Source organism: Ursus americanus, chromosome 3 (assembly GCF_024610735.1).
Source record: "Ursus americanus isolate L20-20 chromosome 3, mUrsAme1.1.p, whole genome shotgun sequence".
Lineage (NCBI taxonomy): Eukaryota > Metazoa > Chordata > Mammalia > Carnivora > Ursidae > Ursus > Ursus americanus.
Window position 1 is genome coordinate 41,351,410 of NC_142129.1, and position 121,896 is coordinate 41,473,305.

General features: G+C 40.0%; 1 protein-coding gene across 4 annotated transcripts; it reads left to right on the forward strand.

Moving 5' to 3' along the window:
* The first annotated feature begins 18,617 nt into the window (after nt 1-18,617).
* On the forward strand, nt 18,618-107,893 carry DPY19L1 (dpy-19 like C-mannosyltransferase 1). Of its 4 annotated transcripts, none has more exons than XM_045792877.2 (23): nt 18,618-19,055; nt 36,884-36,908; nt 37,546-37,633; nt 41,151-41,288; nt 43,204-43,324; nt 44,028-44,121; nt 57,646-57,703; nt 65,216-65,307; nt 68,118-68,217; nt 70,392-70,469; nt 77,450-77,536; nt 79,665-79,724; nt 80,273-80,353; nt 85,896-85,997; nt 90,378-90,449; nt 92,568-92,617; nt 94,994-95,018; nt 96,245-96,364; nt 97,766-97,940; nt 98,673-98,772; nt 99,944-100,069; nt 105,109-105,290; nt 106,648-107,892. In XM_045792877.2, exons 1-22 carry the CDS (start codon nt 18,758-18,760, stop codon nt 105,263-105,265), a joined length of 2,247 nt encoding a protein of 748 aa, XP_045648833.1. In that variant the 5' UTR covers nt 18,618-18,757; the 3' UTR covers nt 105,266-105,290; nt 106,648-107,892. The 4 variants fall into 4 exon arrangements, with proteins under 4 accessions (XP_045648833.1, XP_045648834.1, XP_087717036.1 ...); XM_045792878.2 differs by having other exon boundaries at nt 105,109-105,282; XM_087860910.1 differs by having other exon boundaries at nt 18,619-19,055; nt 105,109-107,893.
* The last annotated feature ends 14,003 nt before the right edge of the window (nt 107,894-121,896 follow it).

The following is a 121,896-nucleotide window of genomic DNA, read 5'->3' on the forward strand; positions in this document are numbered from 1 at the left end:
GATAAATGGCTAATGAGCAGGGAGCTACAGAGACATTCCTGGAGTCCCACAGCTCACTGCCCGGCCCTGGGCTCGCCAGCAAAGGACAGGATCCTGCTTCCTGTCAAGAGAGCTCAGGTTTCTGCTCTCCAGTCGGCGGAGATTGCCTGCTACCTCTGCTCCGCCGCAGCCTTGCATGAAGCCCGAGTCTGTGGCACAGGCCTTGAAGCGTTTTCTGTTTACTGGCACCCATTTGCTGGAATTTAAAATTCTCTGGAGGAAATCAAATTCCCATCTGAAGCGATTTTGTGACAGTGTGAGGTGTGTGTGTGATTCAGTGCAGTTCCTGAGGGTGCGGAGCTGTTCCGGGAGATGTGATAAATGTAGCCTTCAGCCAGACAGGGCAGGTGCTCAATTTAGAACATGCAGGTGAATGGCTGATGTGACATCTTGCTGATACCTCTCGGATGCAGAGTTCCCCGCCTATGGAAAAGCCTTGGAAAAGAACACAAAATTGTCCTGCCTGCACTCACACACCAGTAGAATGTAAATGCCTTTTTTTTTTTTAACTAAAAAAACATCTTTAAGCCTTTTGTTCCCCCATAGAATGGAAAGGCTCCAACAGCGCAAGACACAGTGATGTCAGGGAAGCATGGCGCACTATGCGTTTGGTTATCAATGCAGGCAGAGACACAGAGAAAGGCAGAAAATGTATTCTTAAATGACGTCTTCATGCAAAAGTAAAAATGAGTGACTTGTAAAGGTCTATTGAGCTGTCTGCTATGCAGCTGAGGGAAATTGAAATCAGAACTGCCATGATGAGTCTGGGTTGACTCAGATTCTCCATTTCAATTTCTTCATGGTGATTAATAATTGTAGGTTGAAGGGAAAGACATCTGACTTCCTGGGGCTTTCGTTTACCTGTCTCTGAAGTAGAGAAGATTCGGTGGGACCTCTCCCGCTAGCTCCAGGACGCTCATGTTGGTCAAGTGTTGACCCTTTCAGGGATGAGTCACTGTCATGACAAGCTCGTTCTCAGAGATGGGTGGTATATTGTTGTTAGCAGACATGTTTAAGAAAACCAGAAAAATACCACTCATTGGCATCACTCATGATGCCAAGAATCTGGAAGTCAATTTTAAGGCAAAGTCAGACAATTAAAAATATTTTTGAAATCACATTCCTGCTATGTACCAGAGACTGGAAGGAGCTCAGAAGGCTGATATAAATTCTCTGCCTTCAAGGAACCTCAAGGAGGAAATAGACATACAGACCAACAATGACACTAAGTATTACAGGTAATGTTTGTTGTAGCCATAGGGTGTGTTTCCAGAATGGGAACATAAGACTGGGACACTGGATCACTATGATTCCTGAAAGGTTGAAACCTACCAATATGAAATGGGTCACATGAGGACTACCAGACAAAGCGAATCAGATTCCCTCAAAATCTCTAAAATTCCCACATAACTAGCATTCCTAAAAGCCTTCCCAAAGAGGGAAGGACAGGGAGAGGCAAGTTCTATATAGAATTCACTAATTGTTGGGTATCAAATATTACTGAGACTGGCATCACTGGGCAAGATGAAGTGAGCCTTCAGCCTATCCCTCTCACAAATTGTAGCTAAAAACCAATTCAAAATACCCCAACTCTTTAAGGAATCTGAGAAGTCAGCAGTGGAAGGTAGGTTGGAGAGGAAAGACAAAAATGTAAGAAAAACCAGTATTGGGATATTTGGGGTTATTTTTCCTTTTTCTTCTCACTGCTCTGATCTGATAGTGGCCCTGGTTATGGAATGGTGCACAGGCATGGACATCAGAATTCTGAGAGAAAACTTCTTTCTTGACCAGAGCAGGAAAGGAGGCTCCGTGAGCTGAAAAGTGTGCCACACATCAACTTTTTTCCTTTTTTTCCCCCTCCTATCTCTCACACAAGGGCGACCCCAGTCTGGAACTTCACCACAGTGCCTGTGGGCCTGAGACCTAACACATGGAGGAAAGACTAGTCTCTCTTGTCAGAGGAATCTGGCAGAAGGGTTCCCAGTGGTCCAAAGAGTATGGAAGAAGTCCCCATTATTGTTTTCACTCCTCTTTTCCTCACCATTTTGCCCAGAATGCAACACCAGTCATAAGGAATTGGATAACAGAGTGATCCAAATAAACTTCTCAGAGGAACTCATCTTTCCGGCCATAAAAACCAGCTTCAAGTGTTCCTGGGCACCTGAGAGTGTGAGGGAAATCTGGGAGAAGTCAGAACTGGAGAGGGGCAAGCCTAGTTCTGTGTACAAACCAACACAACGTCGGGCTAGTGACAAAGCTGCCTATGCATGAAAACAGACCCAGAACAGCATGGCCACCACTTTGAGATCTGACTCGGAGTGAAGCCGCGGTCCCACAGAACTGGCCATCTGTATCTAACTAGGCTCATTGGCTGCAAACAAAACCAACATTCTCTAGATTTCTCTCTGGAGGAAAAAAAAATCCAACAATCTCCAAAGGATTTTAACAGGATTCAGATTCTCACAACGTCGTATCAAATTGTTTAGAATACAATCTAGAGTTAGTTAGCAAAGAACGAGGGAAATGTGGCCAGTTCTCAAGGGAAAATCTATCAACAGATGGCAATCCGCTCCAAAACAGCAAAACGCACATTCTTTTAAAGTGCCGAGATAGGTCATGTTCTGAGACATTAAATAAGCCTTGGAATTTTCTTAAATATTTGAAAGCATACCAAGTATGTTGACAATAATATGTATGACCATAACAGAATTAGAGAAAAAAGAAATAAAAACAGAAAGATATCTAGGACATACCCAAATATTTGGAAATTAAACAAGTCAATTCTAAATACTCCACTGGTTATTCAGTGAAAAGACGTCTCAAGGTAAATAAAGTATTTTTAAATGAATAACAATGAAAATACAGCTTATGACAGTTGTAGGAAGTGCTTAGAGAAAAAAATATAGCACGAAATGCTCATATTAAAAAGGAAGTCTTAAATCAATCATCTAAGCTTCCGCAGTAAGAGACTAGAAAAGAATCAACTAAACCCAAAATAAGTAGAAGGAAGGAAATAATAAAGATAAGAGCAAAAATCAATGAAAGAGAAACCAGAAAAGAGAGAGAGAGAGAAATGGAGGGAGCGTGTGTATGTGATCAGCAGCTAGCAGTATCAGGGATGAAAGAGTGATATACCACTAGAAGGAGAAGCACCAGGAGACACTTGTCCTCGGGGAACCTGGGCCCCTTGGAGAAACTGGAGGTTCGCTGGAGGAGATTATCAGGACTTTGGACCTCAGGACGAGGAGACACATTCAAGGAGGGGCTGTGGGTAGTTGATTGCAGACTCAGAATGTTTCCAGAGTGACAAATGGGTAGAGCCAGCATCTGGGGCCAGTTTAAAGGCCATGTAGGAGGAACAAACATGGTGGCCAGAACTGTGTTGTACTGAGTCATGTTCAGCCTATCTCTTGAAGGAGTTGCTATCTCTCATGACACCATGAGGCATGACTGTTTATAAGCAAAGATTCCCTCAGGGAACGTAGAGACAGAGAGTCTGTGAGAAGCATGACCTTCTGATTTGGCCAGAGTTCGTTGGAGGCCAGGACCAAGTCAGCTCCTGTCACCCCTTCCTCTCAAAGGGGAATCCTAGTACAGTTAGGAGAGAAGGTGGCTACCATAATGGCTGACATTTAGAAGGTGCTCACGACACACTGGTTTCTTCCCACTCCCCTCAGTGGCCAAGCTACCTAAGGCCATGTGTTGGAATTGTCACTTCCTGGCAGAAAGAACCAAGTCCCAGCAGGAGCCCACAGAACCTGTGGCCACCACGGTGGCGTCTCTTGAGGAGAATGAGATCTAGGAGAGGTGATCCGTAGAGCAGCCTCGAAGTGGGGGGCCCTAAGCCTAAGAGACTAGTGGATTGGCAGGTGGCCCTGCAGTAGCCTGTTTGCGCATGTGGAAGAGCTTCCTGGAGGAGGACGCAGGCTGGGCCCACTATGGGGCTGACTCTCTGTAGAGAGCTGCAAAGACCCCCAGGGGAGAAGACCTCTCCGGAGAAGGGGTGTGGGGGCAACGAGCTGGGCCTGGTAACAAAGCCTTAACCGCCGAAGAAAGTGGGGATTCCGAGTTCAGTGTCGGGGCGGTTACACACTCCTGGCCCACCCCGGCCCCGGGATGCAGGTGCTCGTCTGTTTCCTAGGAAGAGGAAAGACACTGTATGTTTTTTTAAATAGTAGCTTTGTCTGTAAATTCTAACTCAGGGGGGTCACAGGCCATCCTGTTTGGCATTCCTCCAACAGCCACTAACACAGAGCTGGTCCTTCTCTCCCCACACCTGAGTGTCACAGGCCACAGCATAGCTTTGTTCTCCAGACATCCGCAGGTGGGAACAGCCCTGAAGACAGGGCGTTCTGGTGACGGGCAGGGCACATGCAGGCCTGCAGGCCGCAGGCAGCAGCCTGGTTCATGCACACCTGTGACACACCTTCTGGAGAGTCCCAGAAATACCGGGCTGGAACCCACAGGTGGAGGCGGTGTGAAGGTCCTGCAAGATGGTGACCAAGCAACCAGTCAGTGAAATTTCAATTGTCCTGCTAGTTTGACCTCATTTTTATCTGCCTGGTGGAGAAAACTTGGAAAGATAAGGCAAGAGCAGCAATGATCAGTAGTTATCATTCATCGAGCCACTGTCTTGGGCCAGAACTATGCTTAATGTTCTAACCATGTTATTTACTCCTTATCACAACCCTGAAACTCTGCCTCCACCTTCCCTCCTCCTCCTCCTTCTTCCTTACTATACAGAAATGCCTTGATTAAGGGAAACCTGGAAAGCAGAAATACAAATTTGGCAATGAATCTTTTAATCGGACTTTGATATTACAACAGGCAAAAATAAGCTGGTTCTCATTATTTTAAAAATACCTTTTTATTAAAGTCAATACTTGGTAAATATTTGTCGATTCAATTCACGAAACATATAGATGTCAAATGAAAATGCATATGCCCCAGAAATGAAAAAGATGACTTATTTTTGCCTGGCACGCCATACCACAGCACGGCTGTAACCCAGGCGGTGCCATTCCCAAGTTTTTTTTTCAATGTCAGTGGCGCCCCCTGCAGGATAGACCCGGGACACTACCGGAGTGCAGGCCACCCAGCCGCCCTGAGTTCATTACAAGCGAACATGATTTTTATATATTTTATGCCTTTTTACCAATCTCTTTGGAAGAAGCAGATGAACATTTACAATTTTAACAGAGAATGTTTATTTTAGAACCGAGAAGCTAGATTGAAAGATCAGCTGGGGCCCACAACACGCATATTTTTCCTGTAGATCCAGCCAAATGTGAGAGCAGGGACTGGGCCTCATTCATCAGAGCCAAGCAACACTCTGCAGGCAGGTTGTACGGCCCCACCTACCTTTGCAACTCCGCCTGTCTTCAAATGCAAACACAGCCAGCCAACTCGCTGGAGAAGGACGGGAGGGAAAGCCAAGGCTGGCAGCAGGCTTGGCACCTCTAAGTGCCAGAAGCCACCTGCACACAGCATGGTGCAGAGGAATGGCCGTCCTGCCCTGGAGCCATTTCCTTCTAGAAGCCAGTCGTGGTGGGGCTCACCTCCAGCAGGGAAGAGCTGCTGTGGGGGTGAGATGGAAGGAGGAGGCCCAGAGTGTGGAGGGCTGGGGCGGTACCTTAGTCTTCTCTGGTCCACAGGGCCCGCAGCTGTTTGGTTACCACCACATTGGACGGAATGCACTCATTCTAGCCCCAGCTCCACTGGGAGGTTCCTGAGTGATCTGGGAAAGTGACTTCGCATAGGACCTGCTGCCAACAAACCACTCCAAACTCAGTGCATAAGATGAAAATAAGCTTGCATTATCCTTCACCATTTGGGTGTTGACAGGCCCCGCTAGGCAGGTTTGGGTCCTTCTGCAATTATCATTACACGTGGCTGGGCTACAGTTCTCGAGAAAACCTTTCCATTCGCATGTCCGCTGTCTGGCCTGGGGAGTCCTAAAGAGCCGGAGCCGGAACATCTCAGGCTTGTCAGACACCTGTCCCTACACAGTGTGGTCCCTCCCTGTGGCCTCTCCAGCATGGTGGCTTCGGGCAGCTGCGCTTCCTCCACAGGGGTGCTTGTCCCGGGAGAGAGGCAAGTGGAAGGCGGCTGACTTCTATAACCCAGTCTCACAGGCCACACTGTGCCCTGTTCGCCACATGGTTTTCCTGGAGGCCTTGGAAACTCCTGCTCACGTTCCAGGGGAGGGGATGTAGATCCCTCTTCTGGATGGGAAGAATGTCAAAGAATTTACAGAGATGCTTTGAAAGCTCCACAGAGCCTCAGTTTCTCCATATGTTAAACAGGATACTAATATTTCCTGGAATAGATCTTCTGGAGGGGATGGGAGGCTAAAGGGGGCTAATGCAGGTGAACTCCTGTGGCAAAAGTTAAGGCACCGTCCAAACACAGAAGATGAAAATTCGAAAAAGCTCTCTGGTGTTACTAATTTTCAAATTGGACCATATTATAATATTTCGAAGGCTGAAAAGCAAATATAGTTTTCTCATTGGCATTCTTCTCTTCAATAAACAGATCACCTAAGCCGAAAGAATATAATTTCTCCCATAGGATCAACAACAAAGCCATTTTGAATGAAAGAGAAATACAGCCTGCAAGCATTTGTGCTTTTTCCTGAATTTGCCCTTGATCAGAATAAGGTTGCCCAACACAGCTATGCGTCTTGTTCACCCCATTGTCAAGCTCGATGTCTTGCAATGTTGCTGCTGAGTATGAATGTTTATAAAGGAAAGAATTTAAAAACAAAAATGAACTGTCATTGGCCTATTTATCATGAAATATGATTGTTATTTTTATTCTACATGTAGCAGTAAGACAAATAAAAAGTTTTCCTTTGATGCAGGCAAGCTGAGTCCGAGGACCTAGGGGGTGTCCCTCAGGACCAGCCAAAAGGGTTCTTGGCTTCGCGCAGGATAGAAATCAAATGCAAGCTGGAGAAAGTGAAAGCAGGGTTTATTGAATAGCATGAGTGACAGACTGAATAGCGGACAGAGTGTCTGGGAGACTCAGAAAGAAAAGGAGAATGAGTCTCACTCTTGCTTGGGCTGAGGGATTTATATTGGAAAGGGGTCTAGGGTACCAGTTCCTCCAGGAATCCAGGGTAGGGTCCTATCAAAGGCAAATGTCAGGTGAAAAATAGGTGTTATTCCACAAGTTACTGAAGGTAGGAGTGTTGATGCTAGTGTCAGCTGAGGTTTGTTTGAAGCGAATGTCCTGGATCATGTTTGAGATCCAGCTCTTTTTCGAAGTTATCAGGTGTCTGGGGCCTAGGACAAAAGTTAGAGAATGATTCACTTTCTTGCTTTCCCCTAAAGTGGGAACATAGCTTCTTTGGCTTATTCAGAGGCAAAATATAGAACATGAGTAAACGGGGCCTGGCAGAAAAACAGCAGAAACAGAGCCATTCTAAAATGGAGTCTGTTCCGCTTTCCTACCTCACCTTCGTCCATTTCAGTTGTCACATTAATAACAATTCACTCATTTGTGAGTTAGAACGCTTGGTTGTAAGCATTTTTTTTTTTTAAATGTGAGCAGGCTTAACAGAAAAGAGAACTGCAGGGCGCCTCAGGCCCCGGAGTGTTGGAACATGGCCGGACCTCAGGCAGGGTCAGCGAGCGGCCGCTGGCAGGTAGCATGATGCTTCCGGGTTCATTCGCTCGTCCATTCTCCCTCTCTCTCCCTCTCTCCCTCTCTCCCACCCCTGTTCCCATGCTGTCACATTCCACTCTTCCTGCAGATTGATTTTTTTCTACTTCTCAGCTGACATGACAAGCAGAAGGTGGCTGTGACGTCATTTTCTATTTTGAGTTCTTCATTCAGCAGGCTTGTCCAAACTAAATTAGACGGAATTCTTGGGAGAGATGCTATGCTGGGCCCTGTGTGGGTCAACGTCCATTCACCTGGGGCGAAGGGTCAAGTCACATAGTACAGCTGCAAGTTCCCGAGTGTAGGTGGGGAAGTGGGGGTGCAAGGCCAGGGGGGCTGGTACACAGGGAGAGACACTCCAGGGCGTAGCTACAACTAATTTACTCACACATTGTCCTGCTTTACTAGACGTAAGGGCAGGACTATGTTTTATTTATTTGTTCCGTCCGTATCAAGCACACTGCCCAACCCACAGTAAGTACTTGGCGTGTGCTGGATGTATGAGGAAAACTGTTACCATCACATTTAGTAAATAACAAAACCACCTAGAGCTCGGGTCATGGGTACAACCTTCGAGAACCTTGTGATGATTAGCATATGAAATGGGACTGTCTCTTTTATGTCCAAATGGATCATTTGAAATGTAACAGAAAGGTACGTGCTAGTGTGTGAAAACAGACTTCTCCCGTATAGCTTCTTCTCTTTAATTAAATGTCACAAAATGCATTTAGGTGGGATTCTTTCTGTTTGTAATTAATGGCGTAAAGAAAAAGTGCATAGTAATCAAGGGAAGTCTGAGGATGTAGCATTTGGATATATAGATAGTTTTTAGGCTTATCATCTGAATAATGCTGATACGGATAGAATACAAGCCATGCATGCTTTAGAGTCTCTGGGTCAGAGACACACTAGGGCTTTACAAAATCTATTCATTGGCAATGAAAAAGAACATGATAAGGAGGTGGATTACGGGGAGAAGACTGAAGGCGGGAGGAAAACGCCATGAAAATGCAGCGTCCAAGCCAGCCCTCCTCAAGGGGATTGTGCACCAGTCTCGCTTCAATCAAAGCAGCACAGGGTTTTGAGCAAGAAGGGACTTAAGGGAAGTATGTACTTTACCCTTTCATCGTAATATTAAGTGACTTGACCAAAGTCACCTCGCTGACCTGAAGCGTCGAGGGACCCAGATCTCCGCGCATGCGATATCCCGGGAGAAGTAGCTCATTCTTCCGCTAGCGTCTGCCTTTGCCGTTTCAAAGGGCAAAACTCTCAGCCAGCAGCGATTTAATCTTATGCAATAAGTGCTGTGGCTGCTGGGACTTCTGTCCTGTAGTCTTGGCAGGCAGCAGGATGCCCCGAAGCTTATCTCTGCAGCTCGACTGCAACACCGTGATGTTTGCTCTTCTGCCAGCTACTTTCCTTGCCCATTTTTCCAGAAAGGCACGAAGATGGGAGGTCTGACACACACTGCTGATGTCTAGTTTTACGCATCTTCAGCTACCTTTTCCAACTCGATCACATAAATATCTTTCCATTTAGGTCTATTCGCCAGCCTGGTACTTCCCAAACTGGTGGTGTTGCAATCCCGCCGGGGGCTTGTAGTGCGCTGGCAGCAATAGGGCAAGTCGTGTCTTACTAAAAATAGAGTCCCAAAGTCTGCAAACAACTTAGTTTTCAATACATAAATTAAAGAGAACTCAAGTTGATCCCTGTGGTGTGTCACACTCAGTCGCCCTGAACATACTCTCTTGTGAAAGCCCATAATTGTTGGAGGGGCGTGAATAGCCTTTATTTTCAAGGAAGCAGTTTTTAGCTCTTAAAGGAAACCACAACTCATGGTGCCTGTCTTTCCTGAATGTTCCTCCTCATAAGAGAGTACAGAGTTCAGGATTGGGCGGAGTGGCCTCATCTGGGTTCATACCCCAGTTCCACCCCTAACTAGCTGTTTCACCTCAGGCAAGTTAGTCAGCCTCTCTCTGTTTCCCCCCTAGTAAGTTGGAGAGAATAAAAGTGTGCGCCTTATAAGCTGTTGTGAGGATTAAATAATGTGTATGAATGACCCAGAACAGTGCTCAGGACCCGGTAAAGGCGAGTTTTAGAGTAGCTGTTGCTATTTATTATTGGGAGGCTTTTACTTCTCTGAGGATTTTCCTTGATGTTTTACCAGTAGTTTGGTCTCTGGGCATAAAGAACAAATACACCATTACTGCATGGAGTGATGCCCCCACGTAACTGCATAGGGTGCCTCCATCCGGATTTCGTTTGTTTTCAAGATACTTCAAATCCCACGGGCCTCTTCCTCGGCTAACTCCAGAAATATGTCTTGGGCTTGGGTAGCTCCAGGAAAACCGAGATCTGGCACAAGGAGCCGTTCTCCAAAATATTTCGTGACTCTCTTCACTGGCTTCTCACATTCACACCTTGACTCCTTTCCCCTTCCCTACATCCATCACTTGCCAGCTCTTTCTGTTTCTGGCTGGTCCAGGGAGTGGGGGAGAGAGAGGAGATTCCTGCTGCTGTTTTTTAAGCTGTAGCAAAGCTGGGTCCGGGCCAGGGGGAGGAACAGAGTCTAGAAGGCGAATCCCTGGCATTCCAGGTCGATGTTCCAAACTGTGTTCTAACCAGAGCTGTGTCCTACTGTGCGCCGTGGGTTAAGCTGACGTCTGTGACCCGGCCTAAGTGTTGGAGAGGCTACAGAAGAGAGACTCAAACAGAGACAGTGTCCTGGACGAAAGTCTGCCTCTGACGTGTGACAGCCACTCTTGGCTTTGAAAGGAATGACATCCTGTATTTCTTGCTACCTCATTGTTCTTTCCTTTTACGACACAGACCCCACAGAAAATAAATCCATGTATGTTAAAAGTCTAGCACGTAACCGAGGAATACAAATACAGATAATTTCTCTCTTCCTGAAGGTTGTGGGGTCTCAGCCTCACCATTTGGCAGAGTCACCTGGGAAGTTTCTCAGAGGTTCAGATGCCTCCCTTTCTTATTTCATTAGTTTGGGTGAGGTCTGGGCACTGGCATTGCTTAAAGGCTCCCGGGTGGTGTTAATGTTGCCAGAGGGATGAGAGCTGGCCGAGCTGTGGTAGTCACTGAGCAGCTGTGGCTATCCCCCCGCACCTACGTCCCTCCACTTCAGGCTCCAAGAAAAAGGTCAGGTGACACCATAGACACCTCCCACAGAACTCAAAATCATACATCTGTGTAACCTTTTAACAAAGTTTTATAAATAGTATGTGGTCTATTGTTATCTACCTCTTTTTTTTTTTTTGGCAGTGTTTTCAAGAACTGTTTCCAAGATCCATCTTAAATTACTAAAGAAGAATTATTAGGGACATTCAAGAGCTATTTCTCCAAAATATGACTCCAAAAAAAAAAAAAGAAAGAAAGAAAGAAAGAAAGAAAGGTAAACTTCGTGAAAATGTCTATCGTTTTTTCCATTTTTTTTTCCTACGAGCAAAATCTGTATGTTTCTCCTGAATGTCTTCTTTCACAAATGTACAGGTTATTAAATAATAGGAAGAATTTGAGGAAAATGTTTGTTTGTCTTCAAAAATGGAAGCAAAAGCTAGAATAGGTGCCTGTGGTGCGTCAGGCCCTGAGACACCCTTCGGTGTGGACGTGGGTGCTGTGGTGTGCCACCCAGAGCCTCCCTCCTGGTCTGCAGGGGAGGGGGGCTGGGGTGTAGGCTGCTGAGGGCTTACTGCTGAGCCCCTCCTCAGAACTGGGAAATTGCTCTTGGGTGTGCACACTCCGTGGAGTTGCCTTGCTCAGCTTTCCCCATTCCCTACCTCCACCCCCCGCAAGCAGCCAGCATCAAGGTTGATGTGCTGTCAAACGCTTGTGTGCCCCGTGCCGCAAGCTGGGATGATCTGGAAGGGCCATCCCAGCTCCAGAGCTCCCTGATGGGCTGGCTGAGGCCTCCGCTGCAACTGTGCTACAGCTCGGTTCCTCTTCTGCCCAATTGCACTTCCCTCGCTCCCTTACAGGTTCTATTCTTGAGAGCGCCCCCCAACAAACCACCCACATGTGCCTTTTCACCTCAGAGTCTGCTTCCTGGGCAAAGCAATCTACTACAGAGCGTTCCTTCAAGAAACGTACAGTCTAACAGAGGAGTTGGACCAATAAATAGGCAAAGAGACTGTGTGGTAAGTAATATGACAGAAGAGAGTTTAAGTTACTGGATGTATAGCCCAGGGGGTAGGGAGAGGTGGGGAAGGAAAGTTCCTGTAGGAACTCATTTCTAAGGGAGGGGTGAAGGATGAGTCAGTTGTTCTGGACAACTGCTAGGGGCTGGGTAGGCAGGAGTGGCACAGTTCAAGAGAAGAGCGCATGTGCAGGTCCAGGGGATGGAGGGCACAGACGACTGGGACAAGGCAGGGATGAGACTGGAGAAGAAACAGCAGCGGGAGAGCACAGTATGGCACAGATCACGATGGCCTAGTCCGTCATGTTGAGGAATTTGGGAGGGCTGAATGATTTTTTTTTAAAGGAGAAACATTATCAAATTGCATCTTGCATTCTCTGGAAGACTGATGGGCAGCAAAAGAAGATGCAAAATGACCAGTTAGGAAGTGGTGCTGAAGGCCATGGGGAAAATAATGGTGGATCATTGCCATAAAAGTGGAAAGAAAGGAATTTATTTGGGAGATATTCATGAGACAAATCAGTAGGATTCTGTGACTGATGGGATGATGGAAGTGAGAGAGAAGAAATAAGAATGACTCCCTGGATAGAGGGATAGAGGGAATTGTGGTGCCAGTTACCAAGATTAGGACACTAGAAAAGAAGCAGGCTTGGATTTGGGGGTTTAAGGTGCCAAAAAGATATGCGAGAGTGATATCGAATTGCAGTTGTGGATATGGGCCTGAGATGCTGGAAGAGGATCTGGGCTGGAGACAGAAATATTCATCAAAAAGAGTAGTGAGAACGCTCGGAATGTATGTAGAGTAAAAAAGGGGGAGAAGCTCGTTTTTGAACCCTGGAGGAGATCAACATTTAGTGAACAAGAGGGGACTTTAAGGAGTTGGAAAAGAACAGCTAAAGAGACACAAAAACCAAGTGTGTGGGTCAGAGAAACCAAAGGAAGGGTGTGGTCAGATGACAAGATGGAGACTGGCTGGCCTATAAACAACAGTTTATTTCTCCCAGTTTGGAAGCTGGGAAGTCCAAGATCAAGGCACTGACAGATTCGGTGTCTGGTGAGAGTCTCTTTCCTGGTTCATAGACACCCTTCTTTCTGCTGTGTCCTTACATGGAGGAAGAGGGTGGAGGAGCTTGCTAAGTCTCTTTAGTAAGGGCACTAATCCCATCCCCGAGGGCTCCGCCCTCATGACCTAATCACCTCCTGAAGATCCCACCTCCAAACACCACCACCTTAGGGACTAGGTTCCAACACGCGAATTCTGTAGGGACACTCCATAGCACTAGAGAACATGTGCTGCACCTGCTCTGAGAGTGGGACCAGGGGAATAGGGAAGGATTTCTGGCAGCACTTACGGTCCAGCTACAGATGGAAACTAAGAGTTCCTGGGGATTACTGCCTTCCATGTTGTGGGATTTCTCCAGTGTTCCTCAGCAGCACTGGGTGCAGGTCTGAAGTCGGACAGTAACATTTTGCCAGGTTGGTGAGAGAGGAGGACCATGCAGTGGGGGAGGTGGAGATCTTGGCAAAGGTTTGCAGGTTCTTCCCTTGATATGAGCTACTGCAGGCTGCAGTGAAAGGCCTTGGCACTCGAAATGGAATAATCAAGAACTTAGAGGCATTGGAGGTTGGGTTGTTTGAATTATAAAATGTAGAGGCAAAGCCAGTTGGGGTGATGACAAGGATCAGGATGAGCCCGTAAGAGTGGGTGACGACACGGAGTAGGAGTGCAGGTCACCAGAGAGGGGGACGTGGGGGAGCTGAGAGGCTGGGTGTTAGGTGTGGAAGTCCCTCAGAGCATTGGAAGGAACTGAGAAGATGGGGGCCAGGGCTAGAGTAAGTGCCCATGGAGGACAGCAATGATGAAGGGTAGAGATGCCTTGGAGTTCAGAGGTGCTCCCCAGGAGGCAGAAAGGAGCTCCGGGGAGAGAAGGAGTGGCCTCGTCAGGGAATGGACCTGTCGCAGGAGAAGGGGCCTATGGAAAGAGCCGAGAGGTGGAGACTACCGAGAAGAACAGAGTGTATCAGGGACTGGTGGCCTCAGGGAATACAGGGTAAGGTTTGTAGAGGCAACAGTTTAGGAGTGAGCGGCAAAATTGTGCGATCATCCGGGTGCTTCCCGGAGCATGGAGACAGGAGACCATACAATGTCTAGGTCAGTCAGTCCCCCACCTGATCTGTGGCTGGGGGCAGGGGGAGAGGCTCAGTCTTCTGGCCAGGAGTCAGCAGAAGCCTGCCAGACGCAAGCAAGTCCTGGCCCAGATCAAAGCCTGGGGGGATACTCATTGGCTCTCAGTATTTCTAAGGCCCCCTGGGTGTGAGGGTCGCTCAGCATCCTTCTGGGAGGAGTCTGCTCAGGTCTAGATAGATCTGTGGGACTTTGAGAGCCAGGAGCCATGTTGGGGCGCTCTGGGCATGTCATGCTCCAATCATGACTTCATTTATTCACTCTTTGATCTGTTTATTTATTCCTGAAACTTGCATTGCGGTTTCTTCCCTTCCTCATTGTGAAAAGGATTTAAGATGTTCCTATTAGCACCTACTCTATAGCAGACCAGTCACACAGGGTTTTAGAACTGTGCTATTCCCCGTCTGTAATGCCTTCTCCATGTTTCCTTCTGTTCAAACAAAACCTAGTGCTCCAACAAGGCCTAGCCCCAGTTTCACCTCCTCCCTGCAAACGCCTCAGTCACGCCAGCCATGGTCTCTTCTCTTTGGAGCTCTTTCAGTACTTACACTCTGGATCGTGTGTTTTCCTACACGAGATTTCGTTCTAGCTTACCCTGCCTCTCTGACTAAACCGTAAGCCCTTTGGGGTTGGAGACTTAGTGTATGAATTTTTAATGTCTCTAATGTCTACTAAGGCACTGAGGACATAGCAAGCCCTCAGTAACAGGAACTACAGTTTCGAGAAACATGCACCTCTACACTGGAGTGGTTCTGGAGGATGCACTGTAACTAGGACTAATAATGCTCTCCCTGAGTTTCTCAGGAACACTCCATTTGAGCATGAACGGTTTAAATTACAAGGTCAGCTACCCGAAAGAGGGAAGATAAAATTTGAAAAGCAATAAAGTAGCAATTTACATTTGTTCTCCCCAGAGACTAAAGGAATACATTATAACACAGTGACAAGTTAATGCTGGAGCTTTGCTGAAAGTTGAATGTTACACAGATAGACTTTGTTGCACCCACCCATTTTAGGCTTCTGGGAAGTGTGCTGGGATTTTGCAGGTTCTTCCCTTGATATGGGCTACTGCAGAGAAATCTAGAACTTGCCCCAAGTCACTTCTCAAATCAAGTGACCTAGTCCAAGGAAATGAAAATAGAGGCCACAGTCAAGATTCTCCTTTGGCTTCACTCTGTGAGCGGGAGAGCGAGTGGGAGGAAATGGGGGAAACCTGAAAGTTTTAAAGGGCCTTTAAAATGCCAATGTAGAGAAATAAGGACACTGGTGCCCAGCACAGTCTTCCCTTGACCAAATTCTGCTTTTCGTTGCTCATTTAACAACGTTTCCCTGGTTGCTTACTTTAATATCGTTAAGCTTTATTTTGGAGCATTTACTTGTCTTCCTCTATTTTATGCTCTCCCTCTTTATTTTATGCTCATTTCCCCTTTTTAATTCCCCCTTTCCCCATCCCCAAAGTCTTTATAGATTATTTTTTATGTAAAAGTTTTTATTTCAAATGCCCAAAGTGTAGCTTTTAGTGAGAAAATGGTTGGGTTTCCATCCTGGGGACCAGACCAGGGATTCTTCCTGCGTGGCTGCTCTGTTGGGTTTCTATGTTTGCAATCTGTCAGCCTTGGCTCCGTATTTCTATAATGTCACATAAGGAAGTACCTTCCTGCTGCATCTGTAACTCTTAAAAAGAAAAGCACATTAAAGGTGGCCACTAACTATATTGCTTAATCCATATTCATTATAATCTTGAATTGATTCATAGGATCATCTGTGCACAACATAGTTTTTAAAATGCAACTTTCAGTTTGTCTTTTTTTTTTTTTTAAGCATCCACCACTATGTGGCAGGCACTGGCCTAAGGATACAGATATGAATACATTGCATTCCTGGCTCTTGCGGATCCCACAGTGATAAATGCAAAATGAAATCTGGCGTGTAACCTTCCATGACTGTTCTAGTTTCTGCTCTACCACCCACCCTGTGTGAAATATACTTTTTTTGGGGGGGAGGATGGAGGGAAGAGGGGCAAGAGCAGAGATGCCTACTGTTTTATCCGGGTTTAATTACCCAGCAACAGGGATCATTTGTACAGCATGTGTGGGAAGCAGGAACTTCAGGGGAGGTCAACTGCTCAGATAGCTAATAAGCTTGAATTACACCCAGTGTAGGACTGGTCCAAAGAGCACACAGCTGTCCTTGCTTTTCTGTGCTCTACTCCCCTGCATCCTCATACCCATCGGAGACTGTCAGCCTCTGCCTCTGGGAGGACAGAGGACTTACCATCTCCCTTACCTACCATCCATTGCTTTGAACATTAATTGAGCAATTATTCTGTTGGAAGTAATTGTTAGATACTTTACAGATATTGTCTAATTTAATTTTTACAAACCTGTAGGATAGATGTTTTTATTACCCCCATTTTAGGGATGAGGAAATTGGCCAAGGTCACAGGGTTCGCACATGTCAGAGCGAAGGCTGGAACTTCGGCCTAAAATCACCATGTCTTTTGATCAATATCCCACACTGCCCCTCTCTGGGATTCTCTATTTGGTCTCCAAGCAAAGAAGAGGTCTCATCAGCAGTGGTGGAGTTGATCAAAACCCACTGGGTGTGTCTTAAATATAAGTGTCCCTCTTTCAATTCAATTCCACAAACTTCCAAAGCCAGGCTCTGGTTTAGGTTCTGCAGGACAATATGAAATTGAATAGAAAAGACTGTCCTCTAGAAATTTGAGACTGTAAGAAGAGAGCTAGAACAAGTGACTTTCAAGTGCACTACAGAACACAGGGCTTTGAATCATCACTTGATTATGTCATTTCCTGCATTCATTTATTCATTCATTCAACACGTATTTTCTCTGGCGAAAGGGTACCGGTTGAAAGGAGGCGGTTCCTGAATCCAGCCCACCACGTACAGGAGACAGACAAGCAATCCAGTAGTTCAAATACTGAACTTCTTCTTCAGGTGTTTTTCCAATCATTAAAAAAGTCAGTCAAGAATTATTTGTATTACCTTTAACAGACACTGAATTATTTTCTTTTAATCTAATCGATAATAAATTCAAAATTAACCAAAGAGGGCAACACTGGATCCACCTGACACATTGTTTCAGAATTCATGCATTCCCTGATATCACTTGCAATCATTTTTTGAAAAATAGTATCTAAAAATAGTTGTTCCCTCTTCCAATAAAAACAACAGCTGAAAATCCTAATTCACAAAATATAGAGTATGAGGGATTACCAATTAGCCTGGCAACGGTTTTTTTTTTCCTTTACAAAATAATTCTCCGTCTCTTAAAAAGGCGTAACAGTGAATGAATGTCGGTATTAACTTCTCTAATAAAGACTTCGCTCAGTGGACAAACTTAAGGGTGAGGATCCATAGCCACGTGAAGCCTTTGGAATTACAATGGAAATAATCAAACGATGGGACTTGATTTACAAAATTGGGACTTAAGGACAACTTTCTGGAACAAGCCCAGTGGACATCGCAAGGTAGGGAACCTTTCAGTTAACCATGAACCTGCAGGGCTTTGTGCAAAGAATTCGGGAGTGCGGTGTAATGGAGGGAGGAGGGATAACTGGGCTTTGCCTGGTTTTCTTGATTTTGCTGGGCTTCCTTTACTCAAGCATTCCGTGCTATGTGACAGAAAATACGTTCTCAACTTAAGTTTTGTATTTTATCAGCAAATAAAGTTTCTCTGCTTTAAGTCACGAGAGTAAGCACGCGAAACTTACAGAACATACTTGTTGATAATCTTTCCTTCTCGGGCCGTTCAATGTGGCCACCTTCAACCTCGGCTCCCACCCTGGTTTTCACTTTACGATTGTAACGTCAGGCACACACTTACTTGTGCCTCGACGCTTATCACTCTCCCTGAGATACTTTGCTGCCATTTTAAATCGGGCTGCACCGTCGGTCGCATCAGTGGAGGGAGCTGCACTGGGCAGCGTTCCCAGTTTCAAGGCCACACACTGTGGAGTCAGTGAGACCGCCGCTTGACTTTTATCCGCTCGTCTTCCAGCGGCGGGGCCACGGCGGCTGTAGAGCGCGCGCACAGCGCCCCCCGCGGTCGTTCCCGAGCGCCTCCTCCCCGGCCCAGCCCACCCCCGCGACGAGCCGCCTGGGCCACGCGCGCTTCGCGGGGCTCCACGCGCACCCTGAATCGGGTCCGAAACTTCGCCGAAGGCCCCCGGCCCGAAAGGGCCCTTCCTTCTTCCCAACCACTCCCAGAGGGAGGGGCGGCCGCTCCCGGAAGGTGGTCTGCACCCAAGCCCCGGCAGAGCCCCACAAGGGCCCCGAGCAGGGCGGGGGTCGCGGGGCCGCCGCCAGGTCTTCCCCCTCCCGCGCCGGAAGTCCGCGCGTGCGCGCTGGCCGGCCGGGAGCGCGCGTCCGGCGCTGAGGGGCGGCGGGGGCGGGGCCGCGGCCGCTCACGGGGTGTCCCCGCCCCCGCCCCCCAGCGTTCCGCGGTCGCCGTGACAACCGGAGCGGCGGCAACGGCGGCGGGCGCGCCAGTCCGGCGCCGCCTCCCGGCCGTACCGCCAAAGCAAGCAGCCGCCGCCCGGCCTTGCTGCTCTCCCCGCCTCCCGGCCCGCGGGGAGGGAACAGCCCGCCCTCCGCCCGCCCGCCGGAGAGTGAGCGGCGCCCGGGCCGCCCCGCCAGCCCGCCGTTCCCCGGCCGCCGTCCGGGCGCGCGCAGCGAGCGGGCGCGACTATGCCAAGATGGTCCTGCAGGCGCGGAACAAGCACCGGGAGGCGGCCCCCAAGCCGCCCCAGCCGCCCCGCGCCTCTCAGTCGCCGCTGAGGGGGGCGCCGGACGCCGGCGCCGGGGAGCCCGGGCCCGAGCGCGCGCCCCGGTCCCCCGGGCGCAAGGGCGCCGCGGGCAGGAAGGGGCCCCGCGCCGAGCCCGCCGCGCCGTCCGCCGGGGGCGGGCTCGGGGGGCGCCTGGTGGCCGGGCTGCGCGGGGCGCTGGGCCTGCGGCGCGCGGGGCGCGGCCGGACCTGGACCACGCTCCTGCTAGGTGAGCAGCCCCAGAGCGCGGGCGCCGCCGGGACGCGGAACTTTGAGGCGCGGGCCCCTCTCCCCCTCCCCTATGCTCCCCTCCCACTTCCCGCGCCGCCGAGCCCCGCCGCCCGGTCCCCGCCAGTTTGCAGCCCTCTCCGACTTTTCCTGGGACGTCCTCACCTCCTCCTCCCCTCCCCCTCCGCCCTGCTCAGTCTTCCTCGCTCCCTTCCCGTCCGCTCTCTGTCTCTGTTTAAAAAAAAAAAAAAAAAAAAAAAAAATGGCCCCGAGATCAACAGCTGCCCGGCCTGGCGGCGAACTGACAGGTCTGCGCTAACGAGACTTGGGCGCTGCTGATTGGCGCGGACCGGCCGCCTTCCCGTTATCTTGGCCCCTGCCCGGAGGATGGTTTGCTTTGGGTTGGAAGCGATTCCGTGGAGCTCAAAGCAGAAGCACGTTCCCTATCCTAGAAAGTTGCTAAACTTATAATTAAATTTTAGCGTGCTTTTTTCTTCTTGGCCGCAAACACCGCCGGTGGCACTTTGTGATTCCTCTCGGCACGTCGCTTTCCAGGTTGTGTTATGTTTTGGTCACTGGAGCTCTAATCCTCTCTGTTGACCTGGGAACGTTTGGTGTGGAGGGTCCCCTCCTTTTCCGCTGCCATGCACCAAATGGATGATGTGCAGCGATGTGCTGAAAAAAATAAAGTTAAACAGTCACAGGTTGTGGACCGACTTCAGGTTTCCTTTGTTTCCTGATTGACATTCCGATAAGGCGAGTTATAGCAGTTTGGATAATGGGCCTAATTTTTCTAAGCCAGTAAAATACTGTAACACCGCCTTTCCTATATAATACCATTAATGGGCTTTGGCTACTGCATTATTTAGCTATTGGTGATTTATGCCTAATTATTCTTTCAAATTCCCTTAGTGACCCAAAAGAATTTGGATTCCAGTATAGGCGAAGGAATAGCACACAGCAGTTTAGCTTCCCCTGACATAACATCCACCACTAGAAGCCACTCAATCATAAAAAGCCAGAGTCATCTCCGTGTGTGTGTGTGTGTGTGTGTGTGTGTGTGTGTGTATGTGTGTTTTAACGGGGTCAGAAAGGTTGATATTGTTATTTGGGTACTTTTATGTATTGTAGATTCAAGGCAAGAAAAATTCAGTATTTTCAGTATATTCTTCTTCTTTTCAGTAGCGAGCTTGAAAAACCTTGCCAGTGTGCAGGTTAGATAAGTTCACCTTGGGGAGGCAGCATGGTACAATGGATGAGACAGGCTCCGAATTCTGTTCAGAGTGGTGGTTTGGTTTAAGTTTCAAATTATTTCCTCTGTGAGTCCGTCCTTCTCTATGACCTGAGATTATCGCCTCCTCTACTTGCCTCATGGGCATGTTCTGAGGAGTAGAACTAAAAGGCGTGGCTAATACATGGGAAGGCACTTTGTGTCTAAAGCCTTTAACAAGTTTTAGTTGCTATTATAAAAGCACGTGCATGATACTGATTTGCGATCTGGTGACGATGAAGTTGGCATTTTTGTTGAATGGCTAGTATAAATGTTAACCATGTCATAGTGAAATATGGAAGGGCACCACTTCTTTTTCAGGGAAGTTACAGTAACGCCCACAGGATAATCATCTTGCCATTTTCTTGTAATTGCATTTACTTTTCTTTTATTGGATGGCTAAGCTTTGGATTTGGTGAGCATTATATTTAATGCTTATACCTAAATACAGGTTTGTATTAATAGAACAGTGTGGCACTTTCCTTACCCCTCTGGACATTGGCAGGAGGTACAGTAAAGGGGCTGTCTCACATTTTTGGGTGTACTCTGGACACTGGTCATTGGATGGAGGTTGGATGATTTTCTATGAGAGGCCATCTACGGGATTCGGGAGAATGATCAGACATAGGATGTTTGGTTCTTCCTCTGGCTCTGTACCCTTGGGTCCTGCAAAAAGGAGCAGAGTTTAGACGTTTTTGAAAGCCTCCTCATTTCCTCTCTTCTTGTCCTTCGCAGAATGAGTGTGAGTTGAGCTGACACCGTGTAGGTCTTGGGTGTGGGATTTTGCTCTCACAAAAATGGCTTCATTCTGTTTGGAAAGAAATTTTACAACTTGAATCTCCCTGATGGAAGCACACATTGTTAAGAGTTAGAAACTGATTAGAGGTTCTCGGTTCTGTTTCTTTCATCTCCTCCATATGTGCTAAGCGCTGATGAACTCACTACCTACCACGGTGGCCCCTTCCGCTGCTGGACAGTGTTAAGCACTGTTTAAAAACATCTACTTAACAAACACACATGTTTACTTATTTTTGGACATTATTTGCTGCTTATTTAGTGGTAACAGTCATACAGTTTTTCAAATGTTTGTTTTTTGAAGTGTCAATCCAAGAGCGCCCTACGTCAGTCAGGGTGAGTAGCAGTATAGTAAAGAAAAACCATGATGTTGTTTTTCTCCAGCTTTATTGACCATAACTCACAGTAAGCAATACAATTGACATTAAACCTGCTCACACTTCTGAAAGTGTAACCCAGTACATTTATGCACGTGTCTGTTATTCCATTTAGGTATGTCAGTGTCCTGGCAGGAAACAGATTTAATAAATGGACTGTTTTCAGAAGTGAACAGTTTTAAGGAACCCATAAAAGACATTGAAACATCCGTGACTGTCAGCAGTCAGAAGGTGCTACCACCTCTGGGCCTTCAGGGGAAGGGGAACTTCATCAGGAGCTGAACCCAGGGAGAGCTGTGCTACGGGAGTAGGATCTCCCAGGAAGAGGGACCCCAGACACTCTCCTCCCACCCTCTGCTCTCCCGTCATGCCTCTCACTGGCTGACCAACTGGAACCCCTCTGGCAAGGGACCCAGCTGAATCATTCTGTAGGGCTGGGAATAGGCAGAGAAGGGAGGAGGAGAATGGATTTAGAGATGCAGTGGAGACCAGCAAATATGTGCATATACTTGAAACAAGTGTCATGTAACAATACTTAACTCCTGTAATGTACAGTATACTCTGATTTCCCATTCTGTCTTTTTAAAAATAAATGCCATTTATTGGGGCGCCTGGGTGGCTCAGCCATTAAGCGTCTGCCTTCAGCTCAGGTCAAGTTCCCAGGGCCCTATGATCGAGCCCCTCATCAGGCTCCCTGCTCAGCGCGAAGCCTGCTTCTCCCTCTCCCACTCCCCTTGCTTGTGTTCCCTCTCTCACTGTCTCTGTCTGTCAAATAAATAAAATCTTTAAATAAAATAAAATAAAAGCCGTTTATTAACTCTTGAGTTTTATGACCTAATATTATAACCTACAGTTTGAAAACACTGCCTTAGAAGAACTGTTTTCTGATTCTATACCTGTTTTAAACTAGTTGGGGGCCTGAACAAAAGCATTTAGCTTCTCTGAGCCTCAATTTGTGTATATGTAAAAATGGGAGGCCAGCATTAGACTTGTGGCTCTCAATCTTCGCAAAACTGGACTAGAGTCATCTGGAAGCTTTAAAAAATCCTGATAGGCCACACATCAGACCAATTAAATCAGAATCTGGGGTGGGGTGAGGTGGAGGGAAGCGTCAGTAATTTTAAAGTCCTATGTCCTGCCTCTACTTAGAAGCAGACTGTCTAATAACATCACGGAACTGACGTTCCTACATGGCAGCGACCCCCTAGTACTAAGTGCTTCTTGCCCCCCCTCTTTTTTTTAATTGATCTGTTTATTTATTTATTTTTAAAAGTTTTAAAAAGGATTTTATTTATTTGACAGAGAGAGCACAAGCAAGAGGAGCAGCAGGCAGGGGGAGAAGCAGGCTCCCTGCTGAACAAGGACCCCAGTGCAGGACTCGATCTCAAAACCCTGGGATCATGACCTGAGCCAAAGGCAGATGCTTAACTGACTGAGCCACCCAGGCGGCCCTCCCCTCTTTTAAGGCAGGGGTACAGACAGTCCAGTTTGCCCAAGGTTCTCCTAGTCTCTATTGTTTTCCCAAGACTGGGGCTGTGAGTTGCCATTCATCATCTGATATGGCTGTTATTTTAATGAGAGTTTCTTATACCCATGTCAGTTGTCAAAAGAAGGAAGTAAAAAGGGTAGCTGGAGAGGGCTCTGTGTTTAAGGAGAAATGGAAGGAGTCCTTTCCTTTGTGGAAGTGAAGAATATACGTGTTAAACATGCAAATAAAGCATGCCTGTGGTGAAAGACTGCAAGGTAAGACGTCATTTACAAAACGTAATAAAATTGTAACCTGAATATGGAAGAGAGAGATAATGAAAACTATTGTTTTTTTCCCTTGCATCTGTCCTACTTGACTTGTTTATGTTACGTGTCTGGTTGCTAAGGTCAATGGCAAATTCACCCTACTGTAAGCGGGTTCTTTATTGGCAAGGCTTCTCAAATGCAGCATGATGACATTTTGGGTTGAATGATTCTTTGGTGGGGGGGGGCTGTCCTGTGCATTATGAGATGGTTAGCGGTATCACTGACCTCTGCCTATTAGATGCCAGTAGCACCTCCCCAGTTGTGACAACCAAAGTGTCTCCATGTATTGGTAAATATCCTTTGGGAAGCAAAAATGCCACATTTAGGACCACTGCTTTTGTTAGCCACAACTTATGGGAGTGTGAAAGCCCATATAATGGGAAACATATATGACTTCTTAGGGGCAGAAGGGGTAGGAAAGTGGGTGGAGGCAGAGGGCTGAGGCTAGGTGTCGGCAATAGGGCTGGGGAGGAGGCAGTGTGGTGTGTTTGAAGCAGCACAGCCATCTCAGTACTGACCTGCATTTGAATCTTGTTTCTACACTCAAGAGCTATAGATCCCTTAATATTTCTGACTCTTGACTGCCTCATCTTTAAAATGGGGAGATAAATGCCCCACATGGTTATGGTAAAGAATAAGCAATGTATGTAACAGCAGCTTTATTCATGTTCACCAATTACTGAATGCCTACTATGCCTGATGCCAGTTTTGGGGGGTTAAGATGGAGGAAAAGACAGCTGGAGCCTCTGTGTCCATGGAACTCCATTCTAAAAGGGTCAGGGACAAATAAAAATAATAGTACATTACAGTAAGTCCGGTGGAGGAAACAAAAACATGGCCGAGATAGAAAAAACTGGAGATACCCGCTTTAGAACCGGAAAAGTCTTTGGGGAGGTAGCCTTAGAAGTGAGCCCTAAAGGCAGAGAAGGTGCACACTGTCCAGAGGAAGAGAAGGGGCGGTGTGGACATGGCACACAGCGGATGCTGACGTAGGCCATAGCTTAGTGCGTCCAGCATGACAGGGGCACAACCCAGATCTCCTTAAGGAGCTGGGGTTTATTCCTAGTACGATGGGAAGCCACTGAGGAGTGTTGAACAGGAGTGTAACGTGATTTAATTTTTATTTTGAGAAATCTACTCTTGGGAAAATGGGTTGTGGAGTACAAGGGCAGAGCAGAGAGAAACCAGGGAGGAGGCTCTGGCACGGATCTAGTAAGAGAGTCGTTGGCTGTGATGAGGGGGGTAGATTTGAGATCTGCTTTGGAGAGAGAAGTGGTAGGATTTGCTGGTGAATTGGACTTGTACTGAGGGAAAGGGAAGAGCTATGAATAATTTCTATGTTTTGGCTGCTGTAACTGGGAAAACAAGGTGGCATTCACTGAGATCGTGAAGACTAGAGGCATGGGTGAGGGCATAGGTTTGAGAGGAAAGATCGAGAATTGTATCCGGGCCATGGTACCTTTGAGACATTTGTGAGATGTCCAAGTGGAACTGTCAAGTGGGCTGTGAGACATAAGATAAGATGTCAGGATGGAAACAAAATAGGGCATCAACAGCAAATGGGTGGTATAAAACTAATGGGAATTGAGAATAGCATCTTTTACTGATACTGGATTTACTTTGTGCCAGGCGTAGTTCTAAGTGCTTTGGAGTTACTCATTTATCTTAAACTCATTTCACTGCTAACTCAGTCCTGACCATGACCTTGCAAGCGTCGTACCCGTTTTATCAGCTAGAGGATCTGAGGCACATTGATGTTAAATAACTTGCTCAAGGTCATCCCTAGAATGTGGAAGGCTCAGGATTTAAACCCAGGCAATGTGGCTTCAGAGTTCGTGCTCTTAACTGCTATGCTATATTTCATCTTCGCTAGGGTGAGTACTAGAAGAAATGAAGCCCCAGGACTCAGTTCAGAGAGACCGCCGACATTTAGTGCTCAATAAGTATTAGCTTTCTTGTTTCTTTCTTTAGGGGAAATGAAGAAAAGAAGGATCATGCATAGAGATATGGGAATAAGAAGTGGAAAGAGGGCATATTAGCGGTAGCATAAAGGACAAGAAAAGCTGAGGAACTGTGAAGGCACAGGGACCACTGGCTTAGTGGGATGGCTTTCAAACAAACTTAGATACAACTGACCATTAGCCCTGAGGGTGTATTACTATGCAGATGTTGGGCCAGCACAGGTCCCTGGAAAGCCAGTGAATGAAGTGGGAATTTGGGATTTAAAGAGTTTCTTCAATGTTCAAAACCATTTTTTTTTTCTTTCTAAAATAGACTTCTGGTTAACTCTAAAGGACATTTATAATCACTTAAACATTTTTAATTATTAAAATAAACAATTAGAAGGGTTCTGAATATGTTATATTCATGTGTGCTCAAATAACAAATGTGATGAGTTTAGATTGTGTAAATATAAAGATATATTACCAATTTGTGATTGACTTTTGACCTATAATATGGCATCAGTACTGAAAGCAGATGAAACTTTATTATACACAGGCATATTTGGATGTTGCTAAAATTTGAACTATAGCTATTTTTATAAGTTTTATACACTTAGCCTGTTAGGCTGTATTAATGTTTCTTAAAGTTTATGTTAATGAGATTTACATTATCACAGAGACTGTAAGTCTGTGCGCATGTTTCTAAGCGGGGTAGCTCTAGGCTTTATAATTTAAATCTTTAGTCCTAAATTCTTGCTTTGCTAGTTTATCTTTTGCCATCAGATTGTACTTTACCCAAACCTTTGGAACATCACTCTTCCAGGAAGAGTTTGCTAGTTTTCTTTAGTTACCATTCTAATGAGTATTAGTCATCAAAGTTGGTAAAAATTACATCTATTTCTAGGTCAAGACCTTTATGCTGCTGTTTAATTCCATAAAAAGCAGTCTCATTTCATAGGAAAGATCAGTTCTTCGTGGATGATCTTTCGTAATTCAAGAATCATTGAATAGGAATAAATTTAAAAGTGGAAGAATTGATTTTTAGAGTACATAAATCTACAGCTATTGTAACTTTTTTTTTCCTTCAATACTATTTATTTTCTCAGCATTGTTATTTCCCCCCCCCCCCGAATACATTTAAATGAACAGCTCACATATCTTCACATTTGTCTGGCTTATTCCTTTGTGTTTGACTTCCTTTCCAAAGTAACCAATTGTCAGCTGTGTTTTTCAGGTCTTGTCACTACACATGAACAGTGCTTGGGCAGCATTTTGTAATTTTAACTTCTAGCAGCAAATGTTAACATAATAACCTAGTCACCAGGATCACTCACAGAAGTTCTGTTGTGACTGATTGTACTGACCAAGGATGGGGTGAGTTTTTCTTCTAGTTTACAGTAGTACCCAACTGTATCTTAAACAGAGTTTATAAATTACTTGGCCAATTCCTCTTGAAAAATTGCCATCTTAACAAATTTTTAACTTGGGAAGATTGTTATATTGAGAAGAGTGAGGCTTTAGTCATATTTTTATAGACCTCAACTCAAATTTTCCGAAAGTGCTATTGCTCTGCACTGGATTTGTCTATTACTTCCTAACAATAATCACTGCTTTTTGTAATGCAGCTTTTCAGTGCTTCAATTGTCAAACTTCAGAATCTTTTCTCCACATTTTAATAATAATCATAAAGTACTTATGTAACTAGCACAGTGCCACTGTTTTCCACTACATTTAAAAGTTTTTTTTTTCTTAAATAAGACCTTATTTCTCATTCTTTTGTCATCTTTGATCTCCATGGAAATATTGTAAAAAATCTAGTGCTGAAAGGTTAGTTACTGGAATTTTACATGTGAAGAAAGTAAAGTAGGCCAGGTGAATGGCCTGACATCATTAGTTAGTTCACAGGGGGAAGTTTGAGATGGAAGTTAAGGTCTCTTGGCTTGTTATCTGTCAGATTGTAGGTTTCAGATCTCTAGTTTTAGGCAACTGTCAAAAAACCGTCAAAGATACATTAATGGGGGGCGCCCGGGGGGCACTGTTGGTTGGTTTTTCACTCCTGGTTTTAGCTGGAGAGCTCAGGGTCGTGAGGTGGAGCCCTGCCTCGGGCTCCATGCTCATCACCTTGTCTCCTTAGGACTTTCTCTGCCCAGGTGCTCCCAGCCCTCCCAGTTCTCTCAAATAAATAAATAAATAAATAAATAAATAAATAAATAAATCTTTTTTAAAAAAAGACACATTAATGGGAAAATGACCTCCTATATTCGAAGACCTGATAAATCTCTTGGCAAGAGCACTACTTTGCTGGCTTCTGATTAATTGGGGGACTCACTCTGTTACATCCTTAAGGTCCACCTGTCAGTCTCCATTTTGTTTTTCTTAAGTATTTCTTGAAAACAACTAGGTTCTGAATTATTTTTGATTGGTTGGTTGGTTGGTATTAGTATAAAAACAGAGTAAAATAGTAATAAGCAGTATCTTGGTTTTCTTAACCATTAAAGAGTAGGGCAAACTGTGACATCCAAGGGCAGTGTGCAATTTGTGGGGGAATCCATAACCGGAAAATTGGAATGGTTTATTGATTAATGAACTTGTTGAAATCTCTTGCCTGATAGCCTGGGTTTATATTGTATATGTGTGGATCTTTTTTTCCCCTCTAAAGAAGAGATGTAGCTTCTGTACTTTTTCCATTAGGTTTACTAAAGTTTTTCAGTTTTGCTATGATTGCTCAGAAGCATTTAATGGGCTAGCATATTCTTTTGGGCCTATATTTATCTAGCTACTTGTACTTAGAACACTGAAATGCCTTTTTTCAATAAGGAGAAAGTTACTTTATGAAAATTACTAATGTAGGTAACTGTTTGATTTAGAAATATTTGTGTTCACATTATGTGAGGATAAGATTTTAAAGGAAGTTATAATTTATTGCTTTAAAAATCCATCTGCTGGGTAATCGTTCCATTAAGTATTCCCTACTTTAATATTTATATATGCATAAATGGTTAAAAATGTGAAAATTTACTTTGTATATTTCTCTGTTTAGAAGCCTAATTATATTCTTTTTGAGGGTAGTGTTATATATTTTCTATGCTCTGTTTTCATATATTCATTTTAAAATAAGACCTTGCCCTTGATTTTTAAATTATTTCTAAAGAATTTCCTTCCATATGTGAATGCAGTCTTTCGGTTAAATGTGCTTATTAACATTTTCATGCCTGAGCTTCTAGTCCAAAGGACATCAGTGGCCAGAGTCACAGAATCCAGGCTTTCTTCCAGGTATTGGTGCGTCCCAATCATGTGACGTTATACCTTCTAGGAAAATAAGAGTCATATTTGACTCATAAGGACTCCTGGATCTTTTGCTTAATATGTGAAAGTGTTTTGTAAACTACAACTGATAAACAGATATTAGACATTGTCATTGTTATTGAGAGCTTCTTAATTTTTTCCTGTTATGAGGTATTATTTTGCTCAATGCCAAAAATATGGAGGAGATTCAAATGAACTAAAAGTCAGCCTTGCAGCTGTAATCACATAGATCCCTGAATTCTAGATCTTACTAGTAGTGTCTTCATACATGACTGAATTCTAAAGCAGTCGTGGTTCTTAGGACTCAATATTTCTAGTAATAAATTGAGTGCTTTTCTTTTTTTTCTCCCTATAAAAAAGAAAACAAAAGAACCAAACCTACAAAGACTTTTAGTTTGGGGAGCAGGAAGATCAAAATGGAAACAGAAAATAACCAGGCAGGCATGTTGGAGAGTGTGAAGTCCGAAGTATTAGTAGTAATTGTCGTGGCTGTACAAGGTCATTAATTGCAAGGAATAGAGAAAACCGAGTAAAAACTGCTTATTCACATTTGGTAGAAATAAGGCTCTGAGAGGCTAAATAACTTATAAGTCAAAAAATCCAGGGACTGTTTCTTTTTAAGAGTGACTTTCTTGCCAGGGGAAGTAAAAAAGGACTTGATTTTTATTTTTAATTTTTTCCCTTTCTTAATCATTGTTTTCTGCTGTCAGGATTTTGACAATTTCTCCTTCAGAGTATCTTTTGAACTAATATTTGCCTTTTCCTAATAAAAGTTGCTGTAAGTGTAGATTTCCAAGCCCCAGGTGAAAGAATCGGGGTCTTTGAGAGTGGGGGCCCACAAATGCAGTCTTAATATGCCTCTCCTAGATTAAGTAACCCTCGTGGAGAACATTAGAATCACCCCCGTGCCGGACCTAGCAAAGTTCAAAGCTCTGAGGTGATTCCACGGTGCTGTCGATGTTGACACATTGTCCTTAAAAGTGTTTATATATCATCTGAGGGCCCTTGTTAAGATGTATATTTGGAGTCAGGCTTCTGGGATGGGCCCCGAGAGTCTGCATTTCTAACAAGCTCTCGGGTGATGCAATCACTGCTGGAGGACACCTGGAACACGAAGAGCCAATCTCACATTCAATTTTGTGAACTACCACCTACATTTTGTTCGAGTCATTTTTGTACCAATGATAATTAACCTTGACTGTACATCAGAATCACTTGTGAATTAAAAAAAAATCCTGGGGCACCAGGGTGGCTCAGTCAGTTAATTGTGTGCCTTTTGCTCAGGTCATGATCCCCGGGTCTTGGGATCAGGCCCCCACATTGGGCTCCCTGCTCAGTGGTGAGTCTGTTTCTCCCTCTCCCTCTGCCCCTCCTCCTGCTTGTGCCCTCTCTCTCTCAGATAAGTAAATAAAGCCTTTAAAAAAAATCCCTGGAGTTTCTGATTTAGGGGCTCTGGATTAATACTCAAGTATCTCTAGTTTTCTTTAGTGCCACTGATGATTCGGATGCAACCCCAGGGTTTAGACCACTATGACTCTGTATTACTGCATTATGCTGTATTCTCTGAAACTTGCTTTGGTTCTTTTTTGAGTGGCTTAGTGCTTCCCCACTTTTTTCACAACATGGCACACATAGAAAATGAGAATATTTTCTATTCTGGCATGGAGTGGGTAAGTGGTGTCTTCAAAGCCTGGAGGTTACTGGCCCCCAGGGACTCTCGTGCTCTCATTCTTAGCATTCCAGGCCCCACTGGTTGAGAAGATTTGTTAAACTTGTTTCCTGGTGTTCAGGGAGTTCTGAGAGCCCGGCACACTGTATATATAATGAGTAGGCCCTCAATACATGTTGCCTTGTTATTGCCATTATTTATATTCTGTACTGTGTATTAATAATGGGAATTTTTTTTCATGTTGGAGCCCAGGCCACATACAGCTTTACTGTAGCTGTCTTTTCTGGCTACCCACCGTAAATGGTAATCATGTCTTGAGCCGTCCTCCCTCCCATCCCACTTTAATAGACCCTGCCTTGAGAAGGTCATTACTGATCTGCCTTTTCAAATTTTTTACAGTTCGTAGACTTTGTGCCCTTTGCTTGAGTGCCATTATTTTATGTATCTGAATCTTATCTCTCAAAGGTTTTACTTTTGATGTTGGTTAATATTTCTTTAATGTTGTTGGTTTCTAGGAAAATGTGTTATGCAGCTAGTAGGCATTTAGATACTTGTTGACTTTAGAACACTTACAAATCTAGGTGCTGGAAAGAAGACAGGAGCTGAGCTTGTGGTATACATGACTGTTTTCTCTTTCTTAACCTGGGTCCTACAGAATGTCTTTTCACTTTGTAACTTCACTACACAGAAACTGGCCTCTGTTTCATTCTAGGTACTATAGACTGAAAATATGATTTCTTCCAATATTAGTTTTATTGTAATATATATACCTTCATGTCACGGGAACCCTTTGAGCAGTTTGGAATGCTTCGATACTATCTTTAGGTATGAAGGTTTTTACTTAGTTGAGTACATTCTGTAGTTTCTCTTACATGGTGGTCATCATTTAACAGTTCAACCCAGTGAGGTGCCAGGCATAATGCTAAGAGGTGTAGATATTAAGATGAATTAAACACAAGCTCAGCCTCAAGGCCTTCGCATTCTAGCAGAGGAAGCCGTCATGTGCATGCCTAGCTCTTCAGGTGCTGTAATAAAGGTATTTTAGCAAGGGCGGCAGGATAAGCTTCACAAAGTGCCGAATTTGAATGCCTGTGACTTTGAAGGATGAAATAGGAGTTTACAGGCAGGCAGAAGCAAAGGCGTAGCATCGTAAAACACGTGGTATTTTAGGGGATTATTGTCCAGTGCAGCCAGCGGGAAGGATGTGTGGTGGGGATTAACTGGAAAAACAGACCAGTGTGGGCTCCATGGTTTGAGCCGTGGGAAGTCATGGAACTTTTCAAACAAGGGGATGAGACGCTTAAACCTGTACATTTAGAAACTGACTTCATTCTCCAGATTGGATTGTTGATGTGGAACAAGGAGACTATTTACTGGTGCCTTTTCCTTCTGGAAAGAAACTTTTAAACTCTGAATAGACCCTTGAGAACAATAAGAAATGATAGTAATGATTAGTAATATTAGGAAGGGGTTGAGTATAGAACTTGTCAGGGTTGACTGGGAAACCTTGTCCAATAGATTTATGGGGAGCATCCTTAACCTCTTTTTATGTCATTTGTCACTTGAGGGTTAGAAAGGCTAAAACTCTTTAGAATGCTTTAAGTATGGATTAACCTCAATTTAGGAATAAATTGTATTAAATTTTGCAAGTCATTTTGGACTTAGAATACAGTTTTCCATATAAATATTGTTGGAAGATGAGGTCATCAAATGCCAGCAAATGGGAGAGGAGGCAGTTCTGTCCCAGTGGAAAGAAATGGAATTTTTGAATTAGAACCACCTGGCTCCAGGTGGTTCTTGCCAATTATCAACTATGTGCCTTTGGGGGAATGACCTCTTGAAGGCCCAGTTTTTCATTTGTAAAATAGGAGTAAGTGCCCCCAAGGCTGTGTGAGAATCAAATGAGAGAGTTTGAAGGTGCTCTGAATTTCAAGTCAAATACTGGTTACGAAGTACCCATGTAAGGGAAAAATGAAGCACGGATGGGATGATGTGTTCCTGGTCCGGAATACGTGCTGCTGGCTGGCCTTACAGGAGAGCCTCCTGTGGCTTACCCCAGGGGGCCGGAGGGGGAGGCAGCCCACCTTGGCTTCGTAGTTTTTGCTCTCCTCCCTTGAGCAGGAGGAAGAATGAAAGGACAGTGGGTCTCCAGCACTAGAGTGCATGAAACTGAGCTGGGTATCTTAAAAATGCCAATCACTGGGCTCTCTACTTTCCAGCAGTCCCGATGGGGATGGGGGTGTGTCCACAAAGGGGCCCAAGACTTCAGAGTCATCTTCTCAGGAGGGGAAACTTGAGGGAAGGGAGGAAACTGGGAGAGGAGGTGAGTGCAGACAAGGTTTGGGTGCTGGGTGGAGAGGGAATAGGATTTAAGAGTCCCAGAGGATTGAGTGGAACCTGTGGAAAAACCCCCTCTCCCATTTCTTTTCTGTTCCTCCTGCCCTCCCCCCTGCTGCTGACCACTGTGGGCCAGGCACTGGGGTGGGGGCAGGGGGCATTCCCTTCTCACATTCCCAAGGCACTGGACTTGTCGGTGTGGGGCCATCCAGAGAAAAAGAACAAAGGCCAAGACTGGCCTTAGAAAGCTGCAGCTAGAAGGAGGGGTGTCAGAGGGAGCTGAGCTGGGGCGGATCTTGGGGATCTTACCTGGGGGCGTTGGTTCCACCCCACTGCCTGCTGCTGTGCTGGGGGCTGGAAATTTTAGCACCAGGCTGCTTGTAGATGGGGTGGGGATGGGGTGGGGGAGGTGTCTAATTTCCACCAAGTAAGTGGGGACTCGATTTTTGGAAAAAAAACCCCACAGACCTATTACATACATATCAGTGTGTATATGTGTATCCATCAATCAAAGCACATTCAACTTTATTATGGAGACATGATTTAGATTATTTCATTTTTCTCCTTAATTGTATCGGGTTGTACCCATTAATTCAGCAAACATTTGAATTGAGCTCTGTGCTCAATTGCGTGCTCAGCTTTGTGATAAATACTACAGTTTAAACTTCAGTAAAACACTGTTTCTGCCCTCAGGGAGTTACATTCTAGTTTGTTTAAACAAGATTCTAATAACAGGAGAAGCACAATTTTCAGTAAAGAGGCTGTTCATCCCATGAAACTGAAAATTGATATAATGTGACATATAATCTGGTACAAAATTTCTTTAATCAGGAAGTGGAAGGAGTGTCCAATTTAGTCTCAGAGTGTTGTAATTTAGGTGCTTCCAGCAAAACATAAAAGCCTTTCAGAATTCTCAGCCATAGGATTGCAATCTTTTGAATTAGATTACAGAGCAAACCTTCTTTCCTTGAACACTTTTTTCTTACAGAATAGGCTTGGATTTTTGAAAGTTTGGGTTTGTTTGTTTGTTTTTTCTTCTAATGTTCTGATTAAAAGGAAAAAAAACCCACTATATTTACCACAGTCCCTTAGAATGACAAAAAATAGCATATGTAGAAAAATGGAAAAAAAGGATTATCAATTTTGTGACACTCCCAAAAGACTGTAGACAGGGTTGATAATCACTGGACTAAATTTAGAGAAAATCGTTTATAATCTTTTCTGTAGGCAAGAAATCAAGAAAAGCTCTTTAGGGGTGCCTTTAGGGGTTTTTGTCATTTTCTGGCTATATACTTAAATCACAGGCAGTATCTGCTTTTCTGAGGCTTTCATTTTCAAATGACATATATAGATATACACACATGCACATGTATTTCAATTTTGAATAAATTAAAGCATAACTATATATTTTTTTCTTTTTTAGGGGGCTGGAGGAGGGGGCGAGAAGGGCAAAGGGAGAGGGAGAGAGAATCGTAAGCAGGCTCCACGCCCAGCACGGAGCCCCACACAGGGCTCCATCTCACCACTCTGAGATCATGACCTGAGTAGAAATGAAGAGTAGGATGCTTAACCTACTGAGCCACCCCGGCGCCCCATTAACCCTACATTTTTATGTAAAAATTAGTAGTTTCTATAAAATATACTGCTTATGTCAATAGATGAATTGCAACTTTTCCTCCCTTTTATCTTAAGAAAAAAAAAAAAAGGAGGGGAATAAGACACTTTAGGGTAAGGGAAAGCCTGGCTTTTGTCTTACCACCCCCTCCCCCCATCCTCTTCTAGAGGCCATGCAGTGTATGGCTTTCTTGGAAGAGTTCCTGTGCTCAGCTTCCCTTTCTCTGTCTACTCACTATGTTTCCTTGCGCAAGTTACTCAAGTTAGTTCTGGTAAAGCACTTAAAAAGTATCTGGCATATAATAAGAATGCAAATGTTAGCTGCTTCATTATTATTACTACTAAATTGAAATGAGCAAAGGAATTAAAAATACTGGGCAGATTATGATTTGACCCTGGAGGCTAAGAAAGAGCTCTGTTCAAATGCCCAGAACTCTAAGAATTGTTTAGTGCTTTAGCGATTGTATTAAAGAGACGCACCAAAGGCCACTTGGTACCTTTGTTCGTCTGAGGAATTGTGGTATTCTGAGGAAGTACAGAGGTGATGGCCTTGAAAAATCCTATTTATCACTCTAGAATTGTGAAGGTTAAAGGCTAATTTAAAGCATATGTGAAATGCATTGCCATTGAAGTCAGTAGAAGACTAGGTGCCCTCTTTTACAGGAATTACTTAGTATTATTCTAGAGGTTTATTTTTATTGTCAAATGAGAAGAAGAAACTAACAGCAAAATTATAAAATAGGAGCAAAATTATCATTTTTAAACAATATGCAAAATAGAGGATTGAAGATGATAAACCAAAAAACTATACGAGTTAATAATAGTTTAGTAAAGGAGTAAAAAATAAATACATTGCAAAATAAATACACTTCAAAAATAAATACATTAACAGTATCTAATAAAGTATAATAAAAGATTTCATGGATCTTAGTAGAAAAAATGTTAAGCTTACAAGAAAGACTTAAGAAATATGAATTAACTGTAATTATATTAATTCTACTGATAGGATTTTTGTTTCAAGGCAATTGAAAAAGAAGTTGAGTAATTGAAGGTATATACCATGTTTATGGGTATAAACGTATGGATTTATATCATTAACATGTGGATTCTTTCTAAATTAATTTATGATGAAATCCCAATTATAATCTCAAAGGGATTACCAAAGTATGTGTGTCAGGTGTTCTGTATGATAAAGATGGCATTTACAGTCTGTGAGAGAAGAATCATTTATTCAGAACAGGAAAGATTATTGAGAAAATAAAGCCCAAACTTCATTATTGCAGAGTGAAGTCTTTAACGGCAGAAACCAAAAAGGAAATGGATAGTAGATTTGTCAACAAGAAAAAATCAAAATTTTGAAAGGTCAAAGTACCACATAAAAGCAAATGTCAAATGACAAACCTAGTTAAATATTTGCAGTTGTAGTGATCTAGAAAGAGTGACTTTTGTCTTGTATAACCATTAATATCTCCTAGGTAAAAATTTTTTATTTTTTAAAAATATAAATACTTCTTTAAGAATAAGACAATAAGATCTAGATTGGTTTTCATTTCTAAGAGCATTTTCATAGTTCAGTTCCTTATTAGTTATTTAATCAGAAGCCTGCAATAAGATGAATCTTGTGGCTTAAGAAAATTGATATTTTCTGGATTCATCTTAATATATTCTTTGTACTTGGGCATAAAGCAACTATTGATTCTCCTATGAGACTGATTTTATTATTAGCTTGTTTTCTCTTCCTTACCTTTTCTTTCTTCCTTTTACCCTGACGAAAGAAAAAAACTCTAAAGGCCTGAGATATAAGGGAAGTCATTTTAGATTTCTTTCTAAGTCAGCATGACTGTACATAAACTTGGTTTAAACCAAAAGCCTGATTTATGGCCTGCCATGCATACATTATACACCTGCTTTGTAAATGAGTAGCCTAAAGGAAAACCATCTTGTCTTTAAGATATTGATCAATGCTTCTTCTCCCTGCATTCCTTGACATTAAAACCTGGGTTGCCTGCCTGTATGCTAATCTATAATCTTTTGAGCTTTTACAAGATGTAGAAAAGTATATAACCCTGTAAAAACTGTTTATTCTCCAAAGTACTTTCTTCCCTGTGAAGAGCATGTTTCCTGGGCAGCTGTCCTAACTTGGCCTCCAGTAAAACTCTTTCTTATTTTTAGAGATTCTAAAATGTTTGCTTGTTTTGCATCAACAAGCCCTCCACCTCTTCCTTCTGTCTTTACTTATTTCATTTTAAATTTGTTTTAAAAAATAGTAAAATTTATCATAAAAATGCAGATATTGCAACGATATTTAAGAAGCGGTGGACTCATTTCATTCATCCCCAGTCCTGCGCCATGAGGTCGCCATACTTCTTTATTCCAGAGTTACCTCTCACTGCTGGTTCTGTCCCTCTGGCAGTTCTGTTTGTGGAAGTTTCCCTCTGAGGGTTCCTTGTATAGCTTTTGGCAAATAATAGGCCCCCATTTTGTTGAATGAATGAATGAATGAAATTTGTAGAGATATGCCTAATTCTTTTATAATCCAGGCTGTTGGATTTTAAGCATAGCCCTGGGGTCTCTTTCAAAGAGTCACTCTTTTTTCCCCAATTGCCAAGAGTCCAACATTACACATCCCAAATGCTTATCTTTATAATGCTTTTCTATAAAGTGAAAACATTTCTTTACGCTAACATAGTAATTTAAGTTTCTTTCTTTCTTTTTTTTTTTCAGCTGCCTTTGCAGCAGTGTTGCACTGGTAAGATTGTTTTTTTCCTCTGGTATATTTTATGCAGATGTTTACAGCTCACCAAAGCTATTTCCTGTATATATAAAGAAATAATTTCAGTATGATAAGGATGAATGGATATTACTACATGCAACACAATAGTCTGAAAAAGTAGTTTAATTGATAAATCAAGGTCAGAATAATGTAATTTTTTAATGAAAAAAGAGATCCATTATTAAAGAGGTTATATTTGAGACTCTATTTCACTTAATGTTAATATAGTATTCACGTTGAGAGGAATATTAATTTTTTTAATCTTCTGGATAGCGTGAAATATGAATTTCATTAATCAGACATTTCTGAAATGGTAACCCAATGACATTTATAGTTCAATTTATAATTTTATTGTACTTCACTTAAAATATTGTTATTCTGGTTTGTTCTAATTTTAAAATCTAATTTGAATGTGTTTTCTATTAGAAATTTTAGTAGAAATGTTATGACATACGGAGTGGAAAAATAGATATAGATACCATTGTATTTGAATTTTATTACAAAATTATGTGCAAGTTGCTAGATACCTTTGTTTTTGCTTTTAGAGTTTCTTTTAAAAATAGTACTTAGTGTAAGCGTCAACACTTGGCTGGTTACCCTTTTGTTTTTGCAGGAGCCATATAACACATCTCTTTGAAAATGATCGTCACTTTTCTCACCTCTCAACATTGGAAAGGGAGATGGCTTTTCGCACTGAAATGGTTAGTTTTTATGTGATATTTTCGGGATCTAAAATCTTTAAGCTTTCTTTCATGGAAATTTTCAAAGATGTTCTGAAATAGAAAGAGTAGACACCTCTCCTTGCCCATCTCTCAGTTTCAACAACCGGTGACACGGCCATTTTTCCTTTGTATACACCTACACACATAGGAAAGCTCAGACATTATATCATTTCATCGGTAAAAACTTTTGTATGTACCTCAAAAGAAAGGAATTTTTTGTTACCCACAGTACTCTTGGCACACTTGAAAACAATGAACAGCGATCACTTAATATCAGTAAGTATCAATCAGTATTTAAATGACCAATTGGCTTTTTGTTTTCTTTTTATAGTTTGTGTGTTGGTAGGCTTGAATCCAGATTCAAAACATGTCTGTACATTGCATCTAGTTGATGTGTCTCTTAAGTCTTTTAATCTATAAATTCCACTTCCCATTTTTATTGTTTTGCTGTTTAGTTATTGAAGAATCCAGGTTATTTGTCTTATAGAAGTACCCCTGGTAAATTCATGTTATTGACTATATTCCCCTGTCCTGAAGTTTCCTGAAAATGGATAGATAAGAGACTCGATAGCTGAAGGCTTAATTTTTTTTTGGCAGGAATATTTCATAAGTGGTGTGCATTTATTGTACCGTACAAAGAGGCGCACCGTATCTGGTTGTCTCACTTTCTGCAGTGTCAAGATTGATCGGTAGCTTTAGGTATTGTCATGTTGGTCCTTCCATTATAGCCTAGCCATTAGCCTAGATCAGTTAGTTCATTAAGATTACCAAATGGTGATTTATCTATTGTATTATTTTTCCCCTGTGTTTGTTAACTGTAATTCTTCTATAAAGAAGAATTTTCCCATAATATTTATTTAGTTTCTATGATCTTCTTACACTTCATATAGGTAAGACAGGTGAATGCTTGATTTTTTTCTTTTTAATTACCACTTTCTAGAAAAATGAGTTGGTTTCCTAGCATTTTCTTTTGGTAACCAATGGAATTCCTTCTTTTGGAGTATATCATTATGATCTGATGGATTTTAGCATGTTTTGTGAACTTACCTGTCTTAGCTGGTGAGAGCCCTTACAGTTGACTCTGCTCCCCTCGGACACATTATTATTCATTAGTATTCACTAGTATTCTGTAGTTTTCTTACTCTCTGGTACCATTAAGACATTTCCTTTCCAGACCTGGAATCATCCAGGGAGCCCTAATTGCTTTCAGTGGCAAATGGTATTTAGAGACCACAGATTTGGTGCTAGAGATGTTTATTGCTACTACAGCTGGCCCTTAGAACAACAAGGGGTTACAGGTGCTGACCCCCGTGCAGTCCAAAATCCACATATAACTTTTCACTCCTCCCAGTTTTAACTATTAATAGCCTACTGTTGACCGAAAGCCTTACCAATACCATAAACAGTCGATTAACATGTATTTTGTATGTTACATGTATTATATACTGTATTCTTTCAACAAAGTAAGCCAGAGAAAAGAAAATGTTATTAAGAAAGTCATAAGGAAGAGAAAATAAATTTACAGTCCCATACTCTATTTATCGAAAAAGGTCAGTGTGTACGTGAAGCTGCATAGTTCAAACCTGTGTTGTTCTACAGTCAACTGTATTTGATACTAGATTGGCCATTGTGTCTAAGCCTTTTTAGTAAACAGAATTAAGAAACAATTTTTAAATTATTTATTTATATTCATATTTTAAAATTCAAATTTAGGATTAGATGGTTTTTCCTTACTTTGTTTTAAATTTGTATCTTTACCGTTAGCCCAAGAATCTTGGTTTCATATTCCTTATTTTTGTGGAATAAAAGTACCAAAGGTATTATTCAAAGTAAGATGATTGAAAACATTTTAAGACTTCCTTGTATTTCTTTTTGACTTTAGAATATATTCCATTGGGGATGTACAGTAGAATTACTATATCTTAAAGCCTTTTGAAATCTTCTTCCAGCTTGATAGTTAATTCCTTTATTTTTATTTTGATATTTAGGGATTTAAAATTTTTCATTTTATAATTAAATAAGATGTTTACACGATTCTAAGAAACCTACAAAACAAGATAGGTCGTGGTGGTTTTCTACAGCTGCCATAACAAAAGTATAATAAACTAGGTGGCTTAAAGGACAGAGATTTATTCTCTCAGGGTTCTGGAGGCTAGAAGTCTCAAATCAAAGTGTTGGCAGGGCCATGTTCTCACTGAAGGCTCTAGGGAGAATTCTTCCTTGCCTCTTCCTAGCTTCCTGTGGTTTCTGGCAATCCTTGGTATGCCTTGCTGGCATCGGAAACACCATCACTCCACTCTCTGCCTCTGTCTTCATGGGGCACTTTTCCCATTGTCTCTGTGTTTAAGTTTCCCTCTTATTGTAAGGGTACCATTTATATTAGATGACCTCATTTTAATTTGACTACATCTGCCAGGAACTAATTCCACATGGGTTCACATTTCTAGGTTCCAGTGGATATGAAATTCAGGTGGATATTATTCAACCTAGTACAGTAGGAAATATTTTTAAAAAATAGCGATAGGAAAGCTAAACACCATAATATCAAGAACCATTTTTTTCCTTTTCAATTAATATTGGGTATGCAAATCGCTTTCATATTTATGAGCCTTCAATCCGGTGTGGAGTTTGATAGCTCGTGGGTGCTGGCTACTAGAGCAGCTGTGGGCAAAATCGTATAGAAGGTGAAGTTTGTTTCCTGTGTTCATCTGTCGCAGCCAGTACTGCCACTTACACTGCCTCTCGAGGGGAGCAAGTACTGGTACTTGCTTATTTTTTGGTCCATGTATTATTCCAACCTCAATATCTGTCCTAATTCCCTCAAAATGAGAGTACCACTACTGTCCTTCCCTCCCCCCGCACCCCCAATCCACACAGCCCCCGTCCTCCAGGGTTCTTACCTTTTTCTGAGCTGGAAGGAAGGAAAATAGTCTGTAAAATTAGTTGTCATCTGAATGTAACTTATATGTAATATATCAACATGTAGCCTTCCTAATATATTTGCATTTTTACGTGTAAATCTGGAGGAAAGATGACTGATAGCACCATTTTGGGGATTCAAATAAGCAGTAAGGGGGAAACATTTTTGGCTAGGGGAGATTTCTTGGGTCACGGTAATTTAAATTCCATAGTTAACCACTCACTTGCCCTGTTCATAAGATAGCCTTTTCTAACACTTAAATTAGTATGGGATATGGAGTTTTCTTAAGTTACATATGTTGTCTGAGTTATGTATATTACTTTTTAAATGTTTTGAAACTATTTTTGAGATATTTTGTTCAATTATTTTAATTAAGACAAGATTATACTAAAATATGTAGTTCTTTTTTTATAACCTAAGATTGTATTAGTGATCAGAAACCATGAGAATAATTGTAGCTATTACTTGCTTGATTGCTTTGTTTTTCAAAAACAGTGTATTTAAGTTTTTTTAAGCTGGTAAGAGGCATAGGAATTATGCATTTTTTAATATAACTATAACATATGCTTGTTTCAGGGACTGTATTATTCTTACTTTAAGACTATTGTGGAAGCACCCTCATTTTTGAATGGAGTATGGATGATTATGAATGATAAACTGACTGAATACCCCCTTGTTATTAATACATTAAAAAGGTTCAATCTTTACCCTGAGGTAAGTTACTTTTTCAGTTGTGATTTTTTTGTTTTTTACTTTTTTAAAGTGTTATTTGCATTAAATGCTGATTCTAAATGTGAGGTGTAATTCCATATATTATATTTCATCTCATTTTTTAAAGAAGATGTGTATCTTTCCTTGGAAAGGAATATGGAAAAAAGATTGTTATTAATTTTGGTGGGCTTTAACTGATTTCATGGAAACTGTTATGATTGCATGGTCTAGAAAAATTGAAAACTATCTAGATTCGGTGTGTTTGTAGGGATTACAGCAAGGAAGCACCATTACATGTCATTTGCCAAATAATGTTTCTTCCCTCTCTGGGATTCTTCACTTAATCGAATGCTCTTTTTTTGGGTGGAGTAGGGGAGAGGTGTGTCCACACAGGAGGTGAGGGAGGAAGGCAGTGATATCAGTAACTTTTTTGGTCTCTCCTTTACCATCCCTGCCTTCATCTGACACATCCCTAAGCATTGTCCAGGGCCAAGTTGAGATGTAACTTCTGCAGCGAGATCCTCCTTGACTTGATAGGAGGGTCATCTGTTAACACACTGCCCGCGTGACTCCCCCTTCTTAGCTCGCTGATGTTGCTAGACAGCACGTGCTCGTGCCAGGGCCCTGGCTGCCTTGGACTCTGGGGATCTCAAGTCCAGGCTCAGTACCTGGACTTAGCGGGGCTCTCAGGCATTTCCCATTGAATGAGAGAAGTCCAGCTTCCACCCAGATTGGTGAAATAGCCGATTGATTAATGAGGAGATGGAGATAGAGACAACCACCAAGGTTCAGTGATGGTTTACTAATGTACTGTTTATTGAGTACGTTCTATGACCATGTGCACATTTACCTTTACAGAAACGGGATCACACAGCAAATATTTTTTTTAATAAGTGCTTTTTGTCTTTTAGAATATTTATAACAGTTTTCCTGTGTCATCTTTTCTTCCTCAGGATCAGTTTTAGTGGCTATATATATGTATATACAATTTCCCATTATTTATTTAGTCCATCTTTTGTGAAAATATTCATTGTTTTCAACTTTTAAAATAGTCTAAAGCTACCATAAGCATCCTTGAAGCTAAATCTCTGTACATATCCTTATATTTTTAAAACTATGAATTTGTTGATGTGGAACTGTTTAGTTCAACAGAGTATATACTTTAATGATTTTGGTATGTGTTGCCAAAATGCTTTCTCGATAGAGTATACTAATCAAAATTACCATTGGCAGTGTTTTTGAAAATGCTTGTTTGCCTGAATCCCTGCCAATTTGGTAGACAAAAAAATTAAAATCACATGATATATTTTGTTCATTGCTATATATGTGTGTATATATGTATTTCATTCCATGCTTACATTAAAAGTGTATTTTTAATTTTAAAAGTAATTGCTTATGCCTTTTGTCTATATTTCTGTTGAAATTCTATAAGAGCTCATTTATTACATGCTGGATATTAATACCATGCTATCTGGGTAAACATTTTCTCCCAGCCTTTTGTTTGCCTTTTAACTTTGTGTATGACCTGTATATATTTTTTCTGTATAGAAATACTCTTATCTATTCACATCTTGAGAAATTAGATCTACTCAAGAAAACAGAGTATCTATTTGTTCAAGTTTTCTTTTGTGTACCTTAGTAGAATATTATACCTTTTGAAAAATATAAATCTTGTGTTTCATGTTATATATTTTATTCTTACCCATGGGGGGAGAGTTGAAGACTGACCAATGAAGAATCTGTGTAGGGGATTGTAAGGCTTATTTTACTAGATTTAAAGGGAGCTAAGTAGATGGTAGAGGAAAGGAAAATTTGATAATTATCAAAATATCTCAAAAATATTCTAGTAATGAAACTGTTGATGATAATATCTTTTCTCTAAAAAATCTAAAAAAAGTCTCTATTTAAAAAAAAATAGGTAATCTTAGCCAGCTGGTACCGGATTTATACCAAAATAATGGACTTGATTGGTCTTCAAACCAAGATATGTTGGACGGTGACCAGAGGAGAAGGACTCAGTCCTATTGAAAGCTGTGAAGGCAAGTTTCTTTCCATGATATTGTCCAGTTATTTGTAGGAGCACATTAAACTTAGTGATATAAAGAACCATTTTATTATGCTTATGGATTCTGCAGGTGAGGAATTCGGGCAGGGGATAGTAGGGTTGGTTTGTTCCCATCATGTCGGAGGCTTCTGCTAGACTCAAGTGGCTTGGGAAGACTGAAATTGATTGGAGACTGCTTCACTTACATTCTAGCTCCTGGGCTGAGGTCCCTGCGAGGCTGGGCTCCGTTGGGACTGTCAATTGGGACACCTACATAATGCCCTTTCCATGCCCCCTGGGCTTTTGTATAGCATAGTACCTCCGGGTAGTCAGGCTTTTCATGGGCTCCAAGTTAGACACTGCTTGGCCTCTTTTAGCCTTAGAAGTCACATGGTAGGGTCCCTGCCATCATCTGTTGAGGCAGTCACAAGCCCAGCTGGGCTCAAAAGAGGAGCAGAGACCCCTGTATCTCTACAGGAGGCGTGTCCATGAATTGGCAGCCCTGTTTAAAAACCACCGCAGCTAGTGTCGTGTTCTCATCTTTGTTCGGCAGTAGTGTCACGTGTTCATATGGGAACCAAGGCAACCATTTAATATATCTGTGCCATTTTCAAAATAAGCACATTTTAATATAAATTGCCAGACACACAAAGTAATTTATAGTTAGAACATATGCTTTTTTTTTTTTATTTTTAAAGGATTGGGAGATCCTGCTTGCTTTTATGTTGCTGTAATTTTTATTTTAAATGGACTAATGATGGCATTATTCTTCATATATGGCACATATTTAAGGTAAGACCATTCATTGAGAATATATTGGTATGTGTTATAATACTATGTACTAAAATAATAAAAATAGTGAGGTAAAGATGAACTTGCAGCTCAGTTCTATAACAATGTTATTTCTAATACATCTGCTTATAGATACAAAATTCTTTCCCATTTGAATGATTTCACCATTGGCATAGTCAGCCAAACTTAAAATAATTTTAGATGCTTAAATAGAGAATGGTGGGGATATTGGATAAATTTTAAATATTCACAGGCTTTTGAGCATAAGCAGTATATTGTTTACATAAAATATAAGGAAAGGACCACTCATTATCAAATGGTGTTAATGACTCTATTTTGCTGACATTAAAATGGAAATATATTCTAAACAGATATTTAATATTTGACCTGATTAACTTCATAGTCCAGCAATATTCCTTAAACTAAAAGGATTGACAATTTTTTTTTTTTTTTAAGATTTTATTTATTTATTCAACAGAGATAGAGACAGCCAGCGGGAGAGGGAACACAAGCAGGGGGAGTGGGAGAGGAAGAAGCAGGCTCATAGCGGAGGAGCCTGATGTGGGGCTCGATCCCATAACGCCGGGATCACGCCCTGAGCCGAAGGCAGACGCTTTAACCGCTATGCCACCCAGGCGCCCCAGGATTGACAAATTTTTAAAGGGTTTTTATGTTTCTTTTTCTTTTTTTTTTTGACAGTTTGTTACATTGTATACTTGTTTGAACTATTTTACCTTGAGAGTATCTTTAGAATTTTCTTTTTTTATTGCTTACTGATTTCTTGTAGTACAGAAGTGTGAGCATAGGTATATTATTTTCCATTTGGGTTAATGAGTTTGAATCTGCTACTATCCCATATCTTTGCTTTGGAAGTATGGCATTTTCAGTTTAGTACCTCAGAGATCTGCTGCATTCCTAGCTCAGTGTTTGAGCAGATAACGGTTACTTGATAAATATTTGTAAAATGAAGAAGTTATTAGAAGATCAATTTAGAGTATATTTGCATATAGATTTAAGATACTTTGATGCTAATATTTCTGATTTAGCTATAGGAAAGTTCTTTTAATTATGTCACTGGGGGAGACTGAAATGAAAATGCATGATTAAAAGATGAGGTGGAAAATTTTGTTTTTGGAACAAGACACACAGATAACCAAAAGTATATGGTAATCAGAAGAGGAAGCTGACTTGAAAGAGAGCAAGGCCAGTGTGCCTTGTATCATGATGAGCCAAAGGTCTCTATCTTGGGGGGGAATTTATCATTCCGCTAAGTACTAGTGGATAGCTTTACTGCATTTGGGAGATTTGATTTTGAGTAAGAGAAGTTAAAATATGGAACATGGCAGTGTTGCGAAATTGCTGATCTATAGTTATGCTGCTTTTTTGAAAGAAGAATTGAAATTGAGAGAAGAATTTCTAAACATTTATTAAGTATTTAGTATCATTTTCTTTTCTTTTTTTTTTTTAAAGATTTTATTTATTTATTTGACAGAGATAGAGACAGCCAGCGAGAGAGGGAACACAAGCAGGGGGAGTGGGAGAGGAAGAAGCAGGCTCATAGCGGAGGAGCCTGATGTGGGGCTCGATCCCAGAACGCCAGGATCACGCCCTGAGCCGAAGGCAGATGCTTAACCGCTGTGCCACCCAGGCGCCCCATTTAGTATCATTTTCTTATCATGCTTGTTATAACCATCGTTTCAAAGGCCAAAGGTACAACATTTGCTGTGGAGAGTATGATGTTCTGGTTTTGACTGAGAGGTTCTGGGTGGTTTGGGCCCTGACCTGAGATTTCTTGGTCTTCAGCCCCAACAGTCCCCAGACAGCAGTTTTCTCCCTGCATAGGAGATACGTGTGCCATTTGTCCAAGCAACATAAAGTACAGACCAAGTGGCTTCTTTTGGAGATGGCATGCTTGGGTTTTGAAAGCTTGTGGTCGGGTGGAGTGGGAGTGGGAGATGGTGCTGGCTGTGTGTCAGTGGTAGACAGACAGCAAGGATAAAGTGCTTATAATGCTGGAGGCAGGAGATATTTGTTCTGTGTGGAGGGTTGCTTTAACTGTGTTTTAGAGGGTCAGAGCGTTTTGGGTATGTTGGGGAGAAAAGAATCCCAGGGAGAGGCAAAGGTGGACATCCTGGGATGTAGAAAGCGGATCAGCTTTGCTAGGATGCAGATTATTAAGGGCCGTTGTAGAAGATGAAGACTGAAGAAGTGGGTTGGGCTGGTTGATGAATGAGCTTGGCTGGTCTGAGACTATTCCAAAGCCAGTGAGGGAAATGAGAAGTTTAACCAATAGAGGGCCAGGATTCAAGCTGAACTATGATCTCATGAGACCCTTGACTTTTCCCGTCATCGAAGTTAGCTGGTGACTACTTCAGCATACTGTGTGTCAAACTGCAAGGTAATTTTAGAATCACTTTAGTGGGCTTGGCCTAGGATTGTTTTTTTACATGAAAAAGTAAAGATTATAAACATAAATAACAGAGTATACAGCACTTTGTAAGATAGGTGTTATTTAGAGAAATTTCTATTTGTTGATACGCGTCTACGCGTACATGTGCTGAGTTATAGTGTAAAGTCTCATTTTTTGTAGTTGGAGTGTCAAAAAAAATCTGTAGACCATTGTTTAGGGTAGCAGGAGGGAGTGACTTTGCCTTAAAAGCATTTGAGTCTTGGGGCGCCTGGGTGGCTCAGTCAGTTAAGCGTTCGACTCTTGATTTTGGTTCAGGTCATGATCTCATGGTTGTGAGATCAAACCCTGAGTCTGGCTTTGTGCTGGCTGGGTGTGGAGCCTGCTTACAATCCTCTCTCTCCCTCTCCCCTTCGTCCTTTCCTCCTGCTCCCTCTCACACTCTTTCTCTCTCTCAAAAAAAAAAAAAAAAAAAAAAAAAAAGGCATTTGAGCCTTTCCAGGTAGCTGTTTTTGGTTTCTCTTCCTAGCTCCAAGGGTTGCAGCCTGTTTCAACTTCACCCATTTGACTGCTCTGGACTCTAGTTGGCCCCTTTCTGTGTCCTTGACCCTTGGACCCCCCCCCCCCCCCCGGAGTGGTCTGCCTTATGTGGCTGTGTCTGGATGTAGCCACTGCATTGGTGGCACACGTTTTCATTTCTCTAGCTCTCCCTTTGCTTTGTTTGCGAGTGTTTTTTTTTTTTTTTTACCCTTGAATAATCACTTTAGCTCTATCCGGACACATCCTAAACTCGTTTCTTCCCAGCCCCGAATGAGCATCGAGTTCTCCTACATTATAGAGCTCCTTGTATTCAGGGAGCCTTGAGTACTGCACTGTGCCTTGAGGGCGGGTGTGTAAATTAGATTCCAGTGGAGATCCTGGTTTATATTGTGTTGAATAAAGTCTTCTGTCACTTCTTTTCTATCAGTCTTTTTCATCATATTTTAAAGAGTTCTTGACTTGAGTATTTTTAGAGGTCTCATATTGCTAGGTAGTTCTTATTGTTTTCTTCCTTGATAGTTTTGTCACCCTTCGAACTTTATAAAGTGGGATGAAGCTGCAGACTTCTTAACATGTGGGTTAAGAATAAAGAGGAGGATATCTATAATTGTGGTTAGACTCTTTTTATAAGTTGTATTATATAAATTTACAGGCAGATTGAGTATGACATTTTTACTCCAGAAGTATATTTCTTTTAAAATAGTAAGATATAAGTTTTCTGAAGTCAGATAAGCCAGTCCATTTCACAAAAAATGAAAGTGGAAGAGAAAATAGAAAACACAGCCAAATGGTGAAATGGGGCTGGGCTGCCAAGCTCTGACTTGAAGAGATGAAGTCAGATGTTTGTGCAAACACGGCCTATTCTTGTTGTACCTCTTCTTCTGGAATTCTCAGTATTTTGGTATTTTTAAAAATAAAACACACGTTGTTAATTGTTTTCTAAAAGCCGTGTTGTTAATGCATAATTACAGTTATTTATTTCATAAGATGCCTTGACATGTGTCAGCTACAAGCAGTTTCTGGAGGCCAGTTGCTTAAGACCTGGTGTGTGTAAGTCTCTCTTCTGCAGGGAGGAGGGCTCCCTGAGGGAGCCTTCAGGGACCTTTAGGAGCTCAGCCGAGCTAGGTAGGAGAGGGAGTTGAGCTGCCAGGTATTGGAGTAGTCATTTAAAACAGCAAGCCAAAAGCGAAAGAGTTTAGCCTTTTATTACTTACTGTGATGGTGTAATAAGATTCTAAAACTGGAGAAAACAGACTCCCCCTAGTCCATTTCCCCCCATGGAACAGTGCCTTGGTTGAGAATTGAGGAATCAGTGCAGACATGGAGGTCATCTCACTGTTGAGGAAGCCCTGAACAAAAGGCGCCAGCAGTTTTATGGACCCTGAAGTGGGAGGGGGGAAGGTGGGGGGGGGATGGCTAGAATGGAAAAGTACTGGATACTGAGTCAGACTGGGGAAAAATGTCTTCAGGGTTGCCCCCTCTTACCCTTCCGTAAGGGGACCTCCGCCCAAAGTCTCAGATAAAGAGACCTAGGAATAAAGGTGCTAGGGTTAGGAATGTAAAGATGTGAAGGGCATGACTGGCCAGGGCATCCTGAGTCCTCAGAGACTGCATTGTGCTGGCCATGAACCACGTCTGCGTGGGGAGGGTAGCTGTCTCAGTGAGGCCTGTCAGGTAAACCTTTGTAATTATCTGTGGTTGGGCCTCAGAAATCATAAATGGGTTTTTAATTAGGGGCCCAACTCCATAGGGCATTAGTAAGCAAGGTCATGAGCTAGTCTTAGGATAGATGTAGGACTCATTTGGCAGGGAGGTCTGGAAGAAATGTAGTGTGGTCCTGGTCCTGAATGTCCAGCAGAAATATTGTGAGGGGGAAGAGTTGTCCTCTGTTTCCAAATTCACCACTGTGTACCCTGGCTCTCAAGAGCATACCAAAGCAGAATAATTTCTGCAGGTGAAATGAGTGTCTTTAGCTGACGCCAACAGTAAGACATGTAGAAGCCAAGACAAAATATTGACAACAGTCTGGTCCAGGCTCACTGGGGCATTATTCTCAGGTTAAATAAAACATGAGGGTCTGGGCGTGAGTCAGTGCTTGGTTCTGGACTGACTGCTTTCTGTTGTTTGGTGTTTATCTGTCACATTGGCATTTTCCTTCACTATCCAGAGTTCTTTCATTGTTCTCTTATAATGGGATCTCTTATGCCATATTCTATGTATTCCTCTTTCTTGGTTTATTTTTTGCTCTGGTACATTGTCCATCTTCTAGAAGTTTTTGAGAATGAGTGGATGGGACGTAAATTTTTGAGACCTTGTATATTTGAAAATGTCTTTATTTTGTCTTCATGTTTGATTGATAGCTTTGCTGAGTATTGAACTCCAGATTGGAAATCATTTTCCTTCAGAATTTTGAAGGTGTCACACGATTGTTGCTTCACGTGGTGCTGTTCAGGCGTTCCTAAATTATTTGGATTCCTAAACTTTTGTGTGTGACCTTTTCTTCCCTTTTCTGAAAGATTGTAGAACCTTCTCTTTGTCTCCATGGTTCTGAAATTTCACAATATGTCTCACTGTAGATCTGTTCCCATTTTTTATCTTGGACGTGTGACACATTGCTTCAAAAGTCTTGCACTTTATGCCCTTAATTTCAGGGAAATTTTCTTGGATTATTTCTTCACTTCATTCCTTCTGTTTTTGCTTTCAGAACTTTTGTTATTTGGATATTGCATTTCCTGATCCTCTAATTTTCATATATTTTCCCATTTTTAATATCATTATTCCTCTACAATCTAGGAAATTTTGTTGATTTTATTTTGCCAACTCTTTTATTCAGTTTTTCATTTGTTATCTTCTAATTTTCAAGAATTTTCATTTGTTCTGTGAATGTTCCTTTTTAAAAAAATAGTATTTTTGTTTCATGGATTCAATATTTTTCTCTCTGAAGATACTAATGATTTTTTTCCTTCCCTAAGTAATTTGGTATCTTCTAGTTCACTTTTTTAAATCTTTCGGTCTTTACCTACCATGTTAGAAGTTTTCCTTAGCTGTCTGGCTATCCTAGGCTGTCATGATTGAGATTGGAGGACAAAAAAGCTGTATGGGAGCTCCAGATCGTGGGTGGAACCTGTTAACATTGAGTTTTTATATAATTTGAATAAATGATGTGGGAAGAACTTAGAGTGACTGCCAGTTCTTTGGTTTGCCTTTGGATGTAAAAGCAAATTTAATGTAACAAAGGTTTTTCGGGGTTGTAATAGCGAAGTAAAGTGTTTCATAAGTTAACTGGAATGCAAGATTATAGAATTTTTAAGAAGTGCCTGGGTAGAAGGGAGAACACCTAAATGACTTAGGAGGCATTGTCTTCTATGTGAGAATACAATAAAATAATTCTTGCAAGGCACCTAGAAGAATGCCTGCTTTCAGAAGATAGTTTTTAATTGAATGAAGCAAATAAATAAGTTATTGGGAAAAAACTTAGCTCTTGATTACTATTTACGAAAGGCACAAAAAATAATATAATATTATCTATCATGTAAAGCTTTTATTAACATTTTACCAATTTGGGAAATATTTTCTCAGTGGACTCATCTGAAGCTTTTCTTCTGCAGATTCCACTCTTTTTTTTTTTTTTCAAATTTTAGTCTTAAGATTATTTGTTTACTGAAGAAATATGTATCTAGCACCTTAAGAGGTAACTCTGAGGAAACAGAGTAACAGGAAAGTTATGCATCTCTCCTAGGGTCAGACTTGGGCAGCAAACAGTGTGGTTAAGTGTCATTTGCTGAGATAATGACCTAAAAAGGGACAGGTTTTAGAGAAAAGATGCCAGTATTTTCAACCAATAACTTTCATCAATTTATGCATACTGAAGAGAAATACTTATCTTTTAAATATTCATATACAACTGTTAGAGCAAGTGATTAAAGACGTGCTAAAAGGCCAAGTTAATAGAACATTCCAAAAGCAAAAAACAACAAAACAAACAACCCGCAGCAACAGCATGGAGCTGAGAACGTTTGAGCTGATGTCATTCATAGCTTATTTAAGACATATTTTTGGCCAAAAATCCAGGCTGCATAAACAATAATGCTTGATTTTCTAATGAAGCATGAACAACAGAAAAATCTCAAATAAAACAATGGAAGCAAAGCAAAATTGGCATAAAGAATAAGTTCAACTTTGCCTTAAAACAAGTACGGAAAGGGGAAGGTGTAGATTGATTGATATAAAGAATTGATATGAAAAGCTACTCTGTTCTGCCACAGAGTCTAAAAAGGACACTGAGTCACTTCATAGATAACTTGGGCTGGATCATGAGAAGAAAATAGAGAAACTGGTTATATTAACTATGACTATTCACTTTCACTATTGAGGACAGAAAGGGGGAATGTTAGTAAGCAAAATCAAAAGGAAGATTTGGCATACAGACTAATCTACCATGCCTTCAGGGCTTCTGGAACACATCTAGAAATAAAGTAGTTAAAAATTCTTTCTGGTGTCAAAGAAGCATGAACCTTCAATAACCAAAGAAAATAATAGAGTAGAGTAGAAAATCAGAGGAGGAATACATTATGCTCTGTGACTGGTTGGTTCGTCCTGTGGAAGAAAAGGCATTTTCTGGTGACTAGCTATGTCTACAAGAGAATGGACAGGCTTTTCTGACAAGAGCTGAGAAGCCATGGAGTGGCATGGCTTCTCAGTGTATCCAACAGAGTGGAGACAGAGAAAGGTAAATATTCCAGAGGAGGAAGACATCAGAGACAGATCAGAGTGACCACAGTGGTACAGAGCAGCAGACATTAAATCTAGAGAAGTTCATAAAATGGATCATTGAAAAGTTCTCAAAAAGCCACCTCAGTGTGATAGAGGGAATGGAAAAGAGAAACAGGGGACCCTGGACCCTGACTCTGTGAGTTAAGACTCTAGACGTGCTCTTGACGAAGGAGAACAGATGTGAATTATGAAGAATGAACTGGAGTATTGGGAGAGAACTTCTGTGAGGGGGCAAGTGGGAGAAGTGAGCTCAGAGGAGCAGGCTTTCATGAAAGATCCCAGATGGTGTCTGAAAGTAGCAATAGAGGAAGCTTCGGCCTCAGCCCTGGGCCTTAAGCCATACAGGAGCATGGTGCCATGAGGAGGGGAAACTTCTCCTCAGAGGAGGGTAAGGTTTCGAGGTTGGAGAGGGAAGCATCCGGGTGGAGGCTGAGGGTTCCTGGAAGGATTGTTCACCATGGAACAGAGGTTCTTGAGGGCACAGGAAAAGGTCTGGATGGGGAGTCAAGCAGTGTGGTGGATGGGTCACCGTAGAGGCTCCACTGGACACATGGCGCTGATGATGAGCAGGAGCCTGTGTCCAGGCCAGTGACCAAGGATAGCAGTGATGGAAAGTGTGGTGTGTGCGACTGAAAGTGCCCCTCTCCTCAAAAAGGAATGCCAGCCAACTTGTGATTGGATAGTTTTTATGTTCTCATTTACTCCTCAGGTACCTTTTGACTCTGTACCATAGACAAGGCTCAGACCCGGTATTAGGCACAGTGGGAGCTACCATGATGAACTGGGAAGTTCACAGTCTAGTAGAAATCTGTTTCTTGGCCCTGGCAGACAAAGAGTTAAATTAAAGGCATTGATTAGTTGACTGTCACAGACTGGAAGGACTAAGCTGAGACCTTTCCTAGCCTTCCTGATTGTCATTCTTGTTCCTCACCTTTACTTTCTGTGACTTTCTTTTATGCTCCAGAGAAGCCAGAGGATGTGTAAGTTTAGGGGAAGATGCTCAGCTCTCAGCAGGCCTGCTGGGCATTTCTTCATCTGGCTAGCAAGGTGCTTAGGCCTTTCATATCAAATTTGAGACTGGAATTCTCTTAATTCAGTTATTTCCACATTATTCTCTGATCTTCTCTTTCATAAGCATTCATACAGCAAAAGTTATATAACTCACTCCAAGAGTTATTTAATAACATTTTGAATTAACTATTACTTTTTCTCCTTGAATGTTGAACTTCATACGTTTTATCATTTTTTTGATAGAGGTACAAGGGTCGGTGATTAAGCCTACTGAAATACGATGATTGATTTGAATCCATGTTACTTAAAGATGTGAGAAAGAAGAGAATTGTAAATTATTAAATGTCAGAACTGAAAAGTATTTATAAGCTCTTTTACACGCTTACCCCTTCATTTTATACCTGAGGAAATCGAGGCTCAAAAGGTGAATGAGATGTATGAGTAAATGTGCAAACTTAGACTACTTTAAAATTTGCACAGTGGGAGCTTTCATATTTTCTGACAGTTGGTGGTAATATTGCAGAAGAAGCTTTTTTTTTTTTTTAATCACTAGGGAATGCTGAAATATCAACTGATCAACTGTAATGGGGGAAAAATCAGTCTTAAGTTTTCTGATTATTACATCTTTTCTGTTTAGCAAAATAGAATGACCTATGTGATAGTCTGTAAGGACTGGAGGGGAAGGGGGTAAATGCTGGGGACACTATTTTAGACTTACTGCAAGTCACACCATTTCAAAATGATTGTAAGTCAGATATTTCTTGTAGAGAAGCAAATTTTATTCTCCCCTTCTAGCTCTGCAGGGCATGAAAGTGTCCCAGAAAATCTGCCTGCCTCGTTAGTTAAGCAAAGCTATCTGTGTTTGTGGAAGATGCTGGGCCATAACCTGTCTTGTGGTTATTTGCTGAAAAGGGAGTGATGACACACTGATTATGCCTTTGGGAAAATGTCCAGTCTCAGAGCCCCACGGGTCGTATGGCACTTGAGGGAGGGTGGGAGACTTCTTGAGCAGACCCCATCACGAGATTTGGTCGGGAAGTTGGACTGGGGATTCTTCTGTCCTTGTCCTCTTTTTATCCCTGACCCTGTCTTTACTGTGCCATTAAAAAAAATTGAATTTAAAAAATTTCAGTTTTGACCCTTATTCTGTTCAGGGTATTTTTAAAAGGGAATTTTACATTAATTTCCTAAAGTGTCATTGTTGCTATTGTTTTTCAATCTCTCTTGTGTCGGTTGTTTTGGATTAAAATCAGAGGATGAGGTGTCTTTCCAGCCAGGTGCTCCAGGTGCTATGCAAATCATGTATGTTCTCTGTATAGTCAAAGTACTATATAGATCCATAAAATCGAGCTTATCGATTATCTTATTCAGATCCTTGGTATGTTTTCTTTAGCTTATACGACCTGCCAAAGTCTGAAAGTGTTAAAATACTGTACTATGATCAGATTTTATATCCCTCTATTTTTAGTAGTTTTAGCTCTACGATATCTGGTGGCTGTATTGCTTGTCCATAACATTTTTACTTAAAGAAATATAATTAGAATTGGGTAAATGGAGAGAGACATACTATCCAACTGAATGGGCAGACCTACTGTCATATAAATGACAATTCTTCCAGAATTGTATGTAAATTTAATGACATCTGATCAGAAATCCAACACATTGTTGTGTGTGGGAAGGGGCACTGGTTAGAATTACCTTAAAAATGTTAAAAGAGAACTTAGGGGTGGGGAACTTTCCTTATCATGTGTTAAAATTACCATAATGCTACAGTAATGAAAACACTGTGATATAAAAAATATAGAATTAAATCAATTGACTGGAATTAACAGATTCTAGTACTGTGAGAAATTAATGTATGGTAAAGGCTGAGTTTCATTACAACAGAAAAAGGAATGTTTATTTGATAAATGGTGTTAGCATAATTGGCTGTTTCAAAGAGAACAAGATTAGGGCTTTACACATACATTTCTGTGGGTGAAAGATTTAAATGTAAAATACAATGATACTAGAAGATAGTTTAGAACACTGTGTCATTTTGAGGTAGGAAAGATTTTCACAGACAAGACAGGGAATGCAGAAGAAATAAAGGAAAATATTGACATTTAACTATATCAAATTTAAAATTTCTTTTTGGCAGAATACACTATAATTTATATCAAAATACTTAATCACACATATAACAGTCAAAAAATTGATACCCTTAATCTGTGAATAGGGATACAGGTGATCCAATGGAAAAATGGACAAGAATGTAAACAGACAATTCACAGAAGAGAAAATGCACATTGTCCCAAAAACCCATTAAAATGATGCCCCAAACTAGTAGGCAAGAGGTACAAATCAAAATATCAGTGAGAAAAAAGTTTCCACCTACCCAATGGGCAAAATATAAAAGGGTCTGGACACATCAGATGCTGTGTTCTGGAGAAGCAGACACTTCACACACTGTGGTGGGGGGTGCTGTGGACTGGTATGGCATTTTCTGGTTCACATTCTTTGACTTGGTAGCTTCACAGTTAGGTCTGTCCTATAGAAATAAAAGCACTGGTATTTACGTATACAAGGATATTTATTTTAACATGTTTTTGTTATAGTAAGAAATTAAAAAATACCTATATGTTTGATGATAGGGAAAGAGCTGAACAAATCGTAGTACATTTGTACAATGCAATGTTTGACATCTATTAACAAGAACGCCTTGGGTTGGGGCGCCTGGATGGCTCAGTTGGTTGAGCGTTTACCTTCAGCTCGGGTCATGGTCCCAGGGTCCTGGGATCGAGCCCTGCATCGGGCTCTCTACTCCACGGGGAGTCTGCTTCTGCCTCTCCCCTCTGCCTCACCCTTCTGCTCATGCTCTCGCTTGCTCTCTCACTCTCTCAAATAAATGAATGAAATCTTAAAAAAAAAAAAAAGAAGAAGAATGCCTTGGATTATGTGTATTGATTAGGAATAATCTTTATAATAGATGAATTAGAAAAGGAACAAATTTCAGAGAGGTGTTAGTAGCATGATCACATTAAAGTATGGTATAGAGAAAGATTTGGGAGGATGGGCACACACACAAATGTTATTAGTATCTTAGGTGAATAAGATTGAGAGAAGGGTGGCAATGAGGAAACCCATTTTTAAAATATACAGACCTTTGTACCTTTCTATTTTGTTGGCATAAGTTCAAAACATTACTATTTATTTATTTAAACCCATAACTCACACTTAATTTAGCCTGTGTCTTAGAATTGCCATGAAGCCTGGCATTGGCCTGTTGGTTGATGTTTTTAAGAAGGTGTGCTGGGCCTCTGAGGGGAGAGCCCTGACTTCCGCTCCCTGGCCTTTCTGTCCCTCTTATTTCTGTGATTCATCACTTCAGCCATTTTCTGGCCGATATGCTGTTTCTTTGCCCCTTTATATTTCATTTGTGCTGGTCCAGGCTGATAAGCAGTAGAGAAAAATCACACAGTTATTCCATTAGTGTCCTGTAAATTTGTGGTCTTCCAACTTCCCATGATCCCTTTAGACGGCTCTGCAGCCCTTCTGTTTTCCCTCGTTACTCTGTCATTAAATCCAAGTGGTATTTCCGACAACCCCCTTTCCTCAAACTTCTAGCACTGCCATCTCTTCTCTCGAGCGGCAAGGGGCTCAAGACTCTGTAGGGAAGATGGCAACTCCATAAACTACTTGCCGCTGAACGTGCAGACTTAACCCTCGTCTTGTGCCAAGGCTGACTGGCCACCTGTGCTGGGGCTGCCAGCCCTTCCTGTCTCCTGGGAGGTTAGGAGGGGGTGCGGAGGGGGTGTGTGCTCGCTGCACGGATTAGCCCAGCAACCTCCTGTAGCTCCTCCATGTTTCCTCATTCCTGCATCCCCAGGAGTAAGTAGCATGGCCTAGAATACCTGTGTCTGAGTCCTTGTTACCCCTCTGGCTTGTCTATGTTCTGCACATGCTTATTGGGTAGAGAAAAAGAAGGAAGGGTATTTGGGTAAAATAATGAGAAAAAAGCATGAGCTAAAGAGAGTAGAAGACCTCAAGAGTAAAGATGAAAGAAATGATGGAACAGACCTAAAACAGCTTTTCTTTCCCCTATCCAGATGCTTCTGGCCAGGGTGGGAGGAGAGTGGGGGGCACGCATTACTCTTAGCTAAGCAAATGAAGGTTTAGTTGTTAGGACGGCCAAACTATGGTATTGTGATTTCTTAGCTACAGTTAGAAGCCTGGTGGTCATATTTTGCTATTTGTGTTCTTTTACAAGGTTTTAAAAACAGATGAAAGATAAAACTTTGTAAACTAGTGTTCTCCAAGCATGTTCTGTAGAAAAGTAGCTTGGGGTGGGCTTGGGAAATACTGCTGAATTAATTAAATCTTTAATGTGCTGGCTTGCTTTCTGAATTTCCAAGAGTAGGAGACATTGTGATGTTTTCTGCCTTTATGACCACAAAGGCTTTTTCTACACTTCTCACCTTTCTCCTGAATGTGTATCATTTGTCCCTAGAAAAATAGTTTGAGAACTGCTAGAGGACACAAATAAATATGTGGCACTAAAGATTAAAAAAAGAGAGAGAGAAAGAAAAAGATCACGTTGCATGATGTCTGGTAACATGACTAGTCACAATTTTTTATTCACTGTTTTGGTACATTTTGAAGACGGAAGATGACTTTTTAAAAATGAAACTTATTTTGACTAATGATACTATAAAGGAAATAAACTGAAGAATTTTATCATATTGTTTTATCCCAAGGTTTCATTAGGATTGACCTGGATTTTTGTTATTTATGTTTTTTATCTTCTTTTCCAGCGGCAGCCGATTAGGAGGCCTGGTTACAGTGCTGTGCTTCTTTTTCAATCATGGAGAGGTAGGTAGTCAACAGTATTTTCAAAATCTTTAGAGGATTGTATTTTTAGAAATACAAGTTTCTTCTTTAAGTAGTCAGTCAGATATTTTAAAAAAATTTTAGGAGATTTTACTTCCAGAACTATGGTTTCTTTAATTTCTTTAAGTTTAGCTTGTAGTAGCATTCTTTAAATATTTGGTCTTATTTTAATTCAAGTTTTTTTAACACTAGCATTTATTTTAAGTTAACTTTTCATGAACATTATATCTTTTATGTTATATATCTCTTAAGGATTTGAAGTAATAGTGGGTCTGTGTCAATTTTATTTATAATTTAAAAGTGAAAGTTCATGTTTAGCTATAATAGAAATAAGTCAACCATGGATAAAGTTAATTTCCTTGTGTGGTGATAACTTTTTGTTGTAGGAGCTATATCGTGTGTTTCTATTTTAATGCATATTATTAAACTTAGATGTATTTTTAAGTCTCCTTTGCAGAATATTATATTCTGTAAACTTGCACATATCCAAGGGCTTTCTAAAGAGAACACTATGGTAAAAAGTATTGACTCTGGATCCAAGCTACCTGTGTTCAAATCCTGGCTTTGCTGTTTTGCGACCCCTTGACCTGAGCAAATCATTAATCTCACCTGTCTTAGTTTCCTCTTTGTAAATGGGCTGTAATGATGGTACTTATCTCATGGGGTTATTGGTGAGTTTAAATGAATTTGCAAGTGTAAAGTGCCTGAAGCAATGTTTGGCACATAGTAACCCTTATATAACTGTTACTTTGTATTATTATTATTATTATTATTATTATTATTATTATTATTATTTAGTTTAAATTCTTTTTTTGTGTGTAAAGATTTTTATTTAGTTAGTTGACAGAGATAGAGACAGCCAGCGAGAGAGGGAACACAAGCAGGGGGAGTGGGAGAGGAAGAAGCAGCCTCCTAGCAGAGGAGCCTGATGTGGGGCTCGATCCCATAATGCCGGGATCGTGCCCTGAGCTGAAGGCAGATGCTTAACAACTGAGCCACCCAGGTGTCCCAACTTAGTTTAAATTCTAATAAAAATTCAGGATGCCAATGAAATCCTTCCACTAGATCAGTCGTAATTGTACATGAATTTTAAAGTTGTACATGAATATTAATATTTATTAATATATCTCTACCTGGTTTTCTTTCATAGTAAATCTTGTATGAGAGAAAGAGAAGAAAGCTCAGTTTGTTTTGTGTGAAGTAACTCAATCTTTTTAGGCATTTATAAACTCAGCGTGTATAATATTTGAATATGCACGTTACAAAGCCCTAAGAGTAATCATACTAAAACTTAACTATAGAGTCAAGGTTGAACTTTTTTTTATTGTTCAGTGGATTACTATTGGATATTGAACTAACACATGCTTAGTATTTAGAATCACAGAAATTTAAAGCTGGAGTGGCCTTATAGATTAGAGCATTTGAGACAAATCATTGCAAGATGGTTTGGTCTGACTTTGAGGAAAAAGCATTTTTTTTTTGCCTCTTCTTGACTGTGGGTGCTTCTCAATGTCATAGTGTGGACCACAGAACATGTGGAGGCATAGATCCTGTGCGAATGACCTAAGAAATCGGAAGTAACTACTTAACAATGAAGGAAAGGAGCACTGAGTGTTCACAATAAGGTGTTGGAGGAAAGAGATTATAGAAAAATTTGAAGTCAAGGTGCAGTTTTAAAGACAACTGTCTGTGAAGCAGAAAGGTCTGCTGTGTTACCCTCAGTCTAAATTAGAGGTTGTCAATTCCCGATCTTATGTTTTTCTTATAATTTTGATTGTAAGACTTACATTACAAAGTCTTTTCAGTTTATACCAATGAAATTTGGACTATTCAGTTCATTTTTCAGGTTGAAAGATGACTTCTTCCTCTTCTTCTTCTTCTTCTTTATTTTTGGGGGGGGGTGTTTTGTTTTTGTTACCTTTCAGCTACTTGGTGTGTTTAAACATACTTAGATATCTCTTTCTACTTAGGAAGGGGTAAACTAAATGTGATTAGAATTAGAATTAGTTTTACCGAAATGGTCAAGTAGATACTTGTACTTCATATCAGTAACTTAGCTTACGAGTAGAAAAGTGACCGGTTTGAGTGAGGGACTGGAGGGAAATTGAGGGAATAAACTGTAATTTTGGGTAAAATAAGGGTGAGAACTTAAGTAACAAAAACTGTTTTATTATAATTTGATATTTATTTTGATTTTCAGACTGTGAGATTGTCAGACCCCATTATTACCGGAATTTTAAAAATGTTGCCCAAAGTATGTAAGTTTTATATGAGGGGAGCAACGACTCTGGTAGTACCCGTTCACACCTGTGGTGAACTTGTTTAGGGTATCACAGTGTGTACTCGCTGAAATTGCTGGGGGCTTACTGATTGGTACTTGGAATCCCTCTTTCTTAGGAGAGTTATGTTAATCATGCCAGTGAGTGGTTTACGTACCAAAACATAGTTGTCCATTGTTACTTGCTTTTAAATTCTATTTCCTTTATTCAGTTTGCTCTCTAATATAGAATGTGGTGTACTTTTGAAAATATTCTTTCACTCAGATGGTTTTGCAAGGGAAAAATTTGGCCTCAACAAAAGAACTACAAGATGTGTAGAATAGAAGGATTAATCAGATGATTTAAAACAGAAGTTGAAAACCTTCAAATCTGGAACCTGTGAGGATACGATAAAGAACTCACTAATTGCTCATAGTAATGACCAATAATAATTGAGGTTATACATTTCATAATAAAAATTATGTCGCTGTTTTCACTTATTAAGCTTTTTTATTAAATATTGGCTCTGTCCCTATTGAGAATGATTGCTGAGAGGAAAGCTAACAGTTCTCTGCCTTTTAAATCATTCCTTATTGTAAGAGCAGATGTGGGCACCGTGGCTTGATGCCGCAGGAGTTTTAGCGTGCTGCCTGAAAGCATTTAGAGGAGTATGTGAAAAAAAAAGAAATACAATATTTTTCTCCAATTTTTGACTGTTAGAAATTCATTATATGTGAAGTAGGTTTAACTTTTTCATCTTGAGATTTTAAAAAAGTTATTACCCAGTATAATTGATGATGTTTTATATAAAACATGCTCACAGATGAAAAGATAGGCACATTTATGAGGAGAATAATCCCTTTTTTTTTTGAAACTAAAGTAAGTAAATCAAAATAGTATGTGAAAGGTTTGCTTTAGAGACATATCTAATTAACCTCTTCTTATTACCCATAACATATTTCTGACCCATATTAGTTTCTTAAAAATTTTTGAACCGAACTGAGATGACGTACATGTAAATGTACGTATTCCTAATTAGTTATTGACAAAGTTATTTATGCAAGCTTTGGAAAACAATTCTTAGAACACTTTGAAAACAGTCTCATTAATCCTTAGAATGTTCCTGTATGGTAGATAACTCGTACATAACAATATTCAGTTTGCGTAATAATCAGAAGCACTGCAGGTTAAGTTTGGCTCAAGGTTGGGAAGCAGGGATAAGTTTTCTGATTCACCAGTGATCTCTCCAAACTTCCCTCCACATAGATCACTCTTAGATAGGGGGGTAGGAGTTCAAAGATAATACCACAGTTTATCTTTTACAAGTAAAAAGTAGAGATCCTTCCTTGCTAATTTGTGAAACTTTTTCTCTTCCCTTTCTCTCTGTCTCTCTTCCTTTCTTCTTCTTCTTCCCTCCCTTCCTCCTTCCCTTTTTTCTTCCCTTTCTTGTGAGGGTCACATTTTGGCGAGGACATTTATTCTGGATCTTCTTTTTATTCAACTCCATTAAAACAATGTATACAGAGGGTTCACTGTATGCCAGGTACTTGTAGCTGCTGAGGATATGTTGATAACGTCAGTAAAACAAAGATCCCTGTCCTTGTGGATAATCACGTGAAGGTGGTCCACACACCTTCTACCTAAGGTGGGGGAATACTGGCTTGTTTGGGGAACAGCAAGGAGGCCCTTGAGACAGGAGAGAGAGTGGAAGGGATGAGGCCAGTTAATAATGGGAGGTGGGATGTGGAAGGAGCCCTTTCTGTAGTCCTTGTTGGTCATCGTAAGGTTCATTTGGAGAAGGTGGAAAGGCCATTGGAAGGTTACATGCAGAAGAGAGTAATGTGGCTTAAATTATTTTTTACATTAATCTGGAAATTAGGATGAGTGCAAGATGTATTATTTATTCAGGCTTTTGAGAGGTGTGCTTATGGATTTGTGAATTTACATTAAACTTGCATTAATTCCAAAAGTCCCCCCTCCCCCCCCAAAAAAGACGAGCGTGCTGATCTTAGATGGGAATGTATCTGTTGCTTAGATGAAAACTGCCTATAATGGGGTAGAACTGGCCTACAGCCCTCTTTATGACCTGGGCCCTGCCTGCTCTCACCACTCTCCAGGCTGTTTTCTTTGCTTCAGTCTCACCGTCCTTCCTTCTCTGGTGCCCGGAGAGGACTACTCCTTTTCCTTCCTCAGGGTTTTGGTAGATACTATTTCCTATGCCCTATTTCCCTTCCTACTTATCTCCTAGTCAGCCTTCACATCTGGATATTTGTGTTTGGGTTTCAGTGATATTTTTCATCCTACAGATCTGGGTTTCCATCTGGTATAATTTCTCTTCTGTCTTAAGAACTTTATTTAGCATTGTGGTGAAGATGTGCTGCCAACAAGGTCTCTTAGCGTTTGCCTGTCTAAAAATGTCTGTACTTTGCCTTCATTTTTTTGAAGTGTATTTTTGCTGGATAAGAATTCTAGGTTGGTAGCTTTACCTTTCAGCACTTTCAGTGTCATTCTGTTGTCTTCTGGTTTCCTTTGTTTAATGAGAAGTCCGTTCCCCATTCTTATTGTTACTCTGCACGTAGAGTGTCTCTTCTCTGGTGGTTTGAAGACTTTCTTTTTATATTTGGTTTTTATTGGTTTGATGGTAATAAACTTAGATGTGGTCTGCTTTTATGTGCCCTGTTGAAGGCTCCCTGAACATCTTTGTTCCATGGGTTGATTTTTTTTAATATATATATCGGTTTTGGAAAATTTTTAGCCAACATCTTCTCTTCAAATATTTTGTTTTTCCCATTTTCTCTCTTTTTTGAAGATTCTAATTCCATGTTGGCCATAAATCTTTTTTGAAAGCACTTGTAAGTGCAAGGTTTAACACAATATTATAGTTAACATTAAGCAATATAAAGCAGTATTATAACGAATAAGGCTATGTAGCATTCAGAAGTGGGGTGATTTGTTTTAAACCTAAACATTATACCAACAGCAATTTATGACTAATCCTACAAATAATCGGCTCTAGTCAAAACTCTTGGAACGAGCCTTAAGTATGATCTGTTCGCTACTAACTGTAATTTATAATTCAATAGTTGTACTCCTATTTAGTTTTGCATTATGAAGAGAAGTAGATTAGATTATGATAGATTTCTAATAGTATAGGTGAGCTATTTTGGAAGTAGAGCTTGACAAATGAAGCTGCCTATTACTAAAATCCTTGGTTTTTGATTCTTGAGTAAATGATTGAAAATTCAGGTTTTCCTAAGCAGACAGTAGGAGCTTGTTCTTGTCAATACCTAGGCAGTATTGTGCTGCAGCATTATCCAGTGCTTTGCAATGTGTGCTAAAAATTATATACTCCAAGAGGACAGTTTAAGTAAAGTGAGGTTTTCATTGAGTTCATTTGCACAATTCAGGAATGTCTTGTATTTGGTCTGAGCGCTTCACACAGTGCTCTAACCCCTTGTGAAGGAGTTCACTCATTTATTCCCTTTCCTAATTCCTAAATGTCAAGATAATGCCTTTAGAAGGCATTGGCGTTTTGAACTGTCAACCTATATAGCAAACTGTATTATAATTAAAGAAAAATATGTATTTGTTGAAACGTAAGGTATGATTAAAGCAAATCTGTTTACTGTTCAGATGCCATGGGGTCATGTGGACCAGCAATTACGTTTGTAGCAGGTCTAGTAAAGCACATTGTGTTATTGGAGACACAGTACAAAGCACTTTCACATATTTGCCTTTATTCACTCTTAACATCGTAGAGGCGAAAGATCTTGCTCTTTGTTTCAATTCTGTAATTTAGCCTTCTCATCCTACTTTACAAAGGGTGTAATTGAGTTTTAGAGAATTGAGTGCCTTCAGCTATTAAAGGAAACAAATTTCTAAGAGATGGCAACATAGTTAAAATTGCGTAACAAAATAAATGTGAGTGAACAGTCTGTAGGAAGAAAATTCTCAAATTGTACATCATATAGTTTAAATATTTTCTTCTTGGTTTTTGCACAGAGATGGATAACTTTATAAATTGTGGTTATACATCTCTACTATCAATCACATTGAAATTTCTAGTTAATTTTGTAAACAGATTTTTAAAATTGTATTCCAGTAACAACAAATACACATTTTAAAAAGATTTTTGCAATCTTTTCAGAATTCTCTTGTGTGTATAGTTCATTTATAGATGGGTATCTATGTTAAATCTCATAGAGGATAGTGAATTTTGGTTAAAAAGAGAAGTAAATTGGCTCAAACTTTCTGTAGCAATAGTAGAAAGATCTAATAGCCTGAGGTAGAGCTAAAATAAAGGAAAGGTTTATTTCCACTGTGGTCTTTGTAATTCCATTTGGTCTTTGACTGCTTGACTTGAAAGATGTAATGATTTCTTCTAGTGCGACTAGCTTAGTCGGGGTAATATCAGAGTATTTATATTTCATCCAGTGCAGTGTTCCTTTAATTGAAAGATAGACTTCTTAATTTATTTGGTATAGATGCAGAAAAATGAGAGTCCTGAAACTAGGATGGAACATTATTTTTTTTTAACGATTTTATTTATTTATCTTAGAGTAGGCGCACGAACAGGGGAAGGAGCAGGGGAGAGGGAGAGAGAGAATGGAATGCAACATTATTTAATTAAGTCCGAAGTGAGTTCTTCAGTAGACTTGGTACATGACATTTTAGGACTTTTGTTATTTTTTATTTGATCCCTTCTTCTCCTTTAAAATTTTTGCAGCTCAGGCTAGCTTGGGCAAAGAAGAGGTAAAAACAGAAATGGAGCAGTCTTTCTTTAGCAGCACTGTGAATCAAAATGCTAATATTGATGACTATGAAGAGTTTTGAAGTATTGGTTATGGATAATTTTGCTGAAATTCAAGTGGAAGGACAAACTAAACTGGTTTATACAACCAATTCCAGTGAAATGTTAATTTTGGCAGAACATTTTCTTGCTGGTACTTTCCCTACTTTCCTTTTAGGCTCTAGTTGAAGTTTTTGGTATTTGCTGTTGACAATTCATGTTAATATTTCACAAGATCTTATGCCATGTGTGTCTCCCTCTCAATAATGTTTCCTTCTCACTTTTCAGTTTTGCTGTTGGTGGAAAACCTAGCAGCTTGTTTTCCAACATACCATTTAAATTATGTGTGAGAAAACTTTTTTGTGTTTATGAATAGCTGCTTTTGATGAGTATGTCTTACTTAACAAATTTAGCAAAGAGACCATACATTATGAATTGTGTTTTCAGTGCACTCGTGTGATGTGGACACCACCCCTCCGCGAAAGCTTCTCCTATCCATTCCTCGTACTTCAGATGTTGCTCGTGACTCATATTCTCAGGTAACTTTGACTTACCCTTAGGTCTTCTGTGTGTTGATTGCATTGAGTAATTTAAACTAGAATTTTTTAAGCTTCCATGATAAAAACAGTCAGTGTAGGGAAAAAATTAAGATGATGTTGCTAGGTTGAATTTGTGGTTATTTTAAGCGTGTAACTTCAAAATATTTACTACCAAAAACATTTCCTTCCTCTGCCTTCCAGTCTTCTTCCTTTTTTCTCAGTGGCCCACAGAGCTGCTCAAGGAGCAGCAAATTTGCTTCCACTTCTGCCATCTCCACTTTCCCACATCATTCTCTGCCGCCAGCAAAGCATCCCAGAAGTAGGCAGGAGGAAGGGGGAAGACTGATGGCAACAGAGTGTAACCTGTGCAATATAGTCCTTCAGAGGAAACAACAGTTTGTAGACTAATCATGGCCGGATTCGTTAACGTGTAATTCTTCTTCCCATATTTGCTTAGTATCCTTGAGCATCAGGTAGTAGGCGTAGAAAGAAACCACTCAGTAGACCAGAGCTATACTAGGAAAATTCCTGCTGGAAATTCAGGATTGGATTGGGTTCTCCCATGTTCATCTGGCCTTCAGCTAGAGACCTCACAGAGATCCAAGCACCATATGAGTGGAAGAGAATAGGACTGAGAACAGTTCTCTCCCCTTTCTGTCGACAAATACTGAGTTTGGACAGATGCTACCTTGATTCAGAGGGTAAAAATAAAACAAAATGGGGACTATGGAAAAAAATAGAACGAAGCATAATGAAAATCTGAAGATGGCTCAGACTAAGAACTCCCTTGAAGGATCTGCAGAATTTAGGAGGAGCTGGTTAAAGTCTGTTACACCAAACCCTTTGGATGGTCCATTTCCCCCTGTGATGACTTCAGCTGGACTAGAGTCATTATTTGGGCTTGTCTGTGTTTCTAGACAGGACTCTCTCTCTGAATATGGAATCTTTTTTTTTTTTAATTTTTTATTATGTTATGGTAGTCACCATACAGTACATCCCCAGTTTTTGATGCAATGTTCCATGATTCATTATTTGCATATAACACCCAGTGCTCCATGCAATATGTGCCCTTCTTAATACCCATCACTGGCCTATCCCAATCCCCCACACCCCTCCCCTCTGAAGCCCTCAGTTTGTTTCCCAGAGTCCACAGTCTCTCATGGTTCATTCCCCCTTCTGTTTACCCCCCGCTTCATTCTTCCGTTCCTTCTCCTACTAATCCTCCTAGTTCTTATGTTCCATAAATGAGTGAAACCATGTGATAATTGTCGTTCTCTGCTTGACTTATTTCACTTAGCATCATCTCATCCAGTCCCGTCCATGTTGCTGCAAATGTTGGGTAATCGTTCTTTCTGATGGCTGAGTAATATTCCATTGTATAAATGGACCACATCTTCTTAATCCAGGCATCTGTTGAAGGGCATCTCGGCTCCTTCCACAATTAGCTATTGTGGACAATGCTGCTATGAACATTGGGGTGCATATGGCCCTTCTCTTTACTACGTCTGTATCTTTGGAGTAAATACCCAGTAGTGCAATTGCTGGATCATAGGGTAGCTCAATTTTTAACTTTTTAAGGGACCTCCACACTGTTTTCCAAAGTGGCTGTACCAACTTGCATTCCCACCAACAGTGAAACAAGGGATCCCCTTTCTCCACATCCTCTCCAACATTTGTTGTTTCCTGCCTTGTCAATTTTTGCCATTGTAACTGGCGTAAGGTGGTATCTCAATGTGGTTTTGATTTGAATTTCCTTGATGGCTAATGATTTTGAACATTTTTTCATGTGTCTTGTTAGCCATTTGTATGTCTTCATTGGAAAAGTGTCTGTTCATATCTTCTGCCCATTTTTTGATTTGATTACTTGAATCTATTCACTCCAGTAAAAATTGCAGGCTTTTATCTAATAAATTGATTTCATAGCTCACAAATAAGTTATCTGGATTTTAAAAAGACTCGATTTAGGGGTGTGATAGAAAGTCAGATTAGAGTAACAGAGGGGGATGTCCTTGGAGAAGGGATACTTAAGAAAGTAAAGAAAGGCGTCTTGTGGTGGCTCTTAGTGCCCCAGGTAGGTTTATCCTGAAGGGGATTTCTTTAAGGTGCATACCTTGTAAGCTCGAGATGTTGCGTGTACACTTCACTTTGTGAGGGTGTTAGCTATGTTGGGGGCTTCGCATTAGCTCACCGATTTAGGAGAAAAATACTTCTTAAAACCAGCATGAAAGATAAAATTACTGCACCTTCCTAAAAATCCCCTAAATTACAAGTCAGGACCAAAGTGAAGCCTCTAAAGTTGGCTACAGATTGGCCCCTGGCCTTTGCCGCCGCTTCTCTTTTCTGTGTCCTTCCTGTGCAGGACCCAGCTGTCACCTCACATCCTCCACGGAGTCGCCCTCTGGCTCAGCCCCTGTTCTGAGTTCTCCTTGTCTGCAGAATACTGCTAACACTTAGAATATGCTGCTTTCTCTGCTTCTTTATAGACGTCCTCTGTCTCCCCAAATGAAGCTGTTGGATGCAGCATTAAATACGTTTGATTAGGAAGTCACCAAAATAGAGTTTGACAGAACTCATGGATATACTGACCCAGCTGCCCTCTCCCTTTTTGGCAAGCTTTGTTTTTACAGTAATGATGGGTATTTACTTTTCATGGAAAGTTGTTGTAGTTAAGCGTCAGGAAGTATAATTTCTAACCCGTTGGCTCATTTTATGTCTGGTTTATGTTATAACCAGATCAGGTGTAGAGATTCTAATCTGCAGTACTTTGGGCCCATGCTAGAACTTACTCATATTTATTTTCTCTTCCCAAGGGCTACGAAACTTTATAGAGGAAGCTTGATTGCACTTTGCATTTCCAATGTATTTTTCATGCTTCCGTGGCAGTTTGCTCAGTTTGTACTTCTTACTCAGGTAAGGTGCTTATATTTTTAAGCTGAATTAAGCTTAGTATGTTTGATTATGTGAACTCATTTGTCTAAAATTATAGAACTGAGATATTATATGATTCTAAGTCCTAAAATGTTTTTTAGTTAATACTTATAAAGAAAGTTCAGGGTAGGGAAATTTGAATGATTTATTTATTAGTGAATGTTAATTATTTACTTACTAGTGAAGTGCATTTCTCCAATTCAAGTTGATAAGAATGCTTTGTTATTCAGTATTGTTCGTGTTAGCTTAAAAGAGGACTAGTGCTGTAACTTTAAGTATTTCTCTTAAATAAGTGTACTTCTTTTATGATTAATGCTGTACATTCTTACCCATAGGATAAATGCACATAGAATTAACATAGGACAAATAGCTAAACAGTTCTTATTTATGTAACTCCTCTACCAATCTGTAATTTGTCATTTTTCTGTGCATTCTTGCCTCCCTCTCCCTTCAAATAGCAGTGTATGAAGCAAGGTGAAGGTGCTTGCTAAGAGAGGGAGTAAATTGTGCGCCGGTGTCTCCCTATGCTGCTCCCCACCCCCAGCTACTTCTGCTTCCTCACTCTGCTGGCATGCTGGCCGTATTCATGTTCATATAAAGCAGCTTGAGAGTTGTTTTGCAGTCTTCTGGGACATGTCTTGCTTGAGACATGAAGTAAGATCCGGGTTTGAGTCCTAACTCTGCCCACTAGGTGCTTGACTTGGACAAACTGCTTAACTGCGCTTAGTTTCAGTTTTCTCATTTGTGAGGTAGAGAAAATAAAAGAACCTACTTTATTGGGTTAGGATCAGATGAGGGATTGTTGTATGACTTAACACATTGCTGGTACTTAGCAAGACGTCAGTAAGGTTAGCTGCTTTTATCAGTATTTTTAAAAAAACAGTCTATGTGTGTTTAATTCTTTCTTTGATCTTACCTTTTAGACTCCTTTGTCTTCCTTAGCGTGGTGACATTTTAAATGTTCCTGGTTAACAATGTCCCTGAAAAGAAAATGAAACAAAAAAAGTCCCTGAAAGACGCTTCTTAAAGATTCTACCCTTGTAGGCCTGCTGTGTATTGCTTGGCCCTGGGGTGCAAAGGGAGAGTTCCCATTGCTTCCAGCTAGGGGTGATGACCTGATTTTTGTTGGGGGGGGGGTCTGTATCTTGGAGTGAAGGGTTTATGTTGAATAACAAGGCACACTTCCTCACAGCTATTGTGTCATAGGAGTCTCGTTCTTAAGCAATGCATGTTCCCCATGGATAAATCTGGGGAAAGGGAAATCTTGTTTTTCTTGCTAATGGGAAAATTTGTCGTAGATTGTTTGGAGGTAAAAAACTTAATGAATGAAACTTAAGTTATATGTTTAAGTATTCAGCTACTTTGCAGTTTATACCATGTTTGTGTATGTAGTAGGGGAAGCATGGGATTTAATCTGAGTTGCTTTCTCCATGAAGAAGGCTGGAGAGACATTGTTTGACATAATAACTGCATTTTACTAAGAGGTACATTATCATCATTTAGTCAATTAATTCACCTAAATAACTCCAGTACTCTTTGAATTCTTGGTCAACACCTACACAGGTTTCTTCAAAACCGTAAAGAAAGTGAAAAGTAATGAAAGTACTCCTTCTAACTTGAAATTTGATAAATTTGGTTACAATGAACACTTGAATATTTACATAAATGAAAGAACACTAATGGAGATTCTTGTAAAAAGAGTGACTGATAAGCAGAACTTAATGCATTTTTACACACATACACATTACATAATTACTCTTGAGTTTAATGTACCTTTCCCAATTATGTATTAATTGTATGTTATAATTAAATTTTTATATTTTTTGATTGGGCAAAGCACTTTGTAATTGTACGTGTTGACAGTATAGTCACCTTGACATTAAAATGAGTATTGTTTTGAATAATCCACAAAGTAAATAATTCACGTGATTAATTGACAAAGTTGTTCATGGAAGAAAAAAATCAATATTTGCTCTATTATTTTATTGACTGTATTCAATAATAATTTGGCAGGTAAGAGGGAAACTAAAGAATTCCCTGTGAATATAAATACAAATCAATGTGACAAAACAATAAAAAATCTTTTTTTTCATTCTTAGAGCTATTCATTATATATGTAATTTTTATTTGTAATTTAACTTCTTTTTAAATTTCAGATTTCATCATTATTTGCAGTATATGTTGTGGGATACATTGATATATGCAAATTACGGAAGATCATTTACATACACATGGTAATGGTTTAAAATTTTTTTTTCCATTTAGTTTGACCTTAAAACAAATTCCTGATTGGTATTTGTTTTGCACGTGGTTGAGACTAGTTGTAACAGGATTCCATAACTAAAACATGTGTCATTCAAATACTGTGATATAATGAAAGACCATGTTTTAAATAGGCCACCCAGCAAATTTTAATTTGGGTCATATTATCTGATTTAAGAATGTGTCTGTCTTGCTATAAGTAAAAGAGATAATTCATGAGAGAGAAACACAGAATAGTATATTATCCAGGAGCCTTCTGTTAAAATGAAGCAGAATGTTCATTTGCTGAGCACCAACTATCCAGGCATGTGGGTCCTACCACAGAATAGAAATACAAAGATCCCAGCATATGTGTTAATCATATTCTGGTTGAGTGGAGGAAGGCGAGAGGACAGAGGATAAATAATAAACACAGTAAACGGACAAATTATATATAGTATGTTAGAAGGTGTTAAAGGATGATCGAAAAAAAGAAAAGAAAAGAACAAATCACGTACTCCAGGGAGAGCAGGAATGCCAGTGTTAGGGGCAGGGGATTAAGATCGCAGATGAGGTGGTGAGGGCAGATCTTATTGAGAAGAGGATTGTGTAGCAAAGATAGGGAGAAGAGGGAGTAGTTAGCTAAGTAGATGTCATGGAGAAGAATATTCTAGGTTGGTGGAACAGTTAGAACAAAGGTCCTAAGACTGGATGGTTGATTTTGATGAATGTTTACCTTTTAAAAACAGGTCCTCTCTTTGTCATTAGTTCTACAATTTTGATGTTTTCTTTTTCTGTAATTTTGATATTATAATATGCCACTATTATTTTTTATTCTCTAATAATTGATACATATAAAAAGACATTATAATGGAAATTATGAACAAAGTTATCAAATGAACAAGCGTGACTTGTTCCCCTCTAACTGCAAACTAGAGCCATCACAGCTTGGAAGCCCTTGTGCGCCCTGGACATGCCCCCTTACTTCTAGAGAGAACTGCCATCCTGACCTTTTAAGTTGTAATTAGCTTGCTTTTCTTTATGACTTTACCATATATCCCTTCCTAAATAATGTATCTTTATTATTGAATATTAGTATTGGTTTTAAGTTTTGCAAAAATGCTATCTGTTTATGAGACTTACATTTTTACTTAGGTTTCTGAGATTTGGAAGTTATTGGAGTTCAAACATTTTCTTTATATTTTCCATTGCATAAATAAAGCACAATTTGTCCATTTTCTTGTTGGAAGACGTTTAGGCTTTTTTCCTCTAATTTTTTTCTCTTATGAATAATGCTGTATATTGTCACAAATACCTCTTGAGGCATATATATTAAGAGTTTCTCTAGGGTCTTTACCTGGTAGTAGAATTCCTGGGTGGTAAATTATGTACATGTTCAACTTTTTTTTTAATTTTATTTTTTTCAACTTTTTAATTTAATCCTGTATTGTTTTTCAAAAGTGATTGGACTACCTCGAACAGTAACGTGTAATACATAGCTCATATTATTGTACATCCTTTTTTATTTTGTCAATGGGGTGAGTATAAAGTGGTATCTTATGGCCTTAATTTGCATTTTCTATGATTTTCAGTAAAGCCAAAGGTCTTTTGATATGTTTATGGGCCTTTTGTGTTTCCGTTTTTGTGAAATTCCTATTTTTGTGACATTCCTACTCAAATCTTTTTACCAGTTTCTCTCTTAAATCCAAGAGAAAATGGCATCTGTCTTATTCACGGCAGTGTAATCCACTGTTTTCATTATTTATTTTTATGCGTTTATGCTTGACTTGTTCCTGATTTGGCCAACTACTTTAAGCTGGCTTCTTTGTCCTTTTAACATATCCTCAAGCTTTGAGCACTTCTTAAAAGAAATTAATTAAAGCTAAGCTTCATCAGATGCTTTTCTGCATCTGTCTGCATGATCCTGTGTGTTTTTCCCTCTAATATGTTACTGTGGTGAATTATATTAATTGATACTCTACATTAAGAAACCTTGCTTTTCTGGGCTAAACACAACCTTTATATATTGCTGGATTCACTTTGCTGCTGTTTTGTTAGGATTTTTAAATCTTTGTTCATGAATGGGATTGGGCAGTAATTATCCTTTTTTTACACTCGGCTTATTTTTTTTTTTCCAAACTGTCTAATATATTATAGCTCCCCCACCCCCATTGCATTGCAGGAAAAATCAGGATAATTGGTTAGCATTTAGAGTTGGTCAGCTACACGGCCACATAGGTATGGATGAGGTGTTTGACTCAATTACAGTTATAAAAGTACTAACATTACAGAGGTTTAGTTTGTAGTAGGACTTATCTTGGATGAATGGTTTATGTTTTATGATGTGACTTAACTAACTATGGAACTACTTTTTACTGTGGAGTATCTTCTCCCATTATCACTTTCTGAATTCCTAAATCTCTGTAGTTACATAAAGGAATAAAAATACAGAATTGTTTCCAAAAAGAATTTTTTCAATTTTTTTATTGTGGTAAAATACACGTAACATTTACTATCTTAATCTTTTTAAGTGTACGTGTCAGTGGTGTTATTCACAGTGTTCTGTACCCACCACTACCGTCTCCCAAACTCTTTTCATCTTGTGAAACAGATTCTCTATACCCATTAAACAATACCCTCTAGTCCCCTTCTCTCCGCCCCCCCCCCTCCAGGTCCTGGTAAGCCCCATTCTGCTTTCTGTGTCTATGATTTTAACTGTGCTAGGCACCTCATGTAAGTGGAATCATGCAGTATTTGTCTTTTTCTTAATGCGTTATTTTACTCAGCACAGTGTGCTCAGGATCCACCCATGTTGATGCAAATTGAAGGATTTCCTATTTTATGGCTGAATAATTTTTGCATCATGTATATATATATATCACACATATACACACACACACACCACAGTTTCAATATCTGTTTATTCATTGATGCAAATTTATGTTGTTTCCATGCCTTGGCTCTTGTGAATAATGCTGCAGTGAATATGGGAGCGTAGATATCTCTTTGAAATCTTGTTTTCATTTTCTTTGGGATTGCTGGATCATATAGTAGTTCCAATTTTAATTTCTTAAGGAACCTCCACACTGTTTTCCACAGTTTATGTCCCCACCAACAGAGAAAAAGGATTCCTTTTTCTCCACATCCTCCTCAATACTAACCTCTTGTCTTTTTTTATCATAGCCATTCTGACAGGTGTGAAGTGATGTCTCATTGTGGTTTTGATTTGCATTTCCCTGATGATGAGTGATGTCGAGCACCTTTTTATGTACCTCTGGGGGCATTTGTGTGTTTTCCTTAGAAAAATGTCTTTTCAGGTCCTCTGCCCATTTTTAATCAGATTATGTGGCTTTTGTTTGTTTTTTGGCTATTGAATTGTGAAAATGACTGACGTATTTTGAATGTTAATTATCTGCTAGATGGTTTGCACATGTTTTCTCCATTCTGTAGGTTGCTTCTTCCTATTGTGGACCATTTCTTTTGCTGTGCAGAGGCTTTTTATTTAGATTAATATAGTCCCACTTGTTTATTTTGCTTTTGTTCCCTGTGTTTTTGAACTCATGCAGGACTGTCTGCATCTGGGTTGGTGTGGGAGGGATGGGCAGCTGCTGTTGACATCAGAGCTGAAATGCACTCAAAATAACTCAGTTTCCCATCGAAGAGTTCTAGGAGACTCCCAAGTTCCCAAATAGTTCCATCAGACAGGTTTGGGCAGTGTAGTTGCTGTCTAGGTGAGGAGACAGATTCCTGCCATTTTCCCAGACTCCTCTGGCTACACTTGACCCATTTTGATATCAGATTTATTTTAGCCCTATAGAATTAATTGTAAAATGTCCCTATCTTTTCTTTCTGTGATAGATTTTGTGTGAGATTGGAAAGAATATTCCCTGAAAGTTTGATGGATCTTGCCTATTAAACTATATGGGCCTATTTTCTTTGTGGACAGGTTTTAAATTATTGATCTAACTTGTCTCATGATAGTAGGACAGTTTAGACTTTTTTTCTTGAGTAATCTTTGGTGACTTTTATTTTGCTAGGAATTGTCCCTATCTAAGTTTCAAAGTTCACTAACATAAGTCATTCACAAATGTTGTCTTATATTTTTTAACCTGCTAAAATACAGATACTCAAAAAAGACACAAATATTAAATAATTTGTAATAATCTCTATTCTGTACCTTTTAAGTTCTCAATTTCCTTGCTTTATTCATTTTCAAATTTTCTTCCTTGAATTTAAATTCGCTGATGTTTTTGAGCAACCAGTTGTTTGTCAAACATTTCCTAGGTTCTAAGGAAACAGCAGCGATGAAAACAAGAAAAAGGAAAAAAAAAACCCTTCCCTCATGGAGCTTATGTTCTAGTGTACAAAGAAAGCAAATACGTAAGATAAACAGTTATGTTAAATGTTAGTAGGTATTAATGAGGAAATAAAGCAGACAAGGAGCATGGGATTTGCTGAGTATGTAGGGGAGGTCAGAATTGAAAATGGTGCGAAGACAAGGCCTCACTGAGAAGTTACATGGGGATAGCTAAGGGAGTTGAAGTAGCCAGGCACTAGGTTAAGAGAAACAGCAAGCATAAGTGCTCTGAGGTGGGGGTGTACCGGTGTGTTCTAGGATGTGCAAGAGACGGCTGGATTAGAGTGAGAGGGGAAAGGATAATGTGAAATGAGGTCCCAGATGTTAGTGGGGTAGGCCCTAGAGGGTCTGTAGGTGTGTGAAAGGCTTTTGGCTTTCCCTTAACTCGAGAATCAAAGCCTTTGGAGGGTTCGAGCAGGGCATTGACCAGACTGGCTGCTAAGGCAGGAATGGACTGCAAATCTCTCTCTAGACCTGTAGCACATCCTTTTTTTAATACTGCCTTATATTTTATCTTGAATACCCTTGGCATTGCTTTACCTGATTCTTGGTTATGAATCTGTTCACTCAAAGTGATGTCAATCAGCTAAATTTTGCCAAAATTGATTGGGAAAGTTTAGAGTTTGTCTTAAATTTTAGCACTTATGGGAAAAAGCTATTGTCATAAAATTTTGAGGATTTGGTTGCTTACCTGTTTCGTAAGTATAGGAGAATAACATACCATGACAAGTTCAGTTCGTTCCTGGGAATGCAAGAATGATTTGGCACCATTAGAAATTATATCAGTGTAACTTATCGTATCAATATATTTTAAAAAGATCAACAATATGATCATTTCCTTTGATGCTGTAAAGGCATTTGGTAAAAGTCAGTGGCTATTTCTGATTTTAAGATCTTAATCAAATGAAAATAGATGGATATTTCATTGAAATTTTAAATATATACATATACTTCAATTCAAAAGCTAGTAGCATCACACAAAATGATGAATCAATAAGAATATTCCCATTAATGCCAGAAGCTTGACAAACATGCCTACCGCCATGCTTATTAAGTTTGTTGCAAGAATATTAACGAAACAATTGACTAAAAAATAAGGCTTTCGAAAATTAGAAAGGAAGGTGAAGAAATATTGTTTGTAGGTGATATGATTTTGAATACCAAAAAACCAAAATTAATTAATTACTATTAGAAACAATGAAAGAGTATATTCATTTCTGCATATTTAACATAATTTTTCTATATGCAGTCAGAAAATATGATGAGAAAAGTTTCCTGATACAATAGCAACAGAAGTACTTCGAAATAAATTTAATATGCAGGATCCATATGAAGAAAATTTTACACTCTGCTAATGAATGTAAAGGAACACTTAAATGGAAACAGCATGTGTTATTTTTGGATGTAAAGATTCAATAGCGGACAGTTATAACTCTAAATATGATGTGATGTATGTTATTGAATAAAGTGGTTCTAATAAAAATGTCAGCTTTTGAAACTTAAGCTGATCCTAAAATTCAAATGGAAATTCAAATATATGGATCAAAAATAAAACTTCTAGAAGAAAACATGGATTATTTTATTTTTAAAATTTTTTTCTAATAATGGGAAATGAATTCATTTCTAAGGGAAATGAATGATAAATTTGACTAACATAAAAATTTGGAAAATAACCATAATACAGAAATACCACAAAGATAAAAATGAACTTGGAAAAATATTTACAGTTTGCTTGATAAGGAGTGATGTTTTCATAACCTATAAAGAGAGCTCTTAAAATAACTAAAACCCAATAGAAAAATGGGTGGTAGGAATAAGCAGTTCAGACCACAACAAAAACAGCAAATAGAAGAAAAGATGCTGTCTCACCGAGTATTAAAAGAATGGAAAAGTGAAAAATGAGGCAACATTTTTCTTGTATGAGACGGTTAAGCATTTTAAAGAATTGGTAAGAGTGTATCAGCAGGAGCGCTTGTGTCCTACTGGTGGGAGAGTAAATTGGTACCGTATTTTTTATGGCAGTTTGTCAGTAGTTTTTCAGATTTCAAAAGTGTATACCATTGATTCATCAATTCCACTTCTGGTAATTTATCTCATGAGTGTTGACATGTATATAAGATATACAGCTAAGGATGTTTATCGTAGCGGTGTTTGTAGTAGGAAAAACAAAATAACAGCAAATAACAAAATAAAACTGGGAAGTACTTACCTGTTGAGCAGTAGTCATAGGGCTGATCAGTAAATTATGATATGACTCTAGAGTGGTACACTTTCTTCAGCTCTTCAACAGGATGAATTAGATTGGTTTGGATTCATATGGAAAGCTCTCTGAAACAAAGAGTAAAAGCAAGCAGTAGCATAGCTTATGGGCCAAATTTGCATTTGTGGTTTTTAAAAAATACAAACTAGAATTTGTCCTTGTGAATGTGTGGAAGGATGCACAGGAAACTGTTGATGGAGATCTTTTGGGTTTTAAGCGTGGGATAGAATGTGGGCTGTTTTCCTGGTATATCCCCTTTTGAATGGTTTGAATTTCATCATGGGCATATGCAATTTTCAGAATAAAAATCAGTGTTTTTTATGTGCATTAATTATATTTTTCTTGGATTTTTCCAGATTTCTCTTGCACTTTGTTTTGTTTTGATGTTTGGAAACTCAATGTTATTAACTTCTTATTATGCTTCCTCTTTGGTAATTATTTGGGTAAGTGTCGCTTAAGTACATGGCTATTTTTGAAACTAATGGTTCGCCAGTTTTTAATCACTGGCTTGGGATTCGTGAGGGATTTTTGATAAGAATCATCTCAGGCATTTTACTGAATGCATGTGTATGTGGTAGAGTACTCTAGTACTCCCGTCCCCAACAGGAAAGAAACACAGGGTTAACACTGGAAAACATAGCACCTTGCCTTATACCCCTACTTTGCCCTTTCTCTTTCCTCAGTTTTTCTGTCACATGAGTTTTGGTCCAGGGTTCATTTTAGAAAGGTTTTATGCTTTCTTCTTTTTCTTATTTCCTCCCCTTTGCAGTTTTTCTCCTATTCCTGCTCCACTCTGACCCCCTTGCCTCCCGTGGTGTCTTGGAGCAGTCTCTCCTGGTTTCGCTGTGATCAGAGGCTTAGGGCCTTGGGTTCTTTTAGTTTTTTTACTCCTTGTGTCTATTTGTGTAAAATATTTAGATCATTTAAATTGGGTGATGATTCGGTTACATTTTGCTAACTCACTACAAAGAGCAGATTTAGATTATTGGGAAACTGTCTTCTAGAATTAGAGCAAACGGTGAAAAGTCATCTAACTCCTTCTGCCACTTTTGGCAGGATGACTTTGTAAATATGTCTTCCTAAATTTAAGGACTTCCAGAAGTGGGTATGCCTTTTTCATTAGTAGGTTTCACCATTACAATGTTTTGTTAACCTAAGAGGAAAAAAAATTATTCCTATATTTAAAGTGCACATGCTTTAGCATGAGGCTGTTTTCCTGAAGACAAAAGTGTATTGTGCTGTCTTAATTGAACTATATTCTGCTTCTTGAATAATCATTTAAGTTACCCAGATTATTTTGGCTTTCTTGATTTCTAGAACCCATGATCAGCTTGGGAACTTCCTATTTCTTTGTCCCATTTCGCAAATAAAATTTCAGATCCTGTTTCCCAAGAATATGCCTCTTCCCAGTCTGGACTGCTACCCTTTTCAGGTTGTGTGGCTCAAGTAAGAAGTCACAGATATTAGCAGTTAGCATATGGGGAAGTGGGGTTTTCAGCAATGACAAAAAAATCATTAACTGAGTTGCTGTACTTTGAGATAAATGATAGTTCTTTTAGTCAGTGAATTCTGTTTGTAATCAGGAAACGTATCAATGCAGTAGTTCTATATTTACATGTGTACACAGGCAAGGCCTGCTGTTACTTAAAGTACATGACTCTTGATACTTGTATACAGGTGCCAATAAAATCTAACATAAGTATATTTGTCAGGACACTTCATTCCAGTACCTACAATGGATCAGGTTTTCTTTTAGGTGCTTGACAGTAAGGTGTGTCTTGGGTATGAATTAAGCATATTTATGTATATTTCATATTTGGGTGTATAAAAGTAAATGATGCCAACAGTTAGAGAATATAGAGAATGTGTGCATATTTACTATAAACACACATTTGCCTATTTTTATTTGTAGTAATCTCTTTGAAACCTAAATCTTATCACTTTTTGTGTTCTCAGATATTCAGAAACTGCTGAAAAGATTTAATTTGGGTTCACGTATTTATGTTTTGATCTCCAACCATATTTTTTTGCCAAGTTTGAAGTAGATTTAGCTCCCTATAAGTACTATACTTGGGGGTCTATTAATTTCCTAGAGAGAGAAAAGATTTGGTAGAGAAGTGTTTAGTTGATCCATTAAAAACTCATTTGTAGTTTATTCTGAGTTGATAGTTTTTAACTTAAGGAAAATCTTATGACTATAAGACACCTGTCTAAAATTCTGAAATTATTATATACTATATATAATAATACGCATAAATATTATATACTATATTATATACTATTATATATTACTATTGCTTCTCAGGTAAATCAGAAATGTAAAATCAGTCATAGAAATTTATATATGGTAATTTTGTTTTCAACATTACAAAGCCACTAACTGATCGAATCTACTTTTGATAAAATAGGGCTATTTCTTAAAGTCAATGAGCTTGTGGTGATGCTATATGGAACATTGACAATGTGCTGAATTTTAGATTTCTTGAAAGTCTTATTATTTAGAAATGTATTTGGTACTTGAATTTATGTATATAAGTATTAACTGTATGCTATGTTGTTTTCTCCATGAAGGGTATACTGGAAATGAAACCACGTTTCCTGAAAATAAATGTATCCGAACTTAGTTTATGGGTAAGAATCAGTCTATTTGAATGCATAAGATTTTCCTTTTCTAAAATATATCATCAGTTTTATGTTTTACTTTTAAGGAAATTATCTGTTCTTTTGTAATGCAAGAGATGTAACAGCTTTATGACATAATTAGGGCTCAATTTTAATGTGCCAAATCGCTGTTTTCATGTGGCAAGTTAAAATTAATGTTGGATAGGTGAAGAATTCTGGTTTTACATACTTTATCACCCATGGTTTTTCTGGGGACCAGTGCATGTGTAAGAGACCGTTAGTAGAAGGGGAATGTAACTGCAATTGCTATGTAAATCTCCTACAAGATATATTAATTTCGGTAATATCATATGTATATATTTTTATTTTTGGTGATAGCCCCTTGATTTTGGATAACATTCTTTAAGCTACATTTTTTAGCAGTTTTTTTCTTGGGTATGGAAATACTTATTTCGCATGTGATTAAAACATTAATTTTTCTCTTCCTCGGCTATGTCTAAGGAATGTCTGTATGAAGCATTAGTTTATTTTTGTTTTGTTTTGTTTTCCTTTTGTAGGTTATCCAAGGATGTTTTTGGTTATTTGGAACCGTAGTACTCAAGTATTTGACATCTAAAATCTTTGGCATTGCAGATGATGTAAGTGCATTTTTGCTTAAACTTGAAAGACTTGTAAAGAATCAAACAGGCTAAGAATGAATTACTTGAGTTATTAAAGTACCACTATTTAAGCCAAATTCTAATATGAAGTCTATTCACTTATTATTTTATCTGTTTACGATAATAGAAAGTAAATGTGACTCTGTGTAGAGTCTCTGTTCTCCAATATTAATTTCTTGACACAATTCTTTTATTTTAATCGGTCTTTCTGTATCACAAAGATTTTAAAATTTTAAAGCAAAAAAGCTCTAAAGACTTCAGTTCAAATTTTAAGGTCCATACAGTCATTTTTCTCTGGTTTCTTTATAATCCCCTGCAGTAACACGTCAGTATGCCATCCTCAGAGCTTCCGAAACTGTAGACCATATTGTAGTCTCATTCCCCCAACCCCATTTCCTGGTCAGTGCTTGTGAAAGGTTTATATACAGGTAATTTAATCCAAGTTAGTCTTATTAAGAGAAGGGTTTTTTTGTTGTTTGTTTTGTTTTGGTGTTTGGGTAGGAGAGGACATAAAATGAGAAGAATTCTGCTTTATGACTTTAAGGATTCTTCCTATCCATAATTTTGCTTTGCCTATTTTACTTTGGTGTTTTAGTAAACACGTTGATTAAATTTAAAAAGGAAGCGGCACAACAACCAACATAGAGTAAAGCAAACCACATATTTTTCTGTAATTTATTATAATTTGCTATCTTTCCTTCGTCCATAATAGATTAAAGCTATAGTTTTGAAGCTGGGTTTTGTAAAGTCCTGGAATTTCCAGACTCTTCTGTGGGGTCTGTCTACTTCCCAACCTCCCTGGCAGCCCCTCTTTTACCCAGGGCAGTTCAGCTTTAATTTCTTACACATTGGACAATTACACAGCTTTTCATTTCAACAAGGGAATTTTTTGCTTAAAAAAGATTGAAAGCAATTAGGTTGTTCATTGGGTGATCTGCAACCTGTGGAAAGACTTTTTAAAGTAGAAAACCGTAGTCTAAAATTACTTATTCACTCATTCAGTATGTACTTGCTATGTGCCTGGAGAGATACAGAACCGAGTAAGACATGGTCTAGCGGGAGCTCGGGATGATATGCAGCAACTCTAATATAATGTAATAAACGTGTGATAAAGGCAGGCATAGAGTGCTGCAGAAATACACAGGAGGAGAGTCGGGGAAGGCTCCTGGAAGTCCGCTGAGAAGAGGAGAGCTGCAAGGTGATTGAGCTGGTGAGGATGCAGAGAGTGAGCAGGAAGAAAAGGGAGACAGCCCAAGTCCTAGGTGAATAAAATCTGTCTCCTCACTGGGGAAGACAGACCAGTTAAGGTATTGATTCGGGTTGAAGTGATGTCATTTCTGTCACAGCCTGATGTTGTAGCAGGACCAAACAAATGAGAAGTAATTTAATTGCAACTTCACTATTTCTAGAAATCTGTGACACTGATCGAGGACATCAGCTCATAGATTCTGAATTGTGACTTTGGTCAAAGGAAGAGACTGGCAAGGCCACGCAGCCTGTAAGAAGCATTTCCGCTCACCCTACTCTATTAAGATAATTAGACACTTCCCTCTTCTTTAGGAGCCATGTGAGCCGTTTCTCAGTACAGCCTGACTTCCCATCCCTGCTCCTGTCAGCACTCTTCTTGCTAGAATTCTGAGGTTGTTTACCAGGGAAGCTCAGTCAGTACTCAGGGACATGCAGTTTCCACTGGGGGCTGGTAGCATAGGCACCTTCTTCCTGGCACATATCAAAATTCCAGACTCCCAGAAGGAATGTGGGGGCTCCGCAGAAACCAGAGTGTTTTAGGTACAGTGAGCCACTACTTATTCTCACTTAGAGTGGTAAGAGCCATCTGAAGTCTCAGTTCCCCGCTGCCAGCCAAGCGCCAGCTTTGCAAGCAGGTTTTTCAAGGATAACGATCAGGCCTACTATGAGAACTCTCATCTGAACATCAAGTTTGTCCCATCTTTTCCTCTCTTCCACACCTTCTTGGGTCTTCCGTGAATCTGCATTCCACCTCCAAGATTTGTGGAGAGCCTGGGCTCCGGGATTCCTCAGCCCGTGTGTGCAGTTTTCCAGTCCACCAGGGTTGGGGGAATTGATTTACCCCCTTGTTGGTTTTCCCATTTCCAGGATCTCTGTAAAGTTTCTAGCTAGGCTGCCAGGCCGCTGTTCACTACAGGAATACTGCAACATTAGGCTGACAAAGCATTTCCTGCTGTTTGATTCTTTTATTAACAGTGTCTCTGAACATAGATTTTTTTGCTCCCTGCCCCCAAACAAATCAGCACCCTTCTGTAGCAAAGGTTCTGCTTTTTATGGCCAGCCCCACCCTCGTGGAACTCTTGGGCCTACCAGCCTGGGGAAGTGGCGGTGCTGCTGATGGCGGATGGGAGCAGCCCAGGCACGAATGCCACAGACATCCACTATTTCCATTCAGAATTCATCAGCCTTTATGTGAATGAATGTCTTTTGGTCAATTTCTAAAACGTGATACAGTTGTTTTTGACAGTTTTGTGCAATTTTATAGGTGTTATTGGGGGAGGGGATTTGTCAGTTTCTTCGTCCCCATTGGGAAATCCCCATTTTCATCAATTCTTGAGTACTGATCCAGCCTAGTATTTCTTGGATAACCTCACTTGTTCACAATGTATTATTCTTTCTATGTATTGTTGAATTTGGTTGTTAATATTTTTAAGGATTTTAATCTATTTATAAGGGATATTTGTCGTTTAATTTTCATACAATGTTTTTGTCTGGCTTTGATTTCAAGATAATGCTAGCTTCCTAAAACTCTTGGGAAATGTTCAATTTCCTATTTCTTTCTTTTTTTTTTTTTTAATTTATTTTAGAGAGAGAACATGCATGTGCCTGCATGCGGGGCAGGGGAGGGGCAGAGGGAGAGAATCTCAAGGAGACTCCCACTGAGTGTGGAGTCGGACGTGGTTCTCCATCTTATGACCCTGAGATCATGACCTGAGCTAAAATCAAGAGTTGGTTGCTCAACCGACTGAGCTACCCAGGCGCCCCCAATCTCCTACTTTCAAAGAGAATTTATACAGAGGTGATACTATTTCTTCCTACAGTGTTCGATAGAATTTGACAGTGAAGTCTTCAGGGCCTGAAGTTTTCTTCATGAGAGAATTTTCTGCTACAAATCCACTTTCTTTAGGAAGTTATTGGTAGTTTATGTCTTTAGAGGAAACTCACCCATTTCATATATGCCATCAAATGGATCATGTTTTTTAAAAAAATTATTGTAGAACTCAGTGCAAATTCCTATTAGAATTTTTGCATGTATGTGAAATGGTCTTTTACATTCTTTTATTTTCCTTGTTTGGCTTCGGAATCAATATTGTGTTAGTCTCCTATAATGAGCTGTTTTTTGGTTTTTTGTTTTTTTTTTTTTTTGGTGCATGCTATTTTTCCTGCTTTCTATTTATTATATTAATATTTTCAAAGTACTACACTTTTTTTGGTTCTCTGGTTTTGCTGAATTTCTCTTTGTCACCAAATTGTGTCATCCTTGTTTCTTATGTCTTAGTGCTTGTTCTGTGGCTTTTTCTCTTGCTCGAGGGAAAGTGCTTGGCTTTTTTGTTTTCAACCTCTTTTATTTTCTGATAAATGCATTTAAAGCTATAAATTTCCCTATTAGTAATACTTTTTTCTGTGTCTTACAAATTAACTATTTTGAGGTTTTCTTTTACCCTGACGGTTATTAAGTTTTATGTTATTTAGTTTGTAGCCAAAAAGATTTTTAAAGCCATTTCTAGTCATTTTACAATTTTATTGCATTTATGATTAGAAAAAAATAATTTATATCAATTCTTTGAAATGTATTGTGGTATGGCATGTGAACATTTAAAAAATATTTTACTTATGTTCAAAAGTAACATGTATTCTCTTTTTGTGAAGTTTGTATCTTCCACAAGCATATTAATAGTAATATTCAGGTGTTATGTTTACATCCATCTGCTCTTTCTATCTTAGAGGGAAATATTTAACATTTACAGTGACCACAGTCAACTTATCTATTTATCCTGCAGTTTTCTCAGCTCTTTATATGCTTTGAATCTCCGCTGTTAACTGCAGATATGTTCATGATACATAAGACCTTGCTTTGCTCTTCATTTTATGAGGGTATAATGTCTTTTGTTGTCTCTTTTCATATATTTTTTGCTGGAATTCAGTTTTGTGAGACATTATGATTGCTAACCTAGATTTCTTTGGTTCAATTTATCTAATATATTTTGTTGTCCTCTTCCATTTTCAACCTTTCTACATACTTTTGTTTTAAACATGTCTCTTGTAGACAATATAAATTTGAATTTTTTCCCTGAAACCCAATTTGAGCATCTGTCCTTTAATTTGTGAATTTAAGGTCTTTATATATATGGCAGGTATCATTATATTGGGAGTTATTTCTTCCATTTTGTTTGAGAGTTTCCAACTATTTTACTTGCTTTTTAGATTTTTTTCTCCTTTTCATTGGATAGTTTTCTTATGCTATTTAAGGCACTGTATGTTCTCCCTTTTGATTTCTTAAACTTATCAGCATTCATTTGTTCCCCCCAAAAACAAAGTATTTTGGAATTCTTCAGCACATTCCCATCACCTCTTAGTTCCCACTCTCCCCCTGCTTCGTGTATATATCATTTAGGATTTTAGCTATGGTTTGTTTTATGTAATTTCCCTCTTTTTTTTTTTTTTTTTTTTTTTGGTTCCTGCTTCTTTAGACAATTATGAATTGAAAATTTGGAAAATGTTTTCTCCTTTGTTAATTGCAAATAATCCCACCTTCCTCATGTGGCTTTTTGCGGGAAGTAGATGAGATGATGTGTAAATGAGAGCACTTGGTAGAATGTAAAGAATTACACAGATAACTGATCATTATTCAAAGGTGGATTTTATTCCAGGGCCTGCCCATTTTCTACTTATTTCAAAGAGTTGTTGTTGTTGTTGTTTCTGTTTTGTTTTTTTTTATAAGTAGACTCCATGTCCAGCATGGAGCCCAATATGGGGCTTGAATTTACGACCCAGAGATTGACCTGAGCTCAGATCAACAGTGAGACATTTAACTGATTGAGTCACCCAGGCATCCCTCAAAGAGTCTTTTCCATCCCCTTTTCAGAAATCAATATCAATGTTTTCTTTTCTTTCACTCCATTACTCTTTGTCCCTTATGATTGACAGATGTCTGTGTCTGTTACCAAGCCTGCCCCTCCTGGTAGGCTCTGGAAAAGGAGATTCTGTGTAGTGTATTTTGTCAGGCTTAGCACACTGAGCAGGGAAGACCCATGGATAAAAAGCCTTTGGCGTGTTGACGATGGATCGTGGAAGGCGGGTGTTGCTGGAGCTATCATCTGCCAGCAAGAGAAGGGGAACCATGAAGTTGCAGCGCTTTAACAGAAGCAAGCCTGGCAGGGGAACAGCGAGTTCTGTGATGTAGTGAAAGCTATTTTTAGATACTATCAAGATTAAAGTGCGTTACTACAATATATGGCGTAATCTAATGGTACCTCACTTTCTTCCTTCCTAGGCTCATATTGGCAACTTATTAACATCAAAATTCTTCAGTTACAAGGATTTTGATACTTTATTGTATACCTGTGCCGCAGAGTTTGACTTTATGGAAAAGGAGGTAAGATGCAATTTCTAGTTTTCCTTCCTCAGATTTTGGTCCATTCATTTTTCATAAAGGGCGCTCCTGTTATCTCAGACTCCTCTGTGCTGTTACCTCAGTGGGAAGGAAAGGAAAGTGATGTCTTGGAGGAGGGCATCCCTACTTACGTTAGTACGGCGCCCCGAAACGTATTGTCTTTTCTCATTTTGATAATTTAGAAGCATGCATTCAGACGAGCAGTAGTGTTTTGGATGAGTAAACACAGAGACATGTCAAGTCGCCTCTTTTCAGGAATAGCGTTAATTCGGTGCTGCTCTCGAGCTCTCACATTTCCATTCACTCCGCGGTTGTTGATTTGAATAATCTCATTGCTTCGAAATATCATTGAGTACTAGTTTTTCATTCCAACAATGTTTTTCATTCTAAAACTGTATTCAGCTGTTTAAAAAGAAACCAGAGAGTAGCGTGGGGGATTGTGAGATGGAAGTCTGCAGTACTACTGGGTGTTCGTGGACAGCGACTCGTTTGTTTTTCTGTCATAGCTTCCTAGTCCCTCGTGGTGTGCTGCAAAAAGATTCTGTGAGGGCCAAGTGAGACATGTCGGGAAGTACTTTGATATTTTAATGATCTTTTGTATAACATATTATTTTGCAGCAATCAGTGAGCTGGTTTGGTTCAACAAACGTGTGTGTGTGTGTGTGTGTGTGTTTTAACACCATCCATGTGGCCCCAATTTATTATGATATTTTATTATCTGTGAAACATTTTCCTTCAGAGCTATGCGTGCGTATGTCTTACACTGGTCAACAGTACTCTATGTCCCCTTGAGCCCTGCTGGGCAGTTACCGCTGTGTCCTGAGTTACAGACCAGGGAATGATAGTGTAGCACACTGCAAGCTCTAATCAACCAGACATTCCGAATTCAGCATGTCCTGCGATGTACTACCGTTTACTCCAGTGACCTGTCAGTCTTCAGTCCCAGGTTCTGGCAGATTTTGACACATAATGGGTAATAAATAGTGTGTGAATGGTAGTATTGAGCCCACTGAAAGAAACTAAGGAAGAGTGTCTTGCAAGACATTAAAATGCACGTTCATAGAAAATCAAGACTCCTTCAAGCAAGTGGTAAAGGAAGTAGAGGGTAGACATCGGCAGAGCCTCAGGAGATGGCGGAAGTCCTTTGACCTTATGAGGATATTCACGTCACTATAACCTGAGAGGATGCACCATCAGTTAGATGATAGACGCAATTGTTTTTTGAGGCGTAGCATGACTCCAGTTGATTTGAAGAGGGTAGTAAAGCTGTTTGCAGCCTGCTATTCCGCGTCTCCGTAGGTGTCTTCAGAGGGACTGTGCCGCAGAGACAGTGTGGTGCCAGTTCAGAGAGTGCGTCCGTTGTATGACACATCCATACGTTCGGGAAAAAGGAACAGCTTAACATGGTATTATGCTGATATGGAAAGACACGTATAATGGAAAGAACAAAATAGTATGACCTTATTTACCTATAATTAACACACACAGAACAAGGTGTAAGAGCACGAAATTTTAACAGTGATTTTTGGCTGGAGAGATAATCAGTGATTAACTTTTTTGGCAATTTGCATCTTCAAACTTTTCTTCAATAATCATATTTCAATTGTATTCTGCTTTAAAGTAAAGTAAAAACAATGAGGGGGATCTTTCCTTTCTAGATATGGAAATGGTTAGCAACACTATTTAAAGTACAGGGATACTAAGACAGGAAAATTTTTATAGCCAAAAATAGACAAGGCTTGGATAGACCCATGTGTATGTACTTAACTATGTTTATATGTATGTACTTAATATGCAATGAAGAAAAAAGCACAGATAAATACTTAAAGAATGCATTATTTCATAAATATTATTTGAAAATGGGATTTGGAGTGAGGAGTCAGGTTAAAGCCTTGTGTCACATTATGCAATAAACTTCAATTCAGTTAGTTAATGTGTCAAAATTAAATGAAGCCTGAAAAATAAATTTGAGAGACATTTCAATGAGTATTAGCTTCATTTTTTAATGAGCATAATAGCAGTGCAAAGCACATATGAGAATGATTAATAGATTTAACTGCATGTAACTTAAAACATCTGTACATTACATCTTATAAAAATTAAAAAGCAAATGACTAACGGGGATGATGACTCTTGCCATAAATATAACAAATGAAACTAGGGATTAATATAATGAGTATAGGAGATTGTCCAAATCGGTAAAAAATTACCGAGGACTCTTACCCTTCTCCATCACCAAAAATACATCCCCACTCCCACACACATGCAGAAATGCGGCAAGGATATGAACAGACAACCCATGGGGGAGGAAATGCTGATAGCTGATTAAAATGTGAAACTGGTTGTCGTCTTTATTTTTTCTGCATTTTTTAATTTTTACAATGAGCATATATAACTTTTATGCTTAGAATAAAACCAAAAATTCGTAGAAAAAGAACTTGTAATTCTCATAGCACACACGCATGTACACACACACATACCTCTCTCCCTGTGTGGTTTGTTTCTTTCGCATTTGTCCTTGTGCGTACGCTCTCTCTGATGGATCTTTGGGAATTGAAGACATGGTATAATATTGTTTCCTTTATATTAATACTTTTATATATTAGCTCGAGTCCCTTCTGTTGGTTTCCTACTGAGAGTTATACTGAACTTAGTCACTTCCTCCCCTCCACCACTTCCCCCATTTCTAATTTATTGTAATACTATCATCAGCGACATTATTTTACTTGCCATATCCTCTCCCCTCTGACCCCACTGTGGGAGTCTCATTGCACCTTCAGTGTCTGCACATGTAGCCACTCATGCTGTTCTGTCACCTTTATATCCAGTCTGTGTCACAGTCCGTAGGTTGGTGTTTTTAATGCTGCATGTTCTGGGATTGAAGCCTCTCCTGCTTTTCTTGCTTGTGTGAAGGTTGCTCTCCAGTGGATTCCTCAGGAAGAGCCATAGGAACAATAATCCCTGAGTTTTTACATGTTCAAATATTTTATCAGTGGCTTTTATACGTGAAGGTCTGGCTAGATACAAAATCGTTGGCTCATGTGTTTTTCCTTGAGTGTCTTAAATAAATTACTCCAGCATCTTCCGGCATTAAGTGTTGGCCGTCAAAGTTTGATGCTAATCTGATTTTTTTCTTTTTAAGGAAAGTATTAAAAACTACTTTTGAAACAAAGTTTTGGAATATAATTTTAAGATTGTTTGAATTCTTTGTTAAATTTTGTTAAATACTTTTAATGCAGTTTTGACACATTGCCTTTTTAAGGTATACACCTGTATCTCACAGCTTTTCTGACATTTATTATTAGTTGTTATTAGCAAATATCTAAATTTTTGAATAATAAAATGCTTTTGGTTATATGATTTTTGATTAGGTTAAGACAATTAAAAATTTACAAAATAGAAATAAATATATTTTAAAATATTAAGTACTGTGCAAATGTTTATAAAGGTAAATAGTAAAATAAAAACATTAAAAAAGTCTCCTTTTAATGGGACTTCTAACTATGAAGTATGCATTTGGGGTTAGTAAATTATCAAAATTACTTGTCTAATACAGACTAACAAGCAAGAAAAGTGGACTAATGAAAGGGAAAATCAGAAAACACTACTTATATCTTATAGGATTAAAATGTACCAGTGTTTTTAAAATGGTTAGAGCTAGCTTCCTCTTGATACACATATTTGGGAAAGTGTACATTATTTAGCTCAATAATATAGGATTATTTTTGTGAGGGTAAATATTGGTGGTAAGCAAATCAATTGCAATTTAGAAATTTCAAGCCTAGAATTGTTTAAGACTATGACTTCAAATGACTGAGAAACATATAGTATTGCAATGTGTAGGGTTTTGTTGTTCAGTGTTTCTGTAGTTTTTTATCTTACTACGAAAAGGTAAAAATGTTTTTATTTCTCTTGTAAACATTGGTCATTATTTTGTGTGTGTGTGTGTGTGTGTCTTGTGATGGTGGTTAAGATTTTTATCCCCTGCCAAATGTACAGGAAAAGCTCATGCCATTTAAAGGAGTTCTGCTGACCTTAGGTGAATATTAAGTTGAGATCTCTAGTTAGAAAAGTAGTGTGCAAAGAGGGAACAGTAATTTTTCCTGTCCCGGTCACATTTTATACTTACAAGTGTTTGGGGACTGTATTTATTCATGTTTTCAACTCAACATTTTGGGGAAGTTTGTTTCTATGGAAATGCATCTTCATTTTTATGATGGGAGTCAATGGCTATATTGGATGGACCCTAGATGCGTGAAGGCTCTGTTTACACTTTTTAAAATTCATTTTGTTCCTTATTTGAAATGAAGTTTTGTCTGAAAATAATATTTTCCTCTAACAAAACATCTCTTTGAATTTCAGACTCCACTGAGGTATACAAAGACGTTGTTGCTTCCAGTTGTTCTGGTCGTGTTCATTGCAATCGTTAAAAAGGTGGGTCTATCACTTAAGAGCTCTTTCTTTTTTTTTTTTTTTAATTAATTAATTTATTTGAGAGAGAGAGTGGGCTAGAGATGTAGGGGCAGAGGGAGAGAGAGAGAATCTCAAGCACACTCCCACTGAGCACGGAGCCGGATGCAGGGCTTGATTTCATGACCCTGAGATCATGACCTGAGCCAAAACCAAGAGTCGGATGCTCAGCCGACTGAGCCACCCAGGTGCCCTGTAAGAGCTCTTTCTTATAATAAAACACTTTCTTGTTTCTACCTAGTAGTTAAGTGTATTAAGTTACATGTTAATATGACACAATGTTTTATATGGATTTGTTGAAACCTATTCTGTACTTTCTTATTCCTAACTCTTGACGAACATTTACCAGCCTTAAAAATATTCTATCTACCAGCTTAAGATAGACGTAGGAAAAGGATGACTCGAGTTTTGATAGTCCTATATTTTTGAAAGACACTATCAAAGAGACCACATTGACCCAGATATAGTTATTTTTGTCTTTGTAAATTATTACTGACTGACTTTTAGCTTTATGTAATATTTCACTAAAATATTTAATATATGCCATTCTCAGTCATCTGTGCATTGCTCACAGACTCCTAGATCGAGTTTATTATTATTGATCAAAAAAATAGAATATTAATGATATATTACCAACATCGATAAAATTGTTAGACTCCCAACTTGGCTTTGATGATGAAATTCTAAGCCCAGATTTAAATCAGGTCAGGGAAGTTCCAGTCTTTAGCAAAGAGCAGGTATGATATTTCTTTTTTCTTTTAACAGTTGGCGAATTCTGTAACTGCGAGTGTTTTAAGAGAATGAATAAAGATTAATCTATAATCAAAAACCAGATGATAGACCCTAAAGGTTTTCTGATTTGTAGTTAGTGACTTCTGTGTTAACGTTGTATATTTGTAGAATATTCTGTACTGTAATTATAGTTCACCTTATATATTTGTGCTCTCCCTGAACATACCACATACGTTATTGCACCTGCTTCTTTGACAGTCCTGTACGGGGTATTATTATCCCCATTTTGACAGATGCAGCTTTAGAAGATCGAGAGCCTCACATCGTGTCCATTGAAAAGCAAGGGAAGAGCAAGAATCAGACTCAGCACCTTTCCCCCCTTATTGAGTGTTGGTGTCGTGTTCAGCTTGCAGTCCCACAGCTTTTCAAATCTAATGAGTTTATAGTCAGCTTCTGCTCCACGCCGGGCTCTGCACTTCCTTTGCACTTTTGCATACTTGATGTGGGTGTGCACCCCATAGGTAATCAGAAAATACCAATGTTGGCAATTCAGAATGCATCAAAAAAGGCAGCAGCCTGGATGGCGAGAGATGAAAACAAGTACGTCAGGTTTAAAAGGTTGAGATGTTTGATTTAAAGAAGAAGGATTCAAAGGCGGAAAAGGATAGTTATTTTCAAATATTTAAAAGCCTGCCACTTGGAAATAAAGTTACACTCATTTTGGCTCCTTAGAATCATGGCCAATTCTAGGGGGTAGGATTTTTGACCAGAACTGACCTGGACTGACTAGGAAAGTGTTCTTCCAAGAGCCGGAGGAAAACCTGTCAGCAGCGTGATAGAGGACGCCCACTGGGGATAGGATTCAGATTAGACGACCTTCCAGTTGCTGCTAAATGTGCAAACTCAGTGTTTGGTTAGTTGTACTTACCGGTCTCTGAGCTCGTTGTCCAGATATGTGCATGTGTGATTAAGGAGAGGCACTGCCCACCACCTCGGCATGGTGGGATTCACTGAATGTGACCTGGAAGCCAGAAGGTCAGGTCTCAGGGCCTAGCAATGCTTCCTCGTTCTCGTCCACCTTCTGGGAGGTCATTTCAGCCATCCGAGTCTGTGGCTCATTTACAGAATGAGGGTAACACGATCTACCTGAGCAGGGGTTGTTGGGTAATAGAGATGATCAAGTACTATATAAATGGAAGAGTGTGGTGTTATAATTACTTCCTGAGTTATCTCGTAGCTCCATTCTTCTTATATTTTTAAGTAGAAGTTTGAAAGTTTTGAAGATACTTTAGTTGAAATTTTGTTTTTCCCAAAACAGCTCTTCTAAAGTGTTAAAAAATCTATTTGCAGATTATTAGTGACATGTGGGGTGTCTTAACTAAACAACAGACACATATAAGGTAAATATGCTATTAATCATTTTGTTACTTTATTAAGTAGGTATTTATAATGTATTTTTATAGTTCATGTTGCACACTTGACATTTGATAACTGGTGTTTTCAATTGCCATTCCTCTCTTTTGCTTTTCTCATTATTCCCTGTCTGTGCAGAGTCAGAACACCACTCACTCATACTTCAAAGTCCATCCGTACAATCTGGCTGTAGCCCTCCACATAATCCATACGCGAGGGACACAGCTTTGTGCTTCAGTTTATCAGGGAACAGAAATTATCCTGTTGATGGTTTTAGGACCAGTGGACTGTCTCTTGAGAGAAGAGCAGGGAAATATAAAAAGTGATTCCATACTTCATGTTTTACACAAAATAAATTCCAGATGGAGCAAAGATTTAAATGTAGGAAAAAAATAAAACCCCAGTATTAACCAAGAGATTATTTTTAGAATTTTAGGATTAGAGAGGCCTTGTTAAGTATGACATAAAACCTGTCAAGTAGAAGGAAAGATTGAAAGGGCTGACCAGATAAATATTTTGGATTGATAGGATACTGTGAACATTCTTCAGTGAAAAAGACAAATTGGGGAAAAGATTCACAATATACGACAAAGGACTAATGACCGGCATATATAAAGGACTTCTATAAATTAATAGGAAAAATGCTAAAACCCCATTAGAAGAAGGACACAAAGAGGCAACTGAGAGAAAAATAAATTCTCATTTTCCTCTTTTCCACTACACTCCTGCTCTTTAACCATGGTGGGTTGTTTCCTACAGTTTTGCCCTGGTTGTGCTCTCCGCTTTTCACAGCCTGTGGCCAACTCCTTTAATTCTTGTTTAAATGTCACCTCCTTCAAGAAGCCTTTCCTGACCATCACTTCTGAGAAGATTTCTTGTCTCCTTGCTTATTATTCTCCATCATCACATGCTTTGTCTTCTCACTCAGCATTTATCACCATTTATGCTTGGACACTGGTGCGCTGCCTGTCGCCTGTGGCATCGCCATTCTCCCCCACCTCGCTCTTCTCTAGTCATGGTGTCTTTGCAGTTAGCCCATTAAGGACCTTCCTACCCTGGGCCCTGCACTGTCTTTCTCTCTGCCTGAGGGATGCTCAACCCCAAACTCTCCACTCCTTCAGGCCTTGCTCACATGTCACTCAGTTGGTGACCACGTGGATTGACATACACCTTCCTGATCATCCAGCACTCCTGGCATCTTTTGCCCTGTTTCCTTTCTCTCCACAGTACTTATCACCATGTGACGTATGCTCATTTGCTTTTTGTTTGTCTCCCTTGACTTATATGTAAGCTCTGTGGGGGCAAAGGTATTTTCCTGTCTTATTTACTGCTGTATCTCCAGTGTCATCAGCCTCAATGAAATTGAGGATGGGTGTGTTTGTACCCTGTAGTCCTGGTGGGTTCATTTTAGTAGGGAGAGACAGAGGGTAATCAAGAAACCAATGAACGAACACTTTTGAGGAAATAAAACAGGGAAATGGAGTAGGAGTGATTATGGAGAGGGGCACTGAATGGGGGAGTCTCCCTGGTGTGTGACAGAGTAAGATTAGTCTAGCGTGATTGGAGCATGGTGACCAAGAGGAAACACAGTAGACGATGAGTTTTGGGAATGAGGAGTAGGAAGACCGTGTGCAGCATGGTAAGGATTTGAGAGTTTATTCTAGTTACAAAAGGAATCCATTGGAGGGTTTTAAGTAAGGGATTGGGATGACTAGATTCCCATTTTCAAAAAATTGCTGGTACTGCTGTGATGGTAATAGAAATGGGATGGCAGGGGAGGGGTGGTGTGGAGTCCGAGGGAGGTTTAGGGAGGGTGTATGGGCCTCTAAGTATGTACCCTTTCTCAGGAAATTAAAACTGTCGAGCATCACTAAGGGGGAATTTTGTGGCTATTTGTATGTTCCAGAGCCGCTGCTGAAATCATCTTTTATGTCTGGTTTCCTAAATGATCTCTGTAGCAGCTGCAGTTTATGGGGGAGATCAGGGACCACTGGCGACGAGAAGCAGGGGTATGGAAGTATGAAGGCTTCAGGCTTCCCTTCTCTTCACTCCCTGCTTTGCCAGAATATCCCCAGGGAGGTATCTGATACAACACAGTGTGCCTTTTGTTGGCCCAGTAATTGTCCATGCAATCAGATGTGCGGGGCATGCAATGTGGTCATTTAAAAAAAAAAAATTAACTGTTTTTTCAAAGATTGTGGCACCAGCTTCGGTTCATAACTTTGAGTGATTTTTATCTACATTTATGTGTCCTTGGAATATTATAGAAGTTTTAAAACTCGTATTTGTAAGATAATAATGCAAATAATTGAATTAAGTGCTCCAGTAATGATTCAATAGTAGTATTTCTTATTCCATTTCAGAAAACACCAGTTTGATCACGGAGAGGTAAAGACTCAATCTTACTAAAATTTACTTTATTTTAATGTTTGTGTGTATTTGGACTTTTCTTTCTAGTTCCAGTTTCTAAAGGATTGGTAATTGTCACTAATCATCTTCAAAATAGGTCTGTATGTGTTTTTATGGGACTGTTACAAACACGACCATTCATTTGTTAAAACAGTTAAGTAGGAAGCCCGTTTGGTCTGCTCAGATCCTCCTCATGGTGGTCCAGCTTATTGGGCGAATGGTTACTGCTCCCATCTCCTGGCGATTCCACCTGTTCTTTCTTCCTTCCTTCCTTCCTTTCTTTCTTTTCTTTCCTTTCCTTTCCTTTCCTTTCCTTTCCTTTCCTTTCCTTTCCTTTCCTTTCCTTTCCCTTCCCCCTCTCTCCCTCCCTCCCTCCCTTCGTTCTTTCCTTCCTACCTTCCTTTCTGTTTTTTTGTTTATTTTTTAATTAAGATATCATTGACATGTACCATGATACTGGTTTCAGTTATACAACATAATTTTTTTAAAATTATGATGTTAGTCACCATACAGTACATCATTGGTTTCTAACGTAGTTTCATTCATTCATTCATTCATTGTTTGCATATAATACCCAGTGCTCCGTGCAATATGTGCCCTCCTTAATACCCATCACTGGGCTAGCCCATCCCCCCAACCCCGTCTCCTCTGAAACCCTCAGATTGTTTCCCGGAGTCCATTAATCAGATGTGTGTACATTGCAGAATGATCACCATACTAAGTCTAGCTAACATCCATCACATACATAGTTACAAAAAGTCTTTTTTCTTGTGATGAAGACTTTCAAGATCTACTCTCTTAGCAACAGCATGGTGACTACAGTTAATGATACTGTATTGCATATTTCAACCTGGTTTTGATGGCGGTTCCAAGGGAGAGCTCTGGGATCTTAAACAGTACTTATTTTTGTTTACCGCTTTCCTATCTTAATCTGATGGTGGCAAAAAGGTTGATTCAGAAATGTGGGCTTTATTAACTGCAGGCTTAACTCTGAGCAAAATTCTAAAACCACTTGTGGTAGTGACTTATAATTTTAGCTTCTAATAAGATGGAGAAGTTTGAAAGTGAATTTTAAGACTCATTTATTTCAGAAATCAAAACATTGTTATTAAGAAAAAGTACCCTTTTCTGCATATTCATCTATTTAACGATATATTAAACTTCACAAATAGTAGGAGTGAAAAAATATTTTCTCTTTCTTTCAGCTAGTTTATCATGCATTGCAACTGTTAGCATATACAGTCCTCGGTATTTTAATTATGAGACTTAAACTCTTCTTGACACCACACATGTGTGTTATGGCTTCCTTGATCTGTTCAAGACAGGTAAGATGGTTGTTAGTTGACATGATAGCTGCTATGATCACTTTACCCCCGCCTTTGTTAGTGAATGACCCTAAATAATACTGAATTACTCAAAATTCTTTAACTTGTTGTGGTGAAAGTTCTTCATGGTCTTGTATTAATCTTTCCTAAAGGACAAAGGCCAAAACAGGTCATTTATTCTAAAATAGTCTTTGGCATACGATGAATACTCAAGTGGTGTAGGCTGAATTCATGAGTGATTACTACAGATGTTGATAGAAAACAGAGCTTCATTGTAGAAATAATTTTTTGGTGTTCTGATATTCCCACCCCAAAGAATTCTAACCAGTGATTTCAAGTTGCAGTTACTTTCAAATAGATGTTCTTTTTTTGGTATCAAGCTTAAAAAATTTGTTTTTCCTTTGAGTATACATTTGTATGCACATCCCTAACTTGACTTTTAAAATTTAGTGTAAGCCGCTTTGGTTATTTGCTACTTATTTTTCCTGGCTACTTGCCTCCTTGCTCTGTATCCACAGATTTATGCTTCTACACAGTGTCCCCTTTTCATCAGACCATTAGCCAAGGTGCAGCGGCAGCAGCTCTCTTAAATTCAGCAAATATTTACTAAGCATCTACAGCACGCTCTGGGGATGAGGGTAGAATGGTTAATAGAAAAATCAAAAAGCAAAAAAATATATATGCCCTCAAAAAGCTGGAAATCTGGTTCTACAGACATGGAGAGAAATTAAGGAGAGAATGACAGGGACAAAGTGTTATTGAGAGTGGACTATTTGAATGGAAGAATCAGCCAGCCTCAAGGTTCCCAATCAGTTGGTGTTGTGTTAGAGAGGCACTGCTTGCCGGAGGCCGACTTAGGGGTGAAGCCACTCTTCCTGACTCCTTAAGGCTGGGGCAGGAAAGGAGGCTGATGGGAAGCCTTGCATCTTAAATCCCAGCCTGCACCATGACTGAAGATAGAGAACCTTGCCCAGGGCAGGCTTCACAGGTGTGGGATCTCCGCGAACACATGGGGGCCCACCCTCAGAAGGGCCCTGCACTTACTGGGATGCTCTTCTGTTGGTCTTTTGAACTTCTAAATAATTTTTGAACAAGAAGCCCCACATTCTCATTTTGCATTGGGCCTGGCAAATTATGTAGGTTGTGCTGGCGTTACCTGAACCTAGAATTAGAATGAATTGAGAGAACAGCTTCTTAAAATTATGTCCCACCTATGTAAGGCTAATGGCAAAATTCTTTTAATCCCTCTGGTCATTGTTTCTGGAACTTTCTCTTAGGATAATTAGTCCTTTATCTGGGACTCTAGCAGAGACTGTGTTCTTCTCTGGGAAGAACTTTTGTTTATTGGATACAGGCTGCTTTGAACTAACAATTAGCAATGTATTCTTCATTTGGTTTCAGCTGTTTGGATGGCTCTTTTGCAAAGTACATCCTGGTGCTGTTGTTTTTGCTATATTAGCAGCAATGTCAATACAAGGGTCAGCAAATCTGCAAACCCAATGGAATATTGTAGGGGAGTTCAGCAATTTGCCACAAGAAGAACTTATAGAATGGATCAAATACAGTACTAAACCAGGTAGGTTTTCCCAACAGTGTTATATACCACTGCAAAATCTTAAACCCACGTTGCTTCCATTGACCTTACTCTTTCTAAGCGGGGATGCTTCTAGATTATTCAGAAAAAGAGAGATGTCAATCTTACTTAAATGGTTTGCAAAGGAAATGTTATATTTTCTTAGTAACCTATTTTGCTTTTTTCCATAAATTCTAATTTTTTTTTCAAAATTTATCCAAAGTTTTATGTGGCATGATTTAAAATAATTTTTATTGTACTTATTTTCCTAATGAGTTTTTAATCTTAGTCCTGCACATTCCTTCTTGAAATGAACTCATGGAATAGGACATTTTATTCAGGGAGATTTTGTTGTTATCTGAGTATCAAATGACTGAATTTTAAAATCATTTTCCGGAGTTCCTTGGTGCTGTAAAACTTTCCTAGCCAATTTGATACTTCTTTCCTAGAGGCAGGAAAAATTTCTAAGACATTAGAAAAACAAACAAACAAAACCCCAGAAATCCTCATTGATGAAAGGAGAGGCTTTAACTTCCAAAGAAAATGGTTTATCCAAGCCAGGGGGCTGATAGCCCTTTTACCAGCCCGCTGACTTCGGCCTGTTTCTTCCATTGAATCTTTAAGTCGTGAACCTCTTTGGGTCTCCACTTTCTCACCTGGGAAGTGACTGAGTTGACCAGAAGACCTTGTAACACCCACTGACTGTCCTCCTGAGATTTCTTGCCTGCTTTGCAGACGCAGTGTTTGCGGGTGCCATGCCCACAATGGCAAGTGTGAAGCTGTCTGCGCTTCGGCCCGTTGTGAATCATCCACATTATGAAGATGCAGGGTTAAGGTTAGTACACAATTCTCACATCCCCGGAAACAGATTTCTCACACAAATCCTGAGTGAGGGAACCAGTAAAATAGCAAGGAGTGTTTCCAGAAGGCTGCGGCGAACGGGGATTTATAGAATTAGGGGAGAAAACAATGCTGAAATAGGAGGACTGAGTCAGGTACAGAACTGTTTATTGGGCAATAAAACTACAACTTTTGGGGTTCTCTTCTCTGCTAGGCACCAAAATGAAATCATAGCATGTCTGCCTTCTCCAGGTGAAGAGGGTTGCAGGACACCCAGGTCCTTATTAGTCATCACCGTCCTTAAGCTCCCCAGAAGATTCATGAGCCTCTAGCTTTTATTAAGGTTTCCTTTTGGCAATTTTTCTTGAATTCTGAGGAGTCAGTTGAAATGGAATCCCATTCAAAGAGGGTTTTATTCTGCTTTTCATCCATATAGCCTACTAGAATGATCTTGGTTTTTGCTTTTTCTATTTTTCATAAATTAGAATATTGTGTTCTCTTTGAAAAGGACATAGATTTAATTTTCATGCAATTTCTGGGATAGGTCAAGCTATTCATTTCCTAAGTGATTGGGTGAATCCTATTAATCTATTCTTCTGTATAACACTGAAACTTCTATTTTATAAATAAACAATCTTTTCACTAAAAATCAATTTCAGTAAGCTAATTTCCAGAACAGTTGTGTTGAATAAGTTTAGTTGTTTTTTGTTTCGTTTTGCTTTGTTTCCAGTCTAGGAATAAAATGGAGAGCCCTTAGTGCCAGTTCTGGCTGCTGTCAAGGTTGGGACTGCCTTGCAGCTATACCGTAGTCTGGTGCCGTGTTTGTGTGCGTCCGCGCACAGCGCACCTTACTCTCCTGTATGATAGGGTCGTGGAGAATTCAAAACAAAACCAAGCAAACAAACCAAAAGACGAACTTTGGAAATGCAGGGTTGCATTAAACTGAACCTCTGCTCCCAGGACTCTTATGCTGTGCTGCTACCTTTTTTTTTTTTTTTTTCAAACTCCCCAATGCCCTCTGAGCAGGAACTCTGTGAAGAATGTTCTCTTGACCTGACTCTTCCGTGGGGTCTTTCTTCTCGTTCCCATTCAGTGCTTGCTTCCAAATAGATTGATTGCATCCTTTTAATCTTGAAAATCTTCTGCCCGATTATTTTTCTTTAAAGAGCCAGAACGAAAATAGTTTACTCAATGTATAGTCGAAAAGCAGCTGAAGAAGTGAAGCGAGAATTGATAAAGTTACAAGTGAATTATTACATTCTAGAAGAGTCCTGGTGTATAAGAAGATCCAAGTGAGTATTCAACACAATTAATATTTTACCTTTGTAAGACATGAAAAATTAATTCAGTCTTATGGCAAGTGCCTTACTCGTCGTATGTGTGAGATATATGTAACATTCAGCATAGTATAAGTGGAAAACCTTTTTAAGTCATTATTTGAATTGGAGTTTTTTTCCTTTCTAGTCATTGCACATGTTTCCTTTATAATGATTTGCATGCATACACTACCTTAAAGGTGTTATATTGGCATTGACTGATAATTGCCCAAATTGCTCATATTTGCCTTTGATGTTTTTAAAAACTTTTACCTAAAGTTGGCTGTATTTTCTTTTAAAAAGACTTGCAGCGTCTGCCACCGAATGATGGAGAGTCTCACTGTAATGAAATACGGCAGGCAGCTGAGAGTAAGGCCTCCTGTGCCACTTCTCTGCACCATGTCCGTGATGGACAGGCCCCTTCCCCCCGCCCCAGCGTCACCTCAGAGCGACACTTCTTTCTTGCTGTTTCACATCTGATTTGAGTGGGAAAATAATTAACTTTACTGTGACCCACATTCTCTTGGGTTTATAGTTTTAAAAGCTATTTCCACTCAGAGAAGTCCACTAAGCAGAGGATAGCAAAAGTTAGTAAGATCTTCAAAGCAAATATGAATTTTGAAGTTGACTATATAGAAATCTTGCATCTGGGTGACTAGACAGCTGATGTCAGTAACTTGCTATTAAAATAACAAAGCGTTGGCTCCACGAGGAGCACAGACATGAGTAGTTTCATTAGAAATCAGTATTTTATGGAATACTATTACTTTTAAAATTCTCACTATTCTTTAAACAGAGGCCTTTGGAGGTTGCTGTATTTGTGGCTTAATCATACTTATTTACCATGTATTTCAGTGATACATAAGGGTGTTAAGACGAAATAATTAAATATTGTTGATTAGTGAATGATTTTCCTATGAATGGGTCCCAGATGACTTGAATTTAATCAGAATCTATACAAAATGTTCTTGTTCTTGGAGTTGTAATTCAGAAAATGTTTTAATTCCTTATGAACATAAGAATATATATGAAATTCATATTCTCACTTGTAATTAACTTTGTTATATAAACTTAGGACAAAAAAGTCACAAGCATCTCTCGTAGCAGGTTTGTGAGGACATCATAATATAAATGAATGGTGAGCTGACATTCGCAATCAGGAGAACATAGTTTCTTGACGGAGATTTCCACCCACGCTGTGATCTTATTGCCTTGGGCTTCACTCTCTGGTTTAGTGATCAGCCTGAGACACCTATAGGTTACGGGAACATAAAAATAATGCTTTATAACCTTTTTGTCCCCAAGCTAATGATGAGCCTTGATTCAAGATTCTTCTTTTTTTTTTTTTCCTAGACCCTGCATAGTGTTCTGAATATGTGGGAATTGCAGGGGCTGGGGCCCTTTATATTCTAAGATGTTGGTGGAGCTCCTTGGATTTGCCTCCCTGTAGTGGTCTCATGTTCTGATGGGCAGAGCACTGTTTCATATACCAGAAGGGATGAGAGTCAAATTTAGGAAGTATGGCAATAAATCTTGCACACTCAACAAGGTCAGCAGTGAGTTCACTGACTTTGGATCATTTCCATTTAGCACTCACTTCCGGACACTAAGACTGAGAATGTGGGGTGGAAGTGTGTGCTCGATTTCCCATCTGGACCTTAACTTGCCCCTGTTGTGTTTTTCCGGTAGGAATGGAGAGGAGGAAGCTAAAGAAGTGACTTTCTCTAATCCGTTTTCCTCAGTAACTAAAAAAGCACTCTGCATCTACTGCAAGATTTAAGTCAGACCGATAATAAATCTCAGGAAACCTTAGGCAGGTGCACTCTGCTTAAACCTTGAAACAAAACACAAGCTGTACTTTCTGTTCTGCCAGGGAAGCAAATCAGGGACTCGGGAGAGGAAAGGGAAGAAGGACTAATATTTAGTGCAGCAGGAAGACTGAGTTTCTTGACAGAACTTTCTAACAGAACTAGGATATTCTTTAATGCTTCGACCCCCACTGTCCATTTCACTTATTCCTGAAACATCTAGAGGTTACTGGAAGAGAAAAGTGTGTCAGAACAGGGAGCAAATGGGGAACTCAAGTAGAAGAAGAATGGGAAGAGAGACTCAATATATATCTAGCACTTAAACTGTGCCCAGCACGTTGGTGACTATATTCATGTGATCTCGGTACCAGTGGCTTTAATTGTGTGGCTTGATTATTCTTTAAATACTTGACACCCCGTGTTCAAATACAAGTACAAAAATATACTCAAATGCAAGTTGTAGATGAGTTTTTAATTAACTACTCTTTTATTCTCAGTTCTCTGCTTTCTTTCTCATTAATTCCAATAATAGAGTTGACATAAAATTAAAACACATGAATTCAGAAGAAAATTATTCCCATTTTCGATAATGCTATTTAAAGATATAGCTGGCTAGCTCCTGGGGGAGCTTCAGGAAACCGGATAAGGACTGCAGGGTGTTACATTTAGGCCAACAGAGCTCACAAAGGCAGCTAGCTTGTAGCCGTCTCTTTCTCTGAAAGCAGGTGAACTCAGGAGCCCGGTGGTTTTCTCTGCCCCTGTGTTGTGTTCTCTGCCCCTGTGTTGTGCTCTCTGCTGCCCACGGCTGGCAGTGTAGTCGCAGCTGGGCCTCGGCATGTGTGAGAAAATTAAGGGGTAGAAACCCCAAGCCCAGTCTTGCTATCGTATGTGCTCCGTGTTGATAGAATCCGGTATCAGGGAGGGTGTGCAAAAAATGTGCCCTTAACACTCTTCTTGAGAACACTCGCTGGGAAAACCTTTTGGGAGATAATCTGACAGGGGCACAGTGAAGATTGTGTAGCCCTGTGATGTAGCGATAGTGCTGCGTCTGGAAGGTTAGCTTGCAGAAAGATACCGGCACCAGAACGTTTGTATCAGCCTCACTTTATAATGGCAAGATGGGAAACACTATCTATCCATAAAAGAGCGGTTCGTTAATACATAGACGTACTAGCAACTATTAAAAAGAATGAGGTAGATTTTTAGGTGCTGAGGTGGAAAAATAGCCACATTTTCTTGTCAAGTGAGGAGTCCCAGAATAATCCCATTTTTGTAAAAGCAACCCAGGAGCATCGCATATATAAGTCCGTGCCTTTGTTTGTACGCACGTGTGTCTGAACTTGGATGAAAGAGGTCTCGCAGAATGCGTGCTAGATTCTATACCCCAGCCACCTCTGAGAAATGGCATTGGAAGTGACAGTGACTTTGATATTTTTTTATTTCGGTAGGCCTATATTTTGACACTTTTTGGATGGTAGTTAACTTTGAATTAAAGATGTTATTAAGAAGAGAGCGTATGTCCTCCTGCCATGGTGCTTGCCTCGTGGTGGAGAGCAGGGGAGTGGGGCTGCCTTTGGGAATAAAAAGGACGTGTTGGAAATGGTTTTTTTTCTTAAAGTGAAGCATCCATGACAAAACATAAGGCCAATGCTCTGTAATTTTTTCTATATTTTGTATTTTTCTGTTTTTTTTTAAAACTTCTCAAATAGCACAAAAGAAATTGTGAACTTCCTTTTGCCTTTTTTGTTTTTATTGATATTTTGGAAGAGTCCAGGCCAGTTGTCTTCCAAGAATGTCCCACATTTGGATTTGTCTAATTCCTTCCTCATGATTAGATTTAGTTTAGCAAATTGTGGCAAGAATATTAATGACCTCAGAGGGGTTATATACTCTCCATATGTCACCTGAGGAGATGGAGATCACCCTGTTCTATCATTGGTGCTGCTAAGTTGGACCACCTGATCTACTGAGGCAGATCTCCTTTAGAATTAATAAGAAATCTGTGGAGATACTTAGGGGCCATTGTTGATCCTCTTTCTCAACAACCTTTCACCAGATAGTTCTTGCATCCAGTTTTGATTGTTGCCTGAATCAGCGATTACACTGGTGATTATAAAACAGGTAATAGAGATTTGAAAGCAATGGACCACGGACTGAGTAGTGGGGGCAAAGATGGATTTGATAAATAATAGTAAATGGACCTAGAGCTGTTGGCTATCTCTATGGAAAAAATTAGAATTAAATCTCTACCTCACACCATACAGAAAAATTAATTTCAGATGAGTTCTAGGTCTAACTGTGAAAAACAGAACTCAAACTTGCATAGAACACACAATGCATATTCTCATGATACCATGATAGGGACGAATTCCTTACACAAGACATAGAAATCACAAGCCCTAAAAGGAAAGAGTGACATCTTGGAAGGTAAGAACATAAAAATCTTCAATGTAAAAAAAGCCAAAAAAAAAAAAAAAGGAAAAAAAATTGTGAAAACCAACAGTTATATCTAGAACACTGCTTTAGATTTAAAATAACTGTTACAGTTATCTGCAGAAGTTATTGGAACAAATATCACACAATACCAGTTTCACTTCTCTTCTTTATAGAATATATTGATTTTAAAATTTAATTGTGCATTTAGCTAAGACGTGAGCTGAACACCACTGGATTTCCTTTAAATTGACTCATTCTAGGAGACAGTAGTGGGAAGTTGCATAAATGTGACCTAAACATATCTGCCAATTATGATTGTTAAGTCAATATAATATATTAACCTCTTATTGTGTGCTGGGCACAATGCTAGCTAGATACAGTATCTCTCTCTCTAAGTCCTCATGACACGCCCATGTCATGGGTATTCCCCGGTTGGCAAATGTGGGAGACACTGCGTGAGCTCTCCAAAGCCACATTCTAGCTAAGTAACTGAGGCAGAATTTAAGCAAGCTCTCTCTCACCCCACCACCTGAATTCATGTATTTTTGTATGTCTGTTTCTTTTTTTATAGTCAACTTTGCTGCATTCACCTTGTTCTAAAGAGAATTTATGGCAGCTTAAATAAATATAACTAACTGTAATAGGATTTCTTAAACTCAGTTAATTTACATAGAAAAACTGAAATGGGGGCAGGAATCTAAAAGGTACGCTCTGCTTCATCTGCCATATATAAGGTACTCTGATTTTTAATCTGTACCTTAATGTCTCTAGGCCTGGGTGCAGTATGCCCGAAATTTGGGACGTGGAAGATCCTGCTAATGCCGGGAAACCTCCCTTATGTAACCTCTTGGTGAAGGATTCCAAGCCACACTTCGCCACTGTATTCCAGAACAGTGTTTACAAGGTCCTAGAAGTTATAGAAGAATGACTGCTGCCTACAGAGAAGTACATCAGTAATGGTTTTAATGTTTTGCTAATAACTCATGCCTTGTTTTTAATTCAAATCCCAAAAACTTTTATAGGTAACTGTTTTCAAATAGAAAACAATTTGTTTGGTCAATTCGAATGTTGTTCTGATTGTAAAAATACTTATACCTTAATCAATTGGTTACTATTTCAATGCACCCCTTAAAATTTGCTATGCAAATGAGTATATGTTTGTACCTGACTTAAATATTTGTGCTAAAGTGAGTGAGCAAAGCTACTGGTAAAAGAAATACGGTGGGTCATGACAAGGAGGGTATGAAAATATCAGTTCTGACTGAGGGGCTGGTTTTAGTTTATGGACTCTTGGTGCCCCTTGTTTCCTTTTCTGCCTCTTGCTCTTGTCATTTGGACATCTCTGTGATTGTCGTAAGCTCCTCAGTCGTGTCGGGCCCCTGTCATCAACTTCTGTAAGAGCGGATGGGGCAGACGTGGGTATTTGCTCCGTGGAATTATCTGTTTCACTTCTTCGTGTTCTTTTGTTTCTTGTTGTCTCGTTAATGAAGCATTTCCTGCCCATTACTAATCCAGATTCTTGGATCTAGTGGTCAGGACCAAACTCCTGTAAATGACCAACCATGTGGCATTAGCGTGTCTTCTCTCTCTCCTTTCTCCCTCTTTCTCTCTTAGCATTCTTTGTCAAATAAGTGTTATTTACTCGTTTAGTTGCTTTAAAAGTACTTATTCTTGGTTAAAAAAAAATTAATGGCAATTGTGTATTTTTCTCATTTTTAGTATTATTCAGATGTTTATATTTTAGTACCTTTAAACCACTGTAAAAATTTTTCATGTTTAATTGTAGTTTTAGGAACAACTATTTTGAATGACCCAATATAATGCATCTACAAACTAACGTGTATTTGAGTAGACATAAATTACAGCGAACAGTAGACTTTCTTTTACTATTAAGATACAATAAAACATGACTAATTTTTCTGTCAAAAAAGTAAACGCATAATGAGAAGTGAATGGAGTCTTTATATTTTACTTTTTAAATTGCCTGTCTTTAGTAAGACAAAGCCTTAAGCCTTATGTTACAATTTTGGTCCCCGAAACTATCATTTCAGTACGAGGAATGAATATATTCAGCCTTCCTCTTTATGGTCTTTCCTCCTTATATATTTTTATTTTGAAAGATTCCCAAACCTGCTCTGAATTCCTAGGATGAGTTTTTGTTTCTTAGAAGTTAATTTGTGTGCAATGAGATTCTTCAAAACAGTGAAACCTCATAGTTCTGAGAGACGTTTTTCAGATTTTAGACTCTAAGCAAACCATGACTGGTGGACTACACATTTAATTATACAGTGTTCTCTTTATTAACCACAGGCAGATTAACCTCATTGTGGACTGTCCTTGAGACCTGAGTCCTCAGGGATGGTTTCCGGTGCCCAGTCCTGGGAGCCACTGAAGAGCTGTTCCCTTTCTGCCTTCTCACCAGAGCCCAAGGACAAGCCTGGTCTGGGGGAAGCACTAGCTTGCTTAGAGCAGACAGCTGCGAGCGGGCAGCCCCCGGCCCGGCCCCCAGCCCGCGATTCCGGGGAGCCTCCTGCCGGCGGGAGCTGCCGTCCGCGTCTTCAGGTGCCTGCCCCCTCCTCCTCGCTCGCCGGGTGACTTTTATTTCTTGGGCTTTTGCCAGTTTCAGAAGAGAGGGAAGCAGCTGGGGAGTCGTGGCTTAGGAGGAGAGTTTGAGCGGCGATGCAGCAATCCAGACAAGTGGGAAGAGGGCGCTTGAGGCCGAGGCGGGCGGGGGGCGGGAGGCGTGCTCTGCTCCCTGGGTGACTGCGCGGAAGCGCGGCTGTCGTATGCACGCCGCCGGCCCAGGTCTCAGGTAATTGTACTTTTAAAGTCACTCTCTTTCCTCCCCACCCTCCAGTCATTCCCTTCCTGATGAGTTCACATGTAACGATTGGAAATTCTGTACAGGAAAAACATTAACATACCGTCTTGACTATTTCATGCGCTGGGAAAAGTTAAAAGTGGTCAGATTAGGTTGGTTTTTTTCTCCGCCCATAAGAATCCTCTTGTAACGGTATTTACTGATGTAACTCCACCAGCAAGCTAGGGTTGTATTTCAGGTCGGTGAGTTAAGAACAGAGGCCTGGGGCTGCAGGGCGCACTCAGCCGTGGTCACGTCTGCTAGCAGCCGGGGCTGTAGGTGATGCGGGGCTCTCGTGGCAACATAGGTTAGTCGTAGCTTCCATATACGCGACAAAACAGTACTAAAGCTCAGTATTTTACTCATTTTTAGCATTTACAAATATTTTTGCTTTAGCGTGAGGAAGGTAAGGATGGGCAAGGAGGTGGTAAAAATAGCTCTTGCTGTGACATAGGAAAAAGAAAGTGGGGGCAGTATTTCTATAAGCAGAAAAGCCTCTGAAACCGCTTCGCAGAAAAAGTATTGTGTTCAAATAGGACAATGATATTAAGGAGAAGGTGAAAGGCTGTATCAGGAATAAAGTGATATCACATAGAAGTATTGTATTTTTATGAATTTTATGCCAGTTGTTTTACATGTACTATGTATGTTCAATAAAAAAGATCATGAAAAATCTAGAAAGTGGTTTTTTTTTTAAATTGTTATTTTCATTCCTACCTTGACTCTTAACGTGTTCAGCCTCATTCTGTAGTCAGATAACCATGAATTTGGTGTGTGGCAGGCTGCAGTCCCGCATGATGGGGAAGGGTTCCAACAGTGGGGTCCATGAAACTACTTAGTCCTCTCCATTGGGGTGGCGTAGCTACTGGTGTTACCCATACCCTTCTTCTATAGTTATGTTATTACACATTTATGTTACGTTAGCATTTACATCGAGGGACACTATCATTCTTTAAAGTCATAGTTTGGGGATAATTTTAGAGTTACTGAAAGCGTTTTCTCATACATTAAACTATAGTGTGGTCTCATGATATTTCCTAAATTATATCGCCCTGTTTTTGCTGGATACAAGCATCAGCTTTATTTATTTATCTGCCTGGAGGAAAGGCAGTTTAGCTTAGTTCATGGCTGTATAATTAACTTCTTTACACAGTGACACCTTCATTCTCTGACATCTTTGGGGAGTGAAGTGTTTCTAATACAGTGGTTCTCAAATTTAGTGTGCCTCAGAATCACCTGGGGGGCTTGTTGAAACGCAGATCGCTGCACCCCACCACAGAGGTTTCTGATGCAATTCACCTAAGGTGGTGGGATGGTCTGAATGTTTGTGTCCCCCCGGAATTCATATGTTGAAATCCTAACCCCCAAGGTGATCGTATTAGGAGATGGGACATTGGGAAGGTGATTGGGTCATAAGGGTAGAGCCTTCACGAGTAGGATTAGTGCCTGTATGAAAGAATCCCAAGAAAGGTTCCTTGGACCTTTCACGTTGTGAAGTTACAGCTACAAGTTGCCGTCTATGAACCAGGAAGAGGGTTCTCATCAGACACTGAATCCGCTGGCACCTTGATCTTGGACTTTCAGTTTCTAGAACCGTGAGAGATACATTTCTGTTGTCTATAGGAGAGCCCAAATGGACTAAGCAGATGGGGCCCCAGAATTTACATTTCTAACCATGTCTCAGGTAGTGCTGACGCTCTTGGTCCAGGGACCACACTTGAGAACTGCAGCTTTGATGGATTGCAAAAGACTATGTGGATGACTGGCCTCTAGAGGGCGTTCCCTTCTTGACAGCATTTATCACACCAGGACAGGCTACAGGGTCCCTATACTGGAAACTGAATTGTGTAGAGTCCCTTCTTTGTCTTTCAGGGGGCATTGCTTCAACAGAACTTGCAGGGAGCAAAGAACAGATAAGGTAGTTCTTTTTTTTTTTTTTTTTTTAAAGATTTTATTTATTTATTTGACAGAGAGAGAGACAGCCAGCAAGAGAGGGAACACAAGCAAGGGGAATGAAAGAGGAAGAAGCAGGCTCCCAGCGGAGGAGCCTGATGTGGGGCTCGATCCCAGAACTCCGGGATCACGCCCTGAGCCGAAGGCAGAAGCTTAACGACTGAGCCACCCAGGCGCCCCGAGATAAGGTAGTTTTTAACCAGAACATTAGTGCAGCTTATTTACATTGAGTTTGCTGAATAGGTGACTTACGATCATTTAAATATTTTGAAACTAGACTGGGCTTCAGTTTCTTTTCAGTTCAGAAATGGAAAAACGAGAGAAATCCTTTAAGATCGAACTTCCTTTTGTAAAATTACTTTGTCTAGAAGAAAATGGATAAATTCAGTGATGTGTGTGGATTTTAAAACTCCATCTTTCACTTTATTACCTTTGTTTGGCCCCAGAAATCTTCAATCTTCCCCTATTAGAGAGCGGCTAAGGACCAGCTTTGAGTCACGGATCACCTGCTTCTCTCTTCTGCCTTCCCTTTCTCTTTCCCCACAACTAGAAGTTTCTAATTTAAATCGGTAAAATTGTTCCCCGTGCAGAGAAAAGAAAAGCTGCTTTTAAACTTCATTACATTCTTGAATTGGTCTTTATTTCACAGTACCATATCAGTGCAAATGCAGTTTTACATTTGGAGTTGAGAAGGACATTAAGGTATAGGAAGGTCTTGAAAATTCTTTCCGTTAACTTTTCCTTCCATGAGAGAGATTTTAAAATTCTGAGTGAAGGTACAAGTTGGAGTCTTTTTCTCTTAAGATTTTGAGTCATTGTCGTGTAGTTAAAAGGTAGATTTTTCTTTTTGTGCAAAGAGATTAGGATGGTATTGACATTGGCTCTGCTTTCAAGGCAGTGTTTTCTGTACTCCATTATCTGTAACCCTAAATTCTAATTACTTTAAGTAAGCAGTGTGTTGTCAAAATGACTTTCAAATAAATGGTAGTGCTACCAAGTATTGTGTTTACACAGGCATGTTCTTTTTAATTGAGCATAATATCATTTCATTCTTTTAAGTACCTGGGCTTTTTTCTATATGCAAATTTAATACCTTGAAAGAAAGTTCAATGTAGCAAAATTAAGCTCATTCAGTTGTTATGTCGATTGCCCTTAAAGCTTTAGTACTTCGCCATTTCTAAAAACATAGAAAGAATGAAAGCAAGAAATGACCATTTTAAAGTAGATTTGGCATTAGGCCATTAAAACTGATTTTAAAAAAAGAACAGGTGCCCGAAGGCCAGCTCTTCAGCTCAGTTTTATTGACACGGTTCACATCTCTGGCTCTGTCCCTGGGTGATGATGCCCTGCTTGCTGGCCAGGCGCCTCAGGTCTTCATGCTTGGTATCTGCTCATTGACCAGAGTCCAGATTCAGAGGCTGCCTTCTTGCCCTAAAACACCCTCCCCAGGAAGTGCAATTTGTTAACTCTTCCAGTCCTTTAAATCTGTGAGGAGTTTGACTTTTTCTGACAAAGACCCCTATGGCAGTCATTCTCAAACTTGTCTACGCATTGGAAATTACTTGGGGAGCTTCAAAAATACTGAATCCTTTTCCCCCTCCCCCAGAGTTTGGGATTGAATCAGTCTAGGGTGTAGCCGAAGATTTGGAACTTTTAAAACTGCCCAAATAATATCTTAGAACCTGGCCTCCCTGCTTCACTTCTGGATTCCCCGTTCCACATCTCCACCCAATCAAATTAGACATGGTCAGCAAGTTTCTCTCATATACACTGTCTTTTATTACGGATGATGGACTGTTTCTACTTTATTAGTCATGGAACCTTGTGTTGAGTAGACTCCTTAAGGAAAGAACGCTGTGTTCAGTTAGCGATCCCTGCCATGGGGTAGGTGGAGCATGACGGCATAGGGGCCACTACGGAGTGCCAGTGAGGAATGGGACTATAACAGCAAAAAATTAAAATGACTTTGCTTTCAAAATCACTGCCATTTTAATATTAGTGTGGAGAATCGTGTTTCTTCTCTTCCTGGATGCTTTTTTCTTTTTTCCTGGACTGAGCTTTCTTGATCAGTTTCACGTCAAGATGCAACTTAAGTGTCACCTCCTTCGTGAAGCCTTCCCTGATGGCCTACTCCTTGGCTGAGTGACCTGTCCATACTGCCCATGCTCCTATAACTCCTATATTCCACACAGTCAGCATGACTTTTTCTACTGCATCGTGTCCTGATGGACTGGACTTGTATCGTATTCTGTTCTGAATCTACAGTGACCCCTAGCACAGTTCCTGGGACACGGTAATGCTTAATGATTTTTGAAATAAACCATACTTCATTCAGCAATACAGTAAATTCCATATAGCACTAAAAATTATTTGAACTAAAAGAAATGGAAGATTATGTATTCTAGCTGAAGAGATGAAATACTGACATTCAGAATATCCTCAGATGAGATTAATATATATAGGAGAAGCATATCCTTGAAAAACAGCAAAACAAAAATTAACCTCAAGACATATTCTGACTGGGTATGTTGATACATTCAGACATGGATAGAAACCAAAGAACTATTAGAAAGCAATATGACAAAGACAGATCCATCTATTTCCACAGGAAGGACTCGTTGGCCTGGTTTAGGTTGTGTGGCTTAAGATACTATGATGGCCAGTTCTGGCCACATTCTTTGCTGGCCAGGAAGCAGAGAACTCTAGGAATGTGGTTTAAGTATGAGAGAGGAAATGCCCCCCAAATGGGGAGAGATTGATGTGTTTTTGCTACATGAGGATATTAAACAAAACATGACGATCACACAATATTGTCATAATTGAGACAACTAATTTGGAATCCTGCCTCCATTTTTACGAACTTTGTGAGATAAGATATGTTTCTTATTTTGAAAATCAGTGTTCTTGTCTTTCAACAGGATATGCCTCCTCTGGTGGTAATTAAAAACAGAAGTAGATGAATTCACAAACACATCAGGAAATTTTAACATAAGCTCTCTTAGAAATTGATATAATAAGCAGGGGAAAAAAGTCAGTAAGGATGTACATAATTCGAGTAATAGGAGAAGGAATCTTGATTTAATGATCATATTTAAAACAACTGCACCAAACAAGTGAAGAATACACATTCCAGGTAAGCATGTAGGACGTTGCCAAGGATTGACAGTAGAACATGAACTCCAGAAAGGCATGAATTTTTGGTCAGTTTTGTTCACTGATGTAACCCAAGCACCTAAACCAATACCTGGCATGTATGAGTGCTCAATACTTGTCAAAAAAAAAAAAAAAAAAAAATCGATCACATGTGGAACCAAATAGCACTTTGAAAAACAATTAATGATTGAAAAACCCTTATGTTAGAAATTAATACAAATAATTAAGTTTTAAGTAATCCATGAATCAAAAAACTCTGAAAACAAATTTGAGGGAAAAAACAGAACAATGATATACCACAAACAGCTTGTGGGGTATAATTAAAGCAGGTCTAGAGGTATACTTTTTTTCCTATTTAGTCTAAAATGCATGCATTAAACTAAGAATGAATTCAAATATCTATGTCAGAAATATAGACAAAGGACAGCTGCATACCCTTTCCCCAACCCATGAAAGGAAACAACAAGCAGAACTCGATGAAATGGAAAACAGAGATTAACAAAGCCAAAGTTGGTTATTTGAAATCATTCATAATCAAGACAAAATAGAGGAGGCATAAAAAAATTAGGATCAGTTAACAGGGGGACATTATGAACAATTTTTTCAGTAAGTTTGAACACTTAGATAAGTGGTTAAATTCCTAGAAAAATACAACTTAATAGAACTGACCCAAAAGAAATAGAAATTAGGAAAAATCTCATTTCCAGTAAAGAATTTGAATTAATAATTTTAAGAAACATCTGCCCTCAAAGAAAACAACATATCCTGGACAGTTTTACAAGTTTGTTCTACTAAACTTTCAAGATACTGATGATTCCAATCTTATACAAACATCCAGAGAATAGACAATTAGAGAATTCCATTTTTTAGGTGATTGACACATTAATACCCACAGCAGAGTGGGGTTAATGCAGTAAAAGGAAAGTGCAGGTTTATTACATGCACGAACAAAGATGCAAACAAGAACCTAAGAATAAACTGGACATAAGATAGAAAAATACCAGGTCTCCTCAAATTGACCTATAATTTAATCAGCATACCAATAGGGCTTTTTATGGAGCTTGACAATCTGAATGTAAAATTTCTATGGATGAACAGTCCAGACAAGTTTGAAGAAAGATATGAGATAGAGGAATTTTTTCCTACCAGGTAACAAGATTTATCACAACAGCTGTAGAAGCATTGGCACAAGAATATACAAATTGACTCATAAAAGAGGATAGCTCAAGAACAAATGTGCATGTATTTAACAAACGAGGCTGACAATGATTATCTACACGGAAATTAATGACTTGTTTCCCTACCTCACACCATACATAAAAATAACGTTGCAAATAGAAGAAAGACCGAAGTAGGAGAGAGAGTATTAGAAAACCTAGAAGACAGCGTAAGATAATATCTTCATGTCCTCAAGGAGGAATTCCTCAAAGAAGAACTTCCAAAACAAAAGCAAACACACAAAAACCTATGGAAGAAAGGATCAGTCAGTTCACTAGGGTCATTAACTTCTGTTCGCTGAAAGATACGAAGAAAGTGAAGCAAGCCACGATGTGTAGAGGATACTTGATTAGTATCCAGAATAAAGAACTCTGACACACAGTAAGAAACAAAGAACTCACTAGAAAAACTGGCCGAAGACATGACATTTCACAGAAAAAGAAATGCAAATGAGCCAGAATCATTAAAGAAAATCCAACCTACTCATTATCAAGGAACTGCAAAGTGAAACCATAATGATAACATCGGACATTGGTTTAAGAAAAGTACACTGGGAAACAGGTAGAAAAGCACAGTCTCCTTTATTCCTGGTAGAAGGTCACCATTTTGGAAATAAATGGCATTACCTGATAAATTTGAGAAGGTACACAGGATAACCCAGCTTCTCCACTCCTTAGACATAGACCCCAGGAAAATTCTTATACATGTGCCTCAGGAGACACGTCTAAGAAGAGTTCATAATAGCCCAAAACCTGGAGATCACTTGCACAGGCGTCTGGAATAAACAGTAGAATAGACAGATAAAGGGTCCTACCGAATATGTAAAATAGTGGCAGGCGACAACTTGGATGACTCTCAGGGGATTATTATTCCGCTGAAAAAATCTAATTTGCAGAATGTTCAATAACATATAAAGTTAAAACTATTTTTAAGGGCATGAAACATGGTAAAATCCAAAGAAAATCAAACGAATAATAAATACAAAATCAGATTAGTGGTCATCTCTCAAAGGATGGGGTGGAAGAGGGGTCACTGGGGTCTTCAAAGTTGAAGGTTATGTTGCTTGAATTTGGGTGGTGGGTATGTAGATGTAACTTTATTATAATTTTTTATACGTTTTTTTAAGAGAGAGCAGTGGGGAGAGGGAGAGAGAGAATCTTAAGCAGGCTCTACATCCAGTGTGTTAGCCTGATGCAGGGCTCGATCTCACAACCCTGAGATCATGACCCAAGCTGAAATCAGGAATTGGACGTTTAACCGACTGTGCCACCCAGGCGCCCCTGATAATTATTTATACTTGAAATATCTTATAAATATGCTTCAACAAATATTCAATATTGGAAAAACAAGTAGACGCTCTCAGATGCTAATACACATGAAAAGAACAGTCCCCAATAGGTATGATAAGAAGTGGAGAAGAAATCCTCAATTTCTCTGGCAATCACAATTTGTAAATAGGATTTCCCTTGAGACTTGGTGAATGATGGACCCTCAGTTCATCATTCATGAAGGGATGAGAAGGATGACGGAAACAGGTGTCTCATTTAAAAGGCCAGCAGTGACCACTAGGATAACAAAACCACGGACTGTTAGAAGGAAGTGTTGACAGGCATGGTTGAGATCAACCTCTTTTTACAAATCAAGAAACTGAGGCTCTGAAAGGGGAAGTCAGCTTGCCTACCCCACACTCCTGCTCAAGCAGGAGAGCTGAAATTAGAAAGTAGCTCTCTGGGTCCTAGCCCAAGGCACTCCGGTCACCTCGGTAAGGTGGGAAGAACATGGGCTTGGTAATACAATGCAGTTGGGATGGAATCCAGGCTCTGACACTTAGTTAGCTCTATGAGCCAGCGCAAGTCAGTTACATTCTGGAAAGCCCAGTTTGCCCTTGGGTAAAAGGGGGATTGGCAATCGTGCCAGTCTCCTATGGCTGTTAGAAGATTGCATGAGGTACTGTATGTGAAACTTTTATAGTCCGAGTATAAGCAATGCCAGTTGCCTCCTTTACCTCCTACCCACGATGGCAGGAGATGAGGAGGCTGAAATGATGTGACATCGTCAACTCTGCACACACCCAGGCAGGGAAGCAGCCCGCCCGCAGGAGAGCCAGAGCCCGGCGCTTCTCCGGGTGTGCTCACACAGAGAGGGGCACATTGGGGTTTGGTATCTTCTTGGTGCTCCTTGCTTCTTATTTTTGAGACTCAAACCAAGTTTTTCTGGTTCCAGATGACAGGACATTCACTTTACATTTGTGCAAACAAAACAATTGTTGTTTCCTGTTTACTCCAGACAAGCAGAGCTTTTGTTATCGCCGAGAGATCCCTATGGGAACCAGAAGCATCAAGCTGAACAAAGATTTTGTGCCAGAATCAATTTCCTGAAGTTGGGAGGTTTTATCATTCACAGTCTATGTGCAAAGCATTTTTTTTTTTTTTTTTTGATGAACGACTGATTCCTCTAATGGTTTCTCCCTTCACCCAGCCTCCCCTTGCCTGCTATTCTGTCCTGACTTTGGGATCTTACCCTGGGTGGAAAAGAATTGCCATCTCTCTGCTCCTATTCAGGGCCCTCTACCTCAGTCTGCAGAGGTGTGGCAGGCTGTGGGGACTCGTGGTGCACCCACGGGACCTCTGGGAGGTTGGCGTAGGGTCCATAGTAAGTGTTTTATTGAGGCACGCCTGGGTCACATTCCGGCTATGTAATCTCAAGCAAATTAATTAACTTGTGAGCTATCTAGAAAATATGCTCCATGACGGAACTTGTAGGATATCATTTCTTTCTTTTTCTTTTTTTTGGGTTGCAACCTAGCATATACATATTGAGTACCTGCTGCATGTCAGACGGGGGGAGAGCACTAGAAAAGAAGCAAGTCGCGCTCCCTGCCATCCAGGAGATGGAGAATTAGGTTTAGGGACATGCAAGTTTCATCACAAGCAGACTGGCCGGGAGCACGGGAGCTGGAGTGGGTCAGAGCAGGGTATGCCGCCAGGCTCTGCCAGCCTCTAGAAAAGGCTGCGTGAGCTTAGGCAAACGCAGTCACGTGTCCAATTCCGTTTTCCTGTCTGTAAAATAGGGATAATGATTCTTCACAGTCTGGGTGTGAGGTTTAAATGAGATAGTAGTTTTTGATCACGTTACTGCCCGCTCTCTGCTCAATCTCCCGTTTACTGTGAGAATAAACTCCATCTTGGGATCCTGTCACACGCACCACTGTTCATCATGCTGGCCTTTCTACCACACCGGCATCTCCCTCCCTATCACTCTTCTCTCCCCCTCCCACCGAGCTGCACTATAAAGTCCCCAAACCCCACTAACACAAGATGCAGCACGTCCCGGACGTCCCCTGAGGTTAGCGGTGAGAGGAGGGCCTGCCTCGTGGTTTTGTCATCGTGCCCCCTTTCCAACGTCGGGAACTTGTTCACCGGCCGAGCTTCCTTCCTTGGCCCTGTGGTGTGAACTTTTAACCCAACGTCTGCCCTGCTGACCACATTTTTAATGTGTAACCCCCTCTAGTTAACTATAGGCACGGTGCAGAGCAGCAGAGCTCTAGAACTTGATCTTGCATAACTGTTGATTAATAATTCCCAATTCCTCCTCCCACAAGCCCGTGGCAACCACCATTCTCTTCCCTGCTTCTATGACTTTGACTATTTTAGATTCCTTATGTAAGTGGAATCAGGCAGGATTTGGCCTTCTGGCACTCCCTTATTTCACTTAATATAATGTGCTCAAAGTTCATCCATGTTGTCACGGATGGCAGGATTTTCTTCTGTTTTGAGGTTGAATAATATTCCATTGTACGTATATACCACATTTTAAGAATCCACTTATTTGTTCCCAGACATTTTAGGTTGTTTCCATGTCTTGGCTCTATGAACGCAGCGAGCGCAGGAGGGCTCCTATCTCTTTGAGATCCTGCTTTCAGGGGTTTCATCTAATCTTCTTATCTGGGTGATCTATTCCAAGAGGGTTTCACATTCTTAATCAAACACGTTTGTTAGGTTATTTTTCCCAACCGGAAGACCACAACTCTCTTTGAAATGAATTTTCTATCAAGCTCAAATAGCAGAGAGCTTTCAAAAATCACATCTCTGTTCCATTCTCTTCCCTTCATCACAGTGCCCAGCACAGATGAGCCAATCAGGGTGGATCTGCTCGCTAACCATTTCTAATGCTGAAAATCTTTGAGGTTTTCTTTTTTGTACTTTTTCTCCCAGATGTCTCCCCAAATCCTTTGGAATAATTTCTTTCTGTTCCTCTTTGCTTTTCGTTAGAATAGGAATAATTCATCCAAACATAAGGAGAGAAAAAAGGCTTTTTGGGAGAAAGGACGGGGGAAATCAATCCCCTGTCAAAATAGTCTGGCTCCACATCTGCCCCTTTCACTCAGCTTTGCTTAAAGTGGGACTGGTGGGGTGCGATGGGCTGGGGCTCTGCTCAACAGAGCATCTGTCACTCCCAGCAGAGCCAGGGCTGCCTTCTGAGCTGAACAGGAAAATGACTAAGTGATGACAGAGAAATGGCAGCCAATTCCAAGTGGAATTGCCGCCTCTGAGGACGCACGGCATTGTCTTTTCAGACGGCGCTTCCACAACGAGCTCGCGTTCCCTGCAGAGGCTTATGATCTGAAGACTTGAGTCCTGTCCCAATGCCCAAGGCATCCAGTGATTCCTCGAGTGGCAGAGTTTTATGCTGGAAAAGAACTTTGAGGGCAAAAGGCCAAGTTGAAAGCTGCGAGATTGGTTTTGGAGGGACAAGACGTTCTTAAAGTTTCAAGAATTCCCAGGTTTCAGGGTGAGTGGTGAGGGAACAACACTGGACTGATTCCAGAAGACTTAAGGATTAGTCTCCACTGTATCGCTCTATGGGACCTTGGGCAAATCACTTTACTTCTCTGGACTTTAGCTTCCTCGTCTATAAAGTAAGGACATTGAATAGGATCAATAATTTTCAAATTGTGTTCTGAGGATCCTGTAGCCAATAAGTTGGAGGAAATGCTGGGATAAGTTTCTCAGCGTGCTTTAGGAATGACTTTCTCAGAAACTTTAATATGTTAATAGGCACCACAGCTTTCCAGGACAAGAGTAAAGCAATTGAAAGCTCTTCAGAGCAGGTGGCAGTCAAGCCACTTATCGGCTTTTTTGCTGTGAATGATACTTGTTTTGAACATTTAGTTGCATGGCTCAGAAAGGTGGGGAGAAGCTAGAAGAATAAGGAGCCCAAGTCCTAACGGTACAGAGGGTGAGATCGTGATAATAAAACCTGTCGAAATGAGGATGTGAATTAGAAGGAGAGGTGGGTAAAAGGCAATGTGATTCATCTGCACTTACAGGAAGGGCTTGAATGAAGATCAGGAGGTCATGGAGAACCGAGTGAAGGAAGAGTGACTTAAGATTTAAACAGTAAGAAAAAAAATCTTACATGCTGCTCAGGGCTTTACCAGTTCCCGTGCTCCTCACACGTTCGTGTCGCTCCAGATTTCCGTCGGTATCGTTTTCCTTCTGCATGGAGGACTTCCTCTCACTTCCGGCAGTGCAGGTCTGCTGGAGATGAATTCTTGCAGCCTTTGTATGACTGAAACGTCTTTATTTTGCCCCTGTTTTGAAATGTTTTTACTGAGGAAAGAGTTGTAGGTTGACATTCAGGACAGTGTTTTTAAGACATTGCTCCACTGTCCTCCTGCCCTCTATATTTTCTTTTTCTTTTTTTTTTTTTTTTTTTTTTTTTTTTTTTTTTAAATATTTTATTTATTTATTCGACAGAGATAGAGATAGCCAGAGAGAGAGGGAACACAAGCAGGGGGAGTGGGAGAGGAAGAAGCAGGCTCATAGCGGAAGAGCCTGATGTGGGGCTCGATCCCATAACGCCAGGATCACGCCCTGAGCGGAAGGCAGACGCTTAACCGCTGTGCCACCCAGGCGCCCCCCATGCCCTCTATATTTTCAAGAAGAAATCTGCTATAGTTCTTATTTTTATGTCTCTGTATATAACTTGTCATTATTCTCTGGATGTTTTTAAGCTTTACCCTTTATCATTGTTTTTAAGCAATTTCATTGTGATGTGTCTTGCTGTAGTTTTCTTAAGGGTTTGGGGTGTGTGTGTGTGTGTGTGTGCGCACACACTTGGATTTCATTGAGCTCTTTTCATCCATGGGTTTATAGTTTTCATTGAACTTGAAAAATTTTAAGCCATTATTTCTTCATTTGAAGGAATGTCCACACCCCTCTAATGTCTTTTCTGGAGACTCCAACTACCTAAATTTTAGGCTGCCTGTGACTGTCCTGCAGCTCACTGATGCTGTTTTCATTTGGGGGCCGTGGAGAGGAGGGATTCTTTTTACTCCCTTTCATTCTGGATCATTTACATGGCCATGTGTTCAGACTCACTACTTTCTCCCTCTACGATGTCCAGTGAGCCAGGGCTGCCATGTAAAGTATTTCACCTCCTAGACTTTACAGTTTTTACCCCCTGAAGTTCCATGGGGGTCTTTTAAAAATATTCTCCATGTCTCTACATAACTTCTGACCATATTGGAATAGTTATAATAAATGTTTATTAAGGCATTACTAATGTCCTTGTCTGTTTTTTCTACCATCTGTGTTAGTTCCGGGTCAGCTTCTATTGATCAATCCTCATTGTGGGTCATATTCTCTGGCTTCTTTGCATATCTGATGATCTTTGATTAGATTCCAAACATTGTGAATTTTATCCTGCTTAGTGTGGATTTTTTTTTATGTCCCTATAAATATCCTTACACTTTGCTCAGGGATGCAATTAAGTTACTTTGAGGTGGATCTTTGTGGGTCTTGTTTTTGTGATTTTTTTGGTGGGTTTGGAGCTGTGCTCAGTCTAGGACTATTTATTCCCACTACTAAAGCATGACTTCCCTGAGTACTTTCCCCAATGTGCCATGAATTATGTGTTTTCCCCTCTACCTTGTGGGAACAGGCTCTGTTCACAGCCCTGTGTGAGCACCGGGCACTGTTCTCCAATCCTTCTAGATGGCTTTCCCCAGCATTGTGTAGTTTCCTTAAACGTATATACTGCTCACTGCTGTGCTGGATACCCAAGAAGGGCCCTGGACAGACCACTCTCTGTGCAGTTTTCTCCTTTCTTGGTACCCTGTCTTACCAGCTCCAGCTCCCTTCTTGTCTCCAGACTCTCAATTCACAGAGTTCACCAGGCTCTATCTGGCTTCCTCCTTCTTACGCTCCAGACTATAAATTCTCTCAAGGTAATCTGTGGCAATTATAGGGCCCACCTCATTATTAGCCATCTCAGGGATCACTGTTCTTCATTGTCTAATATCCAGTGACTTGAAAATCTTTGTTTCATATATTTGTCTGCTGGTTGTTATTATTGTCATTTCGGTAGGAGGATAAATCCAGTTCCTGTTACTCTATCTCAGGTGGAAGCAGAAATATTTAACTTAAAATTATAGTAGAAAGTTTAATTTGAATGTAAGGAATGGGTTTTTTTTTTTTTTTTTACTCCCATTATTAGAAAAACAAAAAAAAATCATTGAAATAGGAGACCCAGGAATATGTGGGAGTCCTCATGTTTGGAGCCTTAATAAAAGGGACAGGTTGAGAGGGTGATCTGGTTGGGACATCTGTCACCCCATTCATGCCAGGGTTGATTTGGCTGCTCTGGTTGGCCAGGCAGGTGTCCCTGTCCTTCCTAACTGCTGCATGTGCACACCTCCCAAAACCGCATGCTCGATCCAAGAGAACGACCGCGCCCATAGAGGAAAATTGTTCTTCGGCCAAGGATCTATGAGTAGCTATGCTGTCCTGTTAGAACCTCCAATCAAGCTCTCAAAGTCCATTTGTAGAAGAACAGACTGTAGTCAAGCTTCCAAAGCTCCAGACACATCCAATGAGGCACTGAATGTGGCAGTCTACATTTTTAATAAAAACCAAAACAAAACAAAATACAATACAATAAATAGTATTTGTTATGGGTGGTTATTTATTAAGAATTCTTTCTGATGTATGTGACAGAAAATAAATTCAAACTGTCAGCAAAAAAGGTTATTAATTAGTTTAACACTTTTCTGGAAAGTCCAAGGAGTTAGGCCAGGCACATCTGTTACTCAAGATTTGAGTGATCATTCCAAACTCATGTCTTCCCTTGACTCAAGGGCCAAGACAAAGAGAATAATCCTCTCCCCAACAGAAGTAATCTGAGTGGCTGCCTGGGTCATGTGAACACTGCCAGATTGATTACTGTTTCCAGGGAAATGATGTAAATTACTCTGATTATTTAATTTGGATCTTGTTTTTCAGCCTCTCCACACTCCCCTCCGCCCCTCAGCCCCATGACTGACAGTTTTGCTAGAATCACACATAGAGGGGGAGGGATACTGTGTAGTCAAA

Coding starts and splice junctions, on each gene's coding strand:
- DPY19L1 (XM_045792877.2), top strand. CDS start 18,758: ATGGTCCTGCAGGCGCGGAACAAGCACCGGGAGGCGGCCCCCAAGCCG. Junction 36,909..37,545: donor TTTGCAGCAGTGTTGCACTG/GTAAGATTGTTT, acceptor TTGTTTTTGCAG/GAGCCATATAACACATCTCT. Junction 77,537..79,664: donor CCTCTTTGGTAATTATTTGG/GTAAGTGTCGCT, acceptor TTCTCCATGAAG/GGTATACTGGAAATGAAACC.